This window comes from Spea bombifrons, chromosome 12 (assembly GCF_027358695.1).
Source record: "Spea bombifrons isolate aSpeBom1 chromosome 12, aSpeBom1.2.pri, whole genome shotgun sequence".
NCBI lineage: Eukaryota > Metazoa > Chordata > Amphibia > Anura > Pelobatidae > Spea > Spea bombifrons.
Window position 1 is genome coordinate 9,960,900 of NC_071098.1, and position 144,179 is coordinate 10,105,078.

General features: G+C 39.4%; 8 protein-coding genes and 1 long non-coding RNA gene across 12 annotated transcripts in view; 4 read left to right on the top strand and 5 right to left on the bottom strand.

Moving 5' to 3' along the window:
• PLCH2 (phospholipase C eta 2) overlaps positions 1-2,874 on the top strand; it is a 239,830-nt gene extending 236,956 nt beyond the window's left edge. The window contains exon 24 of the mRNA XM_053452574.1: positions 449-2,874. Within this exon, the coding sequence (XP_053308549.1) occupies positions 449-2,094 (1,646 nt within the window). The 3' untranslated portion in view covers positions 2,095-2,874. The remainder of the gene's footprint in view (positions 1-448) is intronic.
• A 5,448-nt stretch (positions 2,875-8,322) lies between these two features.
• On the top strand, positions 8,323-21,772 carry LOC128469804 (glutamate receptor U1-like). The gene is made up of 11 exons (XM_053451600.1): positions 8,323-8,477; positions 13,631-13,697; positions 16,437-16,468; positions 17,441-17,497; positions 17,981-18,160; positions 18,618-18,844; positions 19,436-19,533; positions 20,102-20,322; positions 20,689-20,914; positions 21,057-21,304; positions 21,661-21,772. Exons 2-11 carry the CDS (start codon positions 13,640-13,642, stop codon positions 21,751-21,753), a joined length of 1,440 nt encoding a protein of 479 aa, XP_053307575.1. The 5' UTR covers positions 8,323-8,477; positions 13,631-13,639; the 3' UTR covers positions 21,754-21,772.
• A 209-nt stretch (positions 21,773-21,981) lies between these two features.
• Positions 21,982-23,028, bottom strand: LOC128469805 (uncharacterized). The gene is made up of 2 exons (XR_008345995.1): positions 22,769-23,028; positions 21,982-22,212 (listed from the first exon to the last, which is right to left on the bottom strand). It is a non-coding gene; the product is annotated as an uncharacterized LOC128469805 (long non-coding RNA).
• Positions 23,029-24,622: 1,594 nt separating this feature from the next.
• PANK4 (pantothenate kinase 4 (inactive)) lies at positions 24,623-47,687 on the bottom strand. Of its 2 annotated transcripts, XM_053452174.1 has the most exons (19): positions 47,562-47,687; positions 42,965-43,047; positions 37,894-38,102; positions 35,349-35,532; positions 34,872-34,964; positions 34,313-34,466; positions 33,493-33,674; positions 32,464-32,545; positions 32,110-32,210; positions 30,825-30,980; positions 30,126-30,238; positions 29,012-29,099; positions 28,552-28,703; positions 27,911-27,966; positions 27,252-27,301; positions 26,841-26,945; positions 25,974-26,074; positions 25,305-25,373; positions 24,623-25,029 (listed from the first exon to the last, which is right to left on the bottom strand). In XM_053452174.1, the coding sequence occupies exons 1-19, from the start codon at positions 47,677-47,679 to the stop codon at positions 24,816-24,818; spliced, it is 2,310 nt and encodes a 769-aa protein (XP_053308149.1). In that variant the 5' UTR covers positions 47,680-47,687; the 3' UTR covers positions 24,623-24,815. The 2 variants fall into 2 exon arrangements, with proteins under 2 accessions (XP_053308149.1, XP_053308150.1); XM_053452175.1 differs by lacking the exon at positions 37,894-38,102 and having other exon boundaries at positions 47,562-47,603.
• A 2,876-nt stretch (positions 47,688-50,563) lies between these two features.
• HES5 (hes family bHLH transcription factor 5) lies at positions 50,564-51,454 on the bottom strand. Its single transcript, XM_053452215.1, has 3 exons — positions 51,361-51,454; positions 51,078-51,243; positions 50,564-50,856 (listed from the first exon to the last, which is right to left on the bottom strand). The coding sequence occupies exons 1-3, from the start codon at positions 51,412-51,414 to the stop codon at positions 50,612-50,614; spliced, it is 465 nt and encodes a 154-aa protein (XP_053308190.1). The 5' UTR covers positions 51,415-51,454; the 3' UTR covers positions 50,564-50,611.
• An 11,523-nt stretch (positions 51,455-62,977) lies between these two features.
• LOC128470015 (transcription factor HES-5-like) lies at positions 62,978-65,130 on the top strand. The gene is made up of 3 exons (XM_053451844.1): positions 62,978-63,270; positions 63,393-63,573; positions 63,856-65,130. The coding sequence occupies exons 1-3, from the start codon at positions 63,211-63,213 to the stop codon at positions 64,092-64,094; spliced, it is 480 nt and encodes a 159-aa protein (XP_053307819.1). The 5' UTR covers positions 62,978-63,210; the 3' UTR covers positions 64,095-65,130.
• Positions 65,131-74,224: 9,094 nt separating this feature from the next.
• TNFRSF14 (TNF receptor superfamily member 14) lies at positions 74,225-79,154 on the top strand. The gene is made up of 7 exons (XM_053452242.1): positions 74,225-74,436; positions 75,459-75,540; positions 76,652-76,777; positions 77,242-77,385; positions 77,940-78,027; positions 78,614-78,780; positions 79,036-79,154. Exons 1-7 carry the CDS (start codon positions 74,404-74,406, stop codon positions 79,101-79,103), a joined length of 708 nt encoding a protein of 235 aa, XP_053308217.1. The 5' UTR covers positions 74,225-74,403; the 3' UTR covers positions 79,104-79,154.
• A 21,552-nt stretch (positions 79,155-100,706) lies between these two features.
• SPSB1 (splA/ryanodine receptor domain and SOCS box containing 1) lies at positions 100,707-107,833 on the bottom strand. The gene is made up of 3 exons (XM_053452022.1): positions 107,526-107,833; positions 102,134-102,945; positions 100,707-101,163 (listed from the first exon to the last, which is right to left on the bottom strand). The coding sequence occupies exons 2-3, from the start codon at positions 102,825-102,827 to the stop codon at positions 101,036-101,038; spliced, it is 822 nt and encodes a 273-aa protein (XP_053307997.1). The 5' UTR covers positions 102,828-102,945; positions 107,526-107,833; the 3' UTR covers positions 100,707-101,035.
• Positions 107,834-119,103: 11,270 nt separating this feature from the next.
• On the bottom strand, positions 119,104-131,080 carry H6PD (hexose-6-phosphate dehydrogenase/glucose 1-dehydrogenase). Of its 3 annotated transcripts, none has more exons than XM_053452348.1 (5): positions 130,934-131,080; positions 123,711-124,356; positions 122,137-122,254; positions 121,501-121,770; positions 119,104-120,545 (listed from the first exon to the last, which is right to left on the bottom strand). In XM_053452348.1, the coding sequence occupies exons 2-5, from the start codon at positions 124,335-124,337 to the stop codon at positions 119,191-119,193; spliced, it is 2,370 nt and encodes a 789-aa protein (XP_053308323.1). In that variant the 5' UTR covers positions 124,338-124,356; positions 130,934-131,080; the 3' UTR covers positions 119,104-119,190. The 3 variants fall into 3 exon arrangements, with proteins under 3 accessions (XP_053308323.1, XP_053308325.1, XP_053308324.1); XM_053452350.1 differs by lacking the exon at positions 130,934-131,080 and adding an exon at positions 128,060-128,257; XM_053452349.1 differs by lacking the exon at positions 130,934-131,080 and adding an exon at positions 126,233-126,296.
• Between the last annotated feature and the right edge of the window lie 13,099 nt (positions 131,081-144,179).

Below are 144,179 nucleotides of genomic sequence, written 5' to 3' on the forward strand. Positions count from 1 at the left end.
GTTGGACCTTTATATATGTTTCTTTAGTGGATAATGTTGACTAAGATCAATTATTCATCTTGATTGATTGGTTTAGTAAATCGATGACATTTGTAATCATGAGAAGGGGCAGATGGAATTTTGGAGACTTGTATTTACATGAAATATTTTAGTGTAATAATTAAAATACCAGCAGTATTATTGCAAATCATTTCTGGGAACTGAGTGAGGAAGAAATATTTTTATGGATAAGGATATGTGATGGGTGACATGACCATGTTCTGGCTGGTGGAGGGCTCACAGCTTTTCCAATATATCAGCCCAAAACTCATCTGGCAGGTAACACACTCCAAACATGTTATCTACTCCTTCATAGCTATATGGAAACCAAAAGGTACGCCCATTATAATTGTGATTATTACATTTCTTTAGACTTATCAAGTTCTATCTTTTTTCTTTTTTTTTCCAGACAACAGACAAATCTCAATTTATAGGTCGGTCTCTTCGTTATGCAGTCTGGAAACTATTACGGAAGAGCCTTTGTTTGCCAAGGAAGTTCCTTTCATTGGTCCGACTTTTCCTCCTCAGCCAACTGTCTCTCTCCAAAAGAAAAATAGTGCCCCACATGATCAACCCAAGGAATCCCAATCTGAATGTAATCACATGAACAGTACCTCTGAAAACGTGTACAGACCAAATAAGCTGAATGGTGAATTTGCAATGACTAATGGTCCACTTTTAGATCATGGAAGAAACCATTCAGGAAGACCTTATAAAGACAAGAATGGAAATGTATTGAGTTACCTCAATGGGAAAGGTGAAACCACAGTAACCTTAACTTCAACAAAGTTAAAACCAGGAATGTCTTTATTAGCTGATATTTCAAAAAATTGCACTGAACATTGTCAAGTAAAACAGAGTTTAGCTGACCGTTTTACCAGTAATAAAGCTGAGGGAAATAAAACAATGCATTCTCAACCACCTGAACCACAAATAAGACTTAAACCACACATGAAACCTTCCTTAGGTTCTACTTCTGTTCAAAAACTGCAGTTCGACAGACTTGTTCAGCAACCAACAATAGCCCGTGCTGGCCCACCGACAATTGTAAGAAGAACAAAGAGCGAGGGCCAAGTAATTGCAGGCCGCTCAGCCTTAAAGTCTCCTGTGGCTGAAGTGTATTCAGATGCCACCATCAACGATAAGATTTGGAGCAAATTAGAGTTGAATAGTCATAGGGACAGCATGTCTTCGTCTTCCAGTAAGTCATCCAATGACACAGTGATTGATCTGTCTTTGCCCAACTTAGCTCAAAAGAGTTTGCTTGATCTTGATATCTCTGATGATGACTTTGAAAACCTACATCTGAAAAATACCCTCCGTCCAAGATCGGCAACAACTTCAGCAAGAGAAATGTCATTAGGTGTAACTAAAAGCAAGTCCAATCCTAATCTAATGTCGAATAACCAAGCAATAGATGACCTCAGTCCAAGACCGTTGGCCAGGAGCCCTGAAGAAGCATTGCCACCTTTGCCACGACGGAACACTTGGAATAGACTGTATGTAGAGAGCCTAAAACAGACCATTAAGAAGCCCAGCACCGATAATAAACCGTCACCCAACCAGTCAATGTCCAAAAGTCTTGGGGATCTAACCTCAGATGATATTTCCAGCAATTTTGAAAGCAAGTACAGGAGCATAAGCAGAAGTTTCATCACTAGGTCAACAAGGACACAGAAGAGACCAGTAGGCATGAAGGCTCCTATTACATCTACAGATGCATTAACAGAGCAACTGCGGAAACTAACAAGTTTTCAGAGAGAAAACGATATCACTTCTCCTACAGATTTTAAACCTGTTCAATATGATGATGATGGAATGAATCTTCTGAGAAGAACATCCTCAAGGAGTCAAAGCAGAGTGAGATACATTGCAAACAGAGCCAAGCAGGCTCAAGAAAGGCAAAGACTTCAAAATCTGTGTCAGATAAACGGTAATTCCTTAGAGGAAAGAGGGAATCCTGAAGGAGCCTGTGCAATAACCAAAGGCATCTGTATGGATACTGTGACACCCAAACAGCTTGCATCTGAATCTTTGGACACGTTTGGGCCATGATTATATATGAGCACATGTAGCATTTATGTTCCTCTAAACGGTGTGTTTGATAAATATGTCCATGCAAGATATACCTCAAAGGGAACAGAAGAAGGTAATTCCTTTTGTGTTAGAAACTGTACAGGACAGCTTAAATCCTAAAGCACTTAAGTACTGTGTATATTACAATTTAAATTGGTCAATTTACACTGGGTCTGCAGTTCTTGAGCTGCCTTGCTATAGTCTATTTTTAATCAGATGAACCTAGATCATAACCTTATACTCTGGAGGTACAGCTTCACCTCTGGCACAATTTATCTTGACACTGATATTCGCACAAATGCAAATTTAAGGGCCAATATACAGAATGCTATCCTTGATTCCTATTGCTTAAACAATATGTGAATTTATTTTTAAATTGCAGCTGTACATAGCACCTTTTAAATTACATTTTTGTTTGCACTGCCATACAAGATTTTCAATATATGGTATGTTTTAAAAAAAAATTACATTTTAAGATTCTTCCTAATGTATAAACAGTATAAAACAATGCATTTCCTCATATTTTTTTTTGGTTTTAGTTTCTCAAAAGTTTTCCATTACAGCATTGTGCTAGATGTTCATTTTAGACAAATGTATTAGTGAGAAAAAGTGTATATTTTTTAAACTTCATTTAAACATTTGTTGGGTTATTTTTATGATCTAGTTTTTTTTTGTCATATTAATATTCTGTATATTACAAAACTTTAACAATATGTTTGTACGCAAACTGACTATACTAAATAAAAGTATTTAACCTTATCGCCTTTCTATTTTCTGATAAAATAATTTACCATTTTTATTAAACTTTATTTTATTCAATGGGGCATCCCAATGCTTTCACTGCTGGTGTTAGAGCATAAATATATGATCTGCACCTAATTGTAAAAAGATTTTTTGTTTTGTATAATGTTTATTTTGCGAAAAGCTAGTACATAAATCATTCCTCCCACTTTTTAATTAAAACAATGCACCCCAAGTTAAAGTATATTTTGTGAGTTTGACCAAATTGAACACCGAGGGGCTCAGTGAGGTCATAGAGGGTGGCGTGATCTTGAGGTAGTAGCATGACAGTTTGTGTCATGTGTGAGCTGCCCTGAAGGCAATGCGAGCGATTGTGTGTGTGTGTTAGAGTGAGTGTGTGTGAGACTGTGTGTTGGAGTGAGTGTGACTTTCTGTGTATGTTAGCTACAGCGGTAGAGTTGAAAAGGGCATTTGGCTTTATATGTCCCCTTGGCCAGAAGGTGCAAGCCCTCCCCTGATACCAGTATCTGTTAATGCTGAAAGCCTACTACATAAAGTTATGCACAATTAAGAAATTACCGATCTATTCAACTTTTCATTTGAGGTTCATCATAGCCTGCCTGGAGTAGTCCTGTATTTCTAAAGCCTGTTATCACAATGAATGATGAAAAACTTAAAATATTCTGTACTTTTCAGTTCCATCTTTTCTGTTTTCTCACCTACAAGTTAAATTTCTCGGTTTGTAAGACCAGGGGTTGCCTGATGGTTCCGCTGTCTCTGTTAAGTCCGCTTACTCTTCAAATGATTGTCTTTATGGAGGTTGGGGTTGATGGGACGTAATATTTTATGTCTTTCATCTCCTGATGTCCCTCTTTTGTAGGCGTTCAAAATGTTTAATGGATATGAGTGCATCACAATGTTATACATACCTAAAAGTCACAATATACTATATATAGAAAAACCTAAAATAACATCTAATTTAAGCGTTGGGAGAAATAAATGTATTGTCAAGATTCTGCATGCTATCATTAAAACAGATTTAATAAAATGACTCAACACAAGAAAAATATAACTTTTTTTTATTCTATTTTTTTCTCACACAGTCAAGGAATTCTAGACTTCAGAACTTACTGATGAGGGTTGATATGATAAAATGTTCCTTTTAAACAGTTAACTGTATCCCAAGAATAAAACGGTTTCTTTATATAGCACCAAACACATTATGCAGCTGCGTGCAATGAGTAAATACATTGTAGAAATAATTGGGGACATTCGAAGTTCAGTTCTTGAAACTGACGGTCATTGAAAAGAGGCAGGAAAAGTCTTCTCCCTAACTGCGAGTATTCATTAAAGAAAAACTATGTCACAGCTTTAAGCATAATTAAACCTTAGAGGGCCAATCATGTGTCTCATACATGGTGACACCCTACAGTCCCTCTTATTGAAAACAATCACAAACACAAAAATGTGTTTTCTGTAGGAAGTGTGCCTGCCAATCTTGATTCTAACTCTTGGTTAGTATAGTTCCTTATCTTTATATCTAATCTCTCTAACACGTTTACCCTGAAGTGATATTTCTCCTTTAATGCATGGGAACAATCATGCAAAACTAGAAAACCTGAAGTCAGAATAACTCCTACTAGTATACACGTAAGATGTATAAGATACATATATTACGCATACTAAAGTGTATGTAGGATTTTGGAAAGTGGCAGACTATAAACTCTAAATGGGGTAAGGTGGGCCGATCTAAGTAATTGTGCTGCCTGGTTCCAAGGATGACATGTGCCCTTTGTGTCTTGTGTTCTCACTCACGCTCTTATTCTCTCTCAGGGTCTCCCTACCTTCTCTGCCAACGGCTTCCATGTCCTTCTTTTTCGCTGCTCCAATTCTTCTCTTGTCTCTTCTGGTTCCTCTGTCTTCTTTTTTTTTTGTCTGCTTCTGTGTGAACCGGGGCTCTTAGTCAGGGGAGTATTTGGCATATATTTGCACAGACTACCACAACACATATGCACATACTAACACACATTTACAACCAACACACTCATGTTAGCACATACTCCCTCTGTCACACACACATACACACATGCTGACACACTTACACACATAAATTTTTACAATGCTTCAATTATTCATAGTATTAATAAGATGGTACAACATACAATGTTTTTTCTTAATGTACAGAAAATGTCAATGCATTTTTAGGGTGAAACCTAATTAAAAAGATCTACATTTACAGTGAATATCATGTTCATACAAACGTTATGTTCAATTAGTTGAAGTGAAGAGAAAATAACCCCAGTAAGTCTGGGGGGGGGAAAGCCAAACGCACAAAAATGGAATTAAATTAAAACTGTCTTAATAACTGGCTGCGTTAGAGAATCCTCCACTATGGGCCAGTGTTTCCATGGTAACTGTAACCACAGTGATTTTGGCTCCTCGTCACCATAGAAGCCTCTGTAAGATGAGTGACTGAGAGGGGTCCTTGTCATAAAAGGTGAACTTATTTACATTCACAGAACAATATGCTAATATTTGCATAATTGTAATTATTGGCCAAAAGGCCTAAAATATTTTTCAAAACTTGCCAAGTTGGCCTGTTACAGTTCTGTTTATTATTGAAAGGAGGATAAATATGATTTTAAAAAAAATTGTGTCAAGGTTTGATAATTTACCCTCGGTGGTCTTTTTCTGTGGGCCTCGGGCCTCGCAGAACCTCCATGTGGTATATTCCCTAGAAGAGAGAGGATAATCTAAGAGTTGAGGTTTCAGTTCTTAAATATATACGATGAAGAACCAAACTCAGTGAGCTTCTGCTGCAGGAAGCGCTTGGCTGGCCCTGGATAATGTGATAAAAATCTGTGATATTTCCTCAGTGTTTTTCATTGAATTATGCATTATACTGGGTCAGTTCCACCCTCCATCCTGGTAAAACTTGCCAGTGTTGGTCCTTCATAAAAAATAGGGAAATTAGAACGTTTTTAAACTCTCCTGCCAGCTCTCCCTTTAGTGAATGGACCTATATGCTCCTTGATGGAACCTTCCGCAAAATGGCCGACACACCATATGCATTAAAGTGCCTGGAGCGTCCCTGTAAGTTTTTAATGTAAGTTTTTTTTGTCCTCTATTAAACGTATTTGAAGTCGATTACTAGAGTTCATGACATTCTATCTAAAATATTGTAGAGACAGAAAAGTGGAAGACCGCTCTGGACAGATGCATTCAACAGAATCGCCACTCTTCAAGGGACACAACATTATATTTGCACAGGTAATTTCGCTAATCGAAACGAATGCAGTCTGGAAGGGATATCCTAAACCATTCATTCCTGTGTTCCCCAAATCACAGATGTTGTGAGACAGATATTAAAGAGATACTCAAAGATCATTACTGACAGAACAAGAATGAAAGGCACGTCTCTCAGGAGCGCTGTAAAAATAGATCAGAACGCATAACCTTTCTTTTACCCGTCCAGATGTTTCCCCAGAGAGCGCGGTGGATGTAAAGGCGACAAACCTCTACTTGAATGTGTACGTGATTAAAACCCATTTGTACTGTGCGGAAAAATAAAATGAGGCATCTATATTTCTTCTTAATGATCTGTCCGCCCTCACTGATGATGCATTAATTCTCAAAACATTGCATTTTCGCATTTAGTATTCAGTCGATAGATCGAACGGCCATGCAAAAAAAGAGCGAGTGACACAAAGAGTAATGCTAACTATTCTATCAATTAATAATCACTGCATCCTATTGATCAAGCAGGGGTATAATCAGTTCTATCTCTAACACGTACATCCTATTAACCCCTTGGTGGCTAGGGGTCCTTGGACACATTGTCATGAAATCAACTACCAAGCCCTCTGGCTATCTAGGGGTTAATAGAATCATATCGTATAGGATGGGTTTTTATAATTAACATGGTGGAGTTGAGTATAGCTTCCTCGTCTAACCGTCTACGTATATTGCTGAAGAGGTAAAAATACTGTGTTAAAATAAAATATATATTTTTAATGTTATGTTTATTAATATAAATATTTTATCATGTTTGAAGTCTGCTTTTAGTGTGTGTGTAATTCAGCTTGTTTCCTTTCTTAAGACATCGATTTATTTCCTACCAATAAAAAAATGTGGGTAGGCCATATATCATCTAAACCTATATACTGCAGATTTTGAGGATCAGAGTTATGTAAGGAAGATAAAAGTTTTTATTAGCAGTAATTAAAAATGTGTAAATTGCCAAATATTTAAAAGTTAAACTGAAATGTAACTGTATCTGAATGTGATATCTTTTTCATAAGTTACATTCAGTGCTAAACTGTATACATTTGGGAAAGAGCTGCTGCAATTCTTCATAATATAGCTTTAGGCAAGCAAAAGTAAGTGCAAGCATTAAGTCGGGGCTGGACTAAGGATTGCGCAAAGTATAGAAATATTCCACACTTTGCGATTGCCATGTGTCTGGTCTAAGCCAGCATTGGTCCCCCAATCCATCATGGTGTGTGTTATGTTAAAATACAAAATAGCCCAAATTTGCTCTTTTTATCGGAATTTTTAGCAAAAGCCAAGAATTGTCAAGATACCAAAATCGAAAATATCAACAGGACCTGAATCCAACAAACATTTTTTCCCAGATGTACACATTTTAGCGATACAAGCCCCCCCTAAGTTTTAGTGCTAAAACAAATCTAGATCTGAAGAGCATGGATTAAATCACCAGCTAATAATTTATTTACCAAGTAGTTCGTGTATATGGTGGGGGAAGTCCACACAAGAACCACCCCAAATTACACCCAACAGCAGAATCAGGTGTTTAAAACCCTTAATGCTGTTAATATGATTAGTTGTGGTTTGGTGCTTTCAAGGAAAGTTGAATAAGGAGACAATTGAAACATGAATGGGAAAGGCATATGGCTCCTTAATTTAACACTAGCCCAAGGACTGACGAAGATCTGGGTCTTTATATCAGGAAAACCTGGCACACTGGATGGGCCGAATGGTTCTTTATCTGTTAAATTCTGTGTTTCTATGTAATAACGGTATGGTATGATGTATGAAATTACTCTCGGGTGGTTCTCCTACATAATTAAAACTGTTTGATATTCAGTATTTTTATTTCATTAAAAACTCGCCGTTCTTTGTTTGGAACCTTATTGTATAACCCTGGAGGCTAGGTCTACACTTTATGAATAAATTATATAGGAAGAAAAAAAATATATATGTCAACGTGTCATTTTGTATCGAACTAATTATTGTATGGGCTACAATAAAACGAGCCAGGCGTTCAAAATTCCAGATGTCTTCAACCAGCTGAGCTTCTGAACTCTCGCCTTTCAATACAGTCGGGTTTTATGATCTTGCTATATATTATTCTCCCAAAGGGATCCCATAATTATCCTCCAGTCAATCAATGAGAAAAATAGAGGCAGTAATGCTCACATTCCTAACAGGGGCCATCAAACCATGAGGGTTACTTGCTCCTCCTTCCCGAATTCTCAGCATCTCCTATTGAACTGAAGATCTGCTGTTTTCTTCCACTGATTTCTCTCCTTGTATTGCCATTTCAGTGCAAGGAAGAATAACAGACCTGAAGCTCACGCAAAGATTGAAGAACAGAAATTGTAAGTACTCACAGATGACTAGTGCTTCTTCTATCGCTTTCCCTTCTAATTAGACTCAATCTATTTTAACAGCTATTTCATAAAAGATTTCCGTTATACTAATATTTCTCTGAAATCTCTTTTTACGTTGTTTTGATCATGTATAATCCATTCCATAGATTCAAATGAAATATACATATGGAAAAACATTCTAGATTTGTTGTTTGTTCTAGAATCAAAACTATTCATCATCCCAGAGTTGACACAAATTCACAGAATTATTATTATTATTATAGAATAATAAGTAATTTATTAAAAATTCTTAAATAGATGGGCTCAGATGCAATCTTTTACAATTTCTCAAGGAGAAACATTCTAATCTTAATTAGAAGTAGAGTCTCCTGAGATGGTGTCTTGCTTTACCCATTTATATACATTTGTGGGGTTGTTTAATGCCTAATATACAGTAGAGGTGATACATTTTGTATGTTTAGTTTGAAGTTTCATAATGTGCATATTTGACTTATTTTAATAAATGCATTGAAGTTCTGAAAACTTTTACACAAGTTTGTAGTTGACGTCTTAAATTCTTAAATAACCATAAATATGTTCGTAAATGTAAAATAGCCGAGCATTATAGCCTATTATCGGAGATCCTATATGCCAGGTATTCAATGTCTACTAAGAGACGCAACAAATAACATCACAGTGAGAAAATATACAAATATGCTATTTTTAGAAATTGTGGTACTGATTTAATTACCTAGCAACGCATCAGAAATGATGGTTACCACTTGCGTGTGCATTCTTATTTAATTTGAGGCAATATTCTCTTTAGTTGAGAATATTTCACGCGGGTATTTTTGTTTGTGAGTCTTAAAATGGAAAGAATTGCGCGTTCATAAGTGCGGTTACTGTGTCGGTAACATAAGCGAAGGATTAAGGGCCTAGGGACCCCTATCTGAAGCCGAAGGCAACAGATGTTTCCAGATGTGCTAGCCAAATTATTTTAAACATTTATATTCACAGAGGAATAGGATGTATGCTCAAGCCTTAACCATTTGTGTGCTAGAATAGTATATCTAGAGTGCATCTTCACAAGTGTTACAAAGAAAATGTACAGGACGTCCGTATTTAAATAAAGGAATGGTGTTTTGTCAAAACAATGAATTTGGGCTATTTTTGGGACATTTTTGATGGTACCATTCACTCTCTTTTGAATCTGAAACCCATATACTGCATATACTTAAACACACAGGATCCCGGTCATACCAAGACACTACATAGTGATAGAATAGTACAGGACTACAGATCTTTGTGTGAAATACATAATTCTTTACCAGTGCTGCCCATTAATGTTAACGAGCCAGTTATAATTATCATCTCTGCTGGTACATGGGCTCTGGTCCCTCTATGAAAGCCACGTGTGACCTGGCAGGTGCCGCTATACTTAATACAAGCAGACAGGTAACATCATGCAGAGGCCACACTTACCACCTGTCAGGTGTCCCTTCCCCAGGACCCTGGAGAGTGAGCGAGTTCACCCGTGGGTCTGCCCAAAACAAGTCATGTCACCCTTCATACACATTATACCAACTAATTGCCCTTTGAGACAATTCTAGGTAATAGAATGGGTGATAGATATCTAGAATGTGCTTCCCAAAGAAGTAGTGGAAGGAGCTTGGGATCCATGATGCTATCCCCAAAAAATTAATCAATAAACAGATTAAAAATAGCAAACTAGATGATTGGAGCACCATATTTGAAGTAGTGGGCTAGGCGGGGGGCAAAGAGGACGGGCATAATGGTAGTCTTGCCCACTTCTAATCCACACCTTTTTTTTTTTTTTAATTAGGCTACAATATATAAATACACTTATATACATTCATTGTTATTTTACGAAGTCACAAAAAAAAAACCCATCTAAATTGTTCAGGTATGTAACCTTTATTCAGTTAATGTTAATGCAAATGTATTATATATGATCTTGTACATTGGTGTAAAATATATAAAACATTTTTTAATTAATCACAAATTAGAATGTTGGTTTGTACAAAATGTTTTGGTTTTTTTTAACATTAGAAAATCTGTGCTGGAGCTGAGACATTCCATATAATCTGCAAGAGCAGCTCAAATTAAGGAGTAAAAATTAAAATTTCAATTATTTGGAAAGGTCAAAACCATAAACCACAATGCTGCTTTAATAAAGAATACTTATTTCTTTGAGAAAATATTTTAAAAACAAAAAGAAATTAACTCATCTACAAAAATGGTTGAAAATGTTGTACTCTGTGTGAACCTGATTCTTTACTTTTCTTGTTATTCCACAATTTGATAACTTTTGTAATTTATTCTGCATTATATAATATGAATTTATAATTTACTGGAGTAGTTTTGAGCTCGGAATACGATCTCGTTAGACCTGTACGCGGCTCATGCAGACCAATTTTCCTTGAGAATCGTTTCAAGGGAAAACACAATTATGCAAATAGAAATCTGCAGCCAAGAAAAATGTTCTTAAAAAAACATTGCATGGTGTTACTGTAATGAAATATGCTTGTGCATTACTGCCAAGCGCTTTCATGGGACATATGCCTACTTTAAAATTGTAAACAAAATTCAGTCTGCTTGAGTGTTAGCCCAGGGACCCTTTTTCTTTGTTTCTATTACTGAGTCCCATAAGGTGGTTATAGCAGTTTAATCGCCAAAATATTCTTTGTATTATACACCCTAAGACATCCATAGATATTATTTTTCAATTGCATGGATGTACTTCACTCAGCATAATACCCCCTCTTTTACCCCAGCCATAACCACAGGTAGATTCCAGTTAAGACAAGCCAGCTACATGCACTTGATTTCCGTAGAGTATCATTTATGAATGTGGCAAAGGGGTTGCCAACTGTCCCGTTTACCCTGGGACGGTCGCGGTTTTGGGGAACTTGTCCCGAGAAATCAGCAGCTATTGGTGTGGGGTGAAAAAATAAAATAGTGCACCTGTGACTGTCTCCCTACTTTCTCTGCCAGATTTGGCAACCCTTTCTCCTTACTCGTAGCTCCACTTCTTCTCTTGCTTCCTCTTGTTCTTCTGTCTGCTGCCATATTTCTTTGCTTCTCCTAGATGTCAGCATTTCGAAACAGGCCTCACGGAGCACTTCTGCAAAAGGGCAGAGATTGGAGGAGCTGGGTAGAGGCTGTCCCCATACCTCCGCCCTCTTTTGCGCCTCACTTTTTCAGCAAATCTGCCTGCGTTATTCTGCTGTCTGAGTACTTCCCCCAAAGGGCTAAGCCATGGGGCCAGTCTTTTTCCTGTTCCTCCAAACAGGGAGCAAGTGTGCCCAGAAATTCCGCCCTTTTGCAAAAATGCTCCGCCCATTCCATTGTTTTGTCCCCAAACAACTTGCCTGTGCCATCTTTGTCCCTAACCAATTTGTCAGCGCCCCCAAACAGCCTGTCTTTGCCAGCAAACAGCGTGTCAGTGTCCCCAAACAGCCTGTCTGTGCACCAAGGCACAGGGGTGGTGTGTCTCTCTTCCTCCGTGCTGTGTGCTGACTGACCAGCATCCAGGAAGTGAATATGATATCACTTCCTGCACCTTGCATTAGTCACAGACACAGAGTGTAGGGATCATGTAATCATTCCTTATGAAAAAAGCCTCTGAATTTCATGTGAACCAAAAGGGGAGGAAACAAAATTTGTTTTCCGTAAACAAAAGGGTTAGTCCATCAGATAGAATAAAGCAGAATTTAAGGTTTTTCACGTAACTGACATAGAAGATTCCAAGGTGGCACCAAATATTGCATTCTCAATCTGCCACACTCGTTATCTCTGCCCTGAAATCCAGTGGCAAGTCTCTACTGGTCCAGCATTGAATTGTTATTATTATTTATTGTTTTATATAGCGTCATCAAATTCCGTAGCGCTGAATTATTTGCCTCTTCCATAGGACCCTTGTTTGCTACCACTGCCTTATTAGAGAGTTGGGATATGGCATTGACATTTTCTGACCTCTGACTCACGCAAGAGTAGGGAAAGAGAGCTCTGTTAAAGACAGACGTGTTAATGCCCCCTTAATGCAAATAAATTAAGATCCCTGGCCCTTCCAGCACATGTGTAAAAACTTGTCAAATTATCTATGATACTTTAAAAAAAAAAAAAAATAATAATAATAAACATATATATATTCTTTTCCCTTTTAATTGAACACATTTATGTATTGCATTTTTGTCCCAACTCCCAGACTTTTAATTGCGAGTACACAGTGGCAGTTTAAACAGCTGTCAAGATTAGGTAGTAAAGAACAGGAGATTTGACAACATTATTGTGCCTTTCTCCACTTCACCTCCCTCCTTTTAATTCAAACTTGTTTTTGCAACCATTTCACTGAGAAGCAATTAAACTGTTGAGTCCATGCTTGGATGAAGAAGGGAGGACATTTCTGTCTGCAATTAAAATAGTGAGCTCATGTTTTTCACTGGATGGGCCCAGGCACCCCACATCTTTCTCGGACATTGTGCTTTTTTTGTTTGTTTGTTTTTTAAGGAAAACACTATAATTATCGTTACGTCAGATCCTGTAGAATATCTCTGGCTTTAATTATTTCTTAGCAAGAGTGGCCTTTTTTTATAGAATGAGTGTAATTAAGCTTCATTAATATGGTCACCGTAGTTTGGGATTTTAAAGATATTGTTCAGAGCTGTTGAATAATTTTAAAAGTTGTGATTTGTTCATTGGTTTAATAAATCTTTTCCTTGGTGGTATACGTCATTAATTATATTCAATAAAATAACATTAGCATGTATGAATTTATTTATAAAATCCTTACATTTCCAAAAAGAAGGACATTTCTGACTGTTGAAGACGGAGACCCGCCAACTTCCCGTCAACGGTCCTACCTCAACTAGTAGTCATATCTATCGTCATTTTGGTTTAGATTTTGTTCTCTAGAGAATACTTGTAAGTATTTGCAAAAATAACCTTAATTCAAGATTTTGTGTGCACTGATATGTCATACTAAAGTCTAAGTTATGATGTCAGAATATAGTGGTTGCTTCTACTGGATGAAAACAATAGCCCAGGTATACACGGCATGTAGGGGTTATCCTTGGTGACAAGATGTCTTGATCTTAAAATGTGAATTTCCTAATATACCTGTCTGTATGTTTTTCTTACAGATTGAGACAATGAAGAAACTAATCACAATGCTCGCTGTGGGTGCAGTCCTATCCTTGGGTTATGTAGGTCTGTATTATGTCTTAAAATGTTGGAAGGGTCAACCTTCTTTCATGAGAAAATGTAGTAAATTCACAAAAAAATATTAATTCCTAACTGTCACTGGAAATGAACTACTTGCATCTGGAAAGTTTCAAAGTGAGCAAACCCTGAGACTCCTCAAAATATCTGCATTATATAGACGCTCATCAAAATATTATAAGCAAACAAATTTAAAACTCATGGGGAAGCCATCTTAGAGCTTAAATATATCCTTAAATATATCCATTAATATATCCATAAATATGTGCATTTAAACGCTGAGGGCATACCTGGGAACATTTAGGCTCTGGATACCGGCATTCACCTGTTGCGGGATGTGGCCAGGACTACCTGCTGATGTCCCGCTGACATCATTGAGCGTTCCCGCTGACGTCATTGAGCGTTCCCGCTGACGTCATTGAGCGTTCCCGCTTGCATCACTGAACACACTCCCATTTAATGTATTCTTTGCATAAAAACAAAGAATACGTACATTTAAAACTTTAAAAGAGTCTGTTCCTGTATAGGAATTACCAAAGCTTTAAAATTTTACAAATCCATACTAGTTTCACATGATATAAAAAAGCTTCTGTTTTCTATAAGGAGGCTGTCGGGGACATTGACCTGCTGCTTTTAATATTCCTATAGCACTAGGGAGGAAACATAAATTATATAAGTTGTTTATGTCATTGGTATGCATGCTGGAGTTTGTCCCAAAATTCTAATATCTTAAGCCAGAAATGTGTTTATAGATTTTAAAAAAATCATCAACAAAGCAGATGTTGGTTATTTATCCAATGCTTATTTTTTCTATTTTTATATAAAAAATGGGTTAATGGAATTATGGAATGTTCAACTTCCTTCATGTAATCAAATATTTGCAATACAGAGCATATATATTTTAAGATATTTATATATAGTGTGAGAAGGGGGGGTTACATTGACACCGTTGCTAGGTAGAATGCTGATATCCTTAGTAACTAAGAAATGTCGCATTATCTGCCTGTGAGATGCGGCTGAATGTCTGAGCTCAATGCGGACCAATAAAAATAACTTAGAAATTACAAAGAAAAAACCCAAAGAGGGAGATGTATAAATAAAGCCTCTGTTTCTACAGTGAGCCATCTTGACTTGTTTTTACACTCTGTGTAAATATAAGCTATTAAGAAAATAACATATTTGCAGCTGGTTACAGTAATAGTATTTGTGAAGAAGTATAAATCTCTAGATAATGTAAGGAATAATTGGTTTTATGTATAAAAAGTGATTCTGGTGCAACGTTTGAAACCAATGGAATGAATCAATCAACAGGAACACTCCATTGATCCATTTTCACTTGTCATACATCTCCGATGTGGAACACTATCTTCCACATCAGTCCACTTTTTTGGGTAATTTGATATGTTGTCATCTGGTGAAACCCCTAGGCATGGCTGCTCTCAGAATTAGCAGGGGGCTAGGCAAAGAAGACTTTGTTCTCCAAACAACGGTGATTTCTACAGGTCTGACAGAAGCAGGGTTCTGGGATATACCATATACTTAGAGCTCCATTTCATTCAAACCTGGAAAACCACAAGTGTAATAGAGAGCAGTGGGCAGTGGTACTGAGGGCCCAGGGCAAGAGATTTGCTTGCCCATGCCTAAGGGCTGCTCTACCCTCAGGCACTGATCTTGAGGAGCTACAGGAAAGATTGAAATCCCTCCACTTTTTGTCATTGGTTCACCAATGTCCCTCTCTAAATTCCTAATCCAGAAGTAGACACGGAAAATATGTGAACGCGGCCTTAAAGTTGTTATGAAAACAAACCCTTGGCTGAAAGGCTGGGATGTGGTAGCCTTGTTTGTCCTAATATTGTAACATTAGCTGTCCTAAATAATTAGTAAATCATTTCTACATATTTCAAAATACTAAAGTTGTACCAACTGATCCAGCTTTTCTAAGTAAAATATTTGTTGTGGAATTCAACTTTTTCATTTAAAATACAGTTTGCCTGAGAGGTCCCTTACAAAACAGAACTTTGAAGAACCACCCAATTATTTATGAACGTTCAAAAGATGTCAACTGGAATAAAGACCAAATAAAGAATTTGCCAAGCTCACCCTGTGAGGCGATGGGGCATCTGACAACCTCAATACAGATACTTGCTTACTTGGAATACTCCCTAGCAGTATTTCAGTTTGTGGTCAAAAGGAGCTTTTATGTATGGGAACTCTTTGAAAGGGTAACAAGATGTGGCATTCTGTGCACAGTGAACCCCAGCTGAGAGATGGAAGAAAAGAATGACTTGTTTTACAAAGCTTCCAAGTTTAGCCAAAGATTAGGGGAAAAAACAAATGATCAACCGAATATAAAAGGGCCTTAGAACTATACAAAGCATTCCTTAATTTTTCTCATTGGGTCTTATTTTGATGTCACAAGTACAGTCTCCGGACAATAATGGCTTTCTTCTATATTCCGAAATGTCCTGCTAGATTTTAACCTTTTGTCTTAGCATGAAGTTACCAGGAAATTCTCATGCTTCATACAACGAGTCTCATACATGTGCCACTTACAAGGGTATTATTAGAGGGTAAAATGGCTGTGTTGTTCAAATGTTATTAGCTCTTATCACTCCCATACAATTTAAATATTCTAAAGAATTCCAAAGTTTGGAGGCCACCAAAGGCGTCTAGGGTTACCTACAAAAAGTTGTGTTTAATATTTTGAAAATGTTTTTGTCTTTTAAGATTCTGAAGAAACTAAAGGATCCCTGCACAAGGTACAGCTCATGCTTTTTTTTCTTTTGATTTTTGTTATGGGTTTGACTTTTTATTTTGGGTTTTACTTTTAATGGGACAGCTGGAAACCCTTAGAGGAAAGATGCATTTACATAATGCCTGGACCCTTTCTGTGGCCTCACTGAGATTTATACTTAGTGATAACATGGAGAATGACCCCCAGATCTGCCTCCCAATGCCTAGGCCAAAATACATCACTGATGAACACTGAAAAATTCAACATCCCTATGGGTTTTCTATGTTACAGATAAACTTCTAGATATTATAGGAGAAATATACTATATAACCAAAAGTACATGAACAGCTGACCTTCACACCTATTTGAGCTTGTCTAAAATGTGTCTTTATGCTGTGGCATTAACTGGAACCCAAACCATGAAAATGAGCCCCAGGCCTTATCCCCACCACCAAACGTTACAGTAGGCACTATGCGTTCCACTAGGTAGTATTCTCCTGGCGCCCACAAAACCTCGCTTCATTCATCAAACTTTCGCTGGGTATTTTTATATCCAGTTGAACTAATGATGAACTCACTCATGACAAGTATTATATTTGTGGGAAAAGGGTTTGGAGTAAATTAAATGTTTTTTTTATTCACTGCCATAAATATATTTATTCTGCGCTGGGTAACCCATTGTTAGGTAGAACAAAAGATCAAAGAGCACGAATTCAGCAGATTTTTTCAGTATACTTGAATGCAATTAAACATAATGAACACAAAAAATGGCAAGTGAAATATGGAAGACATTGGTAAATCAAGTCTTTTTTGTATACCGTTGATAAATTTAGAAGAAAAAGGAGAATAATAGAATAATAAAAACACGCCAAACTTGGGGTTAAAAGTATGTTATAAATAAAGTGGGTTTATTTTCTCCCGCTGACACGTGAAATGTAATCTCTGTATTTTTCAACTCTGATTTATTGTGAAATTGTATAATCCTATTTTATTTTAGGAAAAAGAAAGAGCAAAGAGGCAGGTCCAAAAAACATTGACTATCACCACTATCCTGGTAAGCTGGAATTCACTATATGTTTTTCCCAAAAAAGAAAGAAAGAGAGAGAAAAAATAATAGTGTGAACTTTTTAGATCATAAATGTGTTACAAATATGTCCTCTATATATATACTCTAAATATGTTATAATAAAAAAATAGGTGTATTCATAAAATATATATATATATATATTGAGAATTCAGGTTTAATTCTAGAGAAATGATTATAAAGATACTTATAAGGAAAAAATGTTATTTTGTACACCTTAAAGTATCTTAATAAATGTTTCCATGTTGTACTGTACACTGTTCTGTATTAAAATAGAATTGGGGTCTGCACACTATTACATGTAGATTGTGAAGTGATATATTATTTTTTTTCCGGCTGAGGGTTATTATAAAGTAGGGCAGCTAATGGAACGACAGTTTTATTGCAAACCTTAAATGATGTATGCTGTGGAGAACTGCAAATGGCACATAATGAAATATGTCTATTTTAAAGGAACAACCCTTCGCAATGATGAGCGGATCAGAAATGGAAGGCTTCTGTTTAGACTTGCTTACTGAACTCTCCCAATCTGTGGGCTTTAATTATACTATAAATGTCGTGAAAGATGGACGATATGGGGCCAAAGACCAAGATGGAAACTGGAACGGAATGGTCGGAGAGATTGTTAAAAAGGTATATGATGATAACTGATGTTCTAGGTAATGCAACAAACATGTGCTTGTGGTAGATGTGAGATTGGTACAAGGTCAATTTTCTACAGGTTATGTCTTTATTCTGCAAATGCTTTTTAGAAAAGGAACCTTAATGAATAAGGACAGAAAGCATCCTAGAAATAATTGCACTGTGGAGTGATGAGTGTGATTTTACAATTGAGCTGAATCTAGCTACTTCCAGAACTCCTTACGGCTCTGGAACATAAACAAGGTCTTGAGTATTGTGGATAATGTGCATTGTGCTTAAGAAACAGTACGGGGTGGTTCAGGGCTGTATTGTACAAGTACTTTAAAAAAGGCTTGGACTAGAACTTACTGTTCTGCCTGTTAAAACAAAATTGTGGTTCTGGATGGTCACAGGAAACAACTTGTGGATGCATCCATGTAAAATACTTTCTTGCTTGTATTCTCCTTAGGAAGCTGATTTGGCGGTGGCGCCTTTAACAATTACTTCAGCCAGAGAAAATGTGATATCCTTCACTAAGCCATTCTTGCAAACCGGAATCAGTATACTGCTGAGGAAAGATCCTTCTTTTGAGAGCTCAACACTTTTTGGTTTCTTAAGTCCCTTCAGTAATGAAACATGGATTGGAATACTTATAGCTTACTTAATCACCAGCCTCTGCCTGTTCCTTGTTGGCAGGTAATGAATACATTGGCCCGAGTCTTCTTGGGCTTCAAAAACATTGTTTTCATTTTCATCAGTGGGGCACAGTGTTCTGTAATTTTTTATTGCATGGTAATGAGAGAACTCTTGACGTCACCAAAAGAGACTCGATACAAAAGTATTAGTAGCTGCAGACTCCTAGCTATAGCCAGGGATGCTTCATCCAACAGCCCTACCATCAAGATCCACCAATATCAGGTCTAAGAGGAGGCTAAGCTGGCAGCTGCCAGTCAGTTCTAAAACATAATTTCCTTTAATAATGGATGATTTACAAAAGGTAAAGATCTGACATTTGTGGTTGCAGTTAAGGGTGAGGCAACCCGTTTTTGGCTAACCATGGCCGCCTTTAGACCCTGGCAGACATTTATAAAGCTTTAAGTGGACCTGCACCTAAGGAATGAACATTAATTAACTGTTTATAAAACAAAACTGCTTTTTTAAGACAATATTGGTATTTGGTCACCATCCACATTGTTGTAATCTTTCCAGTGAAAAAACAAAATCAGATAAATGAAGTTTACATTCTATCAATGGTATTGGATCAGTAACCAGCTCATGTTTTATTAGGCTAAGCCCTTGTGAATGGAATGAACTTTCCAGTGAAGAGAACAAACTCACCTTTCTAAACAGCCTGTGGTTTGGAGTGGGTGCTTTTACTCTTCAAGGTAAGAAAGACAGATCAGATGCTTAAAATGCAAATGTTACACAAGGGTGGTTTCTAATTACTTAAAAACAACTATTATTTTTTTGCGAAGTGGGTAAATCCCTGCCTTGTAAATTAAGAACAAATTAAAAACACAACAGCTGTCCAAAAAACAATGACAGTAATGCCAGAAACCAGATGAGCTATCTTCACAAACAGGACAAAGTAGGCATCCCCATGAAGAAAGAAACGGTCTGTTACCTGTAAGTCAGGTTAGCAGAGAAATGACCCCGATTGATGGCCGGTTGACTCTGAGTCTCTGGGTGGAGGGCTGCTTCCCCAGGTCTCCAGGTCTTCTTTCTCCAGGCAGTGGAGTGTTGTTTTTGAACCCATGTGTGCTACAACATATCCAAGTCTGCAGCAATACCTGCCTGCAGCCTCACCTGGACAGGGTCAGGAGTCAGGCCTTCCACCCTTCCTACACAACCCAGGGGAGGACTGCTTAGCTATGAAAAGCTTACGCAGTTAGTGGATCCAAGTAATGGCTGCAATTGTAATGTAACACGTGGTTATTTGTTTCTTGTTGACAGGTGCTGAACCCCATCCAAAATCTGTTTCTGCCCGTATTATAGCAGTCATCTGGTGGGTGTTTTCCATTACCCTCTTGGCTGCTTACATTGCCAGCTTTGCTGCGTTTCTGAACATCGGCAATGAACAAACCACAAACATCCAAACCTTTGAAGACCTTGTCAAACAAAGAAAACTTGAATTTGGGACAATCAACAGCTCCTCTACTTTCCAGTTTTTCAAGGTGTGTGTCAAGGGTTTAATATTATGCTTTGCTTTAAAAAAAAGTGTCATACAAACCTCAAAAAGGACATTACCACCGCCATTTACCACCCGAACACCAAACAAACCGGGGAAATTTTATGAACTCATCCAAACTCATCCAACCATGACTTTATGGACCTTGCTTTGTGCACTGCGGCACGGTCATGCTGGAATAGAAAAGGGTCTTCCCCAAACTGTTCCCACAAAGTTGGAAGCATAGCATTGTCCGAAATGTCTTGGCGTGTCGGTTTGGTGTGAAGAACTTGAGATATATATATATATATATATATTTTCGTGTGACCTATTGATAGTAATCACATATTGTTTTCCTTTTCTTTTCAAACAGAATAATAAGAACCCAACCTACCGAATGATTTATGAACAAATGGAGAAAAATAAGGATCGTGTTCTTGTAAAGTCTTTCTCTGAAGGAGTGAGACGTGTGAGAGAGACAAACTATGCCTTCCTTGGAGAATCTGTTATGCAGGACCTTGTGGTTGCCCAACATTGTGACCTTGCCCGTGCCCCTGAAGTCATTGCTGGTAGAGGATATGGCATTGCAGCTTCACTAGGTATCTCTATTTAGTTAGCTAGGATTTCAAAACCCTAATTTGCATGGCATGGAAGGGAGAGGGTATTATCCATTCTGTGTAATTGATACATATATTAAAATAACCAGAAACAAAACAATTAAACTTTTTTTTGATTTTGCAGATTCTCCACTCATCAAACCTCTGACAGTTGCAATTTTGGAACAAATTGAATCTGGTAATGTAGATTACCTCCGGGAAAAGTGGTGGGAAAACACCTGTTCTTCGAAAGGCAGTGGAGGGTGGACCCCCGTGAAGCCGCGGATGCTGGGTGGAATCTTTCTCATACTCGGAATTGGCCTAGCTTTGGGAATAATTGTGTCGTTGATGGAACTAGTGTGTAAAGCAAAGAATAATGCAAACCAACAGAAGGTACTTTTTTTTTTTTTTTTTTCTGATAAGCCAAATGCCCTCTGAATTTTACAGATATATACAACTATGCCCTCTGTTCCCATCTCAAGCCTCTTAATTAGGTGGTACCAGGATTCCAAGGCTCTTTTGGGAGCCATTATTCTACTTGTAACCAATAGCAACAGGTGTAGTAAGATCACCAATGAACATTCCTATTGTGGTTTTGAAAGTTTATACAATAATGTTGTGACACTAAGACAAGGCAGTTGATTGCTCCTCAAATCCCAATTACAAATGAACGCCCCATATAAAGTTTTTATTCAATATTAACATGGTTGAAATATATACCGTATATATTTTTTGCTTATTTCTTTTAGAAGTCCTGTTGCTCTGCGTTCTCAGAAGAAATTAGTCAAAGATTCAAAACAAGGAAAGAAACGGAGGAGAGTACAGAAAAGGCGAAACCATAAGCAGGCTTCCGAGGAGAAAGTGTATGAAAATAGCAGTTTCTACTAGTAATGAGCTGCAGCTTTTCTTTAACGAGTGTATGTACTAGTAAATCGTGCGGCCAGCATTACGGTTCTTTTCTTTTTTGCGGTTGCTTTGTGTTGTTTGAGTAGACCTGAACTTTCAGTAGCACACACCTGATAAATTCCTGTTTGGCCAATGTCTTCTATAAAACCACATGAGGCATGGGCTGATCTGATTCAAATAATCCGGATTATGTTTAATTCAAACACAACTCTGAAATTCACTGTATAGTTAAATCGTAATATCGTAAAAGTACTTTGTTTTAACAAACAGCTTATTATTATTATCCGCACTGGAGAGGTGTTGCACGTAGTATTACAATGGTTCAAGAAAAGGTCCACAACACTACTCAACCAGTTAACTTCATAATAAAATACATTTAGTATTTACTGATATTTCTGGGGGTCCTACAGGAACCCTTGCCCTCTATGTTCTAAATGTTTTAATCTGATAAATCTAAGTAAATGTACTTATCAAGCTGACTGGCTATATTCCATTTCATTTGGAACATAAATTGTGTGCATACAAGTATATGAAACCATGGAACCTGGAAACGACCGATATTTTGGGATAAAGATCACAATTTATTGAACTCGCTAAAAGGGAACAAAGAAGTTTATTTGGTATAACTGGCTCTGGATGCAAAAAAAAGAGCAAACAAATTGATTATTTTTTACCTGTTTTTTCCACTCACGTTTCCAAGAGCAATAGTAAAACATGATTTTATTAATTTATGGGTCATGTGATCTCTTGATTCGGTCTTGATATAATGACAGGTTCCCTGACACTGACATTTCATGTGCGATTATAGGAAAATAATTCAAATATATTTCATAAAACCTTGATGATTTTCGCAATTTACTGTTGGATGCCAAGATGAAAAACTAAGCAAACCTATTTATCCGCCACATAAAAATAACAAAGGAACTTTTTCTTTGGTATGCCAACAAAGACTTTCAGCCTATCATTGTCGCACCTGTGTTTTATGAACGCAGGCTGCAGATTAGCATTCAGGATAGAATATGGAATGGAGAAAATGTTTTCATGATGATCAAAGATTTCAGGGCAACCTCTGGGCATTGAACATACAAGGAATATGTCTAAAGCTTCCTAATATAAGTAATATTTCTAATACTATACAAAAAGCCTTATAGCGTAGGAGGAACAGCTCCTCTAGACTACAGTACATATGCCAAATAAATAATGATCTCATAATACTCATGATTATATTTGACCTTCAGTCAAAACAATTCTAAATTAATTATTATTAAATATATAATGCATGTTCTTGATTTCAAGTAAGGTAAGGTCTGTGGGGTATTTGACTGTTTTAAAGAGAAGACATAACTGCATGTAAAAATACATGAATTTCTGTATTAATAAAAATAATACCCTAACATTTTGGGATTTGTGTGTTGGTGTGGTTTTATTACCTGCTTCATTTACTTTAAATTCTACATTTCAGTCTTAAAATGAAATTTTAGTAAAAACTTATTGTATTTTTGTTGTGCATGACACTCAACTAATTGAAGTCATCCCTCTTATCGTCTTATGCCTTCTTTCAAAGAAGAGACATTTAATGGCATTTTTTTCAGCCACATTTTCATGTTAAATGCATATTGAGTCTTTTTTGCAAGAATTACAGTTACTAGTTACTAAAGTTTGAAACAGACTTCCTGGTCATTTGACCATTTAACAATGAAAATGGTTAAAATAAGCCCTGAAAATGGCACATTTCTCTAACCTGATGTATGAGTGGCTAGTATGACTTCTTTAATTCCTAAAAGCAAGAGGTCAAAAATAATTCAGAGGGCAATTTAAATGGGGCAAGAGTAACAAAATACTGAGCTCACATTAGGTAGGCTACCTAGAACACACCCTCTTTTCCGGAGTATCTTCACAAGGGGCAGGGCTAGCCCAGCTGTGCAGGAGGGGTTAGCCAAACATAGGGGCGGCTTAAGTGGGTGGGGAGCGGAAATGGCCAAACAGAGCTCCTCTACCCAGAGAAAGAGGAACGCGACCCGGAGAAGCTCTTCACCCAGAGACATCACACTAGCTCAAGCTTTATTGCTTTTTCCTAGATTTAGCCAAAATGTGTATGTTAGCGGCTTATTTGTTTCTAAAAAAATTAAAAAACAAATTGTGCTAGGCAATTATCTAAATCGAAGATTCACTTTTGGAACATCTTCACGGGTTGAGGGTGGCCTGGCTACTGGTGAATTCATACACACACACACACACACACGTTTACCATCAAAGCATTAAACTTAGTGAAGCAGCCTCCAAAATCAGACACATTTACAAATTTGCAGCGGTCAAAGCACTAAATTTGTTTTAAGGATCCCAAAATAGCAACGCTTACCTCTTCTAAAAAGTGAATTATGTGGGACTTCAAGTCTATAAATGTGTTTCAAAAGTTTATGATCAAAAAAAAGGCCATGCATTTTTTTCATAAAACATTGCACAGGGTAGACGGTTTGCCTTTAATACATGATCTTGGGTGAGAAAAAAAAACAAAAAAAAAAAACAAAAAAAAACAAAAAAACAATAGATCTGATTGAGAATATCCATAAAAATAATCACCCCATGCTGTACAAATGACATCATAGCCTTTTCTTTACAAATAAAATAAAGTCTGTGGCTCTGTTTTCCTGATGAGCCGCATCTAAACTCAGGAGATTAAAGCTAGAAGTCTGCGCTAAAATTAAGACAATAGTGCGCATGTACAGCATACCATCGGAATAAGCATCCAATTAATGTTTTCATGCCTGAAGCACAGTAATAAGAATCCAATTCAAAGTATTACGTATATATAATTTAAATTTATTTATATATTTATACTGACGCATATTGCCCTTTTTTTAATCTCAGCACAAAAAGCACAATATAAATACAGCAACTTAACTCCCCACCCTGTAATAAAAATACATTCTTTACAATTGTTGAATAAAACTAGTGCTGAGGAATGGGTATTTTTTCTTTTAAAGAGTTGGTGGTTTCCTCACTTGGGTGGCGTCTCATATTTGAAAACCACACTAAAGATTTTGCCACCCAATCTTTCTGCCAACCAGGAGTTCTTGATAACGGCCAGTTTAAGACTTTCGCATTGAAGAATTGCGTAGTAATTTGTGTGGATGGCTCGACCCATGCCTTCAATGATCACAAGATCCGTATTTCTCTCCTTGACCAACATGGCGAGACCCTTGTCTAGGCGGCTACAGAAAACAAGACGTCCGACAGATCAGGTTAAAATAACCTGAGAATTTGTATTGTGACAGAATCATAACAAATGAAGGGGTTCTAAAACACGCCATTGTTTTAAAGATATTGTTCCATTACTCTGTTGAAATTAACCCTTTGGTAAGTAAGTGCATCATATTGAGTCATCATGCATGCTCACATATTTATAAGCTGTGGTAGCTAATAAACCACTTTTATTGGAGGCGGCAGGTATAATGTATAAAATACGGATGTATCAACATAGACTCACCTAAGATCTAAGCAAGGAGAACTAGAACCTGTTTGTACCAGTATCAATCTGTCGTCCTGTAAAGCGGACCTTGAAAGAACAACAAAAGATCTGCATTACACATCAAATTACTAGTTTTAACATATAATTCAAGTCTAAATCAATTAAAGTATAACACTATAATGAGAATTTGTTGGATTACTTGTCTTGTGCAATAAAATACATATTTTTTAAATGGTTAGTGTATTGTCTATGGGCCACAATAAAAGTCTGTATTAAAACCCAAACAGTGTCTGTTTTCAGTTTTTTTCTTTGCTTTACAAGATTCCTAGGACACATTTTTGCAAGGCCTGTGAGTGTACCTCCTGAATTAAAATTGCTTTAAACAAACATAAGAATGCATTCGGAGAGATAATTTAGATTATCAAAAGTTTAGAAGCTTCTGGTTCTGCAGAGAGCTGCACCATTTTTTTTTGTTAAAGTAATGAGTTACAGCTCATGCACAACCGAACATCGACATTATCTTCACTTTTAGGAAAACATAAGCGCTCCACCAGAGGGCGCAGCATCCAACACTCACTTCTGTGAATTGGATTGAAAGATTGCTAAAAAAATATTTTAGGGCCAATCTAGAACCAATTGGTTTATAAAAATAACATTTAACAACTACTGGATAATATGAACGCTTACTGTATTATTGAATCCATAGCTGCAATACGTTCCGTGACAATTAAGGATTCGTTGAACGTTACATCATTCAGAGCTGGCCCGGAATTACACGCCAATATAACCTGTAAAATCAAACAATACACATAGAAAATAGATAGATAGATTACATTACACACACATTATTTCTGATTCAGAATAGTCTTTATCTATAACCTCATTTTAAAAAGAGCAACAAAAAAAGGAATAGTGCCACAGAACCAGAAATGACACCCAAAGTAAAGAAAGCATAAGCGTAGCCAAGGGTGTATGCCCTATTCCTACCTGAAAAAAGCTTGGTTTAAAGCCCACCTCCCACTGTCTCTTTGCACTTGGAGGATAACGATCAGTAACGCCCTAACTGTAAATGTACCATGAAGTAGGAGAATAGTTAAGAATGGACACTCCTATGCTTCTTGTGTTTAGTAGAAATATATAGCCTTCTTTAGTACAAATCCACAGAAGAACCACAAGTTTTTAGTTCTTGTCTCTCTATAAGGGATTGGGGTTATCAGAACTTCAGTCCTCAATATACACCAGCTATTAAACAATTTAGGTATAAAGCTTCCATTCCAGATCAGCTGCAATGAATGCATAACTACTCTGCTATTGCCCACTTTGTTTTTGTGCTGTTTTGCATAATTTTGGACATAAAGAGGTTCAGCTATGACTTAATTTAGGCCTATTTCTGAGGAGCGACCTCTGCTGAGATGGGGCACCCAAACAAAACAGCATGCATCGGGTACAGAAAGCATCTAAATACATTATGATTGTTAAAAAAAAAAGGTATCGAGAGAAACAGAGAGGAAACCTCTGCCATATTATATGAAAGTTCTAGGAGTTCACAGTTACCTCTGTACCTCTGGCAAGGAGCTCTCGAACAAATGGGAAAACACCCAGAATTATATCTATGCCACTGTTATCCACAAATATTAAGGCACATTTATGAGGTGGACCCTGGAACGACAGAAAAGAACTGTAGATTAGAAAACATTAAATGCTATTCTTCTCAACAACTGCCGGAATCACATTGTTTTATTTATTTATTTTTAACTGTTTAATAGCACATCATTCTGTTACTACAAAAAAAAAAGTTGAATAATAAACACAAAGAAAACAAAAAGTCTACCGCCACCTAGTGGAATGTGGTGTACTGTGCATACCCCTGTCTCCACCAATACGGGGGAAAATCCTGTTTAAATAAATTGTCCAGTTAATTTAGAACGCTCCCAGGTATAAACAAACCAGTGAAGACGGTCATACCTTCAGTCGTTCTATCCATTTACTGTAGCAGTCAACCAGCCATGGGCGTGCTTCGAGACACAAACCAAAAAAACATCAGTCACGTGTAATCATAAAAATAAGCGTGTAAAAAAATAAAATTCACACATTCTGTGCATTTATAAAGCTCTAGAATTTATAAACTATAATCGACAAAACTTGACTAGTCTATATTGATCAGTCTTTTTTTTTCCCCTTAATTCCCAATGCCAAATGTCCCGCTTTAGGAGTTATAGATAAGCATGGACAACAGAGGATAGTGGGGCTTTTTATTTTTTAACCACTAAAATTGTGACTGTAAGATATCGTAGGTGAGTCAAAGACCCAATTTTGTTCATTATCTGCAGTCAGTGGTGGATAAGGTTACCAGGAAAAAGAAAATTTTGGTAAACCGTCTAAAATTCAAGTTATTGAGATGGATGATGACTTTTACCGTAACTTGGAACCGATAATGTGTGATAAGTTTTGGAATACCAGAGAGTAAAATTTACGTCGGTGTGATTTGGAACATTTTTCAAACCACCATATATTTTCAATTGATTTTCATTTAAGAAAGTAATAATAATAATTTCCTCTAAGCATATATAATAAATATGACATTGAAATGTTTGCTGCAGACTAAAGATATTTCATTACCCTACCTTGTAGCTTCTTCATTGCTGCCTCAAACCCAAATTCTTCATCGGACTCCAGGACCCTAAAAAAAACGTGACACCAAGAACCACATTTATTCTGAAAATGTAATCTGTTGGCCAGAATGCACGGCAGCTGCGAGATACACACGGTGAACTCAGACACAAGCACTCCTTAACCTTCTAAGTGCCAGGGGAACGCACTCGCCCTTAATCAGGAGCAGAATGGCCCATAATTCTTCAAACAAGGCCGGTCCAGAGGAGGCGGAAGCACAGAGGGGTCACGAAACGTCGCAGTGAAAGTATGGCAAGGCCCCTGGCAGGTAATAGTGTAAGTGTGTGTTGGAGTGAGGTGTGGTATATTTTAGTGTAAGTGTGTGTTAGGGTGTGTATATATGTGTGTTAATGTTAGTGCGTGTATATGTTTGTGTGTTTGTGTGGGTATATATGTGCTAATGTATGTGCTAGTGTGTATATAAGTTACCGGTGTGGGGGGTAAGGTGCAGGGGGCCCTAGTACCAGATTCATTTACCAGCAATCATGTTCCACTCAATCATTAAAATCTGGATCTTGAAGACTCGTGGGATGTCCTTTTATTTAATGAGTCTTAAAGCTGTACAAATCATGGAGGTAACACAATGATCACCTACTCGGAGACGGCTTTTGCCCCCCAGTCAAAGACATTCCCTGCGAGCAGTCCTTTCACCAAAGCAAACTGTTTCTCCTCCCAGTCCAACGCATCCAAAGATTTGATAACTTTCTTATAACACTTTAAGGCTATGTCATTTTCTTTCTGCTTTACCTGCAGAGAAAAGGGATTAGGCAAAAGTATAAAAAAAAAAATCCTATGCAGTTACTTATGCCTCAGTTTCATTGACAACGCCTGCTTTTATCTTATTTTGCTCAAAAAAATGTCCTTTAACCGCAGACCCGGAGGCCGCCATTGCTGTCAGTCATGTAACATTTTGGAAGATTTCCATCCTCTCGGCTATCATATGCATACATCATTAGCAAATCACACTTTAAGTATAAATGGTAAAAATGTAATATTTGTTGATATATTCCTTTTCGATCTGTAGCAGGAACCATAATGAAAACATATTTACTCACCTTTGAATATGGATCTGGAAAATTGAATTCATTTAAGCAGTGTTCTCGTGTATCCAACAAACTGCGGACTGTTAGGGACCCATAAGCACTAGGAGAGAGGAAAGAAAATGAATGAGAAGTATCCAGCGACTGCAAAGGAGGGGACGTAACATTTATCACGATAAAAACAGTACCATTTATCATTGCATTTACATCCATTTCATTCATATTTGATAGATGGCCTCTGCCGTTCTCTTGGCTTCAAACCCATAATAAAGTTAATGACTGCAGATATATCTGATATATTGCTCTTAAACAAAATGGTGCGGCAGCAGCTGCAAGTTGTGCTTTATTTAATACAAACACCAAAGAATCATATTTTGTGTAGATAATACTTGGGGAAGACTCCTGTATTAGTTGTTTTTAATATGAAGTTCTGCGGGATGGACAGTCTTGCGCATCGTCGGCATAGAACTCTACAGTATGTTGCGTGTACTTATGGTGAGAAACAACATATTTTGTATTGTTTTGCTTTAAATGAAAAGTTGAATGTAAGAACTCGGGATAAAAACAAAACTCACATCTCTTAACTAGATCCCTCGGTCCAAAAAGACAGAGTACCTGCTCATTTTTCATCAATTTTATGGTAAAACTATTTTCCTCTCAAATGTATTCTGTTTGATGACAAATCACTGATACTAGAAGCAACGGTTCTTGAGTTTTATTCATTAAGAAGGATCTGTCACTCTTCCAAAGTCCTACACTTCAGAGTTCTATACACTAAATAAACCAGTGCAATTGTGAGGTTAAAGAGAAACTATATACATTGATTATTAACCCATGTAATAGACAAACCATGAGGAAGTAAATTCTAAACCTCTTGTTAAGTTTCTGTTGGTTTGGGTTGCCATTGGGTGAGAAGTTAAAGGGAAGAACGCTTCAGGAAAGAAAACGGATTACATAATGCGGTCTCTGGCTTCTGACAATCTCTGACCCAAGTATCTCCAAAATAAATTCATAAAAAAGTAGTGTATATTTAAATAAGGAATGATGCGATGCTGACAGTTCCTCTTTAAGAAACTGTTCTGCCCTTCATAGGCATCCTCAAGAAGCGAGAGTAAAAGGACATACTCACAATGGTTGGTGCCTCAATGTTTGCAACTTATTCCAGTATTTCTGCTGAAATTTCTGAGCTCGATCTGTGGCGTCCTTTGCATCTGGCTGGCTGGCAACAGCTCGTTTCACCACCTAACCAAAAAAACAAATTGTTTTCCTTAAACTAAGCAGCAGAAGTCAGCTTGAAAATGTGAAAACTAAATAGTCAACTGTGACCATGATGTGACTGTAAATATAAAAAAACAGACATAAAAAGTGAACCACGTATGTTCTTATGAGCCGGTTGACTTATACATGACATTGTCCCTCCTCTCATAAAATCGGTTTTAAAGGGACACTCTAACCATCATAGGCACACACACTGTCCCTTTAAATTACTATTTTGGCCCCATTGCAAATGCAGGGGGGGATCTGTCCCCGGCCAATGCAAACTCAAGGTTAGCCAACTCTTGTACTGTCTCGAGTGAGAGTTCTCCCATCACTCACATGCTTAAAAACTCATTTCAATGGAAGTGTTTTCCTGCCACTCATTGACTGCTTAAAGCTGTCGAAAGCGGCATGAAAACCAGGACCACGGAGAGGGTATACTCTGCAGCGATGGAGAACTACGGTAAATTACAATCCATATTAATCATTAGTGGGGCTATATGGGAAACTAGATTGTCCCTTTAATAATTAGTGACATGGAATACAATACATTTTAAAGAATTTGACTTACCCCTTCCAAAGCTTCTTCAAAACAGGAAAGCCAGTACTCGCGAGCCATGGCATCTTCCGTAAGATCCACTGTATCTGGGACATACGAGGATGGGTCGTACAGCAGAGGAAGGTTGACCAGCTGCCGATCCAAGCGATCCATCTCCAACATGTCAAACTGCGGAGCACAGAGGACAAACACTCAGCAACCAAACATTAAAAAGCACTGGGATAACATAACATACCAAATCATATATGCTATCTATGTATGAAATATTTTAGGTTTTGTCCAAGAACAACAAGAACTACTCATTTCCCAATAATCTAGATTACAGGTAATAAATTGCAGTAAAGACTTTTAAAATGATTAAAAAACTCCTTTCTTTTACATAAAAGAGGGGCTCAGTGTGCCCCTGAATAACATAGAATACTTTCTCCAAATCATGCTACATTAACTATGAATCACATAGGGCCAGCTCAGATCTTCTTTCGGAATCTCGTTGGACCTTCATAGATCAGAATGGAGCCAACCTCTCATCCCCCCCAGTCCTTTAAGAAGATTCGGACCTGTACGTTTCCCTTTACACTATTGCTGAAGACTTTATATTTAAAAAGTGGTATTTGAGTATCATAAGATTTTACTATGCTTAATACAAAATACAGCACCGCAAAGTGGTGATACCCGGGCAGATGAAAGCAGAGGTACCTATCAATCAAAGGCTTATCATACACACGTCTTTCTTTAATTTCTTGCAGAACGGAACATGTTGAATGAGTGCACTGAACGTTTATAACATATTAACGCCTTATCAACAGAGCAACAAGGCCGTCACACACACTGTATATACAAAATCCTTGGCACCAATACAAAAAAAACAACACACACACACACACAATCCTACAAGCAGCATCTTGTAGAAGTTACTTACTGAGAACTGATGGTAAGGATGATGAAAGAAGGAAGTAAAAAAAAAAAAAGAAAAAGAAAAATAAGAATGGGCAGAAGAATGTTCCGAGAAACTTTTTGGAATGAATGAAAGGAATAAAGGTGCAAGTGGCTTAAAAAGGTAGAATCACCTATGCAAACATTACTTCTACAGACAACACATTAGAAATCATCTCATCAGGGATGCAGGAGCACCTTTTTTTTTTTTGGAGAGAGACTTTTTACCTTGTTCCCCGAACTCAATGCTTATTTGCATTAAGCATATACAATATTCCTTGGGAGATCCCAAAAACATTCCCCTCTCATCCCAACATTGCTACACCAAGAAGGCTATTTCCGCCACATTGACAATTAGACCTACTGTTCCACTTCGGGAGCGCTGCATGGGATATATGTCTGGAGAGGTGCTCATAAGACCTGAACTGCCAGCGTAATTTTCTCCCCAGCTGTAAAGATTGGGATCTGCAGAAAAAAATAAGAAAATCATTAATTTACAAAAGGACTATAAATTGACCAATAAAAGTTAATTTTTTTACTTACTACCCTAATACTAGTAATAGAACTTTACTAAACTGAATTTGTAAACTTAAAAAATATGATCATAGGTGGCCAAACCTGCTCGTGAAGGCAACAAACACAGTACTATGTATTCGAAACTATAACATTTTCATTGCATGTTCATTATATCATCAAAATACAAGTATCTCATGCTTACTGTCTTCTTCGGCTCCTTTCAAAAATGCCCCAATGGCACCAAGATAGCCTTCATGCCTGAGAAAAAGTGCTTGGACTTCTCCCTAGAAAGTTGATCAAAAACGTACAGATTCAGTTAAAGATGAACTAATATTCACAGGTACCCAGAATGCATAGAACACAAATAAGAATCTTGATCGGCTATCAATGTCCTTGATGCCACAATCCTTGACATAAACAGTGCTAAGTCTTGAAACGTGGCCATGTGATCACAGTAAATATTACATTTTGATATACAAAACCATAAATATCCTTAAAAAATGACAAAGTAGAAACATGGAACCCATGTGCTGCCCTTTTCTTCCTTAACATATGAGAAAAGAAGGGTTAAAGATAATGCAGATTATTCTTCAAATTGCTGCATGTAAGTGTGCATTATGTTCATATGTATGTATGTGTGAATATGTATGTGTGTGATTCAGTAGCTGTATTCTAAAATCCAGTTAAACCTGTCTGATTTTACATATGAGCCACAACAAGCAATGTTTAACATTGTGTAATAACTGACACACCATTCAGTATTCCTAAAGGACTGATTCTGTCCTCGTAATACCTTCATACTGATATGTATACATTAAAATAATAATAATTATACATACATATTATATATATATATATATATATATATATATATATATATATATATATATATATATATATATATATATATATATAAAACATTGATTTGACAACAAAGAACAGAGAAACACCTAGGTAGAAGTTGGGAGTCAGGACTTCGGAAGCGGTTTTGTGGTTTGGTAAAGAGAGCTACACCATGACCTAAAGGTTATTATTCATGATGCATCAATGGGTTCTATGGGTCTGCACCACATCATGGGGTCACAAACAAATGGGTATACAGGGGTCTTTGTTTCTAAGTTTCTCGAGGCCCCGCTTGGGACACCTTACAGTGGGAAGGAACTCTTCTGGACACAGTTTATCTCTAGTTATCTTTAGTTATCATTGCACTGCATTGGACACTAAGCCCCACCTTGGAGAAGAAGTTTATACTGTAGGTAATAGTGTGCATTGTAACCGGGTGACCCCGGATGAAGAAACCCCCGAAGTATACTTGGTAGAGGTTGTGCTGTTTGGCATAGAGGCAGGCCAGCTGACCAATGTCATTGCTGATCATGTGCAATAAGCTCTTTGCCATGTCTTCTTTGGAGAATTCTGCATCGGAAAACAAAGAATTGTAATATTTATACAATGTTCACCATCATCAATAAATACCTGTTTATAGGTTTTAATATAAGTAAACTTGAAACTCTATGGCTTCTAGACGCATTCAGTCGCTTCCTTGTACTTATCCCTGCCTTGTCTGGCAGAGCGCCTGAAATGCTCATGATAACTGATGGCCATCGATGGTCAGCTACATAAAATCAGCACTTTTCTGACATATTTTATAAGCCGTCTTTTGGCATGCAAAAATTAACTTGAAGCATGCGAGAAGTTTAGTGCTAAAGTATAGAAACGTAACTAGAAAATCATGTGTGGTTATTGAGATGCCTTCCGCAAACCAGTTACATAAATACCATCTCTGAATTTGTCCTAAAATAGAGGAGCTTGAAGATCAAACTATGATTTTCTAAAGTCAAAGCATTCAAGTTAATGCCATATATAAAGAACCATATGGAAGAAGGTTATGCAGGAGACTCGCGAAAACCTGGGGTTTGACACATTTGGTTCTGGCCAATACACTACGTCCCGTCTACAAACTTAGAGGATTATAAGGTGAAGGCCATGGCCCCCTTTAAAATAACCGGAATACATTTCAAGTTCCTCTACATGCACACATCATCCCCTGGTACCTTTGTCTGTAGTGGCAGACTTGCCAAAGCTGCTTGCGATTAGGTTCCCGGTTAATCCCAGAATTTGGTAAGCCCCTCCGTATATGTCTTTCACCAGCATGTCCACATTTGTGTGCTGTCCCTTTGCAGCAAGCTGTAATAACTCATCAAACCTCTGCAGATATAAAGAGGAACATTTCTAAGCAAGTGATCCTTAGTGGCAGTATTTCTTTTTTATAGATAGTAGAATCAAACCTTGGGCTTCATGTTTACATTAATTAAGCAATTTGTGCTGAGGGTGTTTAGCTTTTACCGAGCAAGAAAATCATCTATTAAAAAGGTAGAGTGGAGGAAACATTAAAAGACATTGGAGAACTGGACTTAATTTTCAATATCATGAGAGGAAAATATTATTTTACTGTGAAATACCAATAACCATTAATAAAAAGTACACGTTTCTTCTATTCCTCACAATCAGAATCGGCAAAAGTTTGCCTTTCACATCAGTTTTCAAAAACATTTTAAGTTGCGTATGGGATTTGTCTTTAAACTCCACTCAAGAGGTATTGCTAGATCTAACCTTTGTCTTTGTGAGAAGCGCTCCGAGCCCCCAGAACGTTCCACCTCCTATAGAACTTCCACCGATGCGTTCAAACTTGTCTTCTGTTTCTACCTGTCAATAAAAACAGTTTAAGTTCTAAAAGCCAGACAGGTTACGCAATTGTGTTGAGAGAGTATTGAGGTGCAGTACGCCTTCTAGCCTAGGGTAGGAGAATGAGAAGTCCTGATTACTCATGGAAAACCAGAGAGAGAGAGCTAGCTTAATTTCATTAACACCAAGGACTCACTCGCTTTGGGATCCATAACACTAGGTCTTAAAAAGACAGATAAACTTAAATATGTGAAAAAGCAGGATCTATGCTGAAGGCACGCAGCTCTGCCAACCTCCAACAGACAACCGGTGGGGACAGGAAGAAAGCACCGGTTCTATCTCAGATGTCACACTTCACTTTTAAGAATATAATGTATGTTTATATAGAGGTGATAAGGATCTCACCTTAACTATTGAGACTCCTGAGCCGATATTAACTAGTAAATATGGGAAAATGTTGGGATGAGTGGTCTGGAATCGAAATTCAGGATCGGCATGCTTCACATAGACAAACGCTTCATGGGGGATGTTCTTCAGTACAAAATTACACCCCTTTATGAGACATGTCATCTCGTCTTCTTTATCCACTCTAGAAGAAAAAAAAAGAAACCAAAAAGGTAAAGATCAAAAGTTATATTACATGGAATAAACTATAAAATATTGTGTGGGGATTAATAACAGATTATGCAAAAAGCTTATGTATAATACCATATAACACATTGGTACAAAATAACATTAGGCTGCCTGTAAAGGTGTCATGGAAGTTTACATACAATATACCCAAGATTTTACATTATTTACATTGAGAAAATGAACCAATTAAGCAAATGCACCTTTTTCTTTGTGGGTATGTATAATAATACTCCTCAAAGAAGAGACCTGGATAGTCTCGAAAGTTTGCAATCCTTCAGCTATCCAACAAAGATATCACCACCAAAATTCCCTCTTTATACTGTAGACTATGATGAAACACGGAGGATTTAGAAAACAAACCTAAAGATTGATAAATAGGCATATAAAAGGTTATATATATTATATATATTTGCCATTGAAGGATATCTGTATTATCTAGGTATAGACAAAATGCCACCAAGACTCAACCTTAATTGTACTAATCTCTTGCCATGGTTTAGTGGTTCCTGATAACCAAGTATTACAGGTTTCAAGACTAAATGTGTAAAACGCTCACTAGTGACAGTTCCTCTATCTCCTATTTGGCCGGCTCTTTCATATGAAAGCCTTGGGTTACTATAAATAAAAAAAAAAATTATAATAATTAAAAAAAAAAAAAAAAAAAAATAAAGACACCAGCTGGGCAAGCCGAGGTTAGCCCCCACCAACCAGTTATAAGAATGGCCAGGGAGGCAAACTTTACATTTGTAAACCTGACATAAATCCTTTCATGTGGTAAAGAAAAATATAATGGTAATGTTACTCAACCTACAGACACATACAGTGCCCATACTCGTGACCACACAAGGGACCAAATGTGGTGTCTCATGGCTGAGATCAGAACTGCTAATGACAACCAGGGTACAAATAACACACAAAAAAAGTTATTCTGGTGGAAAGGTTGAGAAGCTGTCTATTCAAAATAGCAAAAAACTGATTGGCCGAATCAAGATGTGGCTATGGTGAAAAAGACCACTTTTCAAGCTTTCAACCAGAATCCCTTTTTATTAATAATGCCCAACGTCTTATACCAGTCTACTAGAATCCTCTTTGCTGTGAAGGCGGCAGTTTGTCTTTAAGGCATTAAAATATCACAAACATCATTTACAGAACTATTATTAAACATTTGAATAAACATTTACAGTACCAATAAACGCATGTTTCAGAATAGTAACAAGAGCCAAGTTTTGCTGTGGGCTTCGTAGCCATGCTCCATTGTGCCCATCTTTTTGCACTTTAGCATTCCAGGAAGTTGACCTCCGCTAACAAACCATGATTCTCAACAAGCTTTTGTAATGAATGAGAATTAAAAAGGCATAGTTCAGCAACCGCTTAGCAACTCTCTCTTATTTAACCCTGGCGTATGGAATCGGATGGAAAGGGGGGGGTACCTTTAAACAAAAGGTGCCAAGTCACCTGATTTTGGGAAGTCATTCAGAGCTCCCTAGGCTTCGCCATCCTGCTTACTCAACTAATGTCTGATGCAAGCAATGGAGCACACATGAATCCCTAGTGGAGGTTGCAGGGGAATAAAGCATCCTTCATTTGCAACCGTTGCCAGGTGTTCCTAAAAACACTAGGTTGTCAATCTGATGTCTTAAAAAAAAGCAGTCCCTTTTTGTGGTTTGTGGATACATTATATCCAAGAGGTCGCGCAGAATCAATGCACAGAGCTGGGAAACATGACAGCACGATATACGTCAATAAATCATAATAACCAGATTTCCAAGACAACGAGCGTTAGTATTAAGATAAACATCTGATTATTTTTATCTTCAGGATTTTCGTATATAACACAGGCTGCCCAGCTATGCCATTTCTCAGATATGGAAATTTACAGGAAAATACGTAAACTCCGACCCCCAGACCAAATAAAAAAATCTATTCTGCATAGGAAACCCCAAGCTGAACACAGCCAAATTTATATAGTGTTGGGCTGCACAGCGTTCTGATATTTCCTTTAAATGAGTGTTTGCTTAATCTTAATGCAAATTTGAAATATAGAATAGGATGTGACAGCTATTTGTTTCTTTGTTTAAAAAAAAAAAACGAAGATACAGAGGGGGGGAATGTGTTCAAAACAGGATGTAGCTGCTAAGGGTTGTGGTTACAAAAAGAAAATGAAAAATATTTTTAGTTATACAGAATTATATATTATATTGTATAATAAAAGCGACCATCGGGAAGACATCAATTAATTAATAATCAGCAAGGACAAAAACGGCACAATTTAGTAAATTTCTTGATCTTTCAGTTCTCAGGCACCGGATGAACTCACTTCAGTCCTAATTTCTTTTCAATGAGGTCTTTGAATTTGTAGGCTCCGCCACCTGTAGCTTTGATAACCTTGGTCTCTGTATTCACTAGATGGTCTTTGATAAAGTCCAGACAGGTCTCTATGTATGTGTTTTCAAATTTAATGAAGTGGAGTCGGGCTGTGATCTCCTCTTGTTCGGATATTTCATACAACATTTCATGGTCTGTATCCTGAAGAAGAGTACAGTGCATTTACATTTCTCAGGGAAATAGACAGGCTACAACCACACCAAGGCACGCGATCCTCTCTGATCCCAACACACGCTTCATGCATTCATCTTGGAAAGGCAGCAGTGGTTAAAGCTCGTCTCGGCATCGTAGGAGCCGGAGTACACAACCTCTGAAGTCACACTCATATAATATGCCCTTGGCATTGAGAAAATCAATGCAAACATGCAGAGATCCCAGATCAATTCATATGTAAAATCACCGGAACCCAGATAACTAGATCTCTAATTAATCCATTAAATACCTTAAGGAAATTGTGTTAAAAAAATCTATTTTGTGTTTCCTGAGATGATGAGCATAATGATGGAAACAAGCAATTAAATTAGGCAATTGAAGGAAACCAATTTCAAATACCTAAAAAAATAAAATAAAAAGTAGACCATCACTTATGACTTATATTGCACAGATAAAATTATTTATTGCATTTTAGTTGTCCTTTTGCCCGTAAAGCATTAGTTGAACAAGACTGAGAAAAAAAAAATCTGGAATAATTTTATGAGGGTACAATGTTTACATGGGAAGTATCATTTAGTTAGGACTAGCACAAAGTAGGGAGACAAGAACACAGTGGGGTCGCGTAATTCAAGGTTACATGATCCCTTGGTAAAAGTGAGGCCAGAAAGAAAACTAAGTGAGTAAGAGGGAGTGTTTATGAATGAATGCATGTATGTATGTATATTAGTAGGAATGAGACTGTGTGTGTGTGTGTGTGAGCATGAATGTTTATGTATAAGTGTGTTTGTGTGTGAGAGTGGATGAGTGTGTGTGTGTGTGTGAGCATGAATGTTTATGTATAAGTGTGTTTGTGTGTGAGAGTGGATGAGTGTGTGTGTGTGTAAGCGTGTGTTAAGCATGAGTAAGTATGTGTAATTTTGTGTTAGCATGCTTGTATAATTATGCATTCATATATGTGCAAGTGTGTCTGTGGGAGGGAAAGGTGCCAATGGGCTTTACTTGCCCCCTGGGCCAGTCCTCCCCTGACCAGTACAAATAACAGCTTGAGGAGTATGCAGTATTAGATAAGGAGATACACTTTCAATTACCAAAAAAACAAGTTATCCCCAGGGGTAGACGTTGCTACACTGTTTATTTCAGGCAAACAGCTGGTTTACTAGCTAACTGATTTCAAAACTGTGTCATCACCTCCAAAATGTTTCAAAGAAGGAAACCCCAGCCTTACGTGCACTTTAGTGATAGCTGCATGTTCCCTTCAGGTGTGTCCTCTTTACACATACATGCAGGCATTCTGAAGACTCTGCTCATTTTGCAGAATTTGTCTGAAAATTACAATTATTATTTATGGGTTGTCGGGGTGGTCTGTTAGGAGTCCAGTTGCATCCAGTAAATGTACCGTCTTACCAGATGGTGGAGCTGTCTATTTATAGAGCCAGTGAGAAGCTTTGCTCTCTGGCCTTCTAACATTTACCAGCATCCAGGCAATGGGAATGAAAGGAACGTCTCGAGACAGTGAACCACCCCTGGAGTAGAACATTTCTGTTGATCCCCATCTCCATGAACGATTTCTAAAAGCCTTCAGATGGACACCTGTCTTTGCAGAAAGCATTTGCATAACCCTGCTATTCTCTTATCTTTTTGCTACTGCGGGGCGCAGCAGTGAAAAAAGTTAAAGCGACTGAATAAATACTTCACGTTAATTCCCATTATCTGCACCAACTGCCGACACATGTATTTCCCGGAAGCCCTGCATGGCGGCACGGTGTAACTAAAGTTAGTGTCTATTACCTGCCAGGCCTAAGGGTCACACTATGCAAAGATCAGGACGGCCACCTCGAAACAAGAGGGACTCAAGTTGTATCAAAAAGTACCCCGTTATTAGATTCCCATCTAAAAGGAAATACCGTATATTCCGGCGTATAAGGCGACTTTTTAACCCCAAAAAATCTTCTTAAAAGTGGGGGGTCGTCTTATACGCCGGGTACTTACCAAGCCGGAGGTTCCCACGAAGCCACCAATCTCTCTAATCACTACGCGCCGGCTATTGAGGCCGAGCGCAGGGATGCCGTCATGTCCCGGCGCCCGGCTTTAATTGCCGGCGCGTAGTGATGAGGGAGCAGGGAAGCCGAGGTCTGAAGTGCCAGACCTCGGGCTCCCACAACTGGATGGAAGAAAGAAGATAAGGTAAGAGATAGGGAGAAAGGGGGGAGAAAAATATATATATAAAGTCCAAAAATAATTACCGGCACTCCAGGGACTTTGCAAATGACCACACAAACAACTTCGGTTTTTAAGTCAACGTTTCAGTCTTGTTTATTACAGACTTTCATGTCTGTAATAAACAAGACTGAAACGTTGACTTAAAAACCGAAGTTGTTTGTGTGGTCATTTGCAAAGTCCCTGGAGTGCCGGTAATTATTTTTGGACTTTATATTATTTACTGCTGCAGTTATTTGGCACCGGGCAGAAATTTGGCATTTGGAGTGCAATTGTTAATTTTGGACTTTATATATATATATATATATATATATATATATATATATATATATATATATATATATATATATACACACACACACACTGGTGTGTATATATATATATACTGGTGTGTGTGTGTGTATATATATATATATATATATATATATATATACATATATATATATACATATATATATATATATATACACACTGGTGTGTGTATATATATATATACACATACGTGTGTGTGTATATATATATATATATATATATATATATATATATATATATATATATATATATATATACACATATACATGTGTGTGTAAAGGCAGGGGTGTGTGGTGAGGGCAGTGTATAAATGTGTATGTATGGACAGGCATATGTGTAGATATATATATAGATATATATATTATATATGTGTGTGTGTGTGTGTGTGTGTGTGTGTAAGGGCAGTGCATGTATGTATATGTCAGCAAATCAACCAGCAAATCACCGGTAAGGTACATCGATTGCCGTGATTGGCTGGTTGTTGTACGCTGGGTAGAGGGGTAGTCTTATACGGCGAGTATAGTCCAAACTCTATATTTGGACTGTAAAAGTTGGGGTTCGTCTTATACGCCCAGTCGTCTTATACGCCGGAATATACGGTATTAATAATAAAACATAGAAAGAACAAAAACCATGCATTATCGAAAACAAACAGTTGTGCATGTTTATGTAGACATGCAATAGAGTAACATGCTTCTTCTGATAACCCATGATCAATGAAAATAAGGCTGCACATGCGCTATTTCTGAACAGCGAATAACAACAGCAAGCTGTTTCTCAGTGCCAGAAAATGTGACAGAGCCCTTCACAGAAAAGGTAAATCTCACGCTTAAGGCTGGATTTTCCATAAGGCAGATTAGTCATGTGTCTAGAGCCATATACCGGTATTTACTATTATTAATCAAATTATATAGCGATGTCCAATTTTTGTAAACAAAATGAGATTTGCCCCACTGTATCTTTACCAAGTCCTGTCTATGTTTTGACTTTTCTTAGAGCGTATGGCTGTGCCATCGGTTTTGGTTCTTGGAGATTTTGGTAATATAAATCCAGCCCTGATACCGTTAGGCGTTTGCACATGCATGAGCAACGATAATGACAACTGCCGGTCATTATAAGTATTTCTCCATACCGCTGGGCAAACCAAATTAATGCTGCATCAAATTAGTCACAGATGATCACTGTATGACCTAATGAAGCATTCTTAAGGTTAAATAATTACAGTGCTCATTCTGGATTCCATATGTATTTACATTTCCTGGAGGAACATTGTTACGTTCTCTAATGTAGGTCTACAACAGTGAAATTCAATTTCTTAGCATCGATAAATCCCTAATTGCTAAAATTCCTAATGACTACCTATTAGCTACCGCCTGCCTTGCATTGCATCCAATAAGTAGTCTTGGATAAATGACTTATACTCAAGATGTTTTCAACAAGTTCTCCGTATATTATAAAAAAGCAACTAAAACTTCTAAAAACAGCATCAGCTCTGCCTTTTCTTGGATTATCTGATCACCCTGGTGTTCAGCCAAGGTAATGTTTAACATACCTGTGCCAACCTTCTTAACAACTGATCCTGACACCCTTAAAAATATCATTTAAAGTAAACTAAATTAGATTTTTACAATGAATAGCTTGACCCTAAGAGATTCATTTTTTTATATATATTTACTTTTTTAGTTAATTTTGCTTAGTTAATGCGCTGGTGGTTAGTTAGCAGGGAATTAGTTAGATAGCAGTAAAAAATAAAATAAATAGTTTCAGGGAAAGTTAAATATATTTTTGGTATTTTTCCCCATTTATACTAGCTGTGCATCTTTTATCATATTCATAAAAATAATGTCTTACTCACATGAATATGGTTTAAGAAAATAATGTGTAGGTTCACTAAATGAAGACATAGGAAAAACTCATACATTTCGCTGGTCCTGTAGAGTAAAATAGCTCTGGTCCTTAAGGGTTTAAGTTAACATATCTACCATTCGATAGAAAGGATATATAATTTTAAGGATATTACTTAATATACTTCACTTGTTTTCAGATAGGATGAAAAGCGGAAGGGATAAGTATACAACATGAATGTGTGACCCTAACAATCTGCACGTTAACCCTGAGACTAAGGCACAATCCCTAGGCATTGCTAGTATGGTGACTTACCAAATAGTTAAAAGTTGAGAGAGAATTTCACTCCAGTTTTGTGTTAGGGACCCACATTTTCAGTCTAATGTATAGAATAGAATGCCACCGGAGATATCACTTTCCAACCTTTGACCAAAAAAGCCATGTAATGAAGCGAAATCAATCAAAAAGACACTTACCTTTCCTGTGTGGTCAAATGACCTTACTTTGGCTACTTTATGTTGAACAGTGGAATAATAAGCCAATTTGGTTAGGGATCCACCTAGAAAACAAAAAAAAACAGGCCAATAAAGCATTCATCTAGAATATATTATTCTGTTTTGGTTAAAATACAGTAAAGTTGGCAGCAAAGAGTATCCATGTGTCTTACAGGTAGGTTTGGGATACTTTGTTTGGATTTTATACTTTCATAACCAGGGAGAGAAAAAAACTGTTATGTCATTGAACCATTTCCGGAAAAGATCTTAGTTAAATCAGATAACCAGCTTCCCTTTACACGCATGCGACAGCTGCAGTTTAATGTTGATAAATGTAAAATAACGCATTTGGGATGTAAAAATCCAAGGCAGAACATAGTATTGGGGCCACTGTTTGTTCTGTCTGTGATAACGGTAGAGAGGGATTTGTGATTACAGCACAGATCTCTGGCCAGGCCTCGTCTAGAGTATTCTGTACAGTTCTGGAGATCCCCATCGCCAGAAGGATAGACATATTGGAGAGAGTTCAGAGGAGGGCGACTAAAATGGTTTGCGGGATAAAAACTAGGAGAGACTAATGGATTTCCATATGTATAGATTGGGGAAAGAAGAGGGGAGATGTGATAAATCCCTTTAAGTAGTTAAATGTTTTAGGGCTGCAACTTTCACCCAGCAGTCCAGTGATTTGCTGAGACAGTCCCAGCAACACCGTTTATGTCTCGGCTGCCAGCTCACTTTTATAACTAATGTTGAAACTGAACAAGGGGAGATCTTTTTTCTGCTCTTATATATCAATAAAGCTTTTTCATGAGTGACAGTTCCTCTTTTAACTTCTCTATAGCTTTACCAAGATCAACAACATCAATGCACTTTAATATTATAACTGTGTGGCCTCTTTTGCATGGGGGCTTCTGATTAACCGACCCCCCCCCCGGGCCCCGGCCCCGGCCAAATGTTGTGCAAGAGCTGCAATTGGCTGAACACATCTCCCGGAACGTGACATATTCGCCTCCCAATCAGCTCAAAGCTGTCAATCAGAGGGCAAGAGATGTGAGGTCACGGGGGAAGAAGGCAGTTTTTGTGCCAGTTAAGTGTTTTATTTTACCATATTGATGGAATGAATATGAAAGCACTTACAGAGGGTTGGGGTTACTCACAGAGTACTTTTATATGCTTTCTTTTATAGAAGGGGTATCAGAGATATTAGTGTACTTAAGTACTGTTCCTCTCCGGTGTGAGTTGGCCCATTGGCCCACTCAAAATATCATAATAAATACTTGGCATTGATTTTGAGGCAAGCAACACAATGGCACCAAAACGAGTGCAGATAAAAGGAAACAGCAGCGTATTGGCCACAATGTGAACTATTGATTTTGTTTCGTTGTGTCAACACAAGTTACTCTCACACACAGCTCGTATGAAACGATTACATTGTGATTATTTATCCATCCCTTCTCATAGCAAACTTTCTACAAGAAGCGCTAAGCTTTGTGGATAACCTCCGTCTATGTTATTGCCTTGGCACATTCATGCGCATACACCCGGTGCTGCTGCCTGATATCGAGAAACAGCCCCCGGGTGAAAAAACATAAAACGCTGAACCGACACCACGGAAAGAGAGGCCAATAAAACTAAGAAACCCCAAAGGAAAAATATCAGCATTATGGCACTTTTAAGGGCCTAACCATATAAGCGATATAACGTTATCACTTTATAACAAGTTAATTGCTATGCCAAACCAAAAAACATGTCTAGGACGAGCGAGTCTAGAGAGTATGTGATTAAATGGTCCTTTTCTCCCATCAAATGCCTTTAACATCCACTTCTCCTTAGGGGCCCATTGAGTATAACCCATCGCCGAAGATACATTGAAAATGCAGCGTTATAAGAGTCACGTAGACAATAATCTACACCAAATCTGGACCTGTCACCTTTCCTAACGCTCCTCTTACCAGAGAATGAACCGATGTATAGGATTAAACATCACTTAATTCCACTTCCTTTAAATGGAATATTATGTTCTGCCAGCTTTAAGACTGGAGGTCAGCGAGGTAAACAGAGGTTTGTTAATAATTATGCAGGTTTGGCAGTAAACTACATTCTAAATAACCAAGCCTTTGTCTCCGGCTCACACATGGTGACACACACAAGGTCTATGGCCGGTGAGACCTCCCCAAACACTTTAATACACTTTAATTGATATAATAGCCTGACATTTTACCTTCTTGCCTTAAATGTATACTTGGAATTCATCAGAACACTCATACATTTGGTGTTATTTGCCCGCTGCCGGGTCCTTTGCCTTGAGATTGCATTTGGTAGAACACATCTAGTGCTCAGCAATGCGAAAACACAACTTCATCCAGCACCGGCTCACAAGATTTCTTGGTTGACTTGGTTATCGTCAGACCAATGGGAGAGGGACAATGGCATCATTCAACCAGGGGAGGCTTCTTGTTGGGAAGCTGCAGAAGATTTGGGTTAAATTCACACAATATTCTTTGAAGGCTCAGTGTAAAAACATACAAATAAACCCTATAGAGCAGGAATGCCAACCTCTGTCCCGATGGGCCATAATCCTACTAGAATTCATCCTCGCCTACGCTGTGCCAACTAGCATCTCGTGCAAAGTTCACAGCAGCTCGCCAAGGCGTCACAAGTAGGGTTATAGAACCGAAACCACTACTACTGGATAAAGACATTCCTAACGCACAAAAAATAATCTCTAGTTAAAGTCGCTGCCAGGTGACATCATAAACAAGAGAAAGAAACACAATTACTGCCCCGGAAAGCATGCCAACAAGTACCCAAGGGCAACGTTTAGACGTGGAATCGGGTAATTGTTTATTAAGTGCAAGACCTCGCACCACTTTTGCTTTGATCACTCTCTTCCCTCCATCTCTTTGACATCCATTAGCAGCTCTATCCAGAATTATGAAATTCTCTTAGGGAAGAGATTCTGAACGACTCACCTCTCTAATTTTGAGATCCATTACGACTTGAGGGCTAAGATTCAAGCCAGTAAAAAAAAAAAAAACCTGATACATTTGCATCAAGAATAATAATAGAAAACACCATTTTGAAAATGTATGTAAGGCTGTTTTACACTACTGAGAGGGTGGTGGATAAATGGAGCAGCCTCCCATCTGAAATGGTAGAGGCTAATACTGTGAGGGAAGTTAAACACGAATGGGATAGACGTAAAGCTACCCTGAATGTAAGATGAGACCAAGGACTGACTAAGGTCTGAGTCTCTAAATGGGGAAAAATCTACAACTACCTGCGCTCACCGGTAGGTTATCTATAAAACAAAATGCTTTGTAACCTTGATTTTACACACACACACACACACACACACACATTATATATATATATACATATATATATAATTTATAGTTCTTCCACCACGTCCCATCTAAATAAAACCTCAATAAGACTACCAGATTTAGAAAGATTAGCTGAAGCGACCTGGTCTTTAAATATCCCTTTTAGATTACAGACTCTGAGCGATCCCGGCATTACGTAACACGGTGAAGGTGCCTTCCAGAGACAATTATTTTTGTTTGTTTGGCAAATCGTATGTTTACAAAACAATTAGTAAAATTCATATTGTTTTAGAGCGCCACGGAGATATCTGTGCACTGTTTATAAAGCACCGGGAACATGAATAATCATACACATGCATTCACTTCAGCAGCAGAAGGAAAAACACTCGGCGCTCGCAGAGGGTGTGAGATTCGGTTTGAAGGAGGAATATTACGAAATGCGGGTGTTTGCTGCTTGAGTTTTGGTGAACACAAAAGTCTCAAGAACTGGGTGATTTTACATTTTTTTTATTGTACATTTTTCTATCATACTCGTACATTTATCTTCACCACACCTTGCATGATTGCAAACACCCTACTCAAGGTACCTATAGATATTTTACACAGTTCCCCATCAGAACTGCCCCAGCCGACCTTATTCTGACAGAAAAGCTGATATTTGCTGTTAATTTTTTAATTTAAATATCATAACAAATGTGAAGGGTTGACGCAAATGCCATGAATACAGTTATCAATTAACCCTACAATGCCCATATTCACACTACAATAGTGAACATCACCAGAATAACTTGCTGTGGCATTGCGTATTATGTATCAAAACCCACTGGTGACTGCTCATTTAATTAGGTGCCACTGTCACGCACAGCACCGATACATCAAGGTGTGGAAACTGTAACGGCAGGTTGTTTACTTTTTTTACTTATAGTCTCTGCAGAGCATCACAGCCTCATCATGGGAGTTGCAGTCCGGCTTGGGATCAACATCGGAAGCATTACATATAAACAGCTATCGAGCCGCACTACAACTCCCAGCAGACACGGCGGCAGCATCGCCTCGCGGGAGTTGTAGTTCTTAAACAATTAGCGGCGAGCTCTATGGAAGGGCAGGGGAGCGGAAAAGAAATACATTTCCCAGCATGCCACGCGACACAGCGGCAAGGTGGTGAGGCGCTTAACTTGCTATAACTGCTTGAGCGGCTGCATCTGCCGAGTCCCCGGGTGACACTATAAGATTACCCAATCCCGCACACCTACCTATATCAATGGCAAAGCGCTTTGCGTTCTCGAGGTTGCGGAATATTTCGTCAGGCGGAAGGGTGATGCTCTTGTCCATGCTGGCCCCGCTCCTACCTCTCCCTCCGCTTGTCGCCATGTTGGATATCCCGCCGAGCTGTGCGCATAGATTTGAATACGCACTGCATATATTATGATAATGAGCTGGGGCTGTTTTAAGCAGCAGAAGGGACATACTAGCATGACGATGAGAAAGAATGAAATTGTATATATTATACATTTCTCCATATTATTATGTATATTTTACATAATGACTCTTATAATGACAATCATTTACAAATGACTGACATATGGAATGTTTGCTGGGTATGAGGGTATCACAGTGTTCTACAGCCCTAAATGTCACATTCATATTTATATTAACTGTAAAGCGACAGCGATAGGTAAATAAAATAAATTATACTTCATAATACCTTTTTTAGTTGTATAAATAGCTTGCATACGATGGGCTGGGGCCTACTTGTTTCTTCCGCATGGTTTGCACGCATTTATTTGACATCATTTTGTTCACAGGAAATGACGCAGAGGAGCCAGGTCCTTTGATCTGCATCCTAACCCCCTTAAAGATGTCAGCGGCTCCCCCTGTGGGACCAGGAAGATCTGGCTCTTCTTTTGGCTTCAGCAATGGAGCAAAGGAAGGGGTCGCATGTGCACATGGGGGAGTGAGGCCCCCGTAAGAGGAAGATTGGGAACCTGGGGTCCTAATGTGGCCTTACAATGGCACTTTGGACACTTTCACCTTCACAGATAACTGGAAGCATGATACCTTGGCTTCAGAAATAAAACAGTCCACCAATAATACATCGGTGAATGTGATGTGACATTGGACGGCAACACAAGATCAGCGCGCATTCTGTCCATGGAACGCCGTATCTCCTTCTCTTTTATGAATGTTCATTGCCTGATTTCGTTAAGGGTCTTAAGCAACTGCATAAACTTGTGCGCACAATCACGAGTTGCATCGTGTATCAACTGCATTCAAGCTGGAAGTCAAGTTGAATGATGAAGGGATACATATTAACAAATGCACTACTCTGTGCTCCACTGCAGCTTTCCAAATCCTCAGTTTTGTATTTCTCCATATGCCGGTCATTAAACGTTCACCATGAATGTATACTCACACGCACTACAGCCCAACAGCTTTTAGGTTCATGCTAGTGTGAATGAGCCATCATTACTGGGTGTCCTGCATTGATATGTTTCTATCAATGCTCTGCTGGCTGGTTACTAAAACCATTATTTATAATGCCCTTATTAGAAATGGTTCAGATACGTGTTGTCATTGTTCCATTACAACGGCTGTAGGCGGCCCCTTGTATATTTCTACATATTGTATGCACACATGTCTATATTTGCTTTTGAGTAGATAGCGGGAAAGAATGTTGAACTGATTCTAGTAGAGTGTTGGGAGGGTGTCCCAGCATTGCTTCTCTCCACTTATTTTAATGCACTGGTCCGGTTGATAAAGTGGGCTATCAACAGGCAATTATATCTGTATTAGGCTTGTGCAAATGGCCCTAAAACGATGCGGACAAATCTCTCATTTCGTTCTTGGTCCATTAGTTTTCAGACAACAAATTTAGTTCCCTGGCCTTTTGGTTTGGATGAAATTTGGAGGACTTTTTCCTTTCAGAAATAAAATTTGCTGTCACTCACCCTGCAAGTTATTACCTTTGTGTAAAGATTCCATCCTCTCTGGATCAATATGACCATGGTATAGAATATTACATATTACCATGTATGTGCATGCTTATGCAGCCATGTGTGCTTTTAATATAGATTAGATACATGTGTGTAACCTTTTTTAACATACACAGATAAATAAAACCAAAGTCTTAAAATAGTGTTCAATAATATTTTATTGATTTAATTAATTAAATCTTGTACCGGAAACTCTATTTAATAGAAAGTAAACAATCAGTGCATTTCTCATGTATACAATGTTTATCCTATAAGGATTAAATACACAATAGCTCTGCATCGGCAGTTACAAGCTGAAAAAAGTAGCAAAAATGTTTTGTACAATGTCCTTTTTAAAACAAAAAGGAGTGGGATAACAGTTAAGCATTCAATAGATGCCCACCAGATTTAACCTTTTAAAGGCCAGAGGCACATGTAAGGTATTGCAAATATTGCTAACCTCTCTGGTGCTTCAAAAGTTACACTTTAAATACACATATCTTTATAAAAGACACAGCTATTGCCCAATTATTTGAGTGGTACCAATACACCCAGACATTAAAAAATGAGCAAACTTTAAAAAAAGTTACATACAAAGAGAGAGATCAGATTTAACATTTGTCAATAAAAGGTCTGATTGTTATGGAACTCTCCACAAATGTTTCAAACAAAATATCTGACTTTAAACAGTTTAAAGCCTTTAGAGCTTTTAAATTGTTTCAGTTCTCTTAACAAAATATAAAAAGTAATTCTTTGACTCATCCGAATATTGGACCATTCCATGGGAATATATTGAGAACAATGTTCTATGTGAACAACAGCAAGAGGAATCAACATGAGTTTTGCCTTATAATTCATCTTTCAGAGAAGATCATACTTTCTAAAGGCAACATAGATTGATTCCTTACATTACAACTAACTTCACAGAAGTTAAGAATTTAAGTAGAGATTTAAAACCTTCCTTGATTAGTGTGTATTCTACACAAATACTTAATACAACTGAATATTGTATTACAATAAACCCAAATAAATACATAATAGAAATATCCTAGAACAGGTGCACATAAAAATATGTTAACATATAATAACTAAAAAACCATCACATGGTTATACAAAAAATATTTTCTTGTGAAAAATTATAATATCCAATAGGATAACGTGACTTTCTTCTGAAATAGTCTCTTTGCTGCTGTAGAGCTGTTAATATCCAAGCAAAGCATGGGTCGCTGCAGGGGAACATGGTTCCTTACTAGTAGAGGCATACATGACTTGTACCAAGTCACTTTTTTTCCTCTTTTTGCTTTTAATGTCCTTAAGGAGTTGAGACTGCTTCACCAAGGCCTCCATATCTTGCCAGGATTGTTTGCACTGACAGCCGGTTTAGAGTTGATGGCTTTGGTGGCATGTAGGAGAGGACCGGTGGAAACTGTCTGCGGTGCTTGCAAGTGGTCAAGTAATTTCACGCCGGCTTCAGTGCTTTCCGGGCAGTAATGAAGGAACTGCATTGTTTCTTTTAAACACCATGAGTATCCATGTTTGTAATCCTGCTCTAAGTTTTCCGGGTTTGAAAACTGACCTGGAGAAAGAAAATAATACAGCAGGTTAGATGTGTGCACATAGATTTAGGTTCTGGATCTCTCCATACAATCACGTTCTCAGTAGATTATTATGATGGGTAAATGCAAACTTATGAAAGTGGCCACGATTGATGGACATTAGCCTCAAAATCCAACATTTGTGGAAGAACTAGAGGACCAGATTTAAGACTATAGGAATAAGGACTGAAAATGAACTTACTTTTCTGCTGTTGCAAGTAGCTCACTGCCATCTCTAGAATATCGGCTTTTTCAAGCTTGACATTAGGTTCTTGTTTGTGAAATTCTTTCTCCAGAAGCAGTTTCAGTTGTTCAATGCTGCTGTTGATTCTGTCTCTGCGCATCTTTTCCACAATAGGTTTTCTCAGCTACAGAGGGAACAAAAAAATAAGTATTATAAGTCAATCATCTGCATTAATAATAGGCATTGAACAGTTAGAGCAGTTCAAAGGCTACTTCTAGAAAACGATGGTAATGAAACTTACTTTATTTTTCTCCTTTGATGAGAGGGAATTGAGTGAAATGCTGGTAGGAGCCATTATCCAGAGGTCTGTACAAGCTTTAGAGCTGAGCAAAAAGTGATCTGAGCAGCGGAGTCCTTTGCCTTGTATTTATACCCCTGAGCTTGCATACAAATGCATGTGTCCCAAACTTGTTAGACTTTCCCACACTCGTACAGCCAATACATGCATTCAGCGGGACAATAGAGGAGGCATCTATTACAGCGTGGTAAATTGACTGTGAATTGCCTGAGGATAATACCCTGCTCCCAGCGGAGCAGGTGGAGAGTGTGTTACACAATGGCGACAAGCTTTAAAATGAGGTGGGAGAACGTGGGAAAGAGCTTCCCATCATTATCATCAAACCGATGCCTGATGAGAACATCCACACTGCAATATGCTGCTCCTTTTTAAAGTGTGCCAGGGCAGGACTGGACCCTGTGAAACCAGATGTTCTAAAACAGGGCATGAGTCCTACCTACAGCACGACAAAAATAATTCTAAAGAATACGTGTTCCCCTGAAATACAAATACTCAAAAAACAAGGGGGGGGCTATCTATTTCCTATACGCAGTGCAGTTGTTATAATGGAAACCGAAAAAGTTTTTTTTTTTAAAGGTTTTTGTATTGGTTTTATGTAATTAAACTTCCAGGGAAAAAATAAGAAGTCAGATCCGCGAGGGTTACTTTACTGAACATAACATAGAGACCAAGTAGAGACGCACTTACTTTGTCAAAGTAGAACAGTATTTGTAATTGTTTACTTACATAATTAGCTATTAAACACATAATTTGGGGGCAGATATTTACAAATATTTTTCACAACATATATTTTTAAGCCAAATTTAGAAAACTTTATTTGAAAGAAAAAAGTCACAAATCAATTTCAGAGCATATGTGTAAAATCTAAAGGTTTATTTTTTTTCTTTGAAAAGAAATCTAGGAGGGACCTTGAGGGCATGTACTCGAAATGATTAGCTTTAGGGCAATTTACTGAACCGTTTGTAAAAACAGCTTAGCAAACCAGGTATTAGAAGATTGCAAGAGAAAGATGCAAGATCTGAAAACAAAAGATTCCTGTAATAGCTTTGTCAATTAAGAAACAAGGAAACAAAGAAAACTTAATAAGTGCGTCGGAAACAACAGTAATGGAATTTTGCAATAAAATCAATTCATTCATATATTGTAACAAAATTTTAAAGCAACATGTAGGAGACACTAATTTTGGTACCAACTGCATTTGGGAAAGAATTTTAACACAGAAATCTAAAATGCATCAAACTTTATTTAAAAAATGTCAGTATTTCAGGTTTTCTTATGTTGAGTTCAATAGGACAGATTTAACCATCACAGAGAGATGGCAGAAGAAAGGTCAGATGGTCGCTAACCAAGAATGGTGGCATTATGATAACTTCAAAAGTTACTTCATAGGTGCTTTTATGGAATAGGGACTTAATATTATCATGATGATATAATCTCCATCTACGTCACAAAATATACACAGATACATAGTTAAAACTTAAAATTGACATGCCTCAAACGAGTTTGGCATTGGCTGGCACCCCAGATCCTGAGAGCTACAGAAGCTTCCTCTGATGCTGCCGCCCGTTCCAACGTATTATTTAACGTACCAACATTTTATTTTACTAGCTGTTTCTAATAAGAAAACAATATATTTGTAGAAATATCCACATAATGATACATAGAAATGAAAAAAAATATCATTTTTTTGTTGATTTTTATTAAAACTACTTAAAACCAACCCTTTTCACCTCTTTGACAGCTCATTTAATGTCAAGGGGCATTGCTTTCCCAGCTTTAAGAGGGATGTGACAATACTTGCAAATCAATGCGTTCCTTGGGAAAAGTCTGATCCAGATGGCCTGTAGGAACGGGAATTGCTGGAAAACACAATAGCAAGTTAAACATCATCGCTAATTTGCCTCTCCCGGACACACTTCTTTTGTAGTTTCTTCTTAAAGTTACAGAAAGAGGTAAAACTGTGGGGGTTTCTGAGAAACTTCTACGGCCTATTCAGCCCACTAGTTTCTCAGAAACTCGGCAGCCATTGTCAAACAAACCCCCGCCTCTTTTGAAACACCAAAAACTGTCACTAACGCTGTGAAATAAGCAAACATCAAGCAAAGCAACAAAAATATATAATAATTTAAATGGGGGAATTCCATAGCACTGCTGAGACCCCTTAATCTAAGGGGTCCTATAGAGTAAAACCTACAGAGAGTTATGTAGATTTATATCTTTTAATGTATAAATTTGGTCCATAAATATTGCTTTTCTTAGCCTAATAATGCTTATTCATATTACTAATGCTACAGTAGGGAAGCACGCTTTTAGTTGTTTGTTTTCGGTGGAAGGTTACAATGACAATTGCTGCTGTAGTTGAGTTCTAACCCATATAGTGAGTGTGTTAGACCTTAAACATGGCTGCAAGGCATACATCTCTTTCCCATGTGAAAGGCAAACCCAATTGAGCTAGTGTATTAGAGAACTGATAGCCAGATGGTCTACGGGGAGTAAGATTTCCCCTCCGTTTAATCAAATCAGGCAACATCACTAATGGAAGGGCTAGTAGAAGGACACACTTCTTTTGTTCGCCCAAAACATGTCTTCAATTGAACGAGGGGACACGGGACTGTGAGAACCTAGAAGAAACTCGAACCCACCCAGCCTGGTGCTAATAACCCTGTTGTCACCCTGCTATTATTTCAATGCACCATGAACTTTCTGCTTTATTTGATGATGCTCTCATTGTTAAGCACATGGACACAACACTTTCCCATGGACCTTTATTCCCCAGCAGAGGGGAAGTAAAGCTGTTAAAAGCGGTGTTTTCTTTTCACCAGTTATTTAACATCAAAATCTACAAAAAAAAAAAGGCTGACGGACGCCAATAAGGATTTTTTTGTTCAGTATGGTTATGTGTGAATATTAAAGATCACAATTTAGTGTGTAGTAGTGTGATTGCACATTTAGTGAAAACATACATTATAAACACATTAGAGGCTAATACCTTATTCTCCAGTATGTGCTTAATCTCTTTTTTATGTATCCTGTAATTAATTAATCCTGTAATTAATTAATAATAATAGTAATCACCATGATGTTTTTTTTCTTTATTTTTTATTTTCTGTAAATATGTTTTATGTATTGAATAAGGTTTTCTCTTTTAAGAAAAAAACAAATTATGGTTATCGTTTTGCATCTTTTCTTAGTAATTTGTTTCCAATTGCTGCCAAAATACTTGTGACTGGTACGTAACAATCAACTCAAGCGAATTCTAATTCTTGTAAGATAGCCACTTCACTTAATGGGTGTACTTTGCTCACTTGCCTGGCAATGGAACACGTAGCTAATTTGCATCTAATTACCCCAATATAGCTTTGCATGCACTCTTGGAAGCAGTAGGGTTAAATAGGGCAGTTAAATAAGCTGGTTTGCCTATGAATAGCTGAGGTGCGTTGGACAAAACACAGGCTAATGTGTGAGGATCTGATTTCCCAGCTGGAGAATATTGGTGCCGGATGTTAGGAATTAATTTGTGCTTTCAAATTAAAGAATCATCTCTTCCCTATACTGCCTTTATTTAAAAAATAGAAAGTATCATCATATTGTGTAGCTTCATCTGGCGCACAGACACATACATATAAATGATGGTAATGCAACTTTAAAAGAGAAGTGGTGACTAATTATTAAAGTTTTAGATTGTTATGTTACATTACATTTAAGGTGCGTCATTATAATAATAAAAACATAAAACTAACATTTTTAAAACTGTAGACAGTTTTATTAATAAATAATAATGATAAAACACATGTGCGGGCTCATGTTTTTTGACATGTATGTGGGTTTTAAAGGCTAGCACACACGTATGATAACATGTTGCACATGTTTCATTTTTGAGTTTGATAAATATGGCGAAACTTGTTGCTATCCTTTCGCAAGGAAAATAACTTTACAGCGTAGATTGTAGTACTATATGTCTCTTTAATGGCGTATATATATCCCTTTAGCTACATGCGGACATGGCTGACTTTTGAATAACTGGAATCTTGCATTTAAAGTGTTTTTCCAGGCTTGGATGTTGGGGACATAGCATGAGTTGGGTTTCCTCAAGTGTGCCAACCAAAGAAGTTTATTCACAGAAGAGAGAGTTAGTAGGAGACTTTACAGTAGACTTGTGGTTTCAACTCCTTCACTTTCCATTATGGCCAACACTGACAATTATCCTTTGCAAGAAGAACTGAGCCTACCCTGTATAATGCATAATTCAACAGGCGAGGGGAATCGTTGGCTTACTTAACATTATACTGGGCAAGCCAAGCGCTTCCTACGACAGAATGGGTCCTCATATTGTATAGTGAAGTTAAAACCAGTGGAAGCCACAAGTTGCTTTAGTGAACAAACCACAAATATAACACTAGGTATTTTTTACAAGCCATATCTGCACAAATATTGTACTTATTCTCTGACCGGAGAGTAAACCACAATATACAAATATATAAAACAAACAGGACACATACAATAAAGTGGACAATCGCCATCATCGTGGCATTCTGTGTAGCCACACACAACTACGCTCCCCTAAAACGGAGGAGAGTCAATCATTGTGAAGTTCTATGCCTTAAAAAGTCCAGACGTGTATTCCGACCAATGTCAAGTATTCCCACAAACCCACAAGCCATGCTGTCACGGTGGGGTTGTCCAATAAACTCCAAGCTGTGATGGGGATAGTACATGAATGACAAAAATCCATAATCATTAGAATTCCCTTTTGCAATAACAATAGAACTGAAAAATCCCCAGAGAGTTTTTATACAAGTTATCTCGCAATTTGTAAACTTCTACACAGTATTAGTTACTGATAGACCAGAGCGACCTAAAAGAATAGAGAAAGTTAAACTTTTTATAATTTGTATTATACTTTACATTTTGACTTGCTAACCAAGGACCTTAAACTTATCAAATTGAAAATAAAAACCACCATGCCACACGTACAGTGTATGCCTACGAGGGGCAAACCGCAGGCCCCGGCTTTTAAAAGCTAACTTCCTTACAGATTTTTTGTTATGTTTAACACTTTTACAGAAACCAGCCAGACCGTAGCACACATTTTCTGTAAATACGCAAAGGAAGTATTTAAAATAAAAATTAAAAAAAAATACTTTATACAAGTAAAAAAAAAAATACGAATTACCCCTATATAAGTGTGTTTTTTTAGTGAAAGCACTATTTTTATTTGTAGGAAATTTCATTGTTCTAAAGGGTTTATAGCTGTTTTGCTAATTTTGCCCCCCAGGTGTTCCCTCTCTTCCTGGTCTTTTGCTTTTCCCGCTTTCTCGCACAGATGCTGAACTTGTGATAGGACTTTGTTACAATCTTCTGATACTGTGAGTTCCAAGTCCTCCGATGTTTCCCACACTTTCGGTCTATTCATTTCATTCATCGAGAGAACAAAAGAAGTGTGCCGGGCTACATGCTGAATTAGCAGTGCTATTTGACTTTGTTTTGTAGTCTCTGGATATCTCGGGCCCGGCAGGCCATCTGGAGGCAATGGCAAACCGACAAGAACATGGATCAAGGGCTGCCTGAGCCTGTTGCTAATACTTCCCCAAAATTATATTTAATGGTGCATGGAAAAAAAAGTAGTAGTTCACAATATTTAACCCTTTTGGCGCCACAATGCAACACGCTTTGGCAACTATATACATAAACCATTACTTGATTTTAGTCTAAGGTTCCTGCTCTTCTAAAGGAGTACTGGGGGGGACTTTTTTGTTTCTTTTAATAATAGAATGATTTCTAGACGACTCGTTAAACACAATTGAGCTCGGCCATTTCGCATTTTACTGCTACATAAAGTATTGCCGTTTAAAGTGAGCATTAATGAGGAATTCAGGGAGGGAGGGAGAAAAAAATTACAATGTTTGAAATCACAGGTGTGAATTCAAATTATAATCACGGAATTTTAAAGCAAAAAATAAATGTACAAAACTAAAATTGTTTGTAACTTTGCAACTCACCTACACGTTTCAGTGTACCTTTATAATTATTATTATTATTATTATTATTATTATTATTATATATTTTTTTTATTATTTTTATTATCTTTTATTTTTATAGCACCAACAATTTACGCAGCGCTTAAATTACAGACTCAAACGGATATGCTAGGTAAAGCGGCCCTTGTTCACAACTCTTTTGTACTCTTTTGCATAGATAGAAGGCTAGATATCTATATTTTATGATAAGATAATAACTTATTTTGGGGTCATACACAGTGACCCTTAAAACGATATCAAGGGATCACAAGGAACTCACACAGGATGGCGACGTGACACGAGATAACATTTACTGTTGCCTTTTCCTCCCAACATATATGTATGCATTAATATACAGGTAATAATAAAATATTTATTTATAGGCTAAACGATTGCCATCATGATGACCATAGTGAAGAAGACACCAAGATACCTTTTATATTGCATATATTGAGCCTTCTGTATATGGGGCATCAACATCTACCGTTCCACAAATTATTTATTGTCTTTCAAGTGTTAATATCACTAGACGTATCTATCTACTGGGAATTTTTTTTTATCTAGAAAGCTACTGGGATTTTGTGACACGGGAAAAACATCTTCTTCACAACGAGCTGTGAAAGGCAATATAATCCGTCTGTAACCCTTTCAAGCGGCAGGAAACATTTACCTGCCAACTGTTGCAAGTTTCCAAGCACATTTGGTTTTGTCACCTTGTATCTCTGTCCTTGCCTTTGTCATTCATTTTAAAACAGAGCTTAACTTTATTTTTACACACACAGCCCTAATTGTCCAGCGGCAGCGTATTTCTAGACGTTAGTACTGAAAACATTTATGAACCCAATAACTGCTTAGAGTCAACATTTTTGACTTGACTGTTAACAAAAATAATATATAAAAATATAATGGTGTGTTAAGAATGGAAGGAAAAGTCGCATCACCCATTGATGACACCCAAATCGGAACAAAACACAATCCTTTCCCTCTTCTGTCTCCAAGCGTATCCCTCCAAACGTCACTTAGAACGAGGTTATTTCACCTCTGTGCCTCTTCCAGCCCCTTTGCAACCCGGAACTGACAACAGATTGTGACCATTTTGTATCGAACAAGCCATTATTTCTAATGGATCCTGTTATAGTGGTTACCTCTCTATGAACTGAGTTCATGACCCATCGTGTGTTTGTCTTATCAGTATCAAACTTATCATTTGGTCTGTCACTTTTGATGTCTGTTTATCCATTTGTCCATTGAAGGCTTTATGCTCAACTATATGTCCTATTAGCCTAATAAGGTGAAATATTTCCCGTTTCCACTTTCCCACACTGTTTCCCATTGCGTTTCATTCACACCCTTAGAAAAGAAGTGTGTCATACAACAAAACTCATTAGCAATGGTGCTTGACTTTGCTTTTGTATTTGGTGGGAAAGTTGGCCGTCAGAAAGCCATCTGGGAGGCAGTGATCTGAGTGAATGGCGGTCGTTTCTGACCATTATTTAGCCTTTGAAGATCTGTGATTTTCAAATCTTTCACTAAGGCGAATTCACCTTAACATTCTAACATCTGTCCAAAACATGCGCGTTCAAGATCTTTCAGAAAACAATTTTAAAAAACATAAAAAAAATATATGTAATGATTTGTTTGAATCGGTTGAAATAGTTGAATTCAAAGAATGCTTAATGGGGTGTAACGGAGTCTCTCTTTAGATTTTAACAACTGGTGAATGTGGCTTTTTCTCCTTTTGGAAGAATGTGTTGGCTAAATATATGTTTTATTATCCATTAGGAAATGGTGATTTTCTGAATCAATAAAAATCTACCAGGTCATTAGTATGGGAGTTGGCGCTATTTTATGTGTATGGGACCGAGCCAGGTCATTAAATCGGTTTAAGGTTGTGTGTGGGTTATCTTTTGCCAGCAAGGCTCCTAATATCGAAAGCATGAGCCACGAGTTCCAGTCCAGCCTGGGAGCAGAAGTTTAAAGGTGGGGTCTTGTGTGTCAGGGACACATTTCCCTATATGTAAGGCAATTAAAAGGGGGGCCAGATTGGTACATTACCTAGGGCCCCTATGGAATGTTAATCCATTTCTGTGCACAAGGTCAATTCACCTTTTTGAATGGCTTTGCAGAGGCCACGTCCCAGTCCCGGTGGGCTAGGCTACTAGTGTCCCCCAGCGGCATTGTGGATTTATTTTGTATCAATAAATAGAAATGAAGCTTATCACTGATAGAGGGATTTTTGAGATATCCGTCTGTCATAATAAGGTATTATTACTACCCATGAAGAAAGGCTATGATGTTATATGAGGTCCCAGACATTTCTTTATTGTATTACTTGATACAATAATAAAACCTTAACACTGAGTTTATTTCTCTATATGAAAAATGTTATATTTAAGAAAGGAAAAAAATAAACACTGTAACTCAAATACAATATGTAATATCTTGCTATTAACAGCGATGAAATGTGGATCAGACTTTCCTTTAGCCAAAACTGGGCATCTTATTGCTCAATGTGATACTCAAACAGCACAAGGCCAATGTATCGACTAAACATTGTCTAATACTCAAGTTAGTAGTCTATGTAACAGCCGGGTTGGACTACAAGACCATCATCAATGATCAGGTTCATGAATCCTTGCAAGTGATTTGAAACTTTAAGATGTCTGTAAAAAAGTACCATTCAATTAAACCTTAAAAAAGCCTAAAATGTAATATAAATTGTGTATCAATACAGATGTCAGATTTATACAGCTGTTACTTTTTAAATGGTATTCTTTTTTCTGTCTTTTTGCATTTTTTTCTCCCTGCTGAGATGAACCATTCAAATGAAAACCGACTATATCATTCTAAACAATAGAAAAGCCGGGGGGGGGGAGAAGGTTCCTCAGTAGTACCTTCCCCAAGGGAAGCGTGGGGATTATTATTCTGGACTTAAATGAAGAGTTTTCAAACTAATGAACAACCAATGACTCATAAAGATGGCTAAATTAAGCTCAGCCGCAAGTGGTAATTGGCAAGTCAATTTCACTATTTGACGTGGGACACGTGTTGCTAAAGTAAGTACATAAGTACATAACACTATGGTAGGAATCGCAGCGTCAAGATATCAAGAAATCAGACACTAGATTAGTATTACAGAATTCTGACCATTGTTATAATTGTTATAGATGTACGGATATACAAGATCTGGGCAAATCTCACTAAGGAGGTCTTATCGTGAAGATCCCAATGAATGGTCAATTAAACATTTAAGCTTTGTTTGCTTTCACTAGGATATTTCATATCGTCTCAATATTGCTTTTCACTCTATAAAATATATTACGCTGTCATTTTTACTATTTCCTTTAACCAATATATACATGTAATATCATGCATTTTAAGTTAAATAAAAAAAATAAAAACTTGTATTACATATTATTCCATCATCCACTTTTATAAAAAAAAAAAGTAGATTAATATTTTCTGATATTTTATATTAACCAGATGTTGTAAGTACATCATATATATTTACGTCGTCCTTAAATGGTATATTGATTATCCATAAAGGTCTCGGACACACGTGAGCTCAGCCCTGTAAGTATTAAAGGCTCTCAAGTGAAAAATATGTTATCCGGAGGGGGGGGGGGCTGGTCGTTTTTTTTTTTTTGTTGAGCATATTGCCTTTAGAACAGAATGAGGTAATCTCTGGTTTCTAAGAGCGAGTCTGAGAAGGAGGGACAGACACTTTCCCACAAGTTCACAAAAAGGACCAGAAGCCCCACAGCTGCTTCTCTGCACAAAGGACCTGATCTTATTCATTTAAAACAAATGCAAAGAGGAGAAAAGGATTGTACGCTTAAACCATACCTGGTTTTGGTTACATGTAGGTCGGAAACTAGAACCTTGAAGGCCCTTCTGTTCATATATATCACATACTGTACGCGCCAGGGAGAGAATATTTATATCTTCTGTATACGGCACATTGTTTTATTCAAACGAAGGGGTCTAGCAACGCCTAATGGCCAGTTTCTGAATATATTTACAAATGCATATGTTTCATAGTGTCTCTTTCTAAATAGCCGTTACTTATGTGCAGTAAATAAATAAATATATGTTTTCTAAACGTTAACCGTGAAAATAGTAGTTTTGTAACAAAATAACAAAATGAAAACACTTTTTTTATTTTTTTTTACTACTCTTGTAGGATGTCTGCCATTTATAACATTCTCTACCTCTTCTCTTCCTCGCCGTCTATCTGTGCTTTTAAAAGACTGCCTATAGATGATTTCTGACTTTTAACCCTTAAAGCTATAATATAGGGATCATCCCTTTCATAGGTTTAACATCACGTGCCTCCTACTTCTGTAAACCACTGCTTGAATTGAGGACACCTTCAAGTGATGGCCTTTGTAAGGACCCTAATTAAATCTGTTGTTGCCCCCTTACAATAGAATATTTGTGACACACTATCGAAACATTGAATTTAAGGGCAGATAAGAAACAATAGCTCTATTTTGTCCTGGTATAAAAAACCTCAAATCTTATACAGTCCTTTGGTCTTGTGTGAGATTCAGGAGCTGTATGCCTTACCCACACATGTTTAATTTCACTCACAGTATTATCTTCTACCACTTCTGCTGGAAAGCTGTTCCACTAATGTACCACCCTTTTAGTAAAGTAACACAATTATAAGGTTAATATTTAAAGAATTTTAGGATCAATTCACGGTTAATGATGTCTGTGTTTACAGCAAAGACATTTGAAGCAGATGGGATGATAACAATTAGTATGTTTACCCACATTTTCTTACATTTTGTTTAGCATAATATTGTTGCTTCATTTATTATCCTAGAAAGCTTTGAACAGTATTCACTAAAGATTAACAACTTCGCACTAACTATCGCCAACTACAATTTGTACAAGACAGCATCACTGGTCCGCTGTCCGCAGTTGGCATGTATTTGGCCACAAAATCCCTGTGTGGTGGAAAACCATTCTTTTATACCTTGAAAGTACGTGGCATTGTTTTCTCATTTGTTTCATTAACTTTGTTGCCTTGCACTCTATTGTGCGGTCCGTTACAATGCGCTGTTGTATACGAGATTCCGTTTTACCTTTTAAATCTTTTTAATGCCCTCTGCGTCCCGTGAATGTTTTTTTTTACACATACATGGATTTCAACGTAAATTTACTATCCGGACTCTGAGAGAGCGTTTGAATAAATATGACCCTATATCCTTTCTAAAGTGATCGTTTCCCACTAGATCTCTCTGCACAGACATATATATATATATATATACATCTATATATATATCTCCTTGCTCAGTTCACTCACACGTGTGTCGTCAGAGATTAGAGGGTTCCATCCCATAGCTGTCTATGGTGATTAGCTATTTCCCGCCAAATACGACTTAAATTCAAGAACTGCTGGAAACTGTGAAGTGTGTGTTGCCAGAAGGCTATTGATCGGTGGCATTAGAAGGGAGCAATCCTGAAGTAAAGGCAGCCTTCTTTCCCAGGACAGGTCACGTCAGTCTCACACACTTCCCACCTGCTCCTCGCAGAGCAGGCTATTATACCCAAGCCATTCAGTGTCAATGCAGCATGACATAATGGATGCTTCTCCTATTGTCCTCCTAGCTTCCAGGATTGGCTGCAGAGTGTGGGAACCTCTAAGACGCCTCAGACCCACATATCTTAACCAGCCTGGACGGTATAAATAGAAGCCAAAGCCCCCGGCCAGCACATTGCACGCAAGGCTACAAAGCCAAAGGGGTTTCCTCCTTAAGACTGAAACATGGCACCCAGCACTGCTGGCTTAGATCATCATAAGATGTCTCCGAAGGAAAAAAACAAGGTAAGCTTATATATATATTTATGTGTTCTCTTTGGAAAGAGTCTATTTTTATTAGCATTTCTCTTTTTTTTTTTGTGGTCTCATGGAAAAATATATTAATGACACCGATCGTTGTTTTTCAGTTGAGAAAACCGGCTGTGGAGAAAATGCGTCGGGACAGAATTAACAGCTGCATCGAACAATTAAAAAACCTCCTGGAGAAAGAATTCCATGTGCAACAACCCAACGTCAAGCTGGAAAAAGCAGATATTCTAGAGATGACCGTTACCTATCTGAGGAAGCAAAGGCTGCCCCATGCCAACAGTGAGTATTAATTATTCGCTAATAAATGTTTAATACCCAGGAAAAGTTAAGAAACATAGGATATTTACACACACACATATATATATATATGTGGAATACGATACCGCTGTATAAATTCATAAATAATAATAGTAAAGCATTGTAGTTAAACATACAAATAAACATTACATCTTAACAATGCTAAGACATTCCCTTGTTAACAATTTAAGGCGATACTGAAGTATTTTTTATTCTTTCATGAGATTTTTATGCTAAATAAATTTCCCTTTCTTTTTCTACCAGACGGAGCCCATCTCCTAAATGATGCACCGGTAGATTTCAAAGATGGCTATTCCAGATGTTTCAACGAAGTCCTAGACTTTTTGTCCCTGCATCAAAAGCATCAGGCAACGGAACTGAAGCTTATAAACCACTTCAACTCCAACGAGGCCCCCCGAATTCCATCACCAACTCCATCTAGATGCTGTCCGATCAAGCAAGGGGATGCCAATAAAAGCAGCACAATTTGGAGGCCATGGTAGACCTACATCCGGTGGCCCATGAAGAACATTAATCTGTGAAATCCTGAGGGCTTTGAGATGTATTCTGCTGTTGTCCTCTTACCTTGTAGGAAATATTTTCCTGATTATCCTTCGTTTGTTGGAGGATGGTAGATTTTGAGAAAAAATGGAGTGCGGCTGCACTAACTCGGTTTGAGTTTGCGGCTAATAACCAAGCATTCCATTCTATTGTATTGTATGTTGCAACATTGGTAGAACATTTTTGTTAAACGAGAAGTATTGATTATTGAGAAGTATATTATAAATAGTTTTTTTCTTGTTAAGAAACTACTCTATGGTTAAAGAACCTTCCCTATGATGGAGCTGTTGCATTCCTTGTCAGTAGCCCCAGGGAAAGAGTTGTGAAGCACAGTGTGCTCAGATGTTTATTATATTTATATTATTTGTGATAAATAGTATACTGGAGGTTATTTGGTAGTACTTAACCATTAGAAATTCTACTAAGTAGGAAAACACCTATATTGAATTTTACCTTCAGTATAAAATGTTCATTGTATAAAATTATAGCATGTGTGAAAGTGGTGAATCACCATAAAAAAAGAGAAATTAATATTTACTTTTGTTAAAAATAAATTTCTCAAGTGTGGTTGTAAAAGCGGGTAAGCTTTAACTAATAGTTAACTTGATAGCCCTATTGTTAGGAGATAAGACTATTTTTTTTTAACTAGTCGCCTCTTGCTTATTTAAAAACTGTTAATATTAACAAACACTTCGGTTATTAAATATACAGTCTTTATTGTCAAAGATGGAGATTCTCCTAACTGAGGTTATATGACGTATGTGGAATATTTCTGCAATTCACTATTTTAATGAAATAGTTAAATATTTATGCTTTATAGTAAAGGAACTGTGTAAGCTGGCAGTGTTTTTCATTTTGGAAGTTACTTGTATGTATTTAAATTGCAAAATGCTTACAAGATGTACTGAACATTAATGCATATTGTATATGCACAGTTGTATCTGTTTTTTAAAGAATAAATATATATATATTGAATAACTTAGTAATATGTGTTCACTCACTGGTCCATAAGTATCCACACTGTGGCGGACGACTACCAACACTCATTTTGGTTCTCCAAGTTCTAATGGAAGCTAAACATAATATATTTGGGAATCTAGTCACGTTATTTCCTCTTCACTTCAGCCATACTGACAAAGTCATAAATTATATTGAGCAATATTATTATCATTATAATATTAATATTATAATTATAATATTAATATAATAATATTAAAATTATAATTATTATTATTATATTATATTATAATTCAGCTCTCATCACATGAATCTCAGGATGACTTATGGCCCACTCAGTTGTACAGCTGGACACCTCTGACCTAGAATAACATATGATTTTAAGAACTCTCTCTCCTCAGAGGGTTTTTTTAGAGAACATGTTTAGTAAATGTATCTCAGTGTCTTGTATGTGCTGAATTTGCATCAGAAAACTATATACCAGTTAGCCACATGAGCAGAGTTCTAATTCATATTATATTGTTTTACCCTTATTAGATGGAGATAAGTTAATTATATAAAACTCACAATATTTTTGTTGAAATTAGCTATATGGTATATACAGCACTACAGAATTTAATGGCGCTATATAAAACAATAAATAAATAATTATAGATACATTGATGTAATATCACCATTGAGCAGGAGGTGGCAGTCTCTGAAAAGAGGACAATTCCTTCCACACCCATAAACAAGACACTCCTCCCGCTCCAGAACCAGACTGTGTTTAACTTTGAAGGGGGAAAACTAATGACTAACTTTTCAGTTTGTTTACAAAATATGCCGAGTAGGTCGGAGTAGGTCGGAGAGTCCTCTATGTGGAAAAGACCTGTTTGGGGTTACACCAAAATTACACCCATTCCAGAAAAACTCTTTCACTTTCAATTATGATTCGAGTCCCAAGGAGAGACTGTCTCTCCTAGTCAGGGAGACTTGGGGAGTATGATTCACATGGAACTCATGCCTACTGCACAAGTTGTTACAATGTATATCTTTTTATATGAAATCTTCAAAGGCAGCTAACCATAAGCTTGAAAGTAATTACTAATTACTAGACTTGGGCACCAGGGGGCTCTTCGTGTTCGTCTTCGTGCTCGTCTTCGGGGAAAAAAAATCTTCGTATTCCGCGAATATTCGCCCGTTCCTGTCTTCTCTTCGGGCGAATATTCGTTTTTTCTTTGTTTTTTCCGGTTAAGGGGTTAATACGGGGTTAACGCAGCTCTGGCGCCAGTACTTTAAATGTGTGTATCAGCAACTCCATTGGTCGCCAGCAGGGGGCCTCCTGCTGTCGACCAATGATCACAGAACCATATATAGCTAATATATTCTCGGGCAGAATATTCTGCTACTCAATGTAAAACCAACAGAGGGCAGCATTCTGTCCGATGATATATTAGCCATATGTGGCAGTGTGTTCATTTTCATTTATTAATTATTTAAATAAAATATATTCCCATGATCCGCTGGTCTCCCCACTGCAACAGTTAAATGTCCGCACTCGCGGACATTAATTTTGTCGAACTTACAAACTCTTTTTTCTATTTATTTTGGTTTTTTTTGTATTAAACTGTTAGACGAAAGGATCATGGGAATAAATGCAAATGAGCACACTGCCACATATGGCTTATATATCTTTGGACAGAATGCTGCCCTCTGTTGGTTTTACATTAAGTAGCATATGTTTGAAATCCAAAGTTATTCTGCTACTCGACGTAAAACCAACAGAGGGCAGCATTCTGTCCGAAGTTATAGTAAGCTATTTATGCTAAGTTAAATGTCCGTACCGGCGACTTTGTTGGTCGCTGGCACTGACATTTAACTGACACAGTGGGGAGACCACTGGTGTCCCTGCTGTGTCAGTTAAATGTCCGTACCGGTGACTTTGTTGGTCACTGGCACGGACTTTCAAGTTAACTGGTGCAGCAGGGTCCCAGGTTGCTTTTTTTTTTCTGCCTAGCAACTAGTGGTAAGGGGCCGTGCGAGTGAGCCTATTGGTCGCTTGCACAGCCCTTTACCCTACAGATTTCTGATCCCGTTATCCAACGCAGCATTGCAGGGGTTAACGGGAGCGGAAATCAGGAATTAAAAAGGCTGTGCAAGTGAGCCTATTGGTCACCTGCAGGGTCTTCCTCTGGCATCAACCAATTGTTTGATGCCAGAGGAAGACCCTGCAGGTGACCAATAGGCTCACTCACACTGCCCTGTAACCCCTGACGACGAACCTTCTGATTTCCACTTCAGTCAACTCCCGCGATGCTGTGAAGATAAGGTAAGTTAGATGGGGGAGGGACCGGGTAGATTAGTAGACGAAGGCGAAGATTCTTCGTGTGTGAGTCTTCGTCTTCGCCTACGTTTTACCGCCGCCGTCTTCTCTTCTTCATGTCTTCGGAACGAACACGAAAACGCACTCTTCGTGTTCGTTTTCATTTTCGCCCGAAGACGAATGCACAAGTCTACTAATTACCCTGTGGGTGCACAGATTGCAAAATAATCCTCATTATAGTTTAATTACAAAAACTATAATCATCACTGAGAAGAGACGTGAACTGGGAGAGCACTGTATGGACAAAAGTATTGGGACACCTGACCATTACACCAACAGGGACTTTTATGGCATCGCATTCTTAATACATAGACATTAATATGTAGTTGGTCCCCCCCCCCTTGCAGCTATAACAGCTTCCACTCTTCTGGGAAGGATTTCCACGAGATTTTGGCTTTTTTTTTGGATTTTCTGTGGCACTTTTTGCCCATTCATCCAGTAGAGCATTTGTAAGTTGAATTGTTGTTTACTACAACTTGATATGTCATATTTACCCTTTGTACAGCTCTGCTGAATATGATGGTGCTATATAAAAGAAAATAATAATAATAATAATAATAATAATCAGAGACACGGTTTACCTACAGCTATTCTCTTCACCCACTAAATGTTATTGAGGCCCAATGGAGAAGCGAATGGTTAATTTATATATCTTGGATCTTGATCAGGATCTGAAGTTAGAACATAAAAATATCTTGCATTAAAACTTGCTTTTAGAATTCGGAACTTGGCCAAATGTACCCGGTGCACTAGGTGTTAATAGAAAGCACGTGGGTTGAGTACAGAAAGGATCCAGTCGTAATGAAAACATGGCCTTGTTTTCTGGACATTGTCCATGTTCTTGAGTGAAATTCCAAGAAAAGAAAAAAAAGATGGTGTTCACAATAAGAAAATAAATGAGGAATTTACTGTCTGATGCTGGCCCACACAAGAGGAATACAGAAGGGAATAAGGAAGGAATAAAGAAGTCATTTTTTACTAAGTGTTCTTAACCAACTTCACAGGATTGCTTCTCAGTGAGTATCTGAATAAAAATCTCCAATGTGTTTAGTAACTTCACGTGCTATGTAGCGTTTGGGCTGCATGTGATCTGCACACAGATGGCGTTACACACATTGACATTTCCTGTTTTTCACTACTGTTTCTGTGTTTTTGACACACCGTAGCGCCTTTTGGTACCACATCAAATAAACAGGTGTGTGCACATGTATGGTCTTTTTTTTTTTTGCTTGTCTTGCTGGGTAACTTAAAATAGGTACCCCTTGCTTCCAAATCTTTGCAAATCTAACAGCTTCCACTCTTCTGGTAAAGGTCTCCACAGGGGAGTTGCTGTGGGAATTGTTATCCAGTAGAGGATTTGTTAGGTCAGGCATTGAGGTCAGGCAATTGTCATTCCAGTTCATCCCAAAGGTGTTAAATCGGTAAAAGAACCGGGCTCGGTGCGGGCCGCTCGAGTTTCTTCACACCATGTCTTTATGGAGCTCGCTTTGTGCGCTGCGGCGCAGTCATGCTGGAATAGAAAAGGTTCCTTCCCCAAACTGTTCCCACAAAGTTGGAAGCATAGCATTGTCCAAAATGTCTCGGTCTTGGCAGTACATACTGCGGACACAGTGTTTTGCCATGAATTTAGCTTTAAAAAAAGCTGTTATATTTGAAAACAATGCAATGACATACTGCATAACTCACTTAGTTGCCCAAGTCTGTCTTGTAGAGATATTACAAACACTGATTTGCCCCATAGACAGCTCCACTTATAGCTTCAGTGTACAAAACAGATACACAGAAAGCAAAACAAACAACCTACCTATAATAAAAAAAACATTGTGTTCCATATTTCCGAGACACAGGCAGAGACATCTAAAACTGCTGGGTGGTATAGAGTAGAGACCAAGTTAAGTGGCATAAGAGATTTGGGGAATTTGGTCTGGTGCCATGGAAGCTTCGAACAGTATGGAAGATCAAGAAAACACTAAATGTATCAGTCAAAATACTAGATTTCCTGGAATTAGAAATATTGGAAAAGGATATAGAAAACATATCCCTATGGGAGGCTTAATAATATCCATAATATCAGAGACTTGTTGGAGGGTAATAAGATTAGAGTCTTTGAGTCCTTAGCAGCCCAGTTATAATTTACCAAGTAGTGTAATGATATAAGAGTTAAAAACTACCTAGACACCCGAGGAAAGGTAGAACACCGGGAGATCTATAACTTAACCAGGATAATTTTCCAGACCCCCAGACCAAAGAAAATATTAACCAAATGCATCAGACTGATAGAGAGGACCCTACCAGACTTACCCCTCCACGGATATAAATAAATGGAACAAAGAACTAAATATAAATATAGAAGAGCAGGATTGGTCAGATGCATTCAGCGGAGTCAACAAGCGGGTCCATGGAACCAGTACAAATTAATCAATAGGTGGTACTTGGTACCAGCCAAGTTAGCTAAGCAATGGTAGGTGTTGGAGATGTGGTTACGGAGAAGATCATCAGCTCATTTACCAGTTTCAGATGGAACAAGGCATTCAGAGATCAGAGATCAGATCCAGACGTAATCAATGTTGGGATATATGGTTATCATCTCTATAATCCATAGAATGTTAGTTAAAGAGATAGAAAGCGGAATAGGAGAGACGTAAGAGGGCAGCAGGATCACAGAAGTATCTGGAATTATCTGGACGATGGGAAGCGCAGGCTCGGAGGACCTTGTTGGCTGAATTGCACATTACGATTTGTGTATACGTATTATTTTCGGGTTTATGTAATTGCATATAACCTGCGAAGATGGTTAGCTTGCTAACTCTAATCATGTTGTTAGTGGGGCGTATTTACAATCCACCAACCTGACTTCTGTGGATTTACGCTTATCACTGTTAGCAAGCAAATTGGTATATTTAATGTTTTCTTTTTCTGTATTACGTAACCAAAACAAAGAAAAAAATGTAATAAAGATATTTATATAAAAAAAGAAAGCACAACAAACAAGAATATGTATATACAAACACACACCTGTGTGTTCATTACTGACGCCCACAGGGCATATTTATAATGCAAACAAATTATTAACAAATGGCTCACAAACATAAAATCCCAAGCAGACAGTCAGTAGACGTTATGTACATGGAAACCAGCGTGTAACAGTATTCGGCAATTTAGCAAACGGTTGATATCTGTATCGGGGCGTATAACTATTTTAGTGTTACTTTTAAAGTGGTAATAGACTAATGCTTTGTTGTTGATGGGTTCTGTAGATGATCTTATGATGCTGTAAATTAATCACAAGACTGAGCGTTCATGTAAAACATTGAAAGGCTTCCTGGAAAATACAAAAAAAAAAAGGAACAAAGGCTAAGCTCTAACGGGACTCATAATCAGGAGGGGGTTAATCACTAACAGCCCTCGCCCCATCAGCTTCAATCAGCAAAAACACAAGCTACTTAGAAATAAAATCAAATTATAAACCCTAAAAAGGCATCACTTCCATAAAAGTATCAAATATTGTTTAACAATTACCGGTATAGCACTTTTCCTCAAATGGAAACATGCAAAAAGCTTATTGGTGCCTAAAGGCTTGGTAGAGGGAGACATTGACAATGGTACAGCATAACTCCCATTACTCTCACACACTTACTAATGCTTTCTCTCCCTCTCTCAATGTCTCCCTATCTTTCCTCTGTCACTTTCCCTCCTCCATCTCCTGGCTCTTCTTATTCTGTCTTCTACCAGTGTTGTGCGCAGGATATGACATCAAATCGCGACACACAGCATTAGTTGCCGCGCGCATCGCAAGAGAGCAGGATCAGAGGTCAGTATTAACAGAGCTTTGGCACCGGGACCGAACAGGGAGACTCGCCGCAGGACTGTTTAAAGGTAAGTACCGGGGGGGGGGGATCGTAGATTATGGCGTCGGCGAAGTTTAAAATGCCGCCCCCCCCCGGCGTTGGCGGGGGGGGGGCGGCGTTTTAAACTTCGCCCCAGGCGGCGTTAAGTCTTCGGCCGGTCCTGCTCCTATAGCTGCGGACATTATAGTCCGTCTCAGAAAGGGTTCGCACCCAATGCCGGCCTGGTGGCAATCCTCCTGATAAGTGGCACCCGGGGGGAATTTGCCCCCCCCCACTAGGTACACTACTGCTCCCAGCGTTGCAGAGAGAAGGGGGATGCCGCTCCCCCGGAGGTGTGGTGGTGCTGTGGCTAACCGTAGCTTAGCGTATTCAGCGCATGTACTGTCCAGAAAATGACATTGAGGTATTATAGCAGCCCACTCCAAGCAATAGTGATGAAAACAGGACTTTTACTGAAAACACACCAGTATTTAAACAGTACAAGGGTGTTATTTATATACAATAGTCCCAGCAAACCACACATAGTTCTCCATCAGGCCCTCCTTTGCACATGGTTCAGTATTTGCACTCGGCCCAACTCACCCTAGTAGGAGGTCACTATTGTAGTCTGTGGGGAAGATGATAAACGTGGTCGGTCCCCTGACTTCTGGTTGAAACCTGCTGGTAATCAGATCTTGGTGCAAATGGAGGTCTGTGTCCTGTAAGTCCTTCTCTGATGATGAGTAACACCACATAAACCACCTCCCAAAATGCAGGTGCCCCAAATCCATGTGCGATCTGCAGTCTTTAGAGTGATCTGGTAATTGGGGAAACGTGGCACTCTGTAAGGGGGGAGTAGTTATAAGGGACCCCTTGTACCCACTTCCCCAAACACAGAACCCCTTCCAAGGCCAGGGCCCATAGACCGTGACATTCCAAGAGTTACCTTACTTTGTCTAACGTTCCATGACTGTCACCTCGGGAGTCAGGGGCATCTATCAAACCTTTATGCTTTTGGACTTTCCCTTTTCCCCACTCTCTAGATTTATTCCCATATTTTTTTATTTTGGGCAAAAGCTGGTGTAGTAAAAACAAAACTAAAATTTGTGTAGTATTAAAAATGTTTATTTTATCAGAAATCTAGTATTTGATTGCAGGTGATTTCATTAGACCCTAATCAGCTCTCACTTGTGATGTTTGCCCTTAAAATAGGAGAGTACCAGTCCATTTACCTGCTCCTTTGCATTTCTTCATTTTGCAAAAAATGCTGCTTCAAATAAACGCTGTGATGAAATTGCTCAGTTTGATGAATATTTGGTTTCATTTGGAGTCACCCGGGTGAGTTGTTGTGAAAGTGAAAGAGAGAAAAGGGGAATTCTAAGTGCAAGTTCTTGTTAGGGACGCGTATCCACTATGTCCATGTGATGCTTCGCTTACTTAAAGAAGCTGGAAGCAAAATCATTTTTAGTTAGCTGACAAAAAGATGGATGTGGCTGAAGCTGAGCAACGTAATAGTTTCCAGCAGGGCCAGACTGGCAATGACGGGACGGCCCTGGCACTTTAAGGCTGGCGGCTGCCCGATGTCTGTGTGGCCGACAGCTGGATATATATTTTGATGCTCACGTGGCGCGTGACTGGCATACCTGGGAACTCTCCGGGTTTGACCTGGAAATTGCCGGGTGAGTGCAGCACCTCCTGTTCTCCAGGTCAAGACCTCCTCCGGTCGCGGGAGCGGGGTCTTGACGCGCCACGCTCCCAGCCCATTTTTTCATTAAATGGGGTGTTTCCCTCTGCCATCAGCGGGAGCGCCCCCGACGTCAGCGGGAACTCCACCGACATCAGCGGGAACATCGCCGTCAGCGGGACCTCCCCCAACGTCAGCAGTACCACCCGCCAATGTCAGCAAGACCGCCCACAAATGTCGGCGGGACCGCCCACCAACGTCGGCAGGACCGCCGCTGACGTCAGTGTGCAGTCCTGGCCGCGTCCTGCAAGGGAAGGCTCCAGGTAGCCGGAGCTGAGAAGTTCCCAGGTATGGCGACTGGGCATGTCCAACCATTGGCCCAACGCTGCATGTGGACCGATGTCGGCTAGTGGTCCACTAGGCATTTCCCAGTGTGCCAGATGGCCAGTCCGAGCCTGGATTTCAGAATCCTCACAAAAAATAATAATAAAATTAGAGGTCCACCGATAAGATGTGCCCCGGAACATTTGGCAACCTAATCATGCTTAAACATTTAATAGTTCTCACGTTTACATTAACTGAGGGTGATATTCAGTAAAAAAAATGTGGTAGGTGTTTTTATAATGACTGCCTATGGTAGATATATTTCTTGAAATTTAAATCTCATCCTACTTTTGAAATCTTATTTATTTTTACAATGAAAACAAGTGTTTAGGGGACATTGAAACAAGCAACAACCAGGGGCGTTCCTCGGTCCTCTATCTTAGGGGTCACCAGGTGAACCAGAACATGCGCGGACTATGAAGACAACATGTGATGGCTAAACAAGGAACACGTGTCTGATCTTGCGTATAGGTGTAAGAATTAGGGTTAACCTGGCACGTGAGGATACACCTTCATACCTAGGAGGGTTTATCCCAGCAGCTCTGGGAATGCCAGTTCATTTACAGGCCACTGGGGCAACCTTCAGGCATCCTGCCACTCATTTTCTGTATATTGCCCCCCCCCCCCCCTTCACCTCTCATAAGGAACGTGGAAGGATATCTTGAAGACCAGCCTTGGAAATGTCCACAAACCCTCAGAGACACAGTCAGGGGATCCAAAGTGCTTAACACGCTTCATTTACAATGACAATGATTCGCGATGTGCTCAAACCTAAAGTGTAATAGATAAGCATTGTTTGCGCCCCCTAGTGGCCATAATAAAAACTTTCCAGCAGGGTGGCGAAAACAGAGAAGAGTTTCCGTATCTGCAGGGTTTCGTTTTCCATACGGCTGTATGTCTAGTTGTATGTTTGTCTAGTTGTATGTTTATGTTTATGTTTATGTTTAGTTGTTTCGAATGTGGAATTGCAAACGAGGAGCTCTGCAATGAAACTCTGCAAATGAACGGAATGGCCGTGAGAAAGAAGAGTAAACGAGATGATCCGTTTGTTTACGATGTCATTCTGTGCCGTAAGTATTCACTTTTACTTTCCTTTTTATTAACTCGCTGCTAAGCTCATAGTTTTGAGTCAAATATATGTTTGTTTTTTTGAGTGGCTTTCCCTGAGGGTAATTCATGCACCTTGGTACAGGGTTTGTTGTTTGCTCTTCTTTGTTAGTATTTGGGGTTTTTTTTTTGTAAACGTGTATTTTAGCAATGGCGCCTTTTGTTACAGAATAGCATTATGTGTATAATCACTGCAACAGCGATAATAAAGATATAATGACACAAATATGACTGGATTAGGCAGAACACACAGGCCGATATGTTTACACTGTGTATACCTCGTACCCATCCCCCGCTATATTCTACAACATGCTTGGAAAGATATAGCACCCCGAATATACAACTCTGCACTTCATACCGGTAACGCATTTCATAACGGATTTTTTACCATTTTAAAGAAACAGAAATCTAAAGAGACCTCCGCATGGGAATACTTTCCGCACATGCACAACGAGGGGTCTGGCTAGACCCCCAGTATGAACCTCTAGACTGTAAGCTCATTCGAGCCGGGCCCTCCTCACCTTTTGTTTCTGTAAGTCAATTTGTTATGTTACATACTACTTGTTATGTCCTGTCTACCCATCGTACAGCGCTACGGAATATGATGGCGCTATATGAAATAATAATAATAATGTGCAGGAGCTGGCTGGCGGTGAGTATTGTGCGCATGCATATTGGCAAACAAGATTCAAGCTAAATCTGCAGACTGTCTCCATGCATTCGTAAAACGGGGACCAAACAGTAATTGAGAGCAAAGACAGATATCATGCAATTAGGGCTGCAACAATTAATGGATAAAATCGATAACAAAAACCGATAAATGAAAAATTTGCATATTTTTTCCCGATTAATCGGAAAAATAATCAGCCAGCTAATTGATTATGAATATAATCGTTAGTTGCAGCCCTATATGCAATAAAATGCGTTATAATAACAGTGTGTCGCTTTAAATGCTGACTGAATTGATTCATTTTCTTTTCTGCAGGTATTGTTTTTGGACATAATTAGCGCCTGCGTCCCAGGAGAATATTTCAATAATAATCAGTGTTGTCCCAAATGCAACCCCGGTAAGCGCGATATCCCCGTATGTCACACGGCAAGCTTTCTGATTCAAGCATAATTACTGTGGGAGATGTCTGGGGCTACGTAGAATTTTAAAGGACTTATCCGAAATCATGCCTATGCACGGCTGGCCTGTTTCTGTATATTTTTGTTGAAAAAAATGATAAAACTGGTATGTATGCGCTTCATTTATTTAACCCTAACAGGTGTACTTAGCCAGTGATGTATTTATGTTTGGGGCCACACTAGGACCGAGCTAGGGCAGTGGGGGGCATCCAAAATACAATTAAGTGCTGTGTTATGATGTCATGTCCTATATCTTAGGTCGGTGGACCCCCTGGACCTGCCACACGAGACCTAGTTGACCTAGGCTAGGCTATGTCACTGTTCTTAGCACTTTACTGTTTATATGTTAAGGTAGAACAAGTGCAGTTGTATAATAGGTACAGTAGTCAAGCAAACCCCATGAATACAAATAAGATGGCAGTAAGACCCATTCAGCCCAGCTAGTCTGCCCATTTTTGCTCATGTAGCGTTTAAGACCTTAGTCAGTCTTTGGTCTTGTATTAGATTCAGGAGCCGTATGCCTATCCCATACATGTTTAAATTCTTTCACCACTTGAACCTCTACCACTTCTGCTGGGAGGCTGCACCACTTATCTACCACCTCTCAGTAAAGTAAAACTTCCTTATCACATCTAAACCTCTGACTCTCTAGTCTTATTTTATGGCCTCTTCCTCTAATATTTGTAACATACACATTCATGGTATAAGTGGGCCTGTTATGATCATATGGTTTTACATTTCAGGGCATAATAACAATCATCTGTTCCTTAGCGGGTGTAAAAATGAGGTAAATACAACCTCAGATGAACAACAACACATCACACATTACATAATTTGATCACTAAAATAAAGCAAAAATGGAGAAGCCATGTGTGGAAAACTAAGTACGCCTTATGATTCAATAGCTGGTAGAACCACCTTTAGCATCAATAACTCAAAGTAACCATTTTCAGGAGAAATAAAGAAGAAAGGTTGAAGGAGATTATTATTCATTATTTTATTTATTCACTGGCACGTCCCAAAATATGTATGGATTTGTTTTTTTTTTAGGTAGTGTTGTAAAGACTCACTGCTCAGATATAACTAGCACAGTTTGCATACCATGTACGGATGAGACATATATGGACCACCCCAATGGTGTCACGAAGTGCTTGAGATGCAAGGCCTGTGACAGTGGTAAGATTCACATTTCACAGAACTCTTGCAAAGAATAGCTTGCATGCGTGTTTCTTACTGGCTTGCATGGAAATAATTCATTTGGTTGTGTTACAAATGACGTTCTGGAATGTTAAATAATAATATCGGGACGCAATACGTCATGTGATCCCGCTGTGAAACCGAAGCTGCTTGCACGGAGATAAAGCTGCTGGAGCAGTGAGAGGTAAGTGGAAGCGAGGGGGTATGTAATGAATGTATGTTTGTTTAAATACATGGGTGTGTAAGTGGGGTGAGATAGAGTGTTTGTTAGAATGAACGTATACGTTATTGTGTTAGTGAGTATGAATAAGTGTGTAATTTGTGTGAGTGTGTTAACATATGTGTGTTAGAGAAAGGGGCCCCTGATCTACTTTTTTGACAGGTACGTAATTTGTATCTATCGGTTTCCACTAATTATGAGATTCTTTGTGGTTATTTGATAGGAGCCGGCCTTATAACAAAGAAAGCTTGCACGTATACTTCTAACACGGAATGTGACTGTGAAACGGGATCATTTTGTGATGTACACTGTGATATATGTCAAAAACATAAAATATGCAGTCCTGGAGAAAGAGTAAAGATAAACGGTAAGTAAATAATAAGGTCCAAAATATCTTATTTTTTCATTACACCTGTATGGTGGCTGGGAGAGAAGGCTGTCCCTGCTGGGGCCGTACCTAGAGCTTGGTAAAAAGGACGCAGGAATTGGGCAAAACTAGATTTCAGTGTGACTACACTATACATTTCTAATACAAAGGAGACTTAAGCCTATCCCCTATCATGATATTAATCGAAGACAAGTCCATAGCCCTCAGAGCCTTCAAGGTATTCTGTGATTGTGTATGGTAGGCTTCAAGACCAAATAGTCCATAAGTAATCTATTTTAGATTCCATATCAATTTTAACAATGTAACAAGGTATCAGTGTTCTTATCTAGACTTTAATCGGAACGACTGAATATTTTGGTAGTGATGCATCTCCTGTCTACCCATTGTACAGCGCTACGGAATTTGATGGTGCTATATAAAACAATCTACTCTGACCAGAAAACAGTTGTGGGAATTTAGTAGAATGAAAAATGGAATATCCTTCCCCTTTAAAAGCTCATCTGATTAATGTCAATGAAATTATTTTTATAAAGGAACAAAAAGAACGGATACAGTGTGTGAACAGTGTCCCGAAGGTACATTCCGGAATGAAACTATGTCAGACTGCATTCCTTGGACGAAGTACGTGACTAAATCTATACCTGATATATCCTTTATTAGCCTAATATTTGTCCAGAGTTTAGAAATACCTATTTTTTTTCTGCAAGTTTTACGTCAATAACTACAAGAGGCACCTTTTTTTTTCAATTCTGGTCATCGTGTGCCCATGTCCAATTTGTGCGATGGTGTCACCACTGCTGATGGTGTCACCCATATTCCCTTCCCTGCCTTTATTCCAAGATGTCTTGAAGTTTGTGAAGCTTTAGGAGGGGCAATCCTTAGTCCTTCTTTCTTTCCCCTGATGTCTGTAATTTCTTGGAGCTCAAAATGTTTTCTGGGTATCAATGTATCATCCCGCTAATAACGAGTTATAATAATGTACATATAAACGGCACAAACATGTTTATGAATGAGATTGTGTTAATTAAATACATCATTCTTCCTCTAAAGGAATAATTTAAGCTATAAAAGCAATATATTAGAAAAAAGATAAAATTTAAATGTATGAAATAATAGTTCAGTACTAGTTTATTATAAATAAAAAAGAAAAGAATGTAGCTAAATGTAATAAAATGCTGTCAAATGTATATTTTTATATTTCTTCTAGGTGTTCATCTGGATCAGTGGAAAAAGCAGGAACAAACACTTCTGACATTGTTTGTGGATCAGCAATGCGTGCTAGATGGTGGTATCACTATCTAGGAGTACCCGCAGTTTTGATTTATATTATCTGTATATGTACATACTGGTGCAGGCAGCAGAGAAATACAGAAGGTGGTTTTTTTTCTGTCTTACTTAACTGGCTCAGTCCCCAAATATAAACCAGACATTAATCCATATAGCATAAAATGTGTGGGTTTTTTTAAGGTAAAGTCACTTGCACTCTGGGGTAAATAGAGATTTATGTATAATAGATAATTATTCACCCCTATATCTAGCAGCATCAAATGCAATGTATGAGAATAGGAAAATAATATCCTATCTATAAAAGACTAAAATAGTTTTTTTTGTTGTTTATTTTTGACGTAGGATTTAGTGTTCAGGAGACAGGCATTCAACAGCATCCTGAAGCTGAGCCACAGTTGACTAATTGTTGATCTGTTCAATCTTCCTTGGTAAGAAGACTTATGGGACAATATATAGAAAAACAGTGATGGAAATATTAAATATCTGATAAATTGGAGTATGAGCCGCGCTGGACCCTCTTGTGGATTTTCCAAGACTGAGCTTCAGGTTATTCCACCGTCTCCTCTGACCACAATTTCTGAAGTCTCAGTCACCGTTGACAATTTCACAATCCACAGACCAAGCTGACTGTTTTGCTGTCACATTTGAGTGTCTCTCCCCGTTATCCCATATCTTGTCACTTTAACCCGGGAAGAATCTCTTGAATTTTCCCTTTCCGTTCACAAACAACCAAAATACTAATCCATTGCCTTGTAATATCCCATCGGAATTACTGCAACTCCGTGCTGAATGGCCTCTCCCACCGCTCACCGCTCCAATCCATCCTAGACCCTGTTGGCCAGACTCATTTTCCTGTCCCACCTTTCTTCATCTGTTGCCCGACTGTGTCAGTAAATTTAAACTTTGTTATTCTAATATATATTTTTAACACCCAGTTTGGTTGTTACATAATTTTAAATAAACAAAAAATTAGCATTTTTTTTAATCCAATTATGAAAATAATCATTAGTTGCAGCTATATACGGTACATATCAATTATATATATATATATATAAATATATATATATACTGAAACTGGTCATCAGTCACATGATCATAACCGTGACAGACTGACAAACACTAAAACAAGCTAAATAAATGCATTTCGCGATATGATATCCATATACGTTTCACTATATGATACATTTATATATATATATAGATAGATAGATAGATAGATAGATATATACGACCCCTTATGTTTAATATTAAATCTGTGTTCCTGATCACGCTTCAGCCGGAGTAGCAGCAATCATAACTGTTAGCAATCAAGTATTCATGGATACGCCACTTTTACCACCTTATTTTAATGGAGTTGAAATGTAAAAAAAATTGGCTGATGATCATCACACCTCTAAAAGTATTTTTTTTCATGTAAATACTGTTTTTTGATATATATATATTTATATATATATATATACATTTGTAATATTTTTTTAACAGAATGATGCTTCTCAAGTGACTATTAAAAGCAATTAAAGTAGGAATTTACTTACTAAAACGTGAGCTATGGGTGATCCCTTCGTGACAATGGCTGATTTTATTTTTTGTATCCTTCGTGACAACGGCAGTTTTAACATTTCTGTGGTGATATTTTCCTTGAAGGCCAGTCAGCATTTTGGAAGGGATGTGGGAGAAAAAGAGGGCAAATTATGTGATGGCAGCTAAGTACAGGAAAAAAATGTGTGTTTTGCAAATGTGGACAATAATAGGGATGGAACAACAATAGCTTATTGTTTATATAGAGTACTGTCTGGTAAAGTGTACATATGCGCAGCATTGTAGATAAATGGTTAATTTTATGTACTGGCCAGTATCTGTAAATATCTCAATAAATAAAAAAATCACCTTTTTAATTTTGTGTTAAAATAAATAAATAGCCTCGCACCGATACTGGTACGGAGCCACCATTACTCCCCTAAATCAGATTAGAAATTCTAGCCCTGCCACTGAGACAGGGGAACAGTCATAAGGTCTGCTGCAAGAATGGCTGAGATAGCCCTGTACTGTGCATAATTAAATCTTTTAAGAGATCTCTCCAGTTTGATTATGCTTTATGCTATTAATTTCTGTAGGGGGCGCTCGCTGGTTTTGACTCTTAACCATGCTTTGTTACATCAATGAAATGAAAGGTTTGAAATTACTGTTTAATGAACATATGACAGTGTTGGATAGTTTAATGACAATGTGTAAAAGTGGAAATTTATACTAACCAAGTTTATAACCAACAGGCACATGAAACCTGGAGTGCAGTGATAGTGAATGAACAGTAGAGGGCACTCTAGGACAGTATTAATTTCTTGTTCATTCCAAAATGCTTCCTACAAGACATTTTTTGTTTTTTTTTTCAATATGAAAACATATTTATTTTGATACTTAAAATGTGTATTTTCATTTGCCAAACACAAAAATCTGTCATCCCATATCTCCTTTACACATACTATGAAACAGCCTATAAAGCCAGCGCATATAGGTAGTGGGGAGAGGGGACAAAGCACACAGACAGGAAACCCATGCTAGCTGAACGTTCGCCAAACAGTGCCTTTATAGGCTGGAGAAAGAGCGGGAAACGTGGGAAAATCCATTTATATCATTTTGATAGACCGTCTTGTCTTGCACCCTCATTGGGAGATTCAGTTGTTAGGTGAGCTTCTATGGAGAGCTTAGGTAGATGAATGAACCCAATTTTACAAGGTGACACAGCTTGTAGTATCATTTTGTCCGTGAATATGTTGTCTAAACAGGAGTAAGATGGGTTAACAAGAAAAAAGGGTAATCTCTGGGTGACATCACAGCTTGAGCGATAAACCCGCCATACATCATACAACTGTGCAGCTTGTAGAATGGTGGAAATTTTATTCCCTATAGCAACACATTGTGTTGGAACAGGGTCTAACCTTACATTGAGATCCACACAGATTATTACATGCCCTTGCTGATTTAATCCAACTTCTCATGATAAGAACTGCGATGGCCCCTTATAAGAAGAAAAGCTGTGAACTACAGTATACGTAACATTGTGATAATGCAGACCAGTATAATATCCCCGGGGCAGCTGATTTTTTGCTTTTAGTGTAAAGGCTACTTGAGATGATATCAACATAGACGTCACCTTTCCTTGATGATGACATTGCATTAAAAACTACCACAAATTTGGATTTAAGGTTAGGGACTTTTATGGTTTTTGGGACAAAAACCAGGTGAGTATTGAATTTCTGGATTGCCAACACAAAAAAAGTGGACTTAACATAAGATTTGGGGATCTAGGAGGTCTCTTCTTGAGATGATTCTACTTTATACCACAAGCTTGAAATTTGACATCAAGCCTATCATCCACCTGTAATACCATTATGCATTATGCATATAATAATAAAATTAAGAGAATTGCTGGTCAGGAGATAGCAAATGCTCATTCTCAAAATGCTAACTCATTTGTTAATTTTGTAATCTATGTTTGGACGCTATGGCTTCTTGAAAATAAGAAGAACATTCTGAATCAATTTTTCAAGTATATCTCCATCTGGACTTTTGATTTTCAGTTATAACACTTTATCATTTCCCGGATGTTGAAACATGAAATGAAAACAGTTGTGAAACGCCGGTACTGTGTATTGTTTGCTGTCGTTGAACGAACTTTAAGGGATTAAAGTTCATAGATTTAATTTTAAACTTGAAGGTCAAAACAGGAAAAGTTGGAATTATGCCCTGCATGCATTAAGCTTTTATAGTCCAGAAAGCGGTTAACACATCTCACCCGAGAGAGAAGAATCTCTTCTCCACCGCTCACGTGTACGAGTTATATATAGAACACCGCGTCTAGACGTCGACTAAATGTGACACTCTAGCAAAGCTCTCTGAGATCTCACTTGATGGATCACAAGAGGGAGATCGTTTAAGCAAAACAGACTGCGGTCTGCGGTGCCTTATAACATAGTGCGCATGCATTATATATAGGGTGAGTTATATGGGGCAAACTAATAGAGATGCTCATCTCATGTATGGATGCATAGAGGTGTTGACAGCACAACAGCGGGTCGTTTGGATGTTATTCTGAGCCGTGTTTGTGAAGACGTTATGGCTTCATATTATGTAATACACATGGCTGTTCTATTTTAATCAGCTCTAGTTGGACCGGGAAACATACCTACAGGTTCTACTACATCGTGCTGCCTTTACTGGAACATTGCACTCAAGCCAGATCCACGTCCTTGGTCAGCGGTTACACATACCCCTTCACTTATGGAATGTTTCTTCTAAATCCAATCCTGGAAATCATTTCCTGGCTCGCTACGTTTATTAACTATATTTATGCCATATTTTCTATATAGAGTTTAAAGTTTTTAGCCAGACAACTGTTGTACAAAACAGTGAAAAGAAATGAGAAAACAGAAAAGAATTAGTACCCAGCATCGCCACAAGCTTTAGCATGTGAAGAGTTCAATCTGCTCAATCAGGATATAGAAGAATGGATGCAGGTAATGTTTTTCTCGTGAAAACTTCAAGGTACTCCCTACTTTCTTTAATTACATGGAAATTTGAAAGTGAAAGCAGAAGTTATGTGTAATCAAGACCCCCTGTCCATCTAGTTCCTTGGCGTGGAATACAACAGCAAGTGCCGGGCAGGGACCACCAAGGACCATAAGACTACTTCAGAGGAGAACTGAGGTGGAATACCCTGCTTCTAGTACTAGAAGTTCTAGTTACTGGTGATGACAATCCATCCGTGAACACTACATTAGATATCCAGAAGTCAAAAGTTAAAATTGCCTGTCTGACTTTAGGCCTCCTTTTACTTTATCAATCCAGCGTAGGCTACTTACGTTGTATGTATAATTTACAAATTTGTCCAGATTCTCTCACCCTTTTTTTTTGATGGCCCATTTAGTGTTACTTTGTAACTAAATTAATATGTATTCTTCAACCAGTTAAATAAATAAATAAATAATTTCCCTTAAGGGGAAGCTGTAGCTCCAGACTGATTTATTTTTGTGTCACAGCACGGAGCAGCCAATCGGTGGCCGGAAAGAGCTCTGAAATCCCTGAACTCTCATTAGAACCCCCCGCCCCCAGAACTCTCAACAATGTATTTTGATCCCGTACATGTACGGGCTTTGTCATTAAGGGGTTAAAAAAAGCCACAGCCTTTACTGTCACTTTAAAGACGAGACGAGGGTGCCACGTATACTAATGCATATTCTAGAATAACCATTTATTAATATCAACGCATCCAAGGGTGCAGAAGAAAACATACACAATGGTCTTAGGGTTCCGTGTGTTAACAGGTCCATTTTACTATACATTTAAGGTGGGACTGTGTTATCTGCAGATATCCGACGAGGTCTGTGAGGACGTCCACATTAAAGATGCCTGGAATTCTTAAACCCACTAAGACCACTGTGGAGGAGCTTTTATGGATGAGAAGCTGTCAGAGATACTTAGTCTGGGAATTCTCTGGGGAAATATCACATAGCTGGCGAAGTATCTTTGGAATTTCCCTCACAGCTGATACCTTTGCTTTCAATGAACCCCTCCTTGTAAAAATGACAAAAAGACAATTACTCTTTTTATTCCAAGCTCAATTGCATTCCCCACCATTGAACTTTGCAACACACAATGGTTACCGAAACTTTTTAAAACTATCATTTGGAGTCTAGTCAGGGTATTCATAACATACAGATGGCCATAGCCAACGTATGCAATAAATCTGCCTTACTCTGAAAGGCTTCTTTGGATGAATGGAATTGATATTTTCCCATGCAAGGCAAGGGTTTTAATTGCACACAAGTCTATTCACACCAGGACTGGAGACTCCATGCCTCTCATTTGATTAACCGTTCAACTCTGATTTGTGAGGCCCTAATAACAGCCATTTCTCCAAGTTAAAGATTATTACAGATATCTGACATTAGTCATAGATGATCTTTCACTAAACACTATACTCGATTCACCAATATTTTCATGTTTTTAAAATTGGGGTAAAGTGTTTACGAGCTAGGACACAAGTATGTTTCATTACACTATATGACCAAAAGTATGTGGACACTTGACCATCACACTTCCATGAGCTTGTTGAACAACCCATTCCTCACAACCAGTGCGAAAATTGCCCTGGGGCCCCCCAGTTTCACAAGCAACATGTCCCACAGTGCCACCTTTGTCCCCCAAACAGTTGTGAGTGCCACATTATACTCATACATGTATTCTAATTCTAACGTACCATCATTCATACTCCCTCTCGCACTCCCTTACCTCACCCGCAGCTTACCTCTCTGGCCCTTGTACACTGTCCAAGCAGCCTTGCTTCTTTACCCAGCTGTGTTCCTGCCTCGCCGTGCCCGCCAGCCAGACCTGTACAGGCCTGGTCCAGGTCGGACCAGCCCTTTGTGAGTAATTTTGGAAAGGCAGCGCATTAGCAGGAATGCAGCATACACCCAGATTCGTCCATCAGACTTCCAGATAGTAAGCTGTGATTCATCACTCCAGAGGACATGTTTCTGCTGCTCGAGAGTCCAATGGATGTGGGCTTTACATCACTTCAGCCAACGCTTGGCATTGTGCATAGTGATCTGCGGCTTGTGTACAGCTTCCACTTCATGAAGCTCCTGACGCAGTGTGCTTGTGCCGATGTTGCTTCCAGAGGCAAGTTTGGAAATTTGTAGTGAGTGATGCTACAGAGGACAAGCAAATTTTTATGCACTAAGCGCCTCAGCACTTGACAGCCCCATTCTGGGCAGACATTTCAAGGACTGACTTGTAGCAAAGGTGGCATTCTAGGACAGTGCCAGGTTTATAGTCAATAAGTTCTTCAATGCGGCAATTTGACTGCCAATGTTTGTCTGCAGAGATAGCTGTCTATGTGCTTGATCTTATATTTGTCTACCTGCCCCACCTGCATAGACATCTTGTAGTGCTCAGTTTAAGAGGACTCTATTTATTTTAGAATTCCCTGGGCCAGTCAAGGTAGATTAGAGAATCTCCCCAGCCGGCACATGATCCCCACAAAAAATCTGAAAACATTGAAAAGGACACAAAAAGGATTCCTTTGGTGTGGGTAGTAAAAGGAGAAAAGGGCTGTGAATTGCCAAAAGAGGCTTTGAAAAAAACCAAAGAGAAACATTTGGTTACAGAAAAGGACTGGTTTGGGAGAGAGAGTAAAATTTTTCTGCCAAGCTCAAAAGGTGTAAAGCAGATCCAGCAGTAACATATCGCAAACTAGGCCAAAACCAGCCATCAGCATACATGGGAACTCTCTTGGTTTGACCCAGAGTCTCCCCGTTAAGTCTTGCTACCCCCAGCCTCCGGGTCAAGTTCTTCTTTCTTTAAGCGGGGGAGTGGCATGTGGCCACACCTATTCTCTGCCTACTTCCTCTGCTCCTTGCCCAATGCCATCCAATAAAGGCTGCCTGAGACTAGATCCACCCTACATGAAGCCAATCCCAACGGAAAAGGGAGAGCTTTGAGTGGCCTACCGTGGGAGGTTCCCAGAGACAACTATGAGGTTCCATCCTAGCGTTAAAAACCCTAGGGGCTGGCCTTGAAAACAAAGCTTAGGTCTGCGCCCTAAAAATCCACCAAATAATTTGTTCCAACACAGAAAATATATTTATCACAGCTCCAGCTAAAATGAATTGCTAACTTTTCTTTCTCCTTTGTGTAATCTGTGCTGCTAAAAGCATGTATTTAACAAGAATTATACTTTTCATATAAAAAGACCTCCTTCGGCTCTAACCCCAAAAAGAAGGAACGCGGCGAGCCTTTTATGACATTACAGCATTGTATAGCGGTCCCATCCACATATGGGGAATTCTCACAGTGGGAAGGCTAACCCGCCAGCAATATATTTCTACTTTGTTCTAGAAAAGTGCTTCTTGGCGAGATCCATTCCTATGGACGTCGCTAAGAGTTATTATTTATGATATTGCTTCAGTTTGGCTGGGGCTGGAAAAGGGCCTCCGTCTGCTGTGAGTTCACTTGTTTTAGCAACTCCTTGGTAACGGTGCAGACTCATAGCCTGGCCGGGGTCCTGTGATCTCTCTCATTCCGATGTTATGTTCGGCTTAATTTATACACAGCGCATGCCAGTTTTATTCAGTCCAAACCAGATGTATGTATGACATAGATTATTCCAGGCGTGCAGGGTTTGAGAATTGCTTCTAACTTCTAAGTAATTATTCCAGACATCCATGTATGCAGGGCTAGCCCCCCCCACTAGGGCTTCTGCTGTATGTGAACTACAACTCCCATAATGCTTAGCTGCCCCACAGCATCAGAGAATTTGGTTCGGGCCACTGGCCAATCGCACCGATGTTGGAGAAACGGTTCTATCGCAGCCCTCGTCATGTGATGATGAAGTGAAATGATGCAGAGAATTACAGGGAATAATAAACAGTAAAATACATGGCGTGTGATATAGTAACGTTCAAAGGACCGCAAGACAGAGCGGGAGATAAATTATATGACATACGGTTCGCTTTCGCAGCGCGGGATCACACAATAAAGGTCGCCGGGAGGCGCTGTTGGACGCTGGCCTACTGGTGCTTAAAGACGTAACGTTTTATTTCACTATAAGACCGATTCCTGCGTACAAAAAAAAAAGATCTTTATTTTTTTTGGATGATATACTCCATAAAACTCAACTCTCCCAAACAGTATGGCGTCAGGGAGAACATCTGAAATATAACAAAAAAATATGTGATTTCACATTCGCACTGAAAACTGGCAAAGCGCAAAGTTAAGATATTTATGGCAAAAGTTCTGTTCTCTCGCGTTTTGACATTTTAATCCCACGGCTAGCACAGTGCTTCTTAAATGCATCGGCCTTAAATATGGATTTAACTAATGTTACCAGATTTCTCCTCTAAAGTAGATGTGTCGACTTAACAAAAATACCTAAATCAGCTTGAAAATAAGTTTTGTTAGCTTTTCCAGCGCACCAAACTTTTTTTAACTCGGCCACATGGCAGTTAGTAAGATATTTGTGAAGATGTCAGAATATGACAAACTGACAAAATTCATGTTTTCAGACCCAGGTACTCAGAAGCCTAATTCAAGGCACTTTCAGGATAATGAGGCTCCAGAACTGGCTCATTGAACACCGCGGGCAGTGATCTGTTCAGACTCCCATGCGCATGCCCGGAAGTTTGCTCTATTTTAATCCATTTTGATTTAAATGTGAGTGCTTTCCTGCCACTGATTGGCTGCTTGCAGAATCGACTGACAGCTTAGAAGAAGGGCAGCTGCAGTATCAGAGCTGCAGCTTCTACAGTATGTCAGGTCTCTTTAATTTTTAAGAATGCATATTAAATATACTCATATTACTTTAATATGCATTCCCCTTTAGTGGGGCTTTCAAGCACGGTCAACTGCCCCTTTGAAGAATGCGAGCATTTAATGGCTTAAGCAGTTTCAGTATAAAGACAGCAGCCATCAGAAGGCACAGTGACTGCTTTGTGGTTTTTTAAGTTGACGTCTGAGTGTGCAGAAACCTGTGGAACAAATTCAGTGTACGGGAACAGAAAATAAATCTGATATCAAGGTAATTTCACAGTCAGACTGCTGGAAAGATCCTGGTGAGAGGGTGGAGAAGACAATATTAATGGCTCCGTTAGACTCCCACTTGAATTTGGTAATAGTTGAGAAATGCCTCAAGTGCAAAAGGGTGATTACATAGTGTTCGGGAGGATGCAGCTGTATCCGTCCTCGCAGGTTGTACAGATGGGAGTGGAACACCCAGACTGACCTTGTGATCTCTCTGTCCAATAGACCTCCCGCTCCTCACAGCGGAGACTGCAGAAGCAGCACCGAGAAGGAAGGGTGTCTAGACTGTTACATTCAGCTCCCAATGAAGTCATGAGCCTGACCAAGCCACTTGAGGTTATGGTTTAAAGAAACCACTTCTGTTTTCTTTGCATGATATGTTCCATAAATCTGTTTTCGTTAGCACTCCATAAAGCCAAGCTCTGTGTTATAAGAAAACAAAATCAACCGGTCGTGTCACTTGGGCATTTCAAGGCAAAACTTTGAGCGGGTCAAACGTTTTCAGTGGAAATCCATTGAATGTGTTTTGCGGACTTGGTCTTCTGTAACAAGCTACAACTGAATTATCCCTTTTGTACCCCAAAAATCATGGTATATTAGCAGTTATCTGGAGGACAATGGTCAACAGAAGGCATTATGACGATACTCCAGTTTTAGGATACATGTATTAAAGGGACACTCCAGTCTACCAGTCTATAGGGAGCTCCCTATACAAACAATACATATGAATGTACTTTGTACTAAAAATAAGCAAAAAAAAAAAAAAAAAAGAAAGAAAATTAGACAGAATCGGTAGTTACAAATTACAAAGGAAAAGAAGTTATAGTAAGTGGCGTAAAGGGGGGAACAGGAAAAGTTAAATCTTGGAGAGGTTACAGACAATCAATGAAAAGGCTCTAGTAGGAGAAAGTGAAACAAAAGGCTGAAGAGAAAGTATAATAAAACGGATTCAAGGATTAGAAAAAGGATAAGTGGAGGGAAAAGGAAGTAAATAAGAGGAGAGTGGGCAGGTGAAGAGATGAGAAGGAGAGGAGCAGGTGAGTAGAAAGGACGGAAAGAAAGTTAGGTTGAAGGGATAAAATTAAGGGAGGATACTGGGGAAAAGGCTAGAATTACATTTCAGTCACCGTTGAGCAGTACGCCATTTCTGCAAAATACCAGTCTCGGAATTCACATTATACCCGCGAGTTATCTGCTCCCAAATCTCTGCAGAACAGGTTGTTCGTATCATCATTAAGGAATTATACATCATGTTTTTTTTTTTCTTTAAAGAACGGACATATGAGGATGCCGCAGTCTGCGCCTGCCGTCTCGCTTTGAAGAAAGAAATGTCCCGTAAAGCAGATGTCCAGGAAAGAGAGTGGAAAAACTGTAAATTGATGAACATTCAAACTTCCTTTGTCTGGCACTCAGAGAACACGGACTAGTTAAACTCTCTGAAGTGGTTTGTAAAGGCCGTGCCGTGGTCACAATTAAGCGAAGAGCCCAAATTAACCCCAAAGATCTATTTAGCATACATCAAAGGACTACAGAGGTGGCTTCGACACACACTGTCTCCAGTGCTGACACGTATACAAATGTGATTTAATGGAAACAGCTGCTGGCACTATGCAAGCCTCCCAGTAACATTTTCAATGAAGGGGAAGCCTATCTAGAAAAAGTAACACGAGGAATTAAAATTGCTATTTATACGGGGCTGATGGAAATACTAAGCCACGGCTAAAGAAAACACAGCCTTGATCTGGCGCTTGCTTATCCTTACAGACAGAACGAAGACGTAATTTAGTCTTCTTTAAACACATGTCCAGAGCACATCTTAATGGAATCTCCGATCTACAGATTGTTCATTGTGCTTTCGGCATTAGAAGCTAGGAGAGAATACCGCAGGCCTAATGGAGCATAGCAGAAATCACAGGTGCATGTGGGTACAGAGGACACATTTAACCTGTGTGCATACTAAGGAGAACATACGCCGTGCGATGGATCGGTCGTGTCTCTCTGCCGCAGCTTAATTTTCTTCTATATCATCAAACATATTTTTCTTTTCTTAGAAAACAGTTTCATGCATTCGGTTTGCCAGAATGTAATAACAGGAATTTTAAATATATATATATATATCAACACATGGGCTCGCTTATCAGAAACAGCTGGGGATGCGTGATATCACATGCAGGTCTGCTTACAATGCATGGATGGATGTGGCCACAGACAGCCCTGTTTGCGGATGCCCATTGCCTGGCTGTGGCCATGGGATTTTGGAGGTGCCAGCAGATAATGAAAACCGGTACTGTCCTGACAAATTCAGATTCATACCAACTCTTCCTTCAACATAAAGACAGAGGCAGGTTGGGGTTCCTGTGACCTCTATCACATCTCCCAAGTGGCCATCTCCTGAAACTGATTGCGTAATGCGGCCGGGCAGGTAAGGGAGGCTGGTGATCATACCTGGGAACTCTCTGGGTCACTGCGGAGAATCTGTGGGTCATAGGAGCCGCACCGAGGCACGCCCCAGTCTCCGCCTACTTCCCCTCCTACCACTTTCAATTTTTCAGTGTGGGGATAGCCCCACACACATTAGTGGAACCGCCCACAAGCATCAGTAGACCCACCCATCCGCATTCCCCAAAAAGGGAGGGCTCTGGGTAGCTGGAGCCTAAATGTTCCCAGGTATGCTGGTGGTCCTGCCCCATCTCTATCACACACGCTTAACAAAGGTGCCCCAATTGGGACACCTGAAATGTTGGGGATCTGTATCCATACTAGTTGCACGACACGACTGCAGGGAGAATGAGAGGTAGTGTTTTACCAGCATGCTACTCCACATATTGTGATGGCTTAAACACTTTTGTAGCTAAATGCTACATTATTACATGAAAAAGGCGGCTTAAAATGTGTTGTTTGTGTGCAATTAATGTTCTAAGTAGAACAGAACCTTAAAGCATCGTCACTGGTACAGCCGCTGGCATCAAACGAGACAAATCAGACACTTGCAGCCTGATTTAAAGATGATTATTATTTTTTACCGTTTTAATACACGAGTAATTTTGAAAAGTCAAGTAATTGCATCTTATAGCTTCTATATGTCAGGAAGGGTTGGGACGGATGTCCTGTCCCACATGCCACTTTATCGAAATCTCTTGACCCCTTCTCTCAGTTGAATGTACATACAGACAGCTGAGCACCTTTTTTAAACGGTTTTAAAGTTATTTTGTAGCCAGTATGTTTTCTTTAAGGTTTTGCAAAAGCCATTGAAAACATTCTAGATTGGTTTTCCCTTTTTATGTGGCCAGATTCCATAGCTTATGATTGATGTACTGTGTTTTACAAATGCATGATTCATAGTCATCTCTGTAGAACTCATTTCTAACTATAAATATTGAAAATCCTTAACCAGCTCATGCTAGCAGTTAGGGAAAAAATATGATGGCTCAGAATCATTAAGTTCATAAATAGAGTTCACACATATGTGCACAAGGTTATGATGCACACCCATAAGGCACACTCATGTGTCCAGAAGTTTCAGCCACCTCTACTTCCAAGTGAACGGCAGTTCAACGGTCAATCAGAAGCAATGGGATCCAATGAATGGTGCCTCCTCCACATGCATGTTATCTAGAAACCAGCTGAGAGAACAGCCTATTCTCTGGAAATTAGAATGTCTTTCTAAAAAGCTCTTTAAAGTAGCTTCCAGGTCATTTGAACTACCACTTATAGAATGTCACTTGTCTCTGGAGATAGAACCATAATGTCAAGGTTACTAAGGTTTAGCTTAGATGGAATGCCCTGGGATCCATTCATTGCATAGGTATAAAGGAAAGGTTTTCTCTAATTACTCAAGGCTCTTTTCAATATGCACTATGTGACCAAAATATATACGGACAACCCTCTTATTATGGAGTATAAAATCAAGCACATTGGCAGTAGAATGGGTCGTACTGATGAGTGACTTTAAACGTGGTACGGTCATAGGATCCCACCTTTGCCAGTCAAAGTCAATTCATGAAAGTTCCAGGACCACTGTAAGTGGTTCACAGTAGATCACATACACTCACAGAGTAGGGCTGGGAAGATATCTTAGCAGTTCATTATACTGGGGGGCACCATATTGGCTGGCTTTTATTCAAGCCACTTGGCATTAAGCTACAATAATTAAAAAAAAAACAAAAACACTTTGATAACCACTGTTCCTTTTAGATTGATCTTGGTGGTGGGCATCAAGGCAGTAACAGAGCTGGCAGGCCCCTGATTTTAATACATGTCAAAGTGAGCACTGATAGAAAAGGCTGAACGTATTTGTGCACAAGGACCATGAACACGTGAAAGTTAACACGGTAAGCAGATCTCCTTGAATATGGAAAAGAGGAAAGATGACAAAAAACAATAAATGTGTATTTATTGGCAAAATCACATTGTCCAAAGTTTGTTTCTTCTGTAAATCTTTAAATTGTATCGTATTAACTTTAAACCTATATGCAGTTCCAGCCTGCCAGGGGAACTGTATAGAACAATGCCACTGGCAGCGAACAATTTTAATATGAACTTGTGTAACGTAAAACTATATTTTTTAATTTAAGCAGAAACCACCCAGTTCTTGGCATGGAGATCTTATAGAACTCTATACAGTGGGAAAGCAGAAAGCAAACTGATTTTTACAGGTTAAGTGCGTAGAAGGTCACCTATTACAAAAGCCAACTGTTCATGTGAAAGCTCTACAAATACATTTTGGAAAGCTGCGCTGTGAACAGACCAAGCGAAGGTATTAAATGTTCTAAACGCTTGGCAGATGCACAGACTGGAATAACTGCCTCACTCCTTACTTCAAGATGCTTGATGAGTGGGGCTTCCTATTTGGAGTTACACATATTAGGATAATCCAAGAAATTTGAGACTCATCCCGACAGGCTTTCAGTTCTAGATTTGGCACACAGGGTTAAGCAATGGCTAGAGATTAAGCGACGGTTGCCAAAATGTCCAATGGAAGAATTTCGCTTGCAAAATAGATAAGCTTTGCAACTGAAAATAAAAAGGGGATGAGAGGAATTTAAAAGGAAAAAAAATAGGGATGTTTTCCTTCCCTCTGGACAAAACATCCCAGCCGTTCAGACTGTACAGTTTGTCCACTTTGGCAACAGATTACTTTTCTAGAGACAGAAATGTATTTTCACATGCAATGAGATTAATGATACAAGTGTAATATACTTACCATAGCCTGCGTTATCCGTCGGCACCGCCAATCAGCCCACCTTTGCTTATTCTATATATATATTCCAACAAAGCTCATTAAGGATGTACACGCTCCAGCTGCTTTCTATAAAGTGAAACCTATGTCTCTGATTTACTTGAGAAGGAACAGAGTAACTTGGTTTGATCCATTTTACATAAAAAAAAAAAAAAAAAAAACTATGACGCAGTTCTTAAAATATGTTAAAACCAAAAAGCATCTAGAAAACTAGCTGAAAAGGACTGCAGAAGATGCAGTGAATGATGGGTACCGGCTTACTGGGGGCAGAGGGTTCTCATTCAGGCCATTAGCCATGAAGAACAATTCTCTAGGTATAATCATTGAAACATGAAAGTTAATTTTTGAGCTATAATTTGCCCTTTAGCTGGGTTCTTTTGCCTATAAGACGACCACAGCCATAGGCCAAATCTACGCCTGCATCCAAGCATGTGGCAAACACAGCGGGAGTCCCCTACAGAGAATATACAAAAAAAATATCTGCCTCAGCTCTCATTCCTTCACTTTTATGGAGCCGGACATTAGACTCACGCTAACAGTGCTGTTTACAAACAGAAGAATACTCAACGTTCCAAGTTAATCTGGGGGATAAAAACATGACAAAAAGGTATTACTGTTTACACTCTGCAATGCCACAGATGAGTAATGTTCCCCGACTAAATACCGTATTTGCTCGATTATAAGACGAGGTTTTTTTCAGAGCAAATGCTCTGAAAAATACCCCTCGTCTTATAATCGGGGTCGTCTTCTAATCAGACCTCAAATAGAGGTCTGATTAGGAGACTAAGATCCAGATCCCCCGCACCGCTGCAGGGGACCTGGATCCTCCTGTCGTCGCCCCCCCCCCACACACACACACTTACCGGTGCTTCCGGAGGTGAAGTTGGCAGCGGGGGTTTGTATGCGTCCGTCGCAAATACCTTCCCCGACTGTCAGAGATCATTGTTCCAGAGTTCCTGATCTCTGACAGCCGGGGAAGGTATTTGCGACGGACGCATACAAACCCCCGTTGCCAACTCCACCTCCTTCCGGCTGCCGCGGAATGAGACGTCAACCCGCTGCTCCGGCAATACACCAGGAAATTGGAAGCACCGGTAAGTAAGTGTGTGTGTGTGTGTAGGGCATTTCTGGAATGCCTTACACCCCTATATGCCACTCTGGCACTTAGGGGGTTAAAAGGCATATTATGGGGCAGAGTGGCATATAGGGAGGTATAAGGCATTTCAGGAGGCAGAGTGGCGTTAAGGGGGCATTTAATAGAGCACTCTGCCTCCTGAAATGCCTTATACCTCCCTATATGCCACTCTGCCCCATAATATGCCTTTTAACCCCCTAAATGCCAGAGTGGCATATAGGGGTATAAGGCATTTCTGGAGGCAGAGTGCTCTATATAATGCCTTTTAACTCCCTTAATGCCACTCTGCCTCCTGGAATGCCTTATACCTCCCTATATGCCACTCTGCCCCATAATATGCATTTTAACCCCCTAAATGCCAGAATGGGATATAGGGGTATAAGGCATTTCTGGAGGCAGAGTGGCACATAGGGGGTCAAAAGGCATACCATGGGGCACAGTGGCATATAGAGGGTTAAAAGGCATATCATGGGCCACAGTGCCATATTGGTGTGGCAAGCCTGGGGGCAGATGTGCGTAACTGGGGGACAGGTTGGAAAATACAATAGAAAATATAAAAGAAATAAAAACAAAAAAAAAAATATTTTTCTCAATCATAGCTTTTATTAAAAAAAATAGTTTACATGAATTAACATTTACTGGTAAAACTTTTTTCCTTTAGGGTCGTCTTATATTCAGGCTTTTTCTTTTTTTCCTAAGTTAATATTCAGATTTTGGGGGGTCGTCTTATAATCAGGGTCGTCTTATAATCGAGCAAATACGGTACTACAAATAAATAAAACAGCCAGAACACGAACGTTAATGTGCGGCTTATATCCAAAACAGTGTATCGCATAAAAAAAATACACATCGCGATTATAGCCGGTGAGAAAATAAGCAAAGGCAGAGACCCCCAGCTTGTCCACCAGCTTTCCTAATGGGGGAATGAATCTTCAATACATGACTTGTAGATGCTAATGCAAACCAAACTTATATGAAACGTTCACACAGCCAATGATAGCTGATAACCAAAGGCATTGTTATGGACAGTAGCTATAACATAGGCAGCCATGTCTTTCATGACCCTTTGTTGTCTCCACTTTTCCTTCCTGGGCACTAAAGCCAAATGCTGAATCTGCTGTGGAAAAAGTTAAAGCAGTGGCAGTGTTTTGGTCTTAGCGTTTACCCTCACAAATACATATCTTTATTCCCTAACACGTCAAACGAATACCTGACATCACGTGCTACAATCTATGTAGATATTGCGCTAGTGTCCCGGTTTTGGAGAGCCATATCCCTATGACCCTCTTCTGGAGTCATAGAATGCTTGGGGCCATGCGTGTATAACAGTGATAAAACTCAGCGTACGTACCTTGTGTTAATAAATGTCAGTTATAAAATACGTTGTCCCAGGTTCAGATGACATCTCTAGTTTCATATGTTCCTACACATCGGTCATGAAGTCACCTAAACAGTTCCAGGAATGCAAAGCCCCTGTTAGCTACACCCCAAGCGCCTCTTTTAAATATGTCATACTTTTTGCATTTGTGTGGTATGTAAGGGATCTGCCGGTTTCATTTGATTAGGCCTAATTTGTATGTTGGTGAATACGCTCTAGAGAATAACATTAGTGTTTTCGCAGCTGTATAAATATCCCCTATATCTAAGCGTAAAGGAGCATGATAGCCGTCACTCTAATGAAGGAAACGTGTTAATCTTAAAGCTGAATGGAGGCAGATGTTATAACTTAAACATTATATAATGCGTAGTGTCATCACTGAAAGTGCAGGGAATAAATGGAATCGTTTGGCTCCAGAAAGTGAATGGATTTAAATTTCCGTGAGATACACATAAGGTTATTCTGAAAAAAAGGCAGGGCCACAATAGGGCAAAAAAATGTTTCTCTTGCGCGAGTAATTTAGATATAGAGGCAAAAGGTGATCATTGTTGACCCTATTTGCATTCGCCTACCCAGAATCCCTTGTGGCAGGACTGTGGGATTTCCAGGAGGAAAAAAAAAACAAGCCTTCTGGCTTAGAGGGTGTCTGTAGACGAGTGTTTAACAATGCGTCTGCTACCCCTTAATTTTAGGTGGAAGGGCTTTCCATCACCTTTACCCACCATAACTTGTTTTTGGTAACACACACACACACACACACACACACACACACAATATATCCGTATATAGCACTTCTCAGTCCATGAACATATTGGCACTCTAAGGTCGAAAAGAGGGCTACTAGGGTGTTCTACTTTATCGTGAAGGTGGTAGCCTCAGAACAGAAGCGCTAGAGGCTCACACAGCGAGAATATTTATTAGCCATATTGCTCCTGAAGACAAGAAAGGACTTTAGGTTTGATTTTTTTATACCATGAATAAATGGCAGGTAAGATGGTCCATGTGGGTCCTGGCTGCTGGCAAGTTTTCATAGTAACCTAAAATATCTGCATTGGGTAAAACTGAGGGTTCTGCAGAATCTATGGCTGAAGCATTTTTTTTTATTAAACTTTTCACCCTGCTTAAGAATCAAAGTCCCACAGCAGTTGGGGAGATTAGCAGACAAAATGGGCCAAATCACTTATCAGCTGTCAAATTCTAAGTTTGTGGTTAAGCACGTTATTAACATGTTGAAAGCATAGACAAAACGCTGACATAGGCAAAGTTAAAAATAATTTCTTAATGAAGTACATTCTAGTTGTCTACCTATGATGCACTTTCCAGACAGAAGAGAGAGAAAGAAAAAAGTCTCAGACCGGATACGTTGGCTTATTTGCGAAATCACATGGAAATAGCCCAGAGCATAAATCCAGGGCTCAGGCTCTATAATGTGCGACGAGGATGAATCATATACTGCGGCTCATTAAAGGGGTTCTAAGACTTAAGACAGACTTTAAATTTGTGTAATTATCTGTTCCGCATACATACCAGTTTGTAAACCAAACATGAATGTTTGTGGCTACCATGTTCGTGACGTCCTCTGTATGTCTGAGTTTGCAATAATTTTCATTCTATTCAATGCATAACAGAAAGAAAAATGGATAACACCAGCCACTCCAGAGAAACCATGTCCCCCCTCATCAGAATATACTTGAGCCACTAAAGTAAGGAATAACCTTTAGGCTGAGCCAAAGTTCGGCTTGCAAGAGCAGAGAAATTTGTTTAGTTGAAAGGAACTGTCAGGTTTCTCATTCTTGCGAGCTTTACATCTGTGAATCTCTCCAGCCCGTCCATGTTTTGTAGTTTGGATCCATGAGCTAGAAGTCAGCTCAGGAAATTTGGGAGCGGAACAGGTAAGCCCCAGGGAGCCAAGCCATCCCAATATACTATTATGCAGCCCTCTTAAGTGAACACGAGTATGTTAAAGGCTGCGACTGCAGTCCAGAATGTCAGAATACATCACACATTAGTTTTACTTTTGCCGAGAGGGTGGCAGAGATCATCAAAGTAAGGGAATCTAACCATGCATCGGAAAGGCATACGACTATCTTAAAAATAAGACAAGACCAAGGACAAGACCAAGGAGTCAAATTATAGCTATTAGCGACCCTATAATTTTATTTAAGCACGGTATGTGCTTTGTTTGTCATGCTTTTTATTCAGTTTACGGTGTAGAACAGGAGTTGCAGTAATGTAACACTTACCTGTTCCTGCATGCATGAAACTGAATAATGGAAAAAGGTTAAGCCTGGTTTAGAAGACATTAGCCTTTAACCGACATTTTAATGAGTGACATTCAGTTTTGTGCCTGTAGATACCTTTTTTTTATAAATATAAAACAATCAAAGCCAGGGTGGAATGAAAACAATCTTCATCCCCTTTACATTTGTTAAATAAGACACCAATTTCATATGCTCAGACAATCTCAAACAGCCTACCAGAAAATGTCATTCTAAGTTTTGATTGCGTTTGCAAGTATTGGATACAAATTGGACAATAACCTCTTAACCAAATGTGCAATCGTCATTGTGTAATCACAAAGAAGGGTTAATCCAAACCGCAGAAGAACACGCTGAAATACTTCAAATAACAGTTACAAAATCCCTATCCCAGAGACTTTATTTTACCGTTGCTATGGTTCAGCATATAAACACAGTGAGCGCCTGCCTCATTTATTTTAAGTATTTTCTACAGCTGGAACTCAACCATGTTTGGGTGTCTAGCCTAAGCAAGCGAATCTCCCACAGAGAACAGGCCGCCTCAGTGCAGTTAATAGATATGCTTCACATTCCACAGGAGGGGAACATGCGCGCTGCTGTCCACATATGGTTAAAGAGTGTTATGACTAGAAAGACCCCCATAATCTCAAACAAATCAGCATGTAAAGACAAAAAAAAATGGCTAGATCATTCCTGGAATCAATCCTCAGAATTATAGAATACCGAGAATAGAAGAAACTTCACTTTTGCTTCTGATAGCAGGTATTCATGAGGGTGCAATTTTGTTTTGTGGGTGGGAACAAGACCAAGAAACTGCTTCAAAATGTTCTGTATGAAATATCCATATAGCGTTAAAGCTCTTTTAAAAACAGTGATACAACACATTAAAGAGCTGTATTTGAATCTACTTGAGAACATGTGGTTGGGACTCATACCCATTATTAGGTCAGCACCATGGCTTTCACCCTGCCATCTCCATACCAAGTGCCACTTAGCATTACATGAGCTGTGTGAGGCTACAACACAAAGTTGCACTTAATTAGCCCTAACAAATTTTTGTTAAAGTGGGATATTTAGTAGATATATATATAGCCAGAAAGATTAAAAAAGGTGCCCACCTGTAGGGTACTAACCAATGCTACATGGAATGCAACATTAGAAGTCTGGCCAACTGCAGGCATTGCCATTTAGAAGTTAATCCAGACTAGGTGTTAAATGGCATTACAGAACACAGCTTCAGCTTGCTAAATGTTCCTCATTTCTGAATATCAAACAAACCCTAAAGAACTATTGGCAAACTGACTCAATGCAAACGCCTCTGAACCGAAACAGTCATTCAGGTTTGTCTCGCCAATCAGCAGTTTGAAAGTCAAAAGTAGACTACTCCTTTAGTCAATGTTGAATTCATGTTACGTTGGGATTAACTGGGAAGATTTTTTACTCAGTTTAAGCGATTCACATGTAAAGTGCAGAAAATGGAATACCACCCATTTTCTTCAGTGTGAACACAGGCAATTCTTCTTGATGCCAACAACCTGTATATTAAACATGAAGAAGCTAGTATTGTGCCAGTAACACAGAACCAGATTTATATTTAATAAACTATTTCTTTATTACAGAATTTATTATCTACAGAATTATAAAGAGATTAAAACTGTACAAGAACAACGTTTTAACACATTAGGGAGACAGACTAAGCCACTTGTGTCATGTGGAAGACTACTTGCAGGAAAAATATGAAGACTTGGGTTGCCTTTACAATCCCCTCTTATTTGTGCAATGAAGCAAGTGTCCTAATCCAGCAAGACAATAGTTTGTAGGAAAATAAAGATGGTACCCAATTTATCCTTGGCACTGTTGCATGCTTAAAAAAAAATCTAAAGTTAGAATTTCTTCTTTTCTTTTGAATGTACCTAACAGCAGCAGTTTTGTTTAAAAAAAGAAAAACCAAACATTAAAAATACATATTCAGCAATTGTACCTATGGATAAGTTATATATAAGAGAAAAAACCCCAAACATGGATTGCTCCCCAACCCTGGCGGCATAGGTCATCTAAGGTCCCTGATAAGAATGTATTATGGACCAGTTGCTAGAAAGCCGTGCCCGCCAGTCATGCATCCAAATGGGGGAGGAGGGGGTTTAAGGGTATTTATCTGCCACTTAGTTTTTAAATAGAGTGAGGCAGGTATACATTTAAGTTATGAGCTGAATATAAATTCATAGTTTCTAAATAAAGAGGGCCCACCATTTATTTTTAAGCAGTTCTATTGCACTGATGCGTATAGAAATGTGCTAAATGAAAGATTACCACAGTCCAACCAGAATGTGATAGCCGCTTCACTTAAAGCCACAGCATTTGTAATTGGCTCTGTAAGGCTACCCCTTAGTGTTTTGAGGCACAAAAACAGTTTAAAAGGACAAGACATACGTTTAAAAAAAACTTGAGAAAATAGATTTACAGTTGAGGGTCATCAAAACCTCTGTAGGAGCATTTAGAGTTTAAAAACTAACAATGTTGGTCATTACATACTTGGCTTAAAGTCACATGCAACACTCAAACTGTAAACGAAAAGCAAACCTTGGAGGTATTTTTGAAGTTGGACGCATGCATGTGAAGAGATGGTACCCTTATCTTCCTACCAAAGAACAATCTAGGGACAAGTTTGATCCACTGGGAGGCATAGTAGCACGGCAGGGGGGTGTGCGTTTACTCAGTCCAGAGACAGCCATTGCCTGGGGCTGCCCACAGCACTGTCAGTGATAGAGCAGATATCCTTTAAGAGATGCTGGTAATGGAAGTGTTTGAATTTCATTCAGTCTGTCTTTTCCCAATGCTAGACGAACAGATCTTCGACACAAATCCATCAGTGGCAAAGGTTCAGCTGAAGGAAGGGAGTAAAAAAGTTAAGTTATGCATTTGTGGGAAAATTAATCCTTTAACTTCACGCTTCTGAAAAGGTAAACGTATAGGAGTTATAACTTCATGCGCACTAACATGACACTGGAAAATCTCAACTGTTTGCAGCTGCACTAAGACAAGTCATTAAAGTTCACAAACTGAACCTCAAAATCTCACCATGAGGTCCATGAAGTCTACCCAGAGGGTGTTTTTTGCCTGCAAATTAAACCAAAAATCGGATCACATGAGTTCTGCCCTATTTGAGTCTACCTTACCTATTTTAATCTGCACTACATGGGTTTATTTAGTGTACTGAAGGGAAAATTGGTCATTTGGGAAAGCATTTTTTTTCCTCAATTACACATTGCATGGTTATTAGATACTTAAACAGATTCAGTTCTGGTGATCAATGGCAGCACTTTCCACACATGCTCCGACCCCGACCTGAGTTGTCTACAGGCTATTTAGGGGGGAAGGATATGCATTAAAGAGCATGTGACAGCGCGAGTGCACTCACAGTTCAACTGAAAAGTGTTTAGGAATGCAACAAATCAGCTCTAAAGAGGGAATACCATTCAACATTGAATAGAGTTTGCTTTGGATAACTTAGCATTAATATCAGTGTTGTGCTGTTGAAATTGTGTTTTCTATACTAATCTACTTGCTAAAGAGATCAAGTCTCCCCAGGATTCAGGCACTTTTCCTTTCCAACCTAGCAGTCACTTTAAATTATTCCTCTTGAATGCCTGTTTGTAACACCATCAATCTATGTAGGTAGCTAACATTAGGTGTTCCATGCTTCCAGTAGGCCATGGAGTCAAGGGCTGTGGGCACCCTGTAGGAAAGAGGCCTATTCTTATGACAAAGTTAACCTGCATTTCTCTGGTACCTTTGCAATGCTCTTTTACGGCAGCATATTTCACCACAAGTTAATAAACTAAGACTATACTTACGATCAAGGCCATTTAAGTAACGCATTCGGATTTCACAGTGACCCCAAACTGCACTCACAACAGGATACAGCTTTTTTCCTTTGAGTCCTCGAAATGCTGTGCCCATGTACTGTCCATCCACAATAAAGCTCAGGGTGCCATCGTCCATATCTAAAACAACTAAGAAGGAGTCTGGTACAATAAAGGTTTCGTCTGGTTCCAAAAAAGCAGGGTATGTCCTACTTGGCTGGTTTTTGCCATCATGGTATAGTTTGTTCCGACCAAGGTCCCATCCCCATGACTTTCCATTGCTTCCTATTAGAGTAGTGTAACCCACAGAATGTAGAGGAGCATCCCCTGTAGCTACACCAACAACAGCATGAGTCCCCCTCTGTCGCATAACCCATGTAATTTCCCACACATGCAGACCTCGCGTGTAGCCAATTTTGCCCCGGATCGCATCTGTACTCTGTGCCACCGGATGCCGGTGAAATACAAGTTTGTCATCCTCTTTGACAAATACATTTAGCGACCGATCATTGTTATTCCAGGAGTGCTGAAGTTGAACTTCGTGAGGCACCGAAGGCATATCCAACAACAAATCAAGTCTGGCTGGTTTGCAGTAGTCAAGTCCTTGGAGATCTTGCTTCAGTGGCCTGTACGCAGGGTCCCTCATGTCCACTGTCTTTATACCTCCAGTCACCTTCTGACCCATGTTCCACTGCAGTCTCACTTTATAAATCCAAAGGTCAAGCGCATTCAGTTAACCAGGCCCCTTAGTTGTTCCTCTCCAATGAAGAGTCAGGAAAAACTGATCTGTAGGCCTGGCTGCCCTGCATGGAGATAGAAGTTAAATATTAGCTAGACAGCGAGTGCAGAAGCAGATTAGGTGTAAGTTTTACGGTTTGCTTCACTGAACACAGTCATTAAGGACAACTAGAAGCATTTCATTTAGAAATGAAACCATTCTACACAGATTTCTATGCATAGGTTGTCCAACTTACAAGCCAACAGCGGCACTGGAATTAAAAGGATAAAGGTGCTTAGAAAGTGGGAGTCATGCAGAGCACGATTATACCCTACAGGCACTCAGCCACATTAATAAAAAAAATATGCAACAATGCCATGACCATTTAATCTATATTATTACGAAACAAGATAAAGGGTACATTTCTTTGATTGCACAAGAACCAGAATATTTGAACAACTAGGTCAGTATTCCATAGGGCATTTGCAACACAACCTTTCACCACAACCCAAGTGAACTCCCACTGCTCACTTGGTTTTTACAGGGACTCTTCCTTTAGCAGTTATAGAATGGAGAATAGCCAGCAGTCTAACAAACATGCAGTTGACCTCCCGCCCCATTCATTTGGGTTTTCTCAAAAAATGTTTCACAAAACAAATATTAACATTGTCAAGACCCAATCGGATGCATGCCAAACTGAATGTAAAAACCCTATAAACATAGGAAGTATAAGGTCTTACCATTCCCAAGAACCGTGAATCAAGTATGTTTGTTACATATAGTAGAAGAGCAGAAGAACCTGCATGAGTGTTTACCATCTATACATCCAGAGATAAGTGGTCCTGGAAATTCATTCCCACTCATTTAGAAGTCCTGACCCCGAGTGAGCAGTTTTACCGCTGTAACTGCGCTACTAAAGCTTAGTTGTAGCACATGGGCCTGAAGAGGGCAATATTATACCCCCCTCCCCATAAGGGTTGCAATAGAGGTTGATTTAAGACACATCCCTTTCAACTTTTATAGTTAAAGCGCCAAAATGTTTCAGCAGTCTTGTTCTAGACAGACCCTCGAGAGTAGTTTACGCCACACCGAGCAAAAGAATGTTCTACTGCCAGACTGTTCTTAGAACTGCACAAATAGACTTGTCATTTCAAGGACATGGGCTTATTGTAGACAGATGCAGTGAACTCGTCCCACAACAATGCAAGATGTCTTTCACACACCAGTTGAGCCTGGAACCACCCCCTGTATCTACTACCTTGCAAGCAGATGCAGCTTACAGATATCACATGGGCTAGAGACTAGGTTTTATGCACACCAGACAGTATGTGAATCCAGTCATTGGATTGCTTACAGATCACTGCCGGTGCAGACAGATCTGCAGAACCGCTGACAATCGAGGTAGTTTGGCTACCTGTGTTTTTTTTTTTTTAATCTGGCCATATCAGAAAATCTTTGGACTGATGAAGCATAAACTACAAATATACTTGTTTCTGCCAGTCTGTTGTAAGACACAAGAGACACAACCTGAGTTAACCATTTAAAGACCAAGAAATGAAGCCTTGCACCACATCAGACAAAAACAGAGAACACACAAGGGACAGGCAGTGCGACGCCAGATAAGCAGATGGTTTCCCAGAATGAGAGTTCAGTTGGATGAACAAAGTGTTTTCCTTAAAATCTGTTCATACCTATGATATACAGGGGTTTGTGATAGCCTTTAAGGCAAACACGCATTTTGATTACATTTTACCAAAAGATAACTGTTCCCGATTAACCACATACATGATCATGTTACCATGTGTGTGTGGGGGGAATAGTTACATAATGCTCTAGAACAGCTTTTTATGAAATGCATCCCAAAGCACTAAACACAGCACTGCCAGCATGCGCCTTTAAAGTATTTGTGTCATCGTGTCCGACAACAGCATTTTCGCAGTTACCATAGCCTTGTGGTAAACAATGTTTCAGTCTAGCGAGACAAGGAAACGGACTAATGAAAGCTTGGATTACAGGATATCATTAGCATCGTAATAAAATAATCACGTGTAATGTTTGAACTGTGAAATCCTCCCAAATATCACAATATCTACAGGCCAGCAGATTGTAAGACTTCACCTTTAAGAACAAAGATGCAGGAGAACATTCTCATTCACTGCACCCTACAAAACAAAGCTAGCTGATATTTTTATTCTAAGCCGATTGATGCATTCTGATTGGCTTCTGTGTTTTTGAAGCCAACCATGTAGCTGTGTATCTTCTGCCTCTGACTCATTAAGAGACTTCCCTGAAACATAGGGAAGTTGACATAGTAGCCATTTACATATTTTTATTGAAACCCCAATGTTGGCAGCTCTGAGAGGAAAGAAAAAAAAACCAGAGCCTTGGTGGACTCCAGGTCTACCGTTTTGTTTCTTCAGAGGCCACACTTCTAAAGGGATATGTGGCACCTTCCTTCGCTCGGCAGCCAGAAGGCCTGCAGGAGGGCTGGATCTTCTTGTCCCTTCCTAGGAAGGGTTAAGGCCACTTAAAATCATGTTTAGAGGGCAGGGGGCACTCCAAGCTACCAGCTCCATCATGGCATTCTCAGTGTGCATCCAAAGCAGTACCATGTCTCAATAAATTCCAAAACACATGCACAAGAGAAAAACCCACACAATTTGTACAGCAAACGTAATCCTGTTAATACAGTTTTAGAACTACAGGTGGCCTCATTAGCTTTTAATATTGGGCAGGAGGAGTTTAGAGTAAAGGTGATATTTATCTAGTTATTAGGAGGTAGCTACAATATTAAGCGAACTCACAACAGACATCACATTTTGCATGAATTAGGCTAGATTTAAAATACCAGTTTGTATTCCTTATTGAGAAAGGACTTGTCAACAACCCTTAGAAGAGTCATTCTTAAAGTATTCTCATATACATGTTAGTATGACAAAGGTCTCACTATGATCAAGGAAACCATGCACTGTTTTCACTAAAGTGAATTTTTACAAGGAATAACTGTACAGATAGTATTGGGTCTACCATAGAACTTCCACATTGTACCTGGTTTAAAACTGAGAATGCATTACCTTACACATCCCAACATTATAATATCCACCATTCCTGTCTGAGTCTAGAGCACCGAGCAGTACACACATACACGCCGACTGTCACAGGATAGCACTCTGCCACATACAGCCGTTTGCGCTTTGACATATCAGCAGGTTTTTGGGCTTAAACACCACCAACCGGCTACTGTGACAGCTTTTTGGGGAAATTAAAAGCCATGCACATTCCCACATTTAAAGAAATACACACTAGAAATGCCTCGCATGATTTTTAAGGCGGTACAGGACTTCATCGGTGAGCTCTCCGCCATCATCTATTTCCCAAAGCTTTCTGCAAGACGGTGGCTTCTGGAAACACCGGTTAGTTAGCTTCAGCTCTATTGCAGAAAGCCCTTACACTAAAGCTGCTACAAAGTATTTGTCACTCAACATTTGTTTCACTCCCAGTCTCTGGTAAGATTTGTCAAACAATGAATGACACCGCGTTCCTAAACAAAAGAAGGCCAACTGATTTCTTGTACTTGCACTGACAGGCTGTCACATCACTCACAGCAAGCAGGTGTAAGTCATGGGACCGTGGGCCCTCATAGCCAAATATTATACTGCTCCAAAAACCAAGACAGATTTAGACCTCAGATTAAGTTGCATTGTTAGATTCACAAGAGAAAGAAGCTATTTGGTCAACAAAAATAAAAAAGCTGCTAAAAATCAAGAATAGGGTTAAACAATCACTTTCTTAAGCACACAACACCACAAATATTTACTAGACAAATGATAATCACAATGCCAATAGAGTTAGCTCTACCCATATCAGTGCTAGCCTACTTAATATTGACTTTTGTCCTGTACAGTAAATTAAAATATTATTTTAGCAGATATTAGTTAAGATTACAAAGCCAGTCAGGCCATGATCTGCAGAGAAGCACTCCTGGTAAAGGTGCATAAGGCTGAACAATGATTACCAAGACAGATCATATAGCGGGAAGGCTTTATGGAAGGATATCAGAAGGTCATTTACTGGCCATAGTACAAAGATCCCAGTTCTGACGATTGCTTTATGGCGGGATTAACTGGAACTACTGGGAGCAGCACGTTATGTAAATGGTAAGGATGCTGTGAGCTCGGGCTGGAGAGCAGCTAATAAAGCAGAATGAAACTGAAAATGGGTTCCGCTTAAATCCTGCCAGGTAACTTGTTACATAACAGATCTGTTCTATAGAGACACCAGTACTGAATCGATTAAATCAACACCTTCCAAGGTATCGGAACCAGTATTTTAAAGGAAAATAGTTGATGTAACACGGTAGTTGGTGCACAGATGCATAGCCGTTTATCACCCGGTCACACAAACACATCCGGTTATGCTGTAACAAGAACAAGTTATTGCTGAAAAGAGGTTGAAGGCCCCCGGTATAAGATTAACAGACAGTCCCTGAGGTGTAGAGCCCCCCGGAGCCCTGGCCTGTTATCTCTGCCCGCTGTACATATGGTCCAGACACAGCTGCACAGATGGGCTGCCGCTCTGACCGAGCCCCAGAAAGGGAGACGTAGCACAGGAAGCCTCTCTCCTCCACTCAGGGATCCAGAGCCAACACAGGGAAGTCAGACACACCTGGCCTGCTGCCGGACGAGCCCGAGCCCCCTCCAGGTTGCCCACCCGGTGTCTCGAAAACGGGTCGCTCCTCTTCCGCCCGCCGACGGTGCAGCTTTCAAGCACCGGGGTAAGGAACTAACCTCCCTGGCGCCCCCGCTGGAAGTGCGTGTGGGTGACTGAGGGGCTGCGGCCCCCCTTCGGCCAATCCTTCTGTCTCCCCCAAATGACGTCAGTCCCCGGAGGCACAGTGACAACCTCCCACCGCCCCTCTCACGGTGTCCGCGAGCTCTCTCACCCTGTAGCGCCGAGTGAGGAGGAGTAAACGAGAAACACGCTCGCGAGAAAACTCGACAACACAGCCAAACCCTCCTGCCTTCCGCTCCGCCTTGCAGACCAGCCAAACTCCCGCCTTCCCTCCATCCGCCTCAGGCGCCTTCTAATAGCGCCCGGCGCAGATAGGCCCCACCCCCTGATCCAAGGGCACGCCCAATCGTCGATACACGTGCGAGGCGGAGAAGCAGCTGTGACATTAACCCTCAGTAATCGCGCCAGATAGTTTAACCCCTTCTTTACCAAGCGTGTGGACTTCCCTAATTTTTTTTTAAAACTTTACTGAGAGGGTGGTAGATACGTGGGGAAACCTGCCAGCAGAGGTGGAAGAGTGGGGCTCAGGCATGGTTACCATTGCAATTTTAAGGTGAAAAAGTTTTTGCGTGTGATGTGCTATGCCGTCATGAAGGGCTTAACCTTTTCAGTGCCATAAACTTCAGTAATACGTTATTGGCAAACTTTTCTGCGCCAGGCTGGTGCTTTCAATGTAAGGGGCCTGCGCTGACCAAGGGCCACTTACACACAGAGCCTGCTTCAGCGATCAGCTGGGCCTCTTATACAACATACAACCATTCACAAACAGTATACACACTGCTGTTCCAACGGTTGGGGTCACTAAGAAATCTTGTTTTTGGGACAAAAAAGCAAGATTTGTCAAATAAAATAACATCAAATGTATCATAAATACAGCGGTCCAATGGCCCTTTATCACTCCTATCACTCCCGTGTTCCAATGGCCCTTTATCACTCCCATCACTCCCGTGTTCCAATGGCCCTTTATCACTCCCATAACTCCTGTGTTCTAATGGCCCTTTATCACTCACATCACTCCTGTCTTCCAATGGCCCTTTATCACTCCCATCACTCCTGTCTTCCAATGGCCCTTTATCACTCACATCACTCCTGTGTTCCAATTGATCATCAGAAAATGCTTTTGCAATTATGTTGCAGCGGTGACCCCAAACCTTTGAGCGGTAGTGTGCTGAGGTCATACCTGTTACGTGTCCCTTTAGCCTCAAATTCCCAATTCTTCTTTCCTCGCCCGATGCTTCTCTTTTCTATAACCCGGAAATGTTTTCTGAGTATGAGTGTATCGCAGGGTCCCACAGCATTACCTTTCAAAATTCCGTATAAAATAAATTGTTTTAAGGGACAGTCTAATGTCCGGGCCCCCACTCTAAAGAAGAATGCATTTTAAAATAGAAAAAAAACTTTTTTGACACTTATTGGCTGCTTGAAGCAGGAAAGCTTTCAGCACATGCGCAGAGCAGAACAAACAGGCCCTCGCCCGCAGTGTTTACTGAGCCAGCACTGGAGGTTGAGTATATTACATGGAGGGAGATGATATATATATATATATATATATATATATATCGCTGGCTTCTTGGTAGTCAGCAGCACAGACCCCTATCCCTTTCGCAGCATGGTGGTCCGGTCAGGGGAGATCAGAGGATCCCCACTATGATCCCCACTGCTTGCAAAAGTAGGACAGTGTGTCAGCTCGGCGGGACAGTTGGGAGGTATGTTGCGGCTCTACATTCACAAAAGGTGAGAGACTTTCTTTAATATATACACATACATTAAATATGATGTAAACATACGGAGGCTGAAAACTATAGATAAAGCTCTTGTATAATTGTATAGAGTGAATTCAACTAATTGGAAATCTGGCTCCGGAATGTACTATTAGATATATGACGCTTCATCCAATCCCTTCAAGTGATTCTATGCAAAGCTCACATATTATTGCGATTACACAACATTCTGTTTAGAACATGTCATCTGCTAGAATTTGGGGCACGTTTAACTCACAGCCATTGGATTAAAAAAATGGAATTTTTATTAAATGAAAAAGTAAATTCTACAGCCAAAAATAGGGGTGTTTCCCTGATAACAAATTAAAATTGGACAGAATTCATGTGTTCTGCAGCATTTCACCAATTCTCTAAACTTCTCCGTGTTATTATTATTATACAAACAGATTAATAAATACAATAAACATGCAGGCAGGAATCTTATACACTTCTGCTGTGATTTCAGAATGTTACACTATATGACCGAAAGTATGTGGAAACCCCTCGTAGATGTTTCGGCAGCACTCATTGCTAGCGGGTTTGTAAAATCACCTAGGCTGCCCTCTCTATAGACATCGGCAGACGCAGAACGGGTCGTACTGAAGAGCTCAGTCCTAAAATAGGACATTTCTGGTCTTGATCCACTGTAAGTGCTATTATTGTAATTGGAATTGTCTACGAGTAACAACAGCTCAGCCACGACGTGGTAGACCACGCACACTCATAGAGTGGGGCCACTGAGTGCTCAAGCGCGTAGTCTCTGTAGCATCACTCACTACAGAGTTCCGAGTAACGTCAGCACAAGCACTATGTGTCGGGAGCTTCGTGAAATGGGTTTTGATGGCTGAGCAGCCGCTATGCACAATGCCAAGTGTTGGCTGAAGTGGTGTAAAGCCACCGCCACTGGGCTTTGGAGCAGGGGAAACGTTCTCTGGAGTGATGAATCACGCTTCAATATCTAGAAGTTTTTTTCTATTCCAGCATGAGCGTGCCGCAGAGCACAAAGCAAGGTCCATAAAGACATGGTTGGATAAGTTTGGGGTGGAAGAACTTGACCACCCCGCACGGAGCCCTAACCTCAACCCCATAAAACACCTTTGGGATGAACTGGAACAAAGATTGTGAGCCGGGCGTCTCGTCCAACATCATTTGTAGGGGCAAAAATCCCCACAGGAACTCTACAAAGTGGAGGGCTGTTATAGCTGCAAAGGGGAGTGGGGCAAATCCATATTAATGCCCATGGCTTTGAAATGGGGTGTCCAACAAGCCCCTATAGGTGTGATGGTCAGATATCCACATACGTTTGGTCATGCATTGAAATAAAGCTGAGATCAGAGGATGTAGATTATGTTAAGGACATTAAACTGCCCCTTTAATGCACATTCTATATATATATATATATATATATATAACAGAAACAGGTAACATTAAGCAGTGGGGTCATTTCCAGGCTCAAAAAGCATTGGATGGAGAAGGTCTCATCTTCAGCATACGCGTTAAAGACCGCTGTCAGAATCCAATGAGAAACCTGCAAGTAGGACAAATGCATTCGCTTCGTTTAGTAAAAGATTAATCCTTTACTGCGCTAGATAAATCACTTTTTGTCTGGGATATTTGCCAAGACAGGGAGAAACAGCACTGAGGGCCAGACAAGTAGATATTTAGGGGGGAACCGTCTGAGTTTATTATCCCCTGGAATTCGAAAGCTCAGAGAAATAAATTGTAAAAAAAACTACATTCAAATATATTTACCATAATGGGAAAAAATCCCTAAAGAGAGTAATAGCCAGGTACTTTTTGGAAACGATGAAATGACGTTAGACGTCGAATGTTTTGTTTCTCAGCTGCCCGTATTACCGCTAGTTGTAGGTTTATAAATATTAGTAATACAATTTACTAAAGACATAACGGTGTGAATAGTAAACGGAGCTTAGGGGAAAATTCAAAAAATGAAGAGATGGCTAGGGTGAGATATGAAAGATTCTGGGGTCATGTGCTACCAACTCAATCAGTTCACCAGCCACCATGATGCCCAAATGTCCTGCTCCACGGACAACGCATTACGTGGGTGCTGTTCTCTGAGCACTCATGCAGGTCATATGATCCCATCACTGTGAGTCAGGGTCCATGAGCGAAAAAACAGATAGGCCGACAAATGAGCCTCATGGAAGGAAAAACTGAGGTTTGGTTTGGACTGTTATTCATTAGTTTTCTTCACGGGGTATATAAACTTCTAAGTTACCTGTTTTACTTGCCTTTGGTGTGAAGCATAAGGCATGGGGGTCAATAGTCCGAGTCTACTTCACATACAGGAATACCGACCATAGACTAGACTTTAGGAAAGTTTTATATGACTGCAGCCGTCTTACTGCTGACCACAGAACTCAACTCTCCTGTGCAGAAATATAGTTTTACTTTTTCTGGGGAAAAAACACTTCAGGGTGATTTAAAAACATGACATGGATGAAATAATGGGGAAATTAGATAATTTTCTTAAATTTTTTTTTTAGCGGAAGTGGTTTAAAAATAATTTAAACATGCATGGGATAGGCATTTGGCTCCTGAATATAAGACGAGACCAAAGACTGATTAAGGTCTGATTCATTACATCAGGAAAACCGGGCAGACTAGATGGGGACTTTCTACAAATCACAGCAGCCCCCCAAAGAAAGCTAAGGAATAGTTTTGAAACATAAAGAGTCAATAATACCACCATTATGAGTCAATAATACCACCATTATGTTCAGGGATAGTTTAGATAAATCTGCTGTCTTTTGCCGTTCTTGGAAGCTATGTATTTTGAGAATGGGTATAAATGAGCGGGGAAATCATTTGAAATCAATGTATAATTCAATATAATTGGCATCATGGCCGGGGTAGACCTAGACCTAGACACCAGTATGTGTGACACGGATCGTGGAAGCCAATGTTGCTCATCAGACATTTAGTCAATTATCCTTCGTTAAGAATGTAGCTGCCTGTCCTTGCTTCCTACTATTATTATCAGAAAATTCACAAAAACAGCCCCCTGTCCCCCAAAAACTTGAGCCTTAATAGAGATGTGGTTAGCACTATACATGGATCAGTCATCTACTGAACGTAGACTTCATCGCACCAAAGCCCTCCACACCACACACTGGCATAAACTCCTGATATTCAAATATCCGTCTAGTGCCGTACGATTATTGTTTAACTCTATTTTTTCACATGTCTGGAATTCAAGGGAGGATATTCCTGCGGATACACGATACCCTCTAAATCCAGGATGTAAAGTCATTTTTTGTGGCTTCATTTTACTGACTCTAAAAGGGGTCTTATAGGAGTGAGAGAAGGAGTGAGACAGAAACAATTTTGTAATAAAAATGCCTGTGTAGTTGATAGCATCTCCTTTTCCTGAAAAGAGAAATGAATCTTGATTAGTTCTACAGTTACTGAAGAAAGATTGTTATCTGGGGCTTATGGTTCCGCATTAACTTTGAAGGCCAAGACGTTTGCATACCTGTCAGCCTCGACCATTAACATAGCTGAGGAAATTTAAGGAGTTTTCCTCCTTATAGTGCAGCTGTTGTTAAAAACGATCCAACGTAGAAACACGTTACCGCGCTGGGGAAATTCCTGGCACATGTTTACAAGTAAAGTTTGCCATATTTTTGATTTGCATGCCTTCTCGTCGGCTGATATTACAATACCCTTTCAAATGTGAGAAGATTCACGGAAATGAATGCTGTCATGTATAATGTCACAAATGTGCTTGTCTGAAGACAGACAATATCCACTTCTACAACAAAAGTGGTGGACGTTGACCAGGGGTTCATATTGGCCTCATGTTCTAAGTATTTTTGGAGCCCACAAAAGCAGATCAAACCACCATTACCTCCATGCTCATAATAAAGAGATAAAACATTTTCTTTTCTTCTTCTTACAAGCTCTATGAATTTATTTCAGAGATGGCCAGCAGCACTCTTTGTGAAGGACATTTGTCAAAACGCTCCATAAGCAACAATGAGTTCCACAGGCTTTGTCCCAGACACTGGTGTCCAGGTATGGACTTTGCCTACCCCTGATTTCTTACTACGTTTTTCTGTTTTCATACACATACGAGCAGAATATTAGATAATAAGGGGTTAATATCTGCATTAAGTAAAACAGATGTAAATTGTGCATTTAACTTGTGTTTTGTAGCTTCTAATAACAGAATAGTGGGAAATTTGTCAGCAGTGTGGCCGAGAAACAAAGAAATATTGTGAGAATCAAGAAAAATATATATATATTTGATATCTACAGTGGATAAAACATATCTGAAGGACCCTCTCTGATTTTGTTCTCCAGTAAGTTGTACCTTTTTATAGATTTGGCACCACTGAGGTCACAAGTTTAAAACAGTTCCAGTAAAACCCCGGCTTCAATGACTTGGTGTCCAGGTGAATAAGTTAGGCAGATTATTTTTCTGGACCAAGGAACCTGTTGAGAGTTACTGTAAAGCACAGCCATTGACAGGTTTGTAGAGGCTTATGTTTCTGCATCTAGAAAGACTAAGGGTGCAACTGGCAAGGACTTGAATGGAAGCCAGAGCTGGAACAGCTGTATCAACTCAAACATAGTTTGATGAATCAGCCACATAGTCTAAACAGAGACACTGATGTAAACCGCTATACGCACATCTGCATGCCCAGAGACACATCTGTTTTAAGATGTACTCTTAGTTTTCTACGTTTTGCGGAACATAAATACACCATGTTTTTCTTCAGCTGTTTTGACTTTGTGTCACTTTGGATTTTTTTTACCTTCACATTTAGAGCTTTGATTTCTGTAAAATAATTCCCACAGTAAACAAGCTATAGCCCCCTTCAGATGCTTTTACCCCTGGGGGGTAGAAAGGTACACCTGCTGTTCCTCGTGGGTTAGGTCCTGGTCCTTTAATTAATATTTAATTACATTTATTTTTAATTAAAAAAAAAAAAGGAAAATCAAGATTGGGCTCCAGCTTATGTCCAGCTTCCAACTACCATCCCATCTTATATCATCTTGCCCTGGTTGGAGCCGAGTCAAATGCAGTCATCTGAGTTTATTCCTAAACTTCAAAAACAACGTTCTTTATAATGAATTGGCCTTTCCATTACTCCATAAAAAGCTTATTTTATTTTATTTTGCTTGTTGTACTATGCTCCATAAACATACTAAATCATTATACATATTCTTAGAGAATCTCCTATTCTGCACTGATCAGCTTGGTGGCTCACGCAATGTCACCCTTTACTGTGTTAAAATATATCTATAAAGTAGTAAGGATATCTAAATGAGGGCACTCGTGTAACAGTGGGCAAAGAATTCTGTATGTCTGCCTAGAATTCTTAAATGGCACTAAAAACTTTGCACTTGTTTGAATTCACACATAGATATAATCTATCTATCTATCTATCTATCTATCTATCTATCTATCTATCTATCTATCTATATATATTTGCACAACTAGACTAACAAGTTATACATATCCATGGCCGCCACATGTAGGTCATTTGGTGGCCGCTGGCCTTAAAGTGCCAGGGCCGCTTTGTCACCCCCAGTTTGGCTTTGTGGTTATAGGTAAGGTTAATGCTCTCATGCATTTACAAGTTTTCACAATTGCGACTCCAGGCACATTTGCCCACATTTGCCAGCTCAGCTACCTTACAACAAGAAAAACTATTTATTTGTATTTTTTAAATAAATATTATCTATACTGTTAGTCTATCAGTGAATGTGCCTGGATTTTCCATTGCACAGTCATGATTTTTTGTTGTATTATTATTTACTTATATATAAAGCGCCATCATCTCCTGCTGTGCTGTACAATGGGTAAACAGGACAAAAAAAAGTAGAACATCACATAACAATTTTCACTTACAGAAACAAAATGTAAGGAGGGCGCTGCTCAGACAAGATTATAATCTAGATCATTGTAAGGGCACAATTTTGTTGGGTATTATTCTTCTGCGGACAAAGGGGTCATCCATTTTTGGACAGTGTTCTGCTTTTGCGGGCAATGGGGTTCATCGGTTGTCTAGACCGATCCTCTGATATCCCTGACCGGCCCACGGATCTATGAAATCATTGAGGTCTGTGCTGTTGCAACAATGTGCATTAAAAACCCACATATCACAAGGCACAGACGTGTAGCAATATCCATGTGTATGAACAAAGTTACACAAACATTACATTTCTGCTCAAATATCAAATATCTAGAATATAACAACAGATTATGTGGGAGAGATCTGTACAACAGATGGGAATATATATATATATATATATATATATATATATATATATATATATATATATATATATACATATAGTACCTTTTTTTCATTTTCTATTTTTAATTAATTTTTTTGAGGGGTGTACAATGGCCAGACAGGACTTACAGAAACAACAGGTGAGGAGGGCCCTGCTCCAACGAGCTTTCGATCTTCTTCTATTTCCTTGTATGCGTCAGCAAAATTAATTAACACATATACAACAATTAGAGGAATAGAATAGTCAAATGTATAAGGAAGTGCAGGCAGGGCTGGTTCTACGGTTAGAGGCAGCACCATGGCTGGAAAATTAAGGAATTCATTAATTAGTTCAGTGGTTTTCCTGGTGGTACAGAAGGACAGTGACCGAAAAGCAGGACTGTCCAACTTAAAATGGGATGGTTGGTTTGTATCTTATTGTATGTCATGAAAGAGTTGTTTTTTTTTACGATATTGTTATACTTTTACATTTAATTTTGAAGAACTCATCTTGGTTATTTTACTTTATTAATACTTTATTTCTCTAAATGCTCCCACAATGGATAATGCATTCAAATGATATTTCTTTTACCGAAAACTTGTATTTAACAGACTTTGAAAGAGCTAAAAGCTAACATCTAAACAGAAATATGGATTAACCCTAGAACTTCTAGAAACCCATTTTTTCAATGGGAGTGTCCCTTTAAATGTGTGTTTGCTTCATCTAAGAAGAGTTAATCCACGGATCAGATTGCTTCACCTATGTATACGTGTGGATAACTTCTGGCTTCTTACCAGTCCAAATTTTCTGGCTGCCATATTCGGTACTAATAGAATGTTTGTCACAATTAGCAAGGAAATATTAAGCTTATTAGGATCGCCAGCAGCAGAGAACATTCCACCCACCTCTTGGATTTAACCAATAAAGAGATTTAATCTAAATGTAATCATTAAAAAAAAGTTTAGAAGTTTGCAGGCGTTGCCAAATAAGTTGGATCAACCTTGTGGCTTAGTACCTTGATTTATGATGGCCGCCACCGTGATAACACATTTATGCGTCTTCATCCAAAATCAAAACCCTTCAAATGTCAGAATCGCTAAAACTCCCAGTACGAATTCTGGCTTAAAATCAAAACCCAGAACAAGTTCGAGAAATTTGAAACTTAAGAAAACATATAATTCACGTTTGCATTTTGGATTTTACGGTTAATGAACACAATTCTTTTTACCGAAATAATCACACATTTATATAGCGGTGCTCTTAGCACTTCGTACCATTACAAAGGAAAATCCCCAAACTAATCTCTAAAGCAGGTGTTTCATAAAAGAGAAAACAATTGGGGGGAAAAAAACTAAAGGAAGTACAGAATTCGGATTATATATTAGTTTGCATACAAAATGTTAAATTTATTAGTCACAGAAGATTAGAGATTTTCATACGTGACTCTGAACACGGTGAAATCGCCTATTGTGTTAACCGATGCACTAACTTTTCACATAATTAGTAGCAGATCCTTCAAATATTGATACATTTTACAGCCATATTGCAAAAAACACCATCTATGATTATATCCAGGGCCGGACAAGGATGATGAGGCGGCCCTGACACTTTCAGGCCAATGGCTACCAAATGACCACTATCAGCGGCCACACATTTATGCTCATGCAGCGAGCAGCAGGGCGTATTGAGCCGCTGGCACGCTGCAGCACCCGATACATATGGAGCGACGGCATCGTTTATTTTTTATTAACGAAGGTTGTTTATTACTGCCAAGTAAAATTTATTAGCGTATCAAAAATACTTGAATAACTCAATACCACTCATACCTGTCAAGAAAAGCAATTGAGTTAATTCAAAGTGAAATGCGTTGGGGTGTCCAACTTTCATTGTTTAATATTCATGGCTCCGTAGGATGATAAGAGAAATCGTGGAATTTCAAACGGCGACATTCTGTTCCAATTGTAATTGTATGATTTGTCTTCTTTAGAATCCAGCTGAACATTCTTATTCACGTAGTTCCTTGAATCTCTGATGTCAGTAATTGTTGCGTATCAGGTTGTATAAGTCGGTGGTGAAATATCAGGGTGTGATCTGGGCTGGTCATAGTAATAAGTGCTAGGTGGTTAGGATGCTGCCTTGGCATCTCAAGGCATCTCCCGCCCTGCGCATATTCATGAAGCTGAGATGCCGGTAGCAGAGTACCTGGCCGTTTAATTGCTATATGTAAATATAAAATCGATCATACAGATGGATATTCTTTTGGCAATTATGTACATATATTGTAAAGGTTTACTTTGGGGGGGGTTCTATTTTTTATTTGACGGATTTTTATTTTACTTTAATTAATGTCTATTTTGGTAAATTCTAAATTAGAACCTAAACTAAAATCTAATCAGAGATTTACTTATATGCATGCATAGATCTAAGTTAACTTTTTAAATTAAACATTTTAATTAACAGGATCCAGCTATGAAGAATGGAACTTTTTGGTTGTGAAATGATATAGAATTAAAATAAAAAACTTTTAAAATAATTAGGATATTGAAAGCATTCAAATACCTCACACCATGATAAGCAATAAAAGATGTAAAAATTTCAAATTGATTATAACCATTATCAGCGGATAATCGTCGATTAAAAATAGTGCCATCTGGTGTCTTAAGGATCAAAATAATGAAAATTAGACATTCTTTATCTTAATTCCCAAAAATACAAGGACAAAGGGAACGCACAGATGAGTAAAATTCTCAAATTGAAAGCACTTAATTCCTACAAATAATGGACAAAAGCGATAAACCATTCCAAGTTAAGAATCTCATTTTATTTAGTATGCATTATTGATTCACTGTACTTCTTCGGACCTAAATTTCTTTGCATAGTACAAAAAAATATATATATATATATTCATTGAGAAGTAACCACATCAACTGGCTTTACAAACACAGCAAACATATTGTATAAAAATAGTACCGCATTTTGATCTAGCTACAAAACATCATTCTTGTTCACATTTAAATAAAGGAAAGCCTGTTTCTCAGTAGTCAATTTTATTGAACAGTCCAATGATTTCAAAAGATTTGCATCCTAACCTTGGACAGCATATGCAGCATTCACACAGGAGTAGTAGGGGTGATCAGATGTATATTATTATTATTTAATAATAATAAATAATAATAATAATAATTAGATGTATAAAAAGCTGTATGGGTGGTATGACCTGAGTGTATTTATTAATGGGAACGATTTATCAACATTCATTAGAAAGACTAAATAAAACAGAAGAATGAAAACCGGTAAGAGTTTCAGAGCGTTCATTTGACGCTAGCACCAGGATTTATCTTGGCATTATGCACCAGTAAAACATGTATGTTTGCGTGATCATCCTCCGATGCTTCACATGCTTTTATCTGGGTTATTAATACAATGTTTATGCTGAGGAGGTATTTTTTAATTCACTAAACAACTGTTTTTTGTAAAAATGAGGGACTGAAGTAAAGGCACCGCAGTGAGAAGGATGGAAAGTCGCTTCACTTTAACAGAGCATCATAATCTACGTACCAGACCAACTGCCCAGAAGTGGGCTTAACCCCCTGAATGGGCCACTTTTTGGGGTTGCTCTCTGCTCTGCTGATTAGCGTAATAATGTCATGCTTTCCTTTTCCCAGTACCAAGACAGCAACTTTATGGGCTTTATTGATGAGCGCTAGACTGAGACTCATCCTTTGGTGAGGTCTGGAAGGGCTTTCTGTAAACAAGACAAGAGAGTCTCCTTTAATGCCTTCCTCATTACCAGGAAATATCGAAGCTGTATGGCCATCATTACCCAAGCCTAGCAGTATAAAGTCAAAGCTGGTATTCCCTACAAGAGCGGAGATATCCTCAGCATACGTTTGGTTGCCCATGTCTTCTTCAGCACAGAGACGCTGATTCCTAAGAATTGGCATTGGGTGAATATTTACATAGGGCAACCTTACATGCTGCAGAAGATGCTTTTCAAGGTTTCCAAAGTTTGATTCTGGATCAGAGAATGGTACACAGCGCTCATCAACCAACCACAAGTGGGTGTTCTTCCATGGGAAACCATGGAGGTGTCTGGACAACCTCTGAAACAAAGCTAAAGGGCTGGAACCACCTGACAAAGCCAAGTGAAAGGCGCCTGAACGTTTTATGGCTAATTTAGCCTCAGCTTGTATGTCTTGCGATAGCTTCTGTATAAGCTGCTCGGCCCAGTCTGATACCATAGGATTGCCAAGGAAAGTAGATCGAGGGGAGCCAAATTTGTTAATCTTCTCTGCCACGTCCAAGATCTCCAGGTGTTCATCTGTAACAAAGTGCAGACTACCGTCTTCTATAGCAAAATCGAGCAACTGACCGTACTCTGAGCCTTCTGGGTACACTCTTGGCGATTCCTGTTCCAGACTCTCTAGAAGGGGAGTCCAGAATTTCCAGGAAGCCAACAGATTTTTGGTTGTGATGAATGAGCCTTTTCTTCCATAGTATATGTTGGATATAAGAATGGTATAGGCATCCCTGTCTTGAATAGGACGGTATACGTAGTAATCAGAGAGCGGTTGTCCAAACACACTGGTGGATGGAAGTTCAGAAGCCTTTTGCCATTTGCTGGGCATTAGTTTTGGTTTGAAAAGACCTTTACTCACTAGGACAGCAGGAAACCCAAGCTCTCCATGTCCGATATGGAAAATAATTTGCTTTGGTTTACAAGCGTCCTTCAGGGGATCTTGGTTTTCTCCTTTTTGAACACAAAATACATTGTCTTTAAATACAACTCGCACATATGAGCTCCTCTCCTCCAGAGCTTTACCAGATACTAAAAGGAATGGTACCCCTTCCCATCGCATATTATTAATATAGACCAACACAGCTGTAATGAGAGAAAATCAGAAATTATAATTTAAAACAATGGAATGTTTGCATTTTTAAAAGTCAGAATATCAGATTAAAAAAAAAAAAAACAATAGATTGAAGGGAATTTTATCTCCTAAACATTGTCTGTGACGGGTGTTTAGAGCAACTCTAACAACATACTTTTATACATAAGGAGAATACGTGTTTCAGGCATGAACTCCAAGGCCCAGATACAACGGGGTTTTCTATTTACATTTATATTTGGGAGTGAGGCAGAGTCAACGAGGTGAGCTCAGATTATACAAAGTATAGATTGATCCATTTTTGTTTGTTTGTCTTTCCTTTCATCGAACTACACCTTTAGGAACTGCCCCACACTGCAGCGTCTCAGATTAGTTTTTTGCAATGCAGTCGTTAGCCACCAGATGTCGCTAATAGTCTATCTGCACCGCTCCCTGTCTTAGTAACCTAAAAAGCTTCAGGCAGCATTTATTTTGTTTCGGTGGGTTTCACTGTAAGTGGTTTTAGATGCCGTATCTAAATTACGTTGTAACAGTATCCAAATATAACAGTAGCCACAAAGCTCTTGCCATAAAACATTGACTAGCCCAATGTACTGGCCCATCAAGAGTAATAATCTTACATATCAAAAGACCCCTATATGGGCAAAAGAATTGAGACTCTCTCTCTATATAGTTACTTAATGTGTAGTGACCAAAATGTATCATTTTGATCAAGGATTACAGATTACTTATAACAAACAAATAAATAAATGTTTGTATAAATGTAGCAATCATGTGTGAGTGTTAGACATTATACCGGTCTACAATATATTCCTATTATTACATTGTGGCTTTTGATACATGCCCTTTCCAATCAAATATCTTAAAATTATTAGACAAGCTAACAATATAACCAAATGTAGAATATAATTTGTATGAGCAAAAAAAATAAATATATAGTTGGCTCACCTGCAAAGGTTGGTGTACTGGTGAAATAATTTGGTTTGGTTTCCATTTCTTCCTTCACCTGTGACAGGTAGTTCTGGTACTGACCAACTACAGCCCTGTTCTGGTCCATTCTGTCCAAAGATTCCAGTACATCCAGCTTTGCCCTAAGAATATCATCAGAGTTGGTGAGGTTGTGAGGCACCTCCATTGCAACGGAAGTAAGGATTTCAGTCAGATGGTTCTGAAGGACATCACGAATGACGCCATATTCCTCGTAGAAGCTGATTCGTCCTACAAAAAGCGTCAGAAAAATAAATGTTTCACCTAGGCTGTTGGAATTAAATGATATAGTTACCATACATAAAAGATTTGGATGGAGACACAGATTTTATATTGAGAGCGATAAGGACACGGGGCGGGTGCAATATATAACTTTATTTCCACCAGAGAAAGCTGGGTAGGACCCAATGAAACGCGTAGAGGACTTTCTTCTGGCTGCAACACTGTTTGCTGAACTTTGCTGATCCCTGCGTGGAATCATCCTTCTGGATCAACAGGAGGATTGAACTTGTGTCTTTTTTACCCAACCACAATTACTGTTATTACTATTACTTACTGTACTTCATCTCAAGCACAGGGTCTGGGATTTCAGGTTACCTTTTGCATCCAGTGTCTCCTTCAAAACAATCTCTACTCTCTCCACATGGTGCCGATTCCAGATCAGGTCAAGATGCTTTTGGTTGTGAAGTCGGAAAGGAAGAATTTGCTCGACAGTCTAAAAATATTAGTCAACAAGTAAACAGTATATTAGAGGAGGCAGCTATTTGAGAAGAAAGAGAGACAACTTTAAATCTGCGCTCTGCAGCTTGAATAAACCCTCACCATTGACGTCAAGTTTTTTTAGGGATTAGTCTTGGACAGAGAGAAACCCAAGCTCTCTATGTCCAGTATGCGAAATAATTTGTCCGGACCACAAATACATAAATGCAAAGGAAATTTCTCAATCACAGAACTTTAATCCGCATATCGATGAAACTGGAGACTAGACCCAAATTCAGCAGACAATCTGTATAAAAGCATTCTGTTATACACCCCCTATAAAATCTGAGATCGTCTTCGCTCCAAATGCTCAAGGGCCACACCTGACGTGTTTTGTCCACATGCTGAATTTAGTCATAGGTAACACTACCCCCCTCTTTGCTTCCTTAAAAACAATTATCAGATGGAGGAGCAGTTGCACCCCCACCCCAAAAAAATAAAGACCCAATGAAACAATTATAAACGCAGGAGCGTAAGCGAATGAATAAGCAAGTGATATTATGCAAATTATACTTCTCTATGCAGAATACTAAAGTTTAAATCATGATTAATGCCTGCTCCTCCACAGGGATCCCTTAAATGTATAAAACCATATAAATGTGTAGCACTATTGGAAACAAATAGAAACAAATGGAAACAAAATATCGCTCAGCACTAGATGAACTACATGTGGTCTAATATCCAATAACGTTGGGAATATAAGAATCCTAGATGAACTTTTGAGAGACACGAAGGTAGTTCTGACTATGATTACTAACTCCTAACCATTTTATGAAGCCACAAACTAAAAACTCTTAAGTACTCTTCAACATACGCAAGTGTAACATAATTATTAAATGAAAACGTAAGTATACCCCGCAGAAAAAAAACCCTAGGGACAAAATGCTTCAATTCAGACTAGGCCGTGGGTCACTTTTTTGTATTAATGGAACTCACATATGCTTATATACATATTCTGTATTTTTTACAAATATATTATGTATATAGAGTTGCTTTCCAATTCGTAAAGTATTTATTTTGGAAGAATAAATCTGTATAAATACTCATGGGGAATTCACAGCAAACAACTATTTCTCGAAGACATAACATGTTTCGCACCTCACTTGAGACACGTACGAATATTGAATATGTATGTCACTATGCGAGTAGACACTGCAGGTTGAGAGGCTTTGGTCTCTGGCTGGTTTCAAACTGGACTTTCACTTACCTTTGGCCATTTTTAATACCTACTAACCCTTAGGAATAGTGAGGGAGTGAACCTTCCTTCTGTTTTTGATGTCATATCATATATGCTGGGGTTCTGCTAAGTGAGCGTTTTACAGCTTTGCTATACAATAATGTACTATGGTGAATACTTGATCATTTTGTTTGCCAGCACAATGGTGACTTAGGCTACTTGTAGAAAAACGTACCTGTTTTCCAAGATAATGGTCAACCCTGTAGATCTCCTCCTCACGGAAAACGGTTTGAAGATCATCGGCCAACTTCTTTGCAGACCCGTAGTCCCTTCCAAAGGGTTTCTCCAGCACTACTCGCAGCCATGCTCCTGGAAGAGGCCGGCAGCTGCCATTGATATTTTGGGCGATGTCGGCATACGCAAAAGGTGGCACGGACAAGTAGAACAATCTTCCTGCTTCATGTATCCCTTCGTCGGATAGAGACCGCTGGATATCTTGGTGAAGAGCCGTGTAATGTTCTGCTGTCTTCAGTTGTCTGTAGCTGCTTAGCTTCAGAAACTGATCTTTCAGCAAGACACATCTGTCGGGTTCCAAATCAACCGGGCAACTAAGAGACGTCAGAATATTGAACAGTAGCTCCTCACCTTTCTCCGGGGGAGTCAAAGCAGCCCCATAAAAAGTGAAGCTGTGCCCTTTATACACTTCATTTATGTATAGATGGAAAATCCCCTGCCATAGGTACTTCTTAGCCAGGTCACCTGTAGCCCCCAAGAGTACAACAGATATATGTCCTTTGCCTCCGGCACTGATAACAGCGACAGTCCCAAAGAGGAAGAGGCAGCAGAGGGCTCTTTGCAACATTTTGATGGTCAGTTATGGGCTGGGGAAAAAAAAAAAATTTACATTACAAATGACTGAGAAAATATTCCTCGCACATTTTAAACAATATATTTCTTTCAGTATGTTTTGTTTCCTTTTGTTTCACAGAGAGAATACCTGGATCTAATGCCACCGTTAATCTTCAGGACAACTCAAGGCGTTGATCGCCTCCTAAGCTATTTTAAATCAGGCATCCGCCACCGTACAGTGTAAGGCGGATGTTGACGTCTGGGGGTAGGGGCCACACAGGGCCCCTGATGCAGATCTCAGTGTTGCTAAATGCCTCAATATTGTAGATCGTTTTCTAAGCTTGTTTAATGTCATGACGTGCCAGATATATCATTGGTCGTTAACTGACTGTCTTTGTGTGACATGCCTGGCACGTCACTGGTCGTTAAGGGTTTAATAAGCAGGTGTCTGTTTTGTTTGCACACTCCTTAGCAGGGTTACATAAACAAAATAAACAAGTAAACAAAACACTTCTGAGCACTTACTAAACACTGTAGTTTTGCTTACTAACCTTGGACAGCTTATCTGCTTCACAACTTAAATAAATATAAATATCTTAAAGGCAGTCTGGCAGCCTCTCCTCTCCTCTGCTCACAAATGGCTCCTACTTTTTAGCCCTAAATAGGTCGCAGGTGGCCCCAATTAATTATCACCCCCCCCCCCCGAGTCCCAGTATTTGGAAAATATGGACTGGACTCTTCAGTACACAGACACCCTGTTGGGGGGGTGAACAAATGACCCACCCTGCTCTTCCAGATACTCCATCCCAGGGACCCAAAGTATACAGAATAAAGCACAGCAAATACTATACCCTCCCTGGGGCTGTATTTTTCCACTATCCAGGGAAGGAACTGTAACACTCTGGGTCCTAAACACACACAGTGTAAGACCACACCGTTCACTCTGTCACAGTAGAACCCGCTATAACGCTGTGTGTCTCAAGCAATCAATTACGTTTACTATTTGCATGTGGCAAGTCCTCAGATGCATTGACTTACAAGTGAATGGGACACGATGGTCCATTTCTTCTTTGATCCAGAATACAATACCTGTAACGCAAAGCATCTAGACCGTGCATAGAAAAACGCTTGCCAGGAGTTCGGGAATTTTGTGATCGGCATTTCTCTTTAAAAATCGAACCCCAAATTGCTTTATGTGAAGTTATCAAGCGAAACAGCAGTGGCAGAAAACCCCCCCACGGAACAAAATATCTTTGGGCCATCAACAGCTGAACACATGTATTTCATTCAATTTTACTATTTCCACATACATATACTTTTTAAATATTAATGTCCTTTCCTTCAATTTGAATACAATGGCCAGCTACAATGTTTATTAAAAATATAAACAGGAATATGGACCCAAGAATTATATCTGTTAAAAAAAAGTAAACATTTTTTGCTGGTGTTTAACATTTGTAGAACTTTCCTACAATTACATCAGATTCTGCATTAACATTGGTCTACCATTTAAAATATAATGCATACATTTTCCATTTAGATTGTTCTCTATACTATTCAACTACATAACACAAAAGCCTGAAAAGAATGTGCTTTCCGAATCACAGTTTAATTAAAAAAAGGGAAATCTGCAGATGAAACAAAGTGTAAACCGTCAAGTTTAATTCTCTCTCTCTTTCAGCATCTCGCAATCATTCCTGGAAACACTCAAGAATTGAAGCTGAATTTCACTGACTACTAAAGGGTTAAAGGCTTATAGCATTCCCAGGCTCATAACCATTCCCTTATAATCCCTTTGGACACTGAAACTCTCACGTTAGTCTTGTGCCGTTTCTAAATACACATGCACCAACGCGAGTTACAGATCCAGAACTTCTACCGGTCCGGAGAACCCCACAAAGTACTCACCTAGTACCAGGAAGAGTCCAGAAAACCTCAGCCTGCAAGGACGCCCCTGCTGCGTGAAACAGACGGAGCAACAGATCACATTAAAAAGCAGTTCAAGGCTCTTGTGTTAATAATTACATAAGAAGACCTTGCGCAAGTACCTAACAGAAAGCCTGTTCCCGGTAAAGGGATTTCAGATATTCCCAGCATTTACCCTGCTTGAAGATTATATCTATAGTTTATCAAAACCAACGGTAAACAAAGTAAAGACAATACATGGAATACAATGCATTGCGACACAGTGTACTGTGCAAAGTAAAATGTTGGACACTCGTTCCATTTTTTTCTTCCATCACTTACATTTTAATTATTTACTTTGCTGAACATTCGGAGGCACACCTCCTATACTATACTACATAAAGCAAGGGCTTTATTTTAAAGAACAGTAATGCAGTTTTTGACATTTTCATTCCTTAAATTGTAATTTCTAGGGGTTAGGTTAGGAGTTAGTGTACGGGTGGGGTTGGGTACTGTTAGTGGAAAGTGCTAGGTACAGTGAGTGCTAGGTACAGTTAGAATTAGTGTAAGGATAGCGATCAGGATGATGATCAGATTAGGTCACTGGCTATTTGATCAGTTACCAGATAGCAATTAATAAAACTAAAAAATGTTTAAAATAAAATGAATGTGGTTAAATATTTTAAAAAATGTAATTGCTATCAGATCACTTGTAAGTGACAAGTTTAAGCGTCTGATATTTATCATTGAGACGGATCAATGATCAGTGACCTAAAGTGTCACTTATCATTGATTGGACGGTATTTAGTAATGTAATAAAATATCATTTTTTTTTATTTGTTGTGTGTGTTGTGATAACTGTCACTTATGTAAGGGGGAGGGGTCACCCACTGGCTATTGGTCAGGAGTGAACTGATCATCACCAGCACACTCCTGATCTGAACTACTGCAGACAGTAATTGCCCTGGAAGAACCTTTAACTTCCAGGTCACTGCTGTTCAAGACTTTTTCTTTTCTGTTTTTTTTTTTACTCTTTTAATGCTGGTGCTTCATAAGCATAGCATTGATTCTGACTGGATTCACACAAGCCTGTGGGGGCTGAAGAGGTATTAACCTCTTCAATGCCGCAGGGGTTAATGCTGCACGACCGCTCGTTAAAAAAAACAGGGAGGCCAAAAATATCCTTAACCATGTCTCTAAAGCTGCCTATGGCTGGCACATGATCACTAGCAAAAGGCGATCGCGGGGTTAACGATGCACTATCGCTGTCACTGGATGATCATGCCGCAGGGGATGGTCAGGCCACACTCCTGTGGGGACCAAAGATAACATTGACCCCGTCCATGAAGCTGTTTTACTAGTGATCACAGGGTTAAGCTGTATAATCGCTCTTATGGAACGAATGTGCAGCTTTTTTCAAGAAAGAACATCTTTCCTTCACTTAGGGGCAGCATTTTTTGGCCCGCTGAGGGGGAAAAGCCTAAGTATGTACAATTTACGTAGCTGGCCGTGGGGGTTACAGGTGCTGCTCTACCTGCCCCGGACACATTAACATAGCAAGTGTCTGTAACTAAATGGAGCGTTAAAAACACCATCCCTTCTATTACTGAAATAATTCCGTAAAGGTTTGCTTCATTCCGATTTTTCACCCCACCTTCAGTTACCCCTCAGCGTAGTAATCACAATAACATTAAACACTAGCTGTACACCTTGGCTCTGCCAGTCACCGCCAGTGATCTGGCTTGCAGACTATTGCGCAAAATATTTCTAGCATTCCTGAGTTATGCCGCATGCTGCTCTGCGGGTCATCGCTCCTACGCACGCACGCACCAATGCTGAGGGAGCACTACTGCTTCACCTTTCAGATAATTCATTGCTGCAGGAGGCGTCAGCTGTAAGGAGATATGCTGACCGGCCTCGTGTGCCGCGTCAAGCAATTCACTGCTGCCCTTGGTATAGTATACCGCAGTATACACATCGACCCGCTACACCAGGAACGCAGTGAGATACTCTGATTTACCCGACTATGCCCTTTCCAGCACCTAAACACGAAACTGTTCCTTTTAACCCCAAAAAGTACGTCTATACCATAACAGGGAGGGAACTTAATGGGGAAATCCCACGGAAAAATATTTTTATCTCATTTTGTTGCAATAAACTTCCTCCATCTGCAGTCCTGGAGGCCGCCATGGTTGTCAGTCATATATTTTGAGTGACTTTGCATGGTCAAAGCCCCTTCCCGCCGGTCAGAGTGTCTGGCTGTGTGATTAAGACTGTGGCATTCTATTGCTTACCGCAGACAGTTTGAAAAGGATTCATTTGTGCGGCAGATTGGAGTAAGATAACGGTTAAAAACATGTACAAATAGCTAATATGCAGTTGTGTAAAAATATAAACAATAAAATATTGTTTTGTTTTTTAAATCTCATACTAGTGATAAAAAATACATTGGTGGAAGTTACCTTTTAAAGTGAATGAATCATAGACATGGCACTATATATGTTGTTGTAGATAAATAGTGTCTACGAAGCTAAATGAAGTGTACAAGTGTTTGCCACCCAATGCAGCTCTTATGTTATAAAACAAAGTATTAAAAAGTATTCTAAACCACTTTAATTATCTGTAATAGTGGATTGTAAAGACCATTGATAAACTGGCTTTTAATACACAACAGCAGTTGTTAGGTAATCTACATTCTCTAAGATAAAAGTAAAAATAATGTTATAAATGTCTGTGAATGTTATGTATATTTGGTCGCTCTCTCAAAATCCTAAGTGAGATAATTAAGTGGTAAACATTTTGCATGGAAAGAACTTGCAAGGAACAATTGGATCGCTATGAAGGACCACCGGAAAACAGGTTTACATGGTACTGATCGCTATGGAAAACCAGTATTATGCGGAAAAGCAAACAATGGTAAAATGGGCATTTTTTTTAAAATGAGCTCACCTAGTTGTTACTGGGTCATTATTACAATACTTCATCACTAGAGGATTATCTATGAGCCAGAAGGTTTGTCTCCATCTAAGATATGAGATTGTCTATCTAGCGGCTCAGCTTCAGAATTTGTTTTGGTTGTTAAATAGCTGGCAGACCTGTCTCACATTAACGTGTCCTACTCTATGGCTGGTAGGTGGAGGGACACATTTTCTATAACACCAGCCATGGGCTGGGGCCAATATGGCACAGAACACCCGTTTCATCTGTTTAACTCTTTTGGACACATACAGTTTTTTATATGGATGCCACCTGCGTTTTGGTTTTGCACTGAAAAACATCAGTCTTCAGGTGCCATTTGGCCATCACCTCTCCTTGAAGACTTTAGTGGGTCACCCCTTGGGTTTGGCCTGGGGGGAAAGGAAGGGTATCCTGGGAGTGCAGGGAGGAGTGCAGCTCTGGAAGAATGGCAAATATTACACAGTGATAGGAAGTTACCAAAAACATTTCTTTTTAAAGAAAAGGTAAACCTCACAAGGTCACTATTTGCACAAAGATACACTGAACTGCAGGAATGCAATGGAAACCCCAGCTAATAATGTTTGTATCTCTCAAACCCACATCTTGCAATTTGCTATGCAGATGATTCATACCACTCTCCTATAAACGGTAAGCTCTTAAGGGGCACTTTAATGCACATGAGAGCAGAGAGGTCCCTTTAAATGTACGTGCGAACGCCTTGGAATTGCATTAGGGGAGTCCGCAGAATCACCCCATATGCATTTGATAATATCCCTACCCCCATCTATTCTCCATGCAGATGGGTTTGGCTGATAACATCTGTTGACACATGCTATACTTACCTCAAAGTACTTTAACAATCTGCTTTGTTGAGGTTGTCAGGGACAGTAAACTTCCCCCTCTGAAAACAGAGTCCTTTTATTCATTTAGTTCGGGTGCCTTGATTTGTAATCAGTTGTACACTTCTTACAGAATAGGTTGGTTCTCTATTACCTAATAACATCAATATTATCAGCCAAAAAGTTTCTAAGCAAACACAGAATCCGTCATCATTCAGGGGTCATTTGGGCATGTAGACTACTTACTTCTCTACCAATTATCAGACCACAAATATCGGTCATATGCATTGTCTTTCACAGGCTATGATTTAGCGGGATCGGATGGACCAAGCTCTGTCACTCCGGGTTGTTATTCTAGTGCTTCACTTTCAGGTCCACTGTCCTGTGTTATGCATTCATATTTTTTAGTGCCTCTTTTTTAGGGGAGAAAATGAAAAAATGGCAGTGCTGAGCTAAATTCTACATTTGTGAATCCAAGTTCCCTAGCTGTCTAACTTTAAGGATACATATGGTATATGTACATACATATATATTTCAAATGGGACAGTCCCTCTATATACCCAAATCTTTCTCTTATGAGTATCACAGTTTATTAAACTAGTAGGTTTGCACTGTCCATATGTGTTTCCATGACAACCACAAAAATCATACAATTCTAGAAGCAACAATCTTAAATAGCGGCCCATGTTTTGTTTATATGGGACGAGAATCTTAAGCTCCTTCCGTCCCATATCCCCTGACAGGGCCGCCTAACACCGAGGGCATTTTGGTTGGCTTAGTGTCACCGGTAAAAAAGCAAGCCTTGAATGACTTCACTACGGCACCGCGTTATAACCTTCAGACACCCCACCATGCGTTGAACTGCCTGCGCGTCACACACTCAAATGTCCGCACACGGCCTCCGTACTTGAATAATCCTGAGTCCTCGTTTGGCTTGCGCTATTCGAAGATTACTCCCATTTCCCGGCCTCACGAACCTGCCGCCACGGCGCCCCCTGCAGTCCTCCCTTGTCTTAATCTCTCCAGGCAGGCGGGGATACGGTCATCCCGCTTATTCGTGTAAATCGCGGAAGTGCCGTGGGACCCCCCCCCTGCTGGTCCATGATTGGTCGGTCCCGGTAACATGCGCTACATCGCAATCACGTGACTTTAATAAGTGCTTTACGGTATCGTAGTGCGTAATTGAAGAAGTTGAAGTATCGTGTTATTAACGGAAAGGACGGAAGGAGCATTAAATCGCACGGGGTTCAGGAATTAAATGAAAATGTTATGTATTGGGGTCCCCGTGCTGTGTAGTATCGCTGGAAGAGAACGCCGTGTGTGTTTAATTAGAAGTAACAGAAGCCTTGTTATACTATACAGCGCGTCGCGGGAAGGGTTAATGAATGCCCGGTGGCTTCTGTAACGTGCTTTGCAGGTTTTATTTTCATCGTTTCTCTTTATAACGTGGCCTTCGGTATCTGAGGGCTGACTTTGTTACGAATGTCATGACCTTTCTAGACCTCAGAAGCCCCTTAAAGAGAAATCTCGCCAAGTTACGCTCTTTAATAGCTGAGCGGCCCTTCCTGGTGTCCCGCTTGGAAACGCATGGGGAATTCAGCAGAATCTCTCTAATTGCATTTTACAGGAGACCCCTTGACTAAAATTATCATTTTTAGATCGCCAACAATTTCCGCAGCGCTTCTTACAGTCCGCCGTACATTCAAAGGGTCCGACAAAACTAGAACTGACAAACGAAGACAAACCGATGCGTTAGGGAAAGGGCCCGGCTCGCAAGCTTACAATCTACACATGCGCTCTTCGGTTCGGGGTGTCATGGACCCTTTAAGGTCGGTTGTAGATGGAACCTCTTATGTCTAGAAAGCTTATGCTACTTGATAAACTACTGTAAAAAGGTTGGCCCAAACATCTTTCGGCTTTAATAGTTTGACATCTGGGTATCTGGTGTTGACCTTCCAGCTGTCCAGCAAGTGGGCTTCGGAGCAAACATGTCTTAACTGTATCGCCTTATAGTCAGCCAGTTTGACCCAGGACCTCTCGCCTCCGTATCCCATTTCTGCTGACAGTGCACTGGAAACCTGATGCTCTGACGGCACAGAGTACGTCAATAATATATTTTCTTGATCGTCTCTGCATCGGTACAGAGAAAAGTGTTGGGCAGCTCTTGCAATAATTATGTGGCTGGTTCTTGGTATGGGCAAACATTGCAGAAAAGTCTTCTCCAAAGAGGCTATTCATGTAAGGTTCGGTTGGCCCATGTGATACCTTATTGGTGTTCAGTATGGCGGGGGCCACTGGAATGTGGTATGTATCAACATTATGATCAGCGTTGACAGTTGGGTCATATTAACCAGCGAGTCAGTGGCGGCTCCAATTTGCAGAGCTATGAAGGGTTTCACCAATTAAAATAAATTAAAAGGTCCAGAGACCCCTGGCACTGCAATATAAAAGGCAAAAATAGAAGCGCAGAATAGATTTGATTGGAAGGATGAGAGAAATATTTTTTTAAATAGTCATTCATGGACCAGCCCTTTTTATATATTTGGACAAGTTCTTTTGTTAATGTTCAATTATGTCACTCAATCCCTATTATCAAATTTACCAGCATGTACAAAACTGTATTTTAAAATATGTTTGGTTGTTTATTGATAAGTATTTGTTTAAATCAAAGCAAACAATGTTTGTGGAGTTTTTGCAGTGTGTGGTTACATGTATCCAGCTAGCAAACACATTAAGAGATGGAATCTGCCACACGAGGAGCGGTGAAGGTAGGTGCCATCTAGCACTGGCCCAACCGGCTTTGCCCGATGACCAGTCTGAGCCTGGATTGCCCCCCTTAGTGTCATTATGAAAATGTACATCTTTCTGCTGACAGCATAAGTCATTTAAACCGAACTCGTACATCTACATTCTGGCAATCAACTGGAATCACAATATTTGCAGTTATCAGGAAATGTAGAAACCATTTCACAAGAGTGCAGATTATCAAATATAAACTCCAGGTACGCAGAGTTTCCAAGAGGCAAAGAGTTAAAACAAACACGTCTATTTGTATTAGCAGATCACATTCAGCACATACCGTATTTTGTAAGGTCAATTTCATAGAGTTTCTCCGGAGAAAGAAACAGGAACTATTTCAGAAAGGAAATTGGGAAGTGATGAGTTTGTTTTTCCCGTGTATAAGTAACCAAATTTAGTTAGGATTTTACATGGACCTAAAAGTTCCTCTTTCTTGTAGTATGTGATGATGTAATGAGGAAGCCGGGAGTCCCTTACACCTTTAACACTGGTCTGGCTTCTGCTTCCCGATAATTACCATAATTATTATTTTTATCTTTTATTTATAAAGCGCCAATTTATGCAAGAAACTGAGGGCGTCTCTGCTCTGTGTGGGTAGGGAAGTAAAATGGAATTGAAGAGGAGTGGGGATGGGCTGCAGCGGCAGTCCAGGGAAAGCATTATGATAGAACGGGTGACGGGGTTAAAGTTGACAAAGGGCAATGATCTGAGAAGGCAGAGATGGACTGCTGGACATTGAGAGGAGCCGAACCTGATAGATGCCTTTGTACGTCTGTCCTTCTCTCAGTGAGGAGAAGAGGAGCATGCTACAAGTGAACAGAGTTTTTATTTTTATTATTTATTTATATAGCACCAACACATTCTACAGTGTTTTACAATGAGTTATACAAACAATAACAAACGCAAGCAAAGATCAAAATAATAATGCATTTAAAGTGAAAGATTGCCCATTCCAATATGCCTATACTAACATTGTAAATGTTTAACTTACATTTATAACATAACTAAAGGGACTCTCCATAACCATTAATGCATTTGATAGCATATAGTTTAACTTCGCATGGTCTTTCCGTTTCTAATGCATTTGTCCCCTTTCCCAACCCCAGCTATTTTCTGTGCTGGAGACGTATTTGACTGAACGCGTTTCCTGACGCGTGATTTACTTACGGCAGTCAGATCCAGCCCTGGGTGAAAAATAGATTGCATGGAAAGGCCTAATGAGACCCATGTACTCGTACACACACGTACAAAAAGCGCATCCTTTCAGTTCAATGGGGATGCTTTTCTGCTACTGATTGGCCTCTTCAAGCAGCCAATCAGCAGCAAGGATTTTTGGAAAAACAGGTGGTGGGAGCTGCAGCTTCTTCTGAAAAGTTTTTTTTTATTTTAAAAGGTAATGCATGTTAAATACATTAATATGCATTTGTCTTTGTTGAGGCTGTCGGAGACATTAAACTGTCCCATTAATTACACTAGTAGGAAGCTGAAACTATTTCCATGTCAAACACACAAGTGACTTTACTAATACTACATTTTTAACGTGGTCTCGGGCAGAGTAATAGAAGCAGAGGATTCATTTATAATGAACTGCACAGGGAAATACAGTATGTATGAATTCAGAATGTTATGGTCATAAATTACAGGCGCTCTTGGGGAAACACGGCTTTCCATAGAGGTTTTTATTTAGCATGGTGCAAGGTATAGCGACAGAACAAATAACCCTTGTGATCTCATTATAATCTTACCTTGGATCTTCCTGCCTTCAGATCTGCCCTTCTAAACACAGGCAGTAGTTATACCTTTTGATTCGTGAGGCTGTTTAACAGTGGATATGCTCGTTATGAGACTGACATGCTGCTAAATTAAAGGGGTGTATGGGGCTCCTGGATTATATATATCTGTAAGTATATCACACTTCCCGCCACACACCTCTCTCTCTACACACTTACCTTGCTTTGCTTAGAGCAGTTCTAAGACCTCACTGCACTCCTAAGTCAGTCCCAGTCCTGTTTCAGGAATTTTGGCCGGGGGGGGCAATTGCTCCCCTGCCCCTGCAAGTGGCATCAATTTAAAGGGATCTCCCTGCTATCATACGCATCAAAGTGCATAGAAAACAAGAAACTTTCATGTTTGTGTTTTTCAGATATTTGGTATTTTTTGTTGAGATATTTGAGTTTTTCTGTAGTGAATGGGGCGCCCCTGGTTTTTCATAGTGGAGAAGTTTGAATTGCAGTTCAAATTAAATAATTTTACCTACATCCAGCTTACCATTTCCTTCCCCTTTCTTAGGCTAAAGGGTCAGTATAATTATTAATAGTTTAATATAGTGCCATCATATTCTGTAGCGCTGTACCCTGCAGAGACAGGGGGTATGGTGCAGATACTGCCCCTCAGCCTGCAGAGACAGGGGGTATAGTGCAGATACTGCCCCTCAGCCTGCAGAGACGGGGGTATAGTGCAGATACTGCCCCTGAGCCTGCAGAGACAGGGGGTATGGTGCAGATACTGCCCCTCAGCCTGCAGAGACGGGGGTATAGTGCAGATACTGCCCCTGAGCCTGCAGAGACAGGGGGTATAGTGCAGATACTGCCCCTGAGCCTGCAGAGACAGGGGGTATGGTGCAGATATTGAGCCTGCAGAGACAGGGGTATGGTGCAGAAACTGCCCCTGAGCCTGCAGAGACAGGGGGTATGGTGCAGATACTGCCCCTGAGCCTGCAGAGACAGGGGGTATGGTGCAGATACTGCCCCTGAGCCTGCAGAGACAGGGGGTATGGTGCAGAAACTGCCCCTGAGCCTGCAGAGACAGGGGGTATGGTGCAGATACTGCCCCTGAGCCTATAGAGACAGGGGGTATATTGCAGATACTGCCCCTGAGCCTGCAGAGGCAGGAATGGGTATGGTGCAGATACTGCCCCTGAGCCTATAGAGACAGGGGGTATGGTGCAGATACTGCCCCTGAGCCTGCAGAGGCAGGAGTGGGCTTGGTGCAGATACTGCCCCTGAGCCTGCAGAGGCAGGAGGCACAGAGCTGTGATCAGCACAGGGGGCACAGTAGCAGATCTGCATTAATGCGGTGCCAGAGGAGAGGACGGATCCGCAGCCAGCAAACCTGGAGCAGAGCGTATCCATCAGCAGCAGGGACAGGACCAGACCAGGCAGCAACTGCAGATACCAGGTACCCCAAGAGCACTTCCCAACCCCTCATCCCTGCCTTACAACATTATATGTCTATTATTATATATTATATCATTACAACATTATATGTAGATTGTTATATACAATATTCTTACAACATTATATGTCGATTATTATATATTATATTATTACAACATTATATGTCGATTATTATATACAATATTATATGTAGATTATTATATACAATATTATTACAATATTATACACTAAGAAGGGGGACTCCAGACAGGAACCCTTGTGTATCTTCTTACAGGCACTTAATCAAAATTCTGAAAATACAGCCTGTCCCATTCTTCACTATTTAAAGTTTCAGTAGACATGCACAGACATGTATGTATATGTATTGTATTATTTTGTGTGATTCTCATTTTCCCAGTTATTAAACCCACTTGCATGCATATTAGTAGTTATTCTACTTATGCACCAGAATTGTTGTTTTTATTGTTGTAAAATATTATTCTATTATATATATTCTGTTCTGGAATACTGTACTATTGATGTTTATAAGGTAAAATGCTTGACGTCTTTTCTTTTTTGAATCAGCATTAACTGCTAATAAATGATCATGGCTTCTATATCCAATGTCTGCTAGCACCCCTTGCCTGCATTTATCCGGTGGTGATCAATAGACTATTTGCTGAATAACGAGTTCACAGAAGAGGCGATTCACTGAGATGGCAGAAATATTGCCCCCTGCTGAGTAGTGATAATGTCCCCTTCGGCTGGGGGGGGCATCTGTTACCCCACACTCTGCAGAGCTTGCCTTTATGTCAATGTGATTGTATGCTCCTGGGTCTGCATCGGAAGGTTATTGTAGCACCGCAGCCTAATGACATGAAAATGACTTGCAAAGGTTTGAGGTCAGCTGAAGGGGAATTCCTGCACTCTCACAATGTGATGTGCAAATCAATATGTGCTATGGATCAGCGCACACTGCTGGGCTGAAAGAAACTGGGGAGAAAGGCCATTCACGCGTTAACCTTATGGGTGCCAGGGTACTGTGAATGACCAGTATATTTGCCTTTGTATAAACAACAAAATTGTATGGTGCAACGTTTACAAATATGGGGAAAAATGATATCTTAGTGTGGCATGTGTTCATCTCTGTTGATACTGGTAGAAAATGAACCTATCCCTTGCTGGCATATACTGGCATCAGAAAGAAAGGAGCATTGCAGCTTTAAAAGTGCCGTAGTGCGAAAAGTTTCTCCTTCAGGAGATCTGCAGAGCAGCAAAACCTGCCTGAGAATGAAGGATGCTCTGAACGGAGGAGAGAGTGTCTACAGACTTTAAGGAGCCCTGCTAGATCCAGACATATAGATAAATGCCCAGGTCTCAGGCTAAAAGATATTTAGTGTAGGATTGCATGGCACGTGCCGTATATAATCCTAGTACATAGTCTGCATACAGTTATAACGTGCAAACACATTGTATAGAAAAGATACCACGTGTTTACTGGTGCATCTTTCTCCTTAAGCCCAGCATACACAGGACCATGTATATTCATCATTAGAATGATGGTCTTTAATGAAACATTAAATTCATACTCGTTTATATGATGCGTTGTGTAGGGTATTTGTGATGTATTAAATGGGGCCAATGAAAAAAATTGATCGGAAAAAAAATCATGTAGATTAGAGTTGGTTTGGCAGCTCCTACAGCTATTGTTGGAGTATAAGTACCATCACACTCAGCCAGCTTACTGCCCTAGCTGCAGCAGCCTGATCAAATTTAAGGAGCTGCAGAGATGCCGATGCAATGTCTGCAGTCTTATGCAGTATACACCGCAGCATACGCCTGTATCTACTTACCCTCTGTGCACCGATCAACTTATCCTTCACCCTATCCTACCATTCCTTTAACTTTTGACTTTCTGCATTGTCCTTGGAGCAGATGCCCGAGTGCCGTCAGGCAGCGAATGGACAGATATTATACTATATTTTTTCTCAATTAAGAATGTTTAATAGACTTGTGAATCCCATATAATATCCACTTTTTTGTTCCTGCTTCAGTAACTTTTATTATCGCACATTTACATTTTTGAAAAGCTCTGCTCTCACTGGCGTCTACAAAAAGTAATTACAGGTATTTTAATACAAATGTATACATGAAAAAATACACAGTAACGGTTGGTTTGCTGCTTTAAGTATTTACTTTATTTTCCACCCAAAATTTTATGGAATAAGGTATCAGTCCGTCTCTGATTTCTGCCATTTATACGTACAGTCAGGGTCCCCAGGTTGTTCCCCAGATACACGCCATGTCTTTCTTAAACATTTAGAAGGCAAATGTAGACATGGACCACTTATGGTCCTCTGATCCATGATCCAAAGCCAGCTGTCTGACTTGCCTGGCACTGGGTCAGTTATTTAAAGTCCAGTGCGGCATAAAGAAGATGCATTGTCACATCCCTGTGTGTGTATTTGGTAACAACATTATGATGTCACACTGGTTCTTTAGTGTTACAAATATGATGTAATATACTGCATCATGATACCTTCAGCCGTCCTTAACGCATATAAATAGGAAATGTATCTTAATTCAGCTTGACATCGATGTATCCCTTCTGGCCAGTCTTTCTATAGGAGAATTATTTTACATCCCACCCACCCGATTTTCTTTTCCTCTGACCCATTTCCTAATTTCTGTAATAAGTTCATTCTGCGGCATTTATGTTCATTCGCATAATGTCACCGTTCTAACCTGACGGGCTGTAACAATGCCTCGGACGCTGCAAATTTCACAGGAGAAACCATTAGCAGCACTTACGATTCATACGGAAATTGAACTGGTGGCAGGGAATACTTGATCAAATGAAACGTGCAATTTTTTTCGTTTAATTAGTCAATGGTGCGAGTAGGACGGCTAGGAAAAATATCAAAATATGTTTAATATTATAAAATTATGAAATCTGGGCCAAGTGGAGTTAGATCTACAATGGGTCCGTTTTGCATGAACTACAGTTGTTTTTGCTGCGTACGATATACATGCATGCAATTATTTTAATGGAGTTGGAAAATACGCTTTAGTCTGTGTTTCTATACAAATGATGATTACGTTTTTTCTGTAATGTTACAAACGCAGGCATTATTTGGGACAGGATTGTCCGTTTAAGCAATCCGCTACATGCTAAAAGTTCTTTGAAATCGGGTCGGTGCGATAATTGTTATATTCCGAGCATTCCGGAAAGGTCTACAGGCTGCTATTTAAATCTTAAAAGGTAACTTTTATATTTTTATAATGCATACTTATTCTGAGCCCATAGGCGCCCACCTTAATGCCGTGCACCTGCGCATGTACGTTACCTGCTAGTGAAGGATGCGCATGCCGACTTCTTTCATACAGTGAGTTGTATAAAACCCATTACACTTATTAAATCAGTTCAAGTTTTCGTTATCCTCTTCTATTTTTATAAAGCTTTAGGAGATTTTGTATTTACTACAAGTAATACGTTTTTACGTACAGCTCGCCGAACTTAAAATAAGGCGTTTTTCGCTTCTTTGCTATCCGTTTTCTTGATTTATGAGCTAGCTGTGAATTAGGTTACAAAGGTTAGAAAAGTATAAAAAGTGCAATATGACCAGCCAGGGCGTATTGAAAAAGTAGACATTTTTCGACACAAACAGAAGGGAAAGTGGTATTTAAAATAGACGAGGTCAGAGAATCAGTTCGGGAAAAGCAAATGGACAGCGTATTAAGTAATATTATTTATTGTTTTATATGTTTTCATTACCGGCATATTCTGCAGCTCTGTAATATTTTAGTCTCCTAGCCTTGCCTCTAACTTATCAGGAAGGGCTTCCCAAAGCTCTGTCTGTGGGAGTGGCTTGATGAGAGGGTGGGGCTAGCTCCAGAGGGAAAAAAGACCCAAAGACCCTTGGAAAATAGGGCTTCGGCCAGAGACTCCGGGCCAAACCCATAGGATTTCCAGGAATGCTCTAACCACAGCCACCAAAGTGTTTCTCTTTGGCCATTTAAAACACCAGAGGTATATAATTTAAAACACCAGAGGTGTATATTTTCCTCTTTGGACGGTCATCTCATGGGGCTTTTTGACGTATGAGAAAAAATAGGCAGCCTTGTAGCACACGGGATCTGATAAGCCAGCTGGCTGTTTAATAGGTAAATGTATTCTTGCAATACACCAAGATCTTTTTTTCTAGAGCATCATCAGTGTAAAAAAAAGGAAAACACATTTAACCCATGCACTAAACAGAATAAATACATTAAGAGACATAGATTCTCCATTGATTGCAGCGTTGAGTCCAGATTCCTCCGGTGGAAGCTGCACTGCTGCTGATTAATACGTTAATAAGGTTACCTGAGGACAAAGTTGGCAGGTAATGTTTTAATTTGAGGTCTCCGTATAAAAGTATAGTCACTGTTCTATTTTTAAAGTGATGATGTTTACAGCAATAGTATTTTTAGTAAAAGCTTTGTAGGTATAGCGTAAAGGGAAATTATCATCTGGCTATTTAGTCTAAATAGTAATTATATCTCGTTCCGGTGATTGCCGGTACAGATACAACAATGGGTCTGGATAACGATAATATAGCGCCACTATAAATGATCGGCGAAGATTTAGGTTAGAATACAACACGGGAAAAGACATGAAAAGGCAAAGCATACAGAGCTTGTTTTCAAACTAAAGCAAAAGGAGCCAGAATTATAGGGAACGGGGTGGATGTCACAAGCTGGACCCGCGTAGACCATGCTAGCTGAGAGTTGTGAGGATGGGATGAAGACGCTCAGGACTTCAGCCACATCCCACCAGGTGGTGGAGCCACACGTTCTCTGTGGATGTGGAACAGCTGAACCCCCCGAAACCAGCAGTCTTAGTAAGGGTTGTCCAGCATGTGGCCCTCCAGCTGCTGCAGGACCATACTCCTCAGCCTGCCCCTTAGCTTAAGGAGCTTTATGGGAGATGTAGTCCTGCAGCAGCTGGAGGGCCGCAGGTTGGACACCCCTGGTCTTAGTAGTTAAAGGAATTTCCAAAAGAGTGCAACCGCAGCAAGCTATAACTGAGAACAAAAGAAAGAAAGACACCCCTAGCATTAGACAACAGAACTAGACAAAATCAGGGGAAGACTGGCAGAACCCCCCCCCCCTTCTTAAATAACTGGTTCTTTATCTGGGGCTCAGGGCTCCGATGCCGATCCTCATGGAAACCTTTACTTGTTATTTAAAGATACACTTAATTGAATCGCCTGCATTAAAGCAGGGCCACCAACCATAACATACGGTCGCAAAAGCACAATTACGAGGCTCGGGTATCATCCGATCTGTGTAGAATAGGAAGGCGTCCGTTCCAGACTCTGTGACCCTGATATTCTTCACCCTGTGAAAACCCTGAGACTCGGGGTCAAACCCGGAGAGTTCCCAGGTATGCCAGTAACCCGCTGGATCAAAGACTACCTGTTATTCAGAAATAACTTCTAAATGTTGACATGAAGAAAGTAGAGAATGGAATGATCGTGATTCAGTTCGACTTTTTGGAACAGGAGGCTCATAGAAAACAGAGCTGCATTTGTCACAAGTTTATGTCATTTCTTGAATTCCTTTGCTCTTGGGATTCTACATGCCTTCAAACGTGTTAAATTAAAGCTGTAAAACCTAGCCGTACCTATCCACGTCCGGCCCTCCGATTCTCATCTGTTTGTTGACAATCTTTGTGTGAATTGTGCTGGGTGGGAAAGGTCAGTCTTATCACGTTTTAATCCGTTGTGATGTTTCCATCAGGGACAGGTATGTAAAATGGAATGAATCATTTCTTTTTCTTTTTCAAAAGAGTATAAATGCGTTAAATGTTTTCCTGTGAACGTATAATTGTCCTGCTTTACCTACACCGGCTCCTCTATTTACAGAGCTACCTCCTGAAGTTTACGCCAAGTGCAAGATGCCACTTAAATGTATATAATGATCCCACCAAGCTACCTAAAGATGCCAACTACCAAGGGAGGCGCTACTAGGACCTAAATATTGTAGGACAGGTAATGACTTTTTACTTAAGGATCTATTTGGTAGCAATCGGAACACAGATAAGGACCAACGTCCTGGCTGAGAGGAAGAGTTTGAGCCAGCTTGGCACCAGCTTAACGAGCTAGGCAAGGGGCTCGAGCCGGCATTCCTGGCAATGCTAAAAATTACAAAAATGGGTTCACGAAACCATTTCCTGTGGCAACATATTTATAGACAGATGTAGAGTAACATTTCAAACCTTTTAAATCATATACGAGGGAACCTCTGAGGTCTTGAAACCCAAATGGGATGGTACATCCCCCATCCAAAGTATCATAAACATTTGTAAACACCAATCACTGTGGCTGTGAACACTTATTTGGGGGTATCAAATATAATCAAATATGTATATGAAGCAGGAATCACCAGGCTTTCTGCCCGCTACATTACATTGGCGTAATGTAATTCTGAGGCATGTCATCTATAAAGACCAGGCGGAGGGTAAACTATTATTTTAGGACTTCCCGTCTCGCATGCCCTCACTTGCTGGTATAAGAAGAAACCCTAAATGTGGCACCTCCTAGTAGGGGGCTACATGACTTGTGTATATGGGTGGCCCAGCTGTCTCCGTAATGTTGGTCCCTATGTCATATAACGTTTTGTGATACGTCTCATATAACAGAAAGTGTTGTGTGCAATAATTATGTTGTATGAAGTGTACATTGGTCTTCAGGCACACCTTTGATGATCAAAGAGCAGCATCTTTAGGATATTGATGTTTGGATTTGATACTTTACTGTAAAAATTACAGAGGAGTAAGGTGGAAATTAGCTGTGAACAAATTAAGATGTAACGACTAAGCAAAGTATATTTAATGCATGGCTGGTCTCGTTTGCCCCGATTCGTTTGAATTGGATCATTGGTGACATTCAGACATTCTGATGTGTATGAGGTAGGAGGTTTGATATTGAGCGCATGCATGATGTTAGACTGGCTTTGCAGCGTGTGAGTCACTGTGTATCTATGCGTGTCACGGCTGATGGAGTGCGCATGGTCATGTGAAATGCTGGGCTTCACCGTCTCCTTCCTTCGCGGTGTCTGAGACATTCACAGGCTCGGGGTAGGAAGATTTTCTCTGTGACTGGGGGTGTAATGGCATGATGATCGTACGTGGCAGGAGCCAGCAGTTCACAGAAAGTCCCTTTTCACATTTAGAAGCCAAGTGTTTGGAGAGTTGGGGGGGGGGTTTGGACTGTAATTAACTTCTAAAACACTTTAAGATGCAGTTGGGAAGTCATTGCAAAACATTGATTACGATTTTATACATTCTATACCAACAATATCTCAAAGTGAACGTTTTCACAGCCCTGCCGTGGAGAAATATGAGACTTACCAACTGATCAGGTTCACACACCTGAACACATGAGCCCACGCGACATCACATGAATGGAATATACAGATAGAATACAAACATCTTGTAAGTAGTACATTGGCGAGCCACCTATTGTTGCAAAAATAATAGAATGCGTCTTTATTTGTGACAGTATACTCTGGCTTCCCGTACAGTGCTTTGGATGCCGGCACAGGATGGTAGTGTAGGTAGTGTAGCGGTCCCTGGATTTACTTCTTTTATAGCGGGCTGTAAATCTGAGCTGAATATTGCAGCAGCACAGGATTTTACCAAAATTAATTAAAATGCATGTTCCCCGTGAGTCATACAAATCATGGCTAAAAACATTGACGATACGCGTGCAACGGACAGCGCCAGCTTTCAGAATCCTCACTCTCATCGTTTGTAGGAGTAGTTTCTTCTGCATCATGAAAGCCAAGCCCAGTAACCTGGTCGCTGTAAGAAGCATAGCTGCCAAGTGTCCAATTTTCAGACACAGTGTAGCTGTGTAGCAGCCCCCCATCCCACTTCTGCATGTAGTGGGGATCTTGGGTTGGCTGGAGAGATCTTCTGACTAGGGTGATCACGTCGGCCATGTTTTCCATATTGCTGACCAGCCCGGGTGAGCCAGTGGCATCTCCTGGATACGTCTATTGCTGCTCAGTGGCTGATCCTGTCCTTAGCGTGCGGCTCTGTGTTTCCACGGATACTTCATTTTATTGATCTCTGGCCTTAAAGGCCTAGGGCCATTTTTAATCCCCAGTCGAGCGCTGCTGGTAACTGTCCGGGTTTGCCCCAGAGTGTTGTGG

Excerpts from the sequence above, each read along its gene's own strand:
- H6PD (XM_053452348.1), bottom strand. The coding sequence starts at position 124,337 with ATGTTGCAAAGAGCCCTCTGCTGCCTCTTCCTCTTTGGGACTGTCGCT. Across the intron at positions 121,771-122,136 it reads GGAGACACTGGATGCAAAAG|GACGAATCAGCTTCTACGAG; the intron begins GTAACCTGAAAT and ends CGCTTTTTGTAG. Across the intron at positions 120,546-121,500 it reads CAGTACACCAACCTTTGCAG|CTGTGTTGGTCTATATTAAT; the intron begins GTGAGCCAACTA and ends CTCTCATTACAG.
- LOC128470015 (XM_053451844.1), top strand. The coding sequence starts at position 63,211 with ATGGCACCCAGCACTGCTGGCTTAGATCATCATAAGATGTCTCCGAAG. Across the intron at positions 63,271-63,392 it reads CTCCGAAGGAAAAAAACAAG|TTGAGAAAACCGGCTGTGGA; the intron begins GTAAGCTTATAT and ends GTTGTTTTTCAG. Across the intron at positions 63,574-63,855 it reads AAGGCTGCCCCATGCCAACA|ACGGAGCCCATCTCCTAAAT; the intron begins GTGAGTATTAAT and ends TTTTTCTACCAG.
- SPSB1 (XM_053452022.1), bottom strand. The coding sequence starts at position 102,827 with ATGGGTCAGAAGGTGACTGGAGGTATAAAGACAGTGGACATGAGGGAC. Across the intron at positions 101,164-102,133 it reads TTACTTAAATGGCCTTGATC|CTGAACCTTTGCCACTGATG; the intron begins GTAAGTATAGTC and ends CCCTTCCTTCAG.
- TNFRSF14 (XM_053452242.1), top strand. The coding sequence starts at position 74,404 with ATGATCCGTTTGTTTACGATGTCATTCTGTGCC. Across the intron at positions 74,437-75,458 it reads TTACGATGTCATTCTGTGCC|GTATTGTTTTTGGACATAAT; the intron begins GTAAGTATTCAC and ends TCTTTTCTGCAG. Across the intron at positions 78,028-78,613 it reads GACTGCATTCCTTGGACGAA|GTGTTCATCTGGATCAGTGG; the intron begins GTACGTGACTAA and ends TATTTCTTCTAG.
- PANK4 (XM_053452174.1), bottom strand. The coding sequence starts at position 47,679 with ATGGCGACAAGCGGAGGGAGAGGTAGGAGCGGGGCCAGCATGGACAAG. Across the intron at positions 35,533-37,893 it reads GAAAAGAAATTAGGACTGAA|AGTGGATAAAGAAGACGAGA; the intron begins GTGAGTTCATCC and ends TTTTTCTTCTAG. Across the intron at positions 34,965-35,348 it reads CAGGAGTCTCAATAGTTAAG|GTAGAAACAGAAGACAAGTT; the intron begins GTGAGATCCTTA and ends TTTTATTGACAG.
- LOC128469804 (XM_053451600.1), top strand. The coding sequence starts at position 13,640 with ATGAAGAAACTAATCACAATGCTCGCTGTGGGTGCAGTCCTATCCTTG. Across the intron at positions 16,469-17,440 it reads CTAAAGGATCCCTGCACAAG|GAAAAAGAAAGAGCAAAGAG; the intron begins GTACAGCTCATG and ends ATTTTATTTTAG. Across the intron at positions 17,498-17,980 it reads TGACTATCACCACTATCCTG|GAACAACCCTTCGCAATGAT; the intron begins GTAAGCTGGAAT and ends TCTATTTTAAAG.
- HES5 (XM_053452215.1), bottom strand. The coding sequence starts at position 51,414 with ATGGCTCCTACCAGCATTTCACTCAATTCCCTCTCATCAAAGGAGAAA. Across the intron at positions 51,244-51,360 it reads CATCAAAGGAGAAAAATAAA|CTGAGAAAACCTATTGTGGA; the intron begins GTAAGTTTCATT and ends TTCCCTCTGTAG. Across the intron at positions 50,857-51,077 it reads CTACTTGCAACAGCAGAAAA|GTCAGTTTTCAAACCCGGAA; the intron begins GTAAGTTCATTT and ends TTCTTTCTCCAG.